Source organism: Dama dama, chromosome 21 (genome assembly GCF_033118175.1).
Source record: "Dama dama isolate Ldn47 chromosome 21, ASM3311817v1, whole genome shotgun sequence".
NCBI classification, from domain to species: domain Eukaryota; kingdom Metazoa; phylum Chordata; class Mammalia; order Artiodactyla; family Cervidae; genus Dama; species Dama dama.
The window spans coordinates 66,384,868-66,529,046 of NC_083701.1; positions in this window are offsets into that span (position 1 = coordinate 66,384,868).

Sequence of the window (144,179 nt, forward strand, 5' to 3'; positions counted from 1 at the left end):
AAAATGTACTTCTGTAAATCAAAAGTGTTAGTTGCTCAGTCATGTCCAACTCTTTGAGACCTCATGGACTGTACCCCATCAAGCTCCTCTGTCCTTGGAATTCTCCAGGCAAGAATACTGGAGTGGGTAATTATTCCTTCTTTAAGGGAATCTTCTCAACCCAAGGATCGAACCCAGGTCTCTTGCACTGCAAGCAGATTCTTTACCATCTGAGCCACTAGGGAAACCCCTTGGAAGTCCTAGCCACAGCAATTACAGAAGAAAAAAGAAATAAAGGAATCCAGATTGGAAAAGAAGAAGTAAAACTCTCACTGTTTGGAGATGACAATGATACTAACACATAGAAAATCCTAAAGATGCTACCAGAAAATTCGTAGAGCTAATCAATGAATTTAGTAAGGTCATAGGATACAGAATTAATACACAGAAATCCTTTGTATTCCTATACAATAATAATGAAAAATCAGGGAAAAAATTAAGGAAATGATCCCATTCCCCTTTGCAACAAAAAGAATAAAGCACCCAGGAATAAACTACTTAAAGAGACAAAAAACCTGTATGAAGAAAACTATAAGACACTGATGAAAGAAATCAAAGACAACACAAAAAGATGGAGAAATATATCATTTTCTTGGATTGGAAAAATCAAAATGACTATACTACCTAAAGCAAACTATAGATTTAATGCCATAATTACTAACACTTAATACTTTATTAAATGAAATAAATTTAAGAAAAAGCAAAACATGAGTTTATGTGGATATTAAAATACTAGAAGCAAATACAATAAACTGCTGATGGAACTTTCCTCAGAGGAGAATTATGGGAGGAAAATAGATTTTCACGTACTTCTTTATTTATTATTTGAAATAATCTTATCAGGTAATGACAAAAGATATTCCTATGTCAGGACTAGAAAAGTCTTACCACTGTTATGACCATGGCCATGTAAGTATGTGTATGCTAACAGGCAGGAACTAGAGAAGAATGTGGGGTATAGAGATAGATAATGTTTTAGGTTAGTTGTATTGTATTTTCCCTTCTCTACTTTGTTTTTAATCAAGTGCTATTGTTTAAAAATATTTTACACAGGTTACATTTAAGTAGTACACTGGGTTTCCCTTGTGGCTCAGCTGGTAACGAATCTGCCTGCAATGCAGGAGACCTGGGTTCAATCCCTGGGTTGGGAAGATCCCCTGGAGAAGTGAAAGGCTACCCACTCCAGTATTCTGGACTGGAGAATTCCATGGACTCTATAGCCCATGGGGTCGCAAAGAGTTGGACACGACTAAGTGACTCACTCACTCACTAGTATAAAAACTAAATTTTCAAAGAGGGGTAAAATGCATTTGCTATCATTTCATAAGAATATTCACTATTGGTTTTATAATCAGAAAATAACTTTGTTACTAAAGTTAGAGAAGTTTCTCATATACATTTTGGAAAACACAGAAAGTTAGTTTAAAAAAAAAAAAAAGTAGATCAGCAGCCTGGCAGTCTACAGAGTTGCAAAGATCAGACATGACTGAAGCAATTTGGCACAGTACAGAAAATATATTAAATTTAGAAAAAAAAAGATCTTAACATTTAAAGACAATACACCTCTCAGGCACAATTCTAACTTACTGTTCTTTAAACAAAGTTCAAATTGAGATGTAGAGAGGATGAAATCACAGAATTTGCAGTCAGAAAGCTATAGAAATCTCACGGTTGTTGTTGTTTAGCCTCTAAGTCACGTCTGACTCTGAAGACCTCACGGACTGTAACCCACCAGACTCCTCTGTCCGTGGTATTTCCCAGGCAAGAATACCAGAGTGGGTTGCCATTTTCTTCTCCAGGGGACCCTCCCAACCCAGGGATTAAAGCTATATCTCCTACATTGCAGGCGTATTCTCTACCCCTGACTCACCTGGGAAGCAGAAATCTCACAGAGTTAACCTGAAATCATATCAAATCTACCACAGAGAAATATAGAGCACCAAGCTCCTTTCAAGCTGACATCCTTAGTGATTGGCTTATTACTACCCTGGAAGCTCCCCTCGTTTCCTCCTCTGCTTCATGCTTGTGTGTGTGTGTGTGTTGCCGTGTTTTGAACCCAGTCCTAATTACAGAGCTTGGTACATTGTGAACACTCAACTTATTTTTAAATGAATAAATGATGCTTTGAAATGCAATAAAATAACTTTTAAATGGGAATAGAAGAGATTGGAGCAAAAGACAAGAAAGAAGAAGAGAATGAGAAAATGGGGGGAGATAGGAGGAAGGAAGGAAGAAAGGATGGAAAGAAGGAAGGAAGAAAAGGAAAGGAAGAGGGAAAGGAGGGAAGGAAGAGACATTAGTTAGAAAGAAAGGGAAGTGATGGAATGAGTCAGAAACTGCCCTTTCTGTCCTCGTTTTATTTTTCTTCTCTGTGATTACAGTAGTCAAACGAGAAATCAGGCACACCAGGTCTTTTTTCAGAGACTGACTTCAGTAATGGCTGTGGCAACACTTTCAGAATTTATTAGCTTCTGGAAAAAAAGGGATGAGACTTGAAGAGGGAGCCTATAATAACATTTATTCTGGACCTCTGTTTAATCTGAAGCTACACATCTGGGAAGGTAGAGAAGTCAAAAGGCCCAGTTCAGCCTTTCCGTTGCCGCAAAGGGCAGATGGTTTTATAAATAGCATAGCACGAAGAAAAAAGACAATAGCTAGCTGAAACTGACACCCTATCACTTAACAGAAATAAACGTTGAATAAAACACAGAGGTAAATCATGTCCAGATTGAAGAAGCATGAGCCACAGGTGGTTTAGCATAAACCTAACCTTGCATTCTAAAAAGATTCTTCCCATTTTTCTGCTAGGAAGATGGGAATAGGATGGTAAAAGAGAGGGGGAAAGGAAAATAATGAACGATATTTCTCCAAGGCTTTTAGTTTTTTGTCCATTTTGGTCTCTCCCTGAGATCCTTGGCAAATCTATTTTAGATGGGCAGTAACATTATGAAGCATATTTTTAAATTTTTTATTGCAAGATATTTGCTTTACAATACAGTTGGTTTCTGCCATATATCAAAATGAATCAACCACAGGAATACGTATGTCCCTTCCCTCTTAAACCTCTGTCCCATCCCCCTCCTCACCCCACCCCTCTAGGTTGCCACAGAGCACTGGGCTGAGCTCCTTAGGTCAAACAGCAAATTCCCACTGGCCATCTAGTTTACATATGGTAATGTATATGTGTCCACGCTACTCTCCCGATTTGTCCCACCATCGCCCTCCCACACTGTGTCCACAAGTCTGTTCTCTATGTCTGCATCTCCATTACCACCCTGAAAATAGGTTCATCAATACCATCTTTCTAGATTCCATACACATGTGTTAATATACATCATTTGTCTTTCTCTTTCTGACTTACTTCACTCTGTACGATAGGCTCTAGATTAATCCACCTCATTAAGACTATCTCAAATGGATTAGTTTTTTAAACTAGAGTATCATTCTGTTGAGCATATGTACCACAATTTCTGTATCCATTCATCCACTGATGGACATCTAGGCTGCTTCCATGTCCAGGTTATTGTAAAAAGTGCTGCAACAATCACCAGGGTGCATGTGTCTCAGGTTTGGTTTTCTCAGGGTATATGCTCAGAAGTGGGATTGCTGGGTCATATGGTAGCTCTATTCCTAGTGTTTAAAGGAATCTCCACAGTGGTTGTATCAATTTGCATTATCACCAACAGTACCAAGAGGGCTTCATTTTCTCCAGCATTTATTGTTTATAGGTTTTTTAAATGATGGTCATTCTGACCACTCTGAGGTGATACCTCATTGTGGTTCTGATTTTGCATTCTCTAATAATAAGCGAGGTTGAACATCTTTTCATGTGTTTTTTTGGTCATCTGTATGCAAGAAGATCCAACCAGTCCATCCTAAAGGAGATCAGTCCTGGGTGTTCATTGGAAGGACTGATGTTGAAGCTGAAACTCTGATACTTTGGCCACCTCATGCAAAGAGTTGACTCATTGGAAAAGACCCTGATGCTGAAAAAGATTGAAGGCAGGAGGAGAAGGGGATGACAGAGGATGAGATGACTGGATGGCATCACCGACTTGATGGACATGGGTTTGGGTAGACTCCGGGAGTTGGTGATGGACAGGGAGGCCTGGCGTGCTGCGGTTCATGGGGTTGCAAAGAGTCGGACACAGCTGAGTGACTAAACTGAACTGACTTAAGTCTTCTTTGGGGAAATGTCTGTTTAGGTTTTCTGCCCATTTTTTGGTTGGGTTGTTTGTTTTTCTGGTATTGAGTTGTTTGTATACTTTGGAGACTAATTCTTTGTCAGTTGTTCATCTGAGATTGTTTTCTCCCATTCTGAGGACTGTCTTTTAGTCTTGTTTATTGTTTCCTTTGCTGTGCAAAAGGGTTAAGTTTAATTAAGTCTCATTTGTTTAATTTCATTTTTATTGCCATTACTTTAGAAGGTAGGTCAAAAAGGACCTTGCTGTGATGTATGTCAAAGAGTGACTGCCTATATTTTCCTCCAAGAACTTTATAGTTTCTAGCCTTACATGAACTATTTTTGAAGTAAGCTTCTTGCTTTAATCCAGTAGGGCTAAAGAAATATATACTCTCTTGTTAAGCTGTACACTCACCCTAGAGGGAAGGAGAGGACTGAACAAACCGTGAGTCTGTAAGTACGTGCGTGTGTGTGTGTGTGTGTGTGTGTGTGTGTGTGTGTGCGCGTGTGTGCGCGCATGCTTGAGATGTGAAGAGTATTGTGGAGTCTGGTCAAGGGACTGGGGTAAAATAAAGCTGGTGAAACATATCTATGATTATAGATCATCGTAGCATGGCTTCTTCTTTCATGATCAAACTCAAACTCCTTCACAATCTCCCTCCTGCTTGCTAACGTGAGCTCATCCTCTACTTCCCTTCACGTGCATTTATGCTATCTTTCTGACTCCCCCTCAGGAGACATGCTCATTTCTGCCTTGTACCTTTAAATGTGCTGTTCCCTCTGTGTGAAAAGTTCTTCCTACCCTCGTATACCTAGCCTATTGCTGTACATGCCCCAAGACTTGGTTTATGAAACATTTTTGTTATGGCCCTTTCCACAAGCTCCCCAAAAAGGATGAGTTGCAGTTTAATTTCTTCCTCTTCTGTGACTGCACAACTCTTTGCTCATGTGTCTACCACAGAATTTTATCATCTGTTCATGTATATTTGCATATATTTCTTTCCTTCTAGACCCTGAGATGCTCAAGGACAGCAGCCATCTTATTCTGTTCCCAGTACTTAAGTAATGCCTAGCATGGAGAAGACCCTTAATAGAGATATGTCAGATAAACTACATTAAGAAGCATTCAAATTCCAGCAATTCCAAGGAAGACGGATTCATGCCACTTCACCTCTTAAAATGAAGGGAATGATCCTGAAAGAAACACTTAAGCATGGCTGAAGTTTGGCAGAAAGACCACACAAACATTGAGGAAGAGAGGGTAAAATCAAAGGTGGTAGGTCTTGGCATTATCCACTTGTCCCCTCTACATATTACTAATGGGATAAGGCTATTATCAGGATCTGAGTAGTAGCAGAATCCAGTCAATAAGAAGGAAAACAAACCATGGGTTCAAATCACCACTTGGCGCCTTGATCTTGAATGAAATAACACACTTGGGTATGATCACACTTGAGTGCAATCTTGGAGAAATAAATATATCTCTGTGCCCACTTTCTCAACTGTAAAATGTGCCTGTTGTGAGGGTGAAATACATTAACAGGTGTAAATACTAAAAATAGTTCCTAGCTTGGAGATACACAAATTCATAACTTACTGCATCAGTGACATTCTAAAATCCAAAGTGGCCAGGGTGGGAAGCAGAATCCAGCTGAGGTACAAAGTTCAACATTCTCAATCCCAAGTTGGATGTTTTCTACTTGTTCTGTTTGGATGGCATGAACTTAAGCTGTGGGACAACTAAACTTCAAATGGTAAATTCATTTTTCAGCTTTTAAAAAGGTTATGCAGAAAATATTTTTGCATAATATTGGAATTTTCTGGAAAAGAGCAGTTAACCTACTGGTGCTTTGTGGAAATTTAATGATGCTGTAGTACATAATAAACTGTGGGCATGTGTATGTGACTAAGAGATTTCCATGAGATACATGATATTGCAGAGGAATATGGTGGTTGGAGACTTCCCAGTCAATGGGAGAATTGCTTATTTCCCTGATACATACATTGAACTCAGAGCAGCCAAGGATGACATATTAAATGAGGTTCTGCACTACTTCAAAATGGGTTTATGTTTACACCTCATTGTGAGATTTTTTTTCAATGGTTTAAAATGACTCAGAGGAAGTTATGTAATGTTTATGGAGACATGTGCTAGAAAATAAACCAGGAACCACAATTGTAGTGTTAGAAGTAGCTCTTGAATAAGCCTTCACATTTATTTATTTACAGAATGTCTTAAACAACAAATAGGTTATTAAAGGACTTTCAGTTCTGGTAATGGCAGCGCAGTTTGTATTGAACTAACCTTCACACTGATGACAGCTATACATTCTAGACTAAAAAATAGTCTCTTGGCAGGCACTGGAAATCAAACAAAAGCAAATGGACACTTAAGGAGATACAATCTATGAAAGATGGGATACAAATCAGGTGAGAATCAAATTTTTACAACTTTTCCCCCAAGGTCACTGCCTAGTTTGCATGAAAAAAAAGGACAGAAAGAATTAACCTTACTGGGTTCAAAAGTTGGAGGTTGGATTTTGGGCTGCCAGCACAGCTAGGAATTAAGGGGGTGATATCCTGGAAAGGAGGTAGTTATGGAGAAAGGAGCATTTATCTGCAGAAAAATCCCTCTCAAAATTTTGACTGATCCTAAAGCTATGAACGTCCTTGGTGTGACTCCAAGCAGAAGTCAGTAGGATGCACAGCAGGAAGCGAAAGAGCTGAAGAGATGTCAGCAGGCAATGTTGGAGAGACACAGTTTGGAGTTCAAGTCCTAGTAAGTTAGAAGGAATTAGTAAACACTTTGGGTTTCTCATTAAAACCCCAGAAGGACCACGCCTTAGAAATAAGGACAATACTCCAAGACTAAAGGGAGTATCTTTGCAACTGAAGGCTGAATCTAAATAAGTCTTCCCCTAATAAAGCACTAAAGTCAAGCCTCTATAGATATGAGATAGTATTTCAGTAGTTTGGTATTTGCTAAAATTAAATTCAATACTTTTAAAATAAAAATGACAAAATCCAACATGTTTTCAGCAATAAAACATACTGTTAAATTTAAAATAAGAAATTATTGCTCCCAGTTTTAAGATAAATAATTACTAAGGATGTAATGTACAACATGATAAATATAATTAATACTGCTGTATTGCATATATGAAAGCTGTTAAAAGAATAAGTCCTTAAAGTTCTCATCACAAGGAAAAATGTTTTTTCTCTATTTCTTTAACTTTGTATCCACATGAGAAGATGAAATCACTAAACTGTGTTCACTAAATTGTGAACATCACTAAATTTAGTGAACTAAATGAGTTTACTAAATTGTGAACATCATTTCATGATGTATGTAAGTCAAATCATTATACTATATACCTTAAACTTACATAATGCTGAGAATCAATTATATCTCAATAAAACAAAGAAAAAAACAAATTATTAGGTGAAGAAGATGGAAAAAGTAACCTATAATTCAAGAGAATATGTATAGTCTAGAGAATGAGACATATGGATGAGATGGGTTGAAATCAACAGATTAAAAACTTTACAATAATCACAATAAATATGTTAAGGATTTAGCAAAAGGAAAAGATGGTTATAATGAATTAAGAGATAGAGAATCTCAGGATAGACATGAAACTTCTAAAAAAATATAAAATTTAGAACTAAAAATAAAGTATCAGAAAACAAACCTTTATTAATGGGCTTAGAATGCACTAGAAATGACCAGTGGACTTGAACTCAGGTAAACAGATGAGATGGTTGGATAGAATCATGGACTCAATGGACATGAACTTGGGCAAACTCTGGGAGACAGGGAGGGACAAGGAGGTCTGGTGTGCTGTAGTCGACGGGGCTACAAAGAGTCAGACATGACTTAGTGACTAAACAACAACAACAAATAGATCTTCAAACTGAAGCACAAAGAGGAAAAATGTTTAAAAAATAAAGGAAAAGAACCTCAATCACTTATGCTGCTGCTGCTGCTGCTGCTGCTGCTAAGTCACTTCAGTCATGTCTGACTGTGCGACCCCAGAGATGGCAGCCCACCAGGCTCCCCCGTCCCTGGGATTCTCCAGGCAAGAACACTGGAGTGGGTTGCCATTTCCTTCTCCAATGCATGAAAGTGAAAAGTGAAAGTGAAGTCGCTCAGTGGTGTCTGACTCTTAGCGACCCCATGGACTGCAGCCCACCAGGCTTCTCCGTCCACGGGATTTTCCAGGCGAGAGTACTGGAGTGGGGTGCCATTGCCTTCTCTGCAATCACTTATGAGACAACAGCAAAAAAGACTTTTGTATAACTGAAGTCTCTGAAGGAGGACAGAAAGAAAATAGGGCAAAGACATATTTGAAATCCTTCAAATTTGATGAAAAACAGAAATTCACTGATCCAGGAAGTTGAGTGAATGCCAAGCAGGGTAAACACAGAGAAAAACAGAACTAGGCTTACCATGATAAAATGGCTAAAAAAAAATCCAATAAAGAAAAATCTTAAAGCAGCCGAATATTAAAAAAAAAAAAAAAGATGATATAGAAGAACAATATAAAAATAACAGCCAAATTCTCATTAGAAGTCACAGATTCAAGAAGACAAAAGGCAGTATATGAATAATCTTCGTTAATTATCAGGAAATTCAAATTAAACCACAATAAGATTTTATTTCACTAAAGTTAATAAAATTTTAAAAAGATGAATAATGTCAAATGTTGGTGAGGATGTGGAACACCTGGAATGTTCATACACTGCTAATAGAAATGCAAAGTGCTACAACCATCTTGGCAAACTCTTTTATAAACCTCAACACACATCTACCTATTACCCAGAATTTACACTCTAGGTAATCTACCCCCCATAATTGCCAATGAAAACATACATGTTCGCAAAAATATTTGAAGAATAATGTTCCTTACAGCTTTCACTGCTCCAAACTGGACATAACCCAAATGCTCATGCCTCCCTGGCGGCTCAGTGGTAAAGAGTCTGCCTGACAGTGCAGGAGACATGGGTTCGATCTCTGGGTCAGGAAGTCTCCCTGGAGAAGGAAATGGCAACCAACTGCAGAATTCTTGCCTGGGAAATCCCATGGACTGAAATCCATGAAGTCCCAGGGGAGCCGGGTGGACTATAGTCCATGGGGTCATAAAAGAATTGGACACAACTTAGCAGCTAAGCAACAGCAACAAAGAATACTACTCATTAATAGTAAGAGATGGATTAGGAATGAGGTTAGCATCATGGTAGTATTAGTTATTCTTTTTTTCTTTCCCTGTTGATTAACAACGAATCAGACGCTCAGAGCAAAAAAAAAAAAAAAACCCCAAAACCTCTGCACAGCATTCCAGGATTCCTGAGAGATCCATTCATCTGTGTGCATGAAAATAGGTAGATTTGATTGAAGAGGAGATTGCAGAGAGAAGGGAGCGGGGTAACATAGCTGGCAGAAGCAGGTTCTGCAGATGGTCAGCATGACCTTTGTGGCAGAGGAGATCAACAGAAGGTGGGAGTGGATGTCTGCTCAGCCAGATATCCTGCAGCTGGAGGGATCCATTGTTCTCTCTGAGTCCACAGTGACTCAGGGTAGGGATACAAAAGGAAAGTAGATGGACAAAGAGAATTGAAGGAAAATGTCTCCTGCTGTCTGTGGTGGGGTTCTAACAAAAGAACCCCACTGATCTCTAGGACTCCCTCCTTAGGGATCCCCCTACTAAGCCGTGTGCATAACCAAGGAAATAAGTACTAAGTACACACCTCCCCCCAACCTTAAGTAAGTCAGCTCTGCTAAGAAAAACCAAAAGCTTGTGCTATAGCTCCACCTTCTGGAAAATAAAAGAAGGGTCCCCAATTACCAAGCCATTGAATTATTAGAATCAAAGTAAACAAAACCTTGCCTAATAGAACTGTGTTCACTACTTCAAATGCATATATCATCAGACACCATAAAAAGTTCATAGCAATACAGCACCACAAAAAGAAAATGACGATTTTCCAGCAACTGAATCCAAGAACGAGGAATACTGTGATCTAACTGAAGAAGAATTCAAAATAGTTGTTACAGGGAAAATTAAAAAACCACAAGAAAAATAAGAAGGCAAAACAATCCTCTAAGGAATAAAATCTATCAAGGGAAGGAGTGTTTTATGAAAGAGATAGAAATTCTAAAAAAGAGCCAAACAGAAATTCTGGAGATGAAGAATTCAACAAAGGAGATGAAGACTGTATTATAACTTATTGGAAACAGAACAGATAGGATGAAAGAGAGAATTAGTGAACTGGAGGATAGGAATCTAGAAATGCTTTGGGTGAACAAGGAGACAGAACTAAGATTTTTTTTATATATAAAGAAACTCTATGAGGGTTATCAGACTTCGTTAGAAAAGCCAACATAAGAATAATGATTATTCTAGAAGAAGAGGGAAAGAAGTAAGCAGAGAGTTTATTTAAAGAAATACTAGCCAAGAACTTCCCAAACATAGGAGAGGAACAGGATATACAAATCCACAAAGCTAACCTAGCACTTTATTATGTTAGCACAAAAAGACCCTCTCCAAGATACATTATATTAACACTGTCAAAAGTCAGTAATATAAATCTTAAAAGCTGTCAGTGTAAAAGGACAGTAATCAACAAAGGAACCCTCAGCCTATCAGCAGATTTCACAACAGAAGCTCTGTAGGCCAGGAGACAGTGGAACAACATATTCAAAATATTGAAAGATAAAAAGAACCAGCCAAGAATGCTTTATCTTACAAAGTTATCTTTCTGATATGAAGGAGAAATAAAGGTTTTCACAGACAAACAAAAGCTGAGAGAGTTAACCACTACTAGATCTGCTCTACAAGAAATTTAAAAGGGGCACTTTAAGTTGAAACAAACAAATAAACAAAACAAAAGCCATGAAAATCTCTGATTAAGGCAGTAAATAGCCATAGTATGAAAACTGTAACTCTTGTTTAGAATAGCATATTAAACTCTTAATTACAGCATCAAAAGTATTAAAAATAAATATAGCTACAACAACTTGCTAACAAAATAATGGCATAAAAAGAGGTAATTTGGGACATCAAAGATACAAAAGGGAAAGAGTAAAAAATGTAACTACTATAGACAAATGAATGTAACTGAAGATAAATTGCTATCAGCTGGAAAAGGGCTATATACACATATATATACTCCCAACACCCAAGCACAAAATCATGCCAAGTAAAATAATAACAAATCTTAAAAGAGAAATAGAGAATAATACAATAATTGTAGGGAACTTTAATAACTCACCATCAGTAATAGATGGATTATCCAGACAGAAAATCAAGATGGAAATATTGGAATTCACCACATTTTAGAACAAGTGGAGTTAATGACATATATAGAACATTACATCTAATAGTAGCAGAGTGTACATTCTTCTCATGTGCACGTGGAATATTCTCCAGGATAGACCATATGATAGGAAAAGAAGTATTAACAAATTTAAGAAGATTGAAATCATACTACCTATCTTTTTTGACCACAGTGGTATGAACCTAGAAATCAAAAAGAGGGAAATGAAATTTACAAATATGTAGAAATTGAACAATGCTTATCTAAACATCTATTGTGTAAAAAAAGACATCAAAAGAGAAACAAAAAGTTACCTTAAAATGAATGAATATAAAAATATAGCATATCAACTATTGTGGGATGTAGCAAAAGCAGTTCTGAGAGCCAAGTTTGTAGCAATACATATACATATATATATATATGTATATATATGTAAAGAAATTAGGAAGATCTCAAACAACCTAACTTTACACATCAAGGAAGTAGAAAAAGAAAAAATAAAAAAGCTCAATGTTAGCAGAAGGAGGGAAGCAATAAATGTCAGATCAGAAGTAAATACAGAAAAAATAGAAAGGATTGACAAAACTAAGATAAACAAAATTGACAAGCCTATAGCTAGATTAAGGAAAAAAGAGAGGTCTCAAAATCATAAGTGAAAGAAGAGGCACTACAACTGACACTACAGAAATACATAGAATCATAAGAGAATACTTTGAAAATTAAATGCCGACAAAGTGCAGATTCTAGGAGAAGCAGATAAGTTATTGAAACATACAACCTACCAAGACTAACCCAGAGAGAAAGAGAAAATTTAAAGAGTCCAATGACAAGAGAATGAATTATTAATCAAAACACTTCCAACAGAGGCAATCCGGACCAGATGTCTTCAGTGAATAATTCTATCAAATATTTGAAAAGAATTAAGGCCAATAATTCACAAATTCTTCCAAAATATTGAGGAATAGGAAACACTCCCAAACTCTTTCTATAAAATCAGCCTTACTTTGATACTGAAACCAAATAAGGATGCCACAAGAAAACTATAGACCAATATCCCTGATGTATATACATGCAAAAAGTGTCAACAAAACATTAGCAAACAAAATTCAAGAACACTGTAACAGAATTCTATGCTATGACCAAGTGGGATTTATCCCTAGGATGTGAGACTGGTTCAACACATGCAAATCAATAAATGTAACATATCACATCAATAAAATGAAAGATAAAACCTACATGAATAATTAAATGCAAAAAAAGCATTTGGCAAATCAACATTCTTTCATGATAAAAACCCTTAACAAATTAGGTATAGAAGGAATGTAACTTAACATAATAGAGACCATTATTCAACATAATCACAGATAATACTATACTCAATGGAGAAAAACTGAAAGTGTTTCCTCTAGGAATAGGGACAAGATGAGGATGCCCACTCTCATCACTTTTATTCAAACTAGTACTGAAAATCCTAGCTAGAGCAATTAGGCAAATAACAGTTATCTAAATTGAAAATGAAGAAGTGAAGTTGTCACAATTTGCTGGTGATATGATCTTATATATAGGAAATATCAAAGAGTTAGTCAAAAAGCTATCAGAATTAGTCAACAATTTTATTAAAGTGGCAAGATACAAAATCAATACATTGAAATCAATTACATTCCTTTAAAATAATGATGAAGCATTTGAAAATCTTTAAAATAATCAATTAAAAAAAATTTAAGCTCCCCAAAATTATCCCATTCACAATAGCATCAAAAGCAATAAAATATTTAAGAATACATTTAACCAAGGAAATGAAAGATTTGTACAATGAAAACTGCAAGATTTTGTTGAAACAAATTGAAGAAGACAATAAATGGAAAGACATCTTCTGTTCATGGATTGGAAAAATTGACATACTACCTGAAGTCACTTATAGATTTAACAGAATTTCCAACAAAACATCAAAGGCAATTTTTATGGAAATAGAAGAAACAATTCTAAAATTTGTGGGGAACCAAAAAAACTAAAAAGTGAAGGACAAGGGAGCCTGGCCTGCTGCAGTCCATGGGGTCACAAAGATTCAGACACACGTTAGTGAACAGCGGCAACACAAAAGCTAAATAAAGCATCCAAAGGATAAAAGCCAGCCGAAGCATTCCTAAGAGAAAAGAGCAAAGCTGGTGATATCATGCTTCCTGATTTCAAGCTATGCTAAATAGCCATAGTAATAAAAACAGCATTATATTGGCATAATAGTAGACACATTGACCAATGGAACAGAATAAAGAGCTTAAAATTAAATCCTGGTATTCACAGTCAACTAATATTTGACAAGGGGGCCAAGAATACTGAGTGGAGAAAGGATAGTATCTTCAACAAATGGTGCTGAGAAAACTAGAGAAACACATGCAAAACAATGAAATTGGCCCTCTATCTTATACCACTCACGAAGATTGAAACTATCAAAAAATTAAACATAAGACCTGAAACCATAAAAATCTAAGGAAAATGTAGGAAGAAGCTCACTTATATTGGTCTTGACAATGATTTTTTGAACATGTTGAATACAAATGACAAAAGCAAAAATCAACAAATAGGACTACATCAAGCTCAAAAGTTGATGCACAGTAAAACTAACAATTAATGAAAAATAATTAATAAAAAGACAAGGAGGATGGCAGAGGAATAAAACGGGGAGATCACCTTCCTCCCCACAAATATGTAAGAAAATTCATCTGCATGTGGAACAACTTCTATCGAACACCTTCAGAATGCTGGCAGAAGACCCCAGACTTCCAAAAATGCAAGCCAATCTCCTTAGAATGAAGTAGGGGGAAAGATAAAGATTAAAAAAAAAACAAAAAAACAGAGGATTTTAGGACAGGGACATATGCCCTGGGGCGGGAACTGATAAGGTGGAAAAGTTTCCACAAACTTGGAAGCGAAAGGTGCAACAGATTAAATCCCACAATTAGCCTGAGGCTGTGGACTTTGAGGGCAACAGAGGACTTTGGGAGAAATAACAAGGTGGAATAAGGCCAGATCTAAGCCTGAGCTGACCCCACACTGCCCACAACAGGATCAAAGTCCTTCCTAGAAATACTGGAGGGTTTTGGTGAGTTTCTTCGGGAGTCTTGGGCTACTGAGTTTTGCTTTCGCCAATAGTCTTAAGGTTTTGTCTTCTGTGCTGTGTGACCTGTGAAGTCTTGGTGCTACAGTAAGGGGTCAGGCTTGAATCCCTGAGGGTGGGAGACCTGAGTCCAGGACTTTGAACCACCAAAGAACTCTTGACCCCATGGAACCTTTGGCAAAAGTACTCCCAAAGACCTCCGACTCAGCACTAAGACCAAGCACCACCAAAGGCCAGCAAGCGCCAGTGCCAGACGCCCCATACCAATCCTTCAGCAAAACAGGGCTACAACCCTGCACATTAGCAGACTAGCTGAAAAAGTCATACCAAGCCCACAGACAGCCCAAAACATGCTACTGAACTTGGCACTGACCTTCGGAAAGACAAGATTCACTTACATCCACTAGAACACAAGCACACGTACCCCTAACCAGGAAAACTTCATGAACACTAGCTCAATCTCACCCACAGGCTGCAGACTCCAAGTTAAGAGTAATGATGACCTTCCAGCCTGCAGAAAGGAGACCTCAAACACAGTAAATTAAACAAAATGAAAAGACAGAGAAACATGCAGCAGATGAAGAAACATGGTAAAAATCCACAGGACCAAACAAATGAAAAGGAAATAGGCAGCTCAACTGAAAAAGAATTCAGAGTAATGATAGTAAAGATGATCCCAAAGTTGAAAACAAAATGGAAGCACATATAAATAGACTGGAAGCATGGATAGAGAAGATGCAAGAACTGTTTAACAAGGATATAGAAGAGTGAAAGAATAGACAATCAGCAATGAACAATACAATAACTGAGATTAAAAATACATTGAAGGTTAAAGTCGCTCAGTCATGTCTGACTACTTGCGACCCCATGGACTATAGCCTGCCAGGTTCCTCTGTCCATGAAATTCCCTAGGCAAGAATACTGGAGTGGGTTGCTATTCCCTCTTCCAGGGGATCTTCCCAACCCAGGGAGCAAGCCCAGATCTCCTGCATTGCAGGCAGATTCTTGCCCAGCTGAGCCACAAGGGAAGCCAAGAATACTGGAGTGGGTAACCTATCCTTTCTGCAGGGGATCTTCTTGAGCCAGGAGTCAAACTGGAGTCTCCTGCATTGCAGATGGATTCTTTACCAACTGAGCTATCAGGGAAGCCCCCTAAAGAAGCCATAATTGAAAGAGATACATGCATCCCAATGTTCAGTGTAGCACTGTTTACAATAGCTAGGACATGGAAGCAATGTAAATGTCTATCAACAGATGAATGGATAAGGAAGTTGTGATACATGTATACAATGGACTAGTACTCATCCATAAAAAGGAATGCCTTTGAATCAGTTCTAATGAGGTGGACTAACCTAGAGCTTACTATACAGAGTGAAGTCAGAAAGAGAAAAAAAAAAATCATATATTAATACATACATATGGAATTTAGAAAGATGGTACTGATGCACCTATTTACAGGGCAACAATGGAGACACAGATATAGAAAACAGACCTGTGGGCAGAGTCATGGAAGGAGAGGGAGGGAAGAATTGAAAGCGTAACATTGAAATATATACATTACCATATATAAAACAGATAGCCAGCGGGAATTTGCTATATGACACAGGGAGCTCAAACTCAGGGTTCTGTAACAACCTAGAGGGGTGAAATAGGATGGGAAGTGGGAGTATAATTCAGGAGGGAGAGGACATATGTATACCTATGGCTAATTCATGTTTATTTATGGCAGAAACTAACACAATATTGTAAAGCAATTATCCTCCTAAAAGAAATAAATTAAAAATATCAAAAAAAAAAAAAAGAAAGATAAAAAAAAAGGCAACCCACAGTGTGGGAGGGAAATTTTTGAAACCATATGTTGAACAATTAATGAATATATAAAGAACTCAATCAACTTAATAACACAAAAGCAAGCAATCAAATTTTAAAATTGGCAGAATAACTAGAATGATATTTTTCCAAAGACGACGTCAAAATGGCCAAGAAACATGTGAAAACATGTTCAACATCACTACTTATCAGAGAAATGCAAGTCAAAATCATAATGAAATGTTAGTTTACATCTGTTAGAGTGGTTATCACCAAAGAGACAGGAGAGAACCAGTGTTGACAAGACACAGTGAAAGTGAAACTCTTATATTGTTGGAAGTAATGCAAATTGGTCCTACCACTATGAAAAACAGTATGGAGATGCCTCAAAAAATAAAACAGATCTACTATGTCTTCTAGCACTTCTGCTTCTGGGTATATACTTGTATTAAATGAAAACAGGATTTTGATGAGATAAATGCACCCCCATGTTTATTGAAGTATTATTCACAATTGTCAAGACATGGAGACAAACCAAATTCCCATCAATAGATAAATGGATAAAAAAAAATGTGGTATATATACATGATGGAATATTAGTCAGCAATGAGAAAAGAACATATCCTTCCATTTTCAACAACATGAATGGACTTTGAGCACATCTTGCTGAGTAAGATAAATGAGACAAAGTCAAGTACTGTCTGATATCACTTTTACGTGGAAACTATAAAAGTTAAACCTATAAAAAACAGAAAGTAAAATGATGATTACCAGGGGGTAGTGGGGGTTGAAATCCAAGTTATAATGTTTAAGGGTACAAAATTTTAATGAGCAGTAAATAAGTCATAGATAGCTAATGCACAGTATAGTAAATATAGACAATAAAATTGTCTATATAAAGTGATAAATAACACTACCTTGGCTATCCTACTACAGTATATGAATGCATCAAAGTAACACACTGTACACCTTAAACTTTCACAATGTGGCATCTAAAATTTACTCAATAAAAATACATAAAGTACAAAGAATAAATAACTGACACACAAAGCAATACGGATGAATCTCAAAAACATCACGTTGAGGGAAAGAAATGAGATACAAAAGAGTATGATGTCTGTGTGATGTCCACCTCCAGCTGTATCATGAGTAATAAGAGGCAAAGCTGAGCTATGATAATAGAAACTAGAAGAATCATGGCCTGGAATGAGGGAGATATGGGCAAGAAGAATTGACTGTAAAAGGTGCACAAGAAATTTTTCTGGAGTAAGTTGGAATATTCTATATCTTTATTGAAGTAGTGGTTCTATGGATGTAAACAATTGTCAGAACTCATCAAATTGTATAGCAACAACCTGTGCATTTTATTGTGTGCAAACAAAACAATAAAAATATCCATAAGTTCCAGAAAAACATCTATATCTGCTTTCTTGACTATGCCAAAGCCTTTGACTGTGTGGATCACAATAAACTGTGGAAAATTTTCTGAAAGAGATGGGAATACCAGACCACCTGACCTGCCTCTTGAGAAACCTGTATGCAGGTCAGGAAGCAACAGTTAGAACTGGACATGGAAAAACAGGCTGGTTCCAAATAGGAAAAGGAGCACATCAAGGCTGTATATTGTCTCCCCATTTATTTAACTTATATGCAGAGTACATCATGAGAAATGCTGGGCTGGAAGATGCACAAGCTGGAATCAAGACTGCCAGGAGAAATATCAGTAACCTCAGATATGCAGATGACACCATCCTTATGGCAGAAAGTGAAGAAGAACTAGGGAACCTCTTGATGAAATGAAAGAGGAGAGTGAAAAAGGTGGCTTAAAGCTCAACATTCAGGAAACTAAGATCATGCCACCTGGTTTCATCACTTCATGGCAAATAGATGGAGAAACAGTGGAAAAAGTGACTGACTTTACTTTTCTGGTCTCCAAAATCACTGCAGATAGTGATTGCAGCCATGAAATTAAAAGATGCTTACTTCTTGGGAGGAAAGTTATGACCAACCTAGACAGCATATTAAAAAGCAGAGACATTACTTTGTCAACAAAGGTCTGTCTAGTCAAGGCTATGGTTTTTCCAGTAGTCATGTATGGATGTGAGAGTTGGACTATAAAGCAAGCTGAGTGCCGAAGAATTGATGCTTTTGAACTGTGGTGTTGGAGAAGACTCTTGAGAGTCCCTTGAACTGCAAGGAGATCTAACCAGTCCATCCTAAAGGAGATCAGTCCTGGGTGTTCATTAGAAGGACTGATGTTGAAGCTGAAACTCCAATCCTTTGGCGACCTGATGTGAAGAGCTGACTCATTTGAAAAGACCCTGATGCTGGGAAAGATTGAGGGCAGGAGGAGAAGGGGGCGACAGAGGATGAGATGGTTGGATGGCATCACTGACTCAATGGACATGGGTTTGGGTAAACTCCGGGAGTTGGTGATGGACAGGGAGGCCGGGTGTGCTGCGGTTCATGAGGTCGCAAAGAGTCGGACACGACTGAGCGACTGAACTGAATTGAACTTATCCGTAAGGAACAAAAGAAAAAATAATAATTAGGTAATTATTTAAATGCAAAATACTTTATTGGTTAAGTTTGAAGACAATTTTTACATAGGAAAATGAATAAACTATACCATTCTCTACCATCCCTTTCAGAAGATATATATGGAAGGAACATGTTATAACTTATTTTATGAGGTCAGCATTACCCTAATAACAAAACCATACAAAGTCATTACCAAGGAGGAAAAATACAGACCGATATTTCTCATGAATATAGATATAAAAATCCTTAAAAAGATATTATTAACAAGTTGAATCCAGTTATGTACAAAAAGACTTGTATACTAAGACCAAGTGAGATTTATTCCAGATATGTAAGGTTGAGTCAACATTTGAAGATTAATTAGCTTCATCTTATCAACAGACTGCATAAAAATATATATGATCTTATCAAAGGATGCAGAAAAGCATTTTAAGAAACCCTAACACCCACCCATTCATGGTAAAAATGTTTAGCAAACTGGGAATAGAAGAAACTTCTTCAGCTTGGTCAAATCCGACACTAATGTCATACTTAATGATAGTGGGGAAAATTTAGATGTTTTTCCCCTCAACTGGGGAAGAAGTAAAGGATATCTCCTCTTATCAGTTGTAGCAAATGTACTGCAATAATTTAACATGCTAATAACATGAAAAAGGGGGAGGCGTTCTAGGTACTCTGCTTTCTATGCTTTCTGTGTAAAAACTGTACTTTTCATGTAAATATAAAACTGATCTAAAAAGAACAGCTTTTCTAAATGGAGGGGATTGTCTCTTGAATAAATCATGTTGGGAGACGCTGGCTCACACAAAATTAAACTAGTTTGTTTACTGAAAGATGTTTCAAAACCTTTAATATGCTGATATGATCTGATTCCTCTACCAGAGAGACAGTATATACAGCTTTTCACAAACTTACTTGACTAAGAAACTTTTCTTTTTAGAGTATATCAAATGACTTCTTCTTTTCAGAACACATATTGGGAAGTACGCTTTTATAGCAGTGAACCAATGACATCTAAAAAGGTCCAGAGGCAACTGCATCTCTGTGGGTATACTTCATTACATACAACTCTTCAAATACAGTTTCTCTCAATTAGAGTGACTTTGAACTAAAAAGAAAGGCTTTATCCTGACACACCACTGTTGTTATAGACAGAGGGTAACTGCTATAGATAGATACATCAGGTCAAAAACTGAGAATAAAGTAAGCACAACAATGCACTGAATTCTGAAATGTAACTTGGGATAGGTTGGAAATTCCTCAATTAGAATTTTGTCTTCTGTCTAGGAATAATTCTTTATGAATTTTGACTCAATCTTTTGAGATTTTGGTTCCATCTTTTGAATCATTTTTCCAAGGAAGGAAACACGTTTTCAGCTGAGTGCTTTCCTCAACTTGTTTGCTGCCTATAGAAATTTGGAAGTTCAAATACTTATTTTTTCTTCTGCACTATTTCCATCCCGTCCAGTGTAAGCTGGTGGTATTCCTAGCAATGCACTTTTCTTAAAATCTTTGTGGGTCTTCTATGAATATTATTTTTGTCCACTCATTAAACAAAAAACATGTAGTGGAGATTTCAGCCTTTCTATACCTTGGTTTCTTATGAAACTGCTGGTCTTTTTAGAAGACACTGCTTGACTGAACAGCTCTCTAAAGTACTATCTCAAATCCTTCTAAAGCCTTAAAGATTTTTGCAGTTATATCCCAAGCTTTTTTATTAAAGCATGTTTTCATACATCACTTATACATGAAATCTAAAACACAACACAAATGAACATGTCTGTGAAACAGAAACAGACTCATGACATAGAGAAAAGAGTTGTTGTTGCCAATGGGGTTTGCGGGAAGGAAGATTGGAAGTTTAGGATTAGCAGATGCAAACTCTAATACATAGGATGGATAAACAAAAGAGTCCTACTATTCAGCATAAGGAACTAAATTCAGTATCTTGTGATAAACCATAAAGGAAAAGAATATGAAAAAGAATATATTTATACGTAATTGAGTCACTTTGCTGTACAGCAGAAATTAATACACTATAAATTAACTATGGGTTTCTCTGATGGCTCAGACTGAAAAGAATCTGCCCATTAATGAGGGAGACCTGGGTTCAACCCCTGGGTTGGGAAGATCCCTTGGAGAAGGGAATGGCAACCCACTCCAGTATTCTTGCCTGAAGAATCCCATGGACAGAGGAGCCTGGTGGGCTATAGTCCATAGGGTCACAAAGAATAAGACAACTGAATGACTAATACTTTCACTTTTCATAAATCAACTATACTTCAATAAAAATTTAAAATATGCTTCCCTAGATGTGTTCTGGATTTTATCTTTTCCTAAAAGTGACTTCTTTTTTTTTTTTAACTTTGTTGTTCAGAGTGAAAAATTTCATAACCAACAAGTCATGTCTTCCTTTTACTTAACATTCTTTTCTTTATCTTATCACTCTTCTCTTGCATTTTGCTTTTATCAACAGGAGGGAAATAGGTAGCTGCTTTATCACTCTCTAAGGAAATCTCCTTATCCAGATCATCCATTTCTTTGGTTATATTCTCTTCTTTCAGATTACAATTGGGACAGAGTCGCTCAACTCTCTGCCAGCACAGAAGACTCCCCATTTCTTAGAGTTTTTAAATGTTTCCAATAACATTTACCTCACGTTCCTTTAAATTTAACCAGCAGCCTCCTCAAAGGCCATGGAGCTTCTAATAAAAGTGTTTTCAAGAAGCTTTAGGCTTTAATTAACACTATTTTCAAAGTCCTTGAAAAGTTTATACCTGGTTCTATAGCTACTCTATTTTATTCCTAGTTTCTGTTTCCTTTTTCTGTTTGCTGGTTTGGGGTAGCATCCCATTTCTAGGATTCAAAATCTGATACCAGCCACGTGGGTTCGAGTCCCAAGCAGGATTTTGGCTGCGTTCAAGTCCAGCACATGGGTTCAAGTTCCAATCTGAGGTAAACATTTTCACCTGGCAACCGCGAAGGGATGGGGATAAGGAAAAAAAAGGTTTAGAGTCAGGTCTTTGTCCTGAAGAGGTCCCTGGGACATCATGAGCCAAGTATACTGGGGAAAGCACTCTGCAATTGCCTGTTTATTTTTGACTAGCGGTCAACCCCGTGTGCCTATGGGAATCCAACCGCAGGTCCAGGACAGAATTATACTGTTCTCTTTGACTCTCAGGTTTTGCTCCTACATTCTTTTGCACTTGTTCATTTCTACTCTATTTCTTCTGTTAGCCCCAGAAGATGGCTTTTATTCCCCTCCCTCTAACCCTTACAAGTGCTGAACCTTTATTCCCAACTTATAACTAGACCAACTCTTGCTCATTGTCAACACCATTGGGGATATCTTCTTGCTGTTTCTTTGCGACAACTTTTGGCACTAACAAGTGGTTGGGAGACTACCTTGGAAAGGATAGCATCTAAAATCATAAGTGCAAATCTTGACCAAATTGTGTGGTGGATTTTTACTTAAGGGTAAAATTTTGGATAGAACAGGAGTTAGAGACATTATCTCTGGTTTGGATCTGAAATGGGTCAGGCAGTATCATTCCCAACCACTAACCCCCTGGGGCTTATCCTCCAGGATTGGGAAGGATTCAGACTACTGGGATTAAAAACAAAGAAACTTGCTAGGCTGTGTAATCATGTTTGGCCATGATATGGGCTAGGAAACCAAGAAAAGTGGCCACTAAATGGGTTCCTGGGTTATGATACTATATTGCAGTTAGATTTACATTGTAGAAGAGAATTTAAATGCAGTGAGCTTTCATTTTTTCAAATTTTCATGGCCTCATATTTAGACAATGAGATCCAAAAGGAATTTAAGGTGTGTGTAGGTCAGAGAGATAGTTCTGATAAGGACACAAAAGATGTTTTAACTGATTTACCCTATGGGGCCATCCGAAGGTTAAATCCTTTACAAGGAGGATCCAGAGTTACTACTGGTAGGAACCATTGACTCAGTGGAAGACACAGCTAGGGATGAAAAGAGGCCCCATCCTTAATCAGGAACCTCTTTTTGCACCCTGAGTGCCCAAGGGGCCCATCCTGAGCTCCGCTAGCACAGTCAATGATATGTTACCAACCAACTGCCCCTACAGTTTTGTTTCTGAGAGAAGTTCCCAATGGAAATCGAGGGACAATAAGGGCCTATCTACCTTTCTCAATGTCTGATCTAAGTATGGCAGAGAAGTTGGGAAGTTTTTCTGAGGATCCTGAACTTTTACCTGACTAGGTAAAAGAATTTACCTGAGTAGTGAGATCTTTTGATCTCACCTGGGGGGGGGGGGGGGACTTAAGAGCTTCTTGAAGTGAAAGAGGAGAGTGAAAAAGTTGGCTTAAAACTCAACATTCAGAAGATCATGGCATCTGGTCCCATCACCTCATGGCAAATAGATGGGGAAAGAGTGGAAACTGTGGCAGAATTTATTTTCTTGGGCTCCAAAATCACTGTAGATGGTGACTGCAGCCATTGAATTAAAAGACTCTTGCTCCTTGGAAGAAAAGCTGCAACCAATCTAGACAGCATATTAAAAAACAGAGACCTTACTTAGCCAACAAAGTCTAGTCAAAGCTATGGTTTTTACAGTAGTCATGTATGGATATGAGAGTTGGACTATAAAGAAAGCCGAGCACCAAAGACTTGATGCTTTTGAACTGTGGTGTTGGAGAAGACTCTTGAGAGTCCCTTGGACTGCAAGGATATCCAACAAGTCCATCCTAAAGGAGATCAGTTCTGGGTGTTCATTGGAAGGACTGATGCTGAAGTTGAAACTCCAGTACTTTAGCCACTTGATGTGAAGAACTGACTCATTGGAAAAGACCCTGATGCTGGGAAAGATCAAAGGCAGGAGGAGAAGAGGATGACAGAGGATGAGATGGTTGGATCACCAACTTGATGGACATGAGCTTGAGCAAGCTCCAGGATTTGGTGATGGACAGGGAAGCCTGGCATGCTGCAGTCCATGAGGTCACAAAGAGTCGGACACAACTGAGCGACTGAACTGAACTGAACTGAACTGGGGGACTTACAGATTTTACTATACCATTGCTGCACCCCCAAGGAAAATCAGGGTATAATACTGGCAACCAGAGCCCATGTAGAACAACTGGCAGCCCACTAGGACCATGCAGTGCACCAGGCGAGAAATGATGCTGTCCTTGAAACAAACCTGCAATGAAACTACCAGCTGAATTCTACTGAGAGAGATAGACCAGGATCATATGACTAACTGTTTAATAGAGGGTATGAAGAAGCTTACAGTAAAACCTGTTAGTTATGAAAAGATGAAAGAGGTCCAACAGGGACAGGATGAAAATCTTACAGTCTTCCCATGGAGATTAGTGGAGGCTTTTAGGAAGTATGCTAATTGGATCCCACCTCACCCGAGGGACAGGTCCTTTTGGCTATGCATTTCATAGCCCAGTCTACCCCAGATATCGGCCACAAAATTCAGAAAGCAAGTTCTGGTTCTGAACTCCAATGACTGATTTGCTCCATTTGGCTCATTCGGTTTTCAATAATAGGGATATGACTGAAAAGGCCGAATGCACCCAGAGAAATATGCAAGAGACCCAAATGATTGCAATGGCTTTGTCTGCTCAAAGACAATCCCTTAGAAGGCAACCCTTTCTGGGTCAATCTGGTCCTGGCAGACCGCATGGCCCATGAGTACCCATACAAGGCTGGTGTATCCTGCGTAGACCAAACGGGCACTGAAGGAAGGACTGGAGTTGATGTGTCCTTGGCAAGCAGTAAAGGCATTGGCAGAGGGAGTGCACCAGACACCAGAGAGCAATGGGAGCCCCTCAGGTATTGATGGTATGCAATCAGAAGACCAACGGGACTCAAGACCAAGAGTGGCTCTGCCTAGAGATACTGTCTACATAACTAATGTTCAGCCTCAGGTGATGGTTGATGTGGCTGGCTGCTTGATAGAATTTCTTATAGACACTGGTGTAAGCTTCTCAGTCTTAACCCAAAAGATTGAAAACCTTAGCAATCATAAGGAATATGTAATGGGGTTTCCAGGGAAGAAACAGGGGCACAATTTCCTAAAACCCATTTTGGGCAATGCTAATGGTCAGTTGTTTTTACATTCATTTCTTTTTCTGCCTGACTGTCCCATCCCTTTAAATGGGGAGAGATATTAACTAAGTTAGGGGCCACTATGTTTCTTGAGGGGCAAAGGAACCACCCTCATAGCCAAATGATTTTAACAGAAAAGGACAGATTGAATCTGAAGTTGAGAGAGAAGCCTTAATAAACCCGGGAGTGCGGAATATCGAGGTTCCAGGTCTGGCCAAAGAGGTCCAGCCAGCAGTTACTACACAAGATCCTCAAAGAAATAGCTGTTGTTCGCTGTAGGGGATATCAGTCTCAGATTCCCGGATCTGAAATTGGAAAGGGAAATCACCAAGCTGACCAAGAGGCTAAGAAAAGTGCTTGCATGCAGATAAACACAGGCAGTTTTAAAAGTCCTAGGCTTGATAGAAGAAATGTCACAACCCTGCTATACCAAGGAAGAAAACTGGGCTAAAAATAGGTGAATAAGTCAAAGGGGATGGTATGTTAGATGAAAAGATTATAATTCCACAAGCTCAACAATGGAAAGTAATCAAGGCTTTATATGAAACTACCCATTATGGATGTGAAGCTCTTTGGAAAGCTCTTTGGAATTTACTACAAAGGTTGCATGTGCATAAAGGATTGAAAACAGTGGTGGCCCAGATTACCAAATCATGTGACACATGTTTACAAAATAATCCTAGAACAATGCCACCCCCTCCTCCATTATTTAGCCCCATTCAACCCCAAGGAAACAGCATGGAGAACTGGCAAATTGATTTTTCTGAGATGCCCAAGTCCAGAGGATACAAATATTTACTGGTAAAGGTAGACACATTCACTGGATGGGCAGAGGTTTTCCCCACATGTACAAAAAAAAGCATCCGAGGTAACAAAAAACTTGCTTAAAAAAATAATCCCACTTTTCAGATTACCTCAATCTATACAAAATGATAATTAACCTCTCCCAGATTTAGAAACTACTTGGGGGAAATGGTTTGGGTTTTCAAGATCGTGGATGAAATTCTGGAACAGGAACTTTGAGGCCTCTGTGTTTGTATGTTCATATGTGTCTGAAAAGTGTGTGTTCTAGGTATGATATTGCCAAAAATTAATTCCTGAAAGAGTTCTAATAAATTGACTTAGAGGAAATTAAATACTCATATGAATACTCAAAAATACAAAACAGTCCTGCCAGAATGAACTTCAGGCTCATGTCATCTGCAAACTATTCAGGACAAAATTGATATCTGGTATTAAGTTTCTGTTGTGATTAATATAGGCAAAGAGTTACACGTGATCAGGATTTTCTATGATTGGATTAGATTTATTTGGGTAAGTGATGTCATGTCCTTGGACTATGTCATTCTTTCAAAAGTTATGGCTTGTCCCTTTCCCTCCTGTTACATTCCCCGCTCAGAGATTTTACTCCCATATTCTTACGCAAGGTAGAGGGTGAAGGTCCAGCTTCTATAATTGCTTCAAGACAATTCAAGAGTAGAGGCGTGTGAAGTCACTCAGTCGTGTCTGACTCTTTGCGACCCCATGGACTGTAGCCTACCATGCTCCTCCATCCATGGGGTTCTCCAGGCAAGAGTAACGGAGTGGGTTGCCATTTCCTTCTCCAGAGGATCTTTCTAACCCAGGGATCGAACCTGGGTCTCCCGCATTGTAGGCAGACACTTTACCATCTGAGCCACTAGGGAAGTAGAGGCATAGACCCTGCCTAGCAGGGAGTAAAGATCTCTGGATGCCTGATCTAGGGGCCCCAAGGGCATGGCAGCTCCTTGTTTTAGTTCGTATGGGCTGAAATCTCTATATAGCCATCATCTTGTTATAGAACTGTTGTAACTTTTTCCTTAGCTTTCCTATGTATCTTCTAGATGATGAAGAATTTTTTCATATCAGCACAAATGTTCAGAAATATCTATAAATGACAAAACACTTAAAAGGCATGGTCAAACACCTGATTACAATGTAAGATAAAGTTTGGTTACAATTACCAGAACTACAGATGACTACAGTTAACATAACTGGATTAAAAAAAAAAAAAAAAAAAAAAAACTGGATTTGATTTCTCCCTCCAAAGAATTCTTGAAATGCTGCTTTTAACAAACAGATTGAGGTGTTTCTTTGCCTGTAAATGATTTGCATTTTCTTTTGAGATCTTTATTACTTTGATTAGGGAATAAGTATTGTCTCCCAGTGACTTACGATCTTATCTGAATAAAGACTAACTTTGGAGGGTGCTTTAGAGGGTCCCTGCGGTATCTCAAAGAGAAATATTTAACTGGGGTTATTTGTTATGTTATGGTAAGTGTAATCATAAGCCAAAACCCATGGTACTTGATTTCAGGACCTAATGAAGCTCAAGTTCTTAATGTTTCATTGCAGAAAGAATTCAGTGAGAGACAAAGTGATAGGTAAGAAGTGGATTTCTTTGGATTCAGAGAGAAGCAGATTCCACAGACAGTGTGGGCATCACAGCAGGTGAGCGCGGGTGCAAAGTGTGGTGTGGTTCGTTTTTATGACCAACCATGTGGGTCCCAGCCATGTGGGTTTGAGTCCCAGCCCACGAGTTCAATGAGTTACCAATCTGAGGTAAATATTTTCAGTTCTAGCTCATAGTTTCTCATGAAGTTGTAAACAAGATGTCAGCTGAAATTATAGTCATCTGAAGGCTTGTCTGGGGCTGGAGGATCTATTTCCAACTTGATTCATTCACATGCCTGGCACATGGATATGGAATCTTGTCAAGAGACTTCATCTCCTCTCCACATAGACCTCTCCATTGTGCTGAGTGAGTGTTCTCATGATACAGATCACTTTCTCCAGAAAAAGTGATCTAAGAACAGGATAAAAGTTGTAATTTGCTCATGCTTTAGTCTTGGGAGCCATTCTCTATCACACTCTATCATTCCCACAATATTCTATTAGTTACCCAAGTCTGTTCTATTCAATGTAAAAGAAAACACTAGAACGCCAGAAAGTGTGAATCACAGGGAACCGTCTTAAAAGCTGGTCACTATGGTATAACATGTAACATGCATGAGTGCCACAGAATTGATGCTTTTGAACTGTGGTGTTGGAGAAGACTCTTCAGAGTCTCTTGGACTGCAAGGAGATCCAATCAGTCCATCTTAAAGGAAATCAGTCCTGAATATTCATTAGAAGGACTGATGCTGAAGCTGAAACTCCAATACTTTGGCCACTTGATGCAAAGAACTGACTCACTGGAAAAGACCCTGATGCTGGGAAAGATTGAGGGCAGGAGAAGGGGACAACAGAGGATGAGATGGTTGGATAGTATCACCAACTTGATGGACATGAGCTTGGGCAAGCTCTGGGAGTTGGTGATGGACAGGGAAGCCTGGCGTGCTGCAGTCCATGGGGTCGCAAAGAGTCAGACACGACTGAGTGATAAGCAGAGCACAACACAGCACATTAAGATATAATTGTGAAATAATTCACTTCTTTTTCTTATTATGATTCTTTTTCTTTCTTTCTTTCTTTCTCTCTTTTTTTTTTTTAACCAATTTTGTTAGGTGTTTTCATAAAACATTTCAGTTCAGTTCAGTCGCTCGGTCGTGTCCGACTCTTTGCGACCCCATGAACTGCAGCACGCCAGGCTCCCTGTCCATCACCAACTCCTGGAGTTGACTCAAACCCATGCCCATCAAGTCAGTGATGCCATCCAGCCATCTCATCCTCTGTCGCCCCCTTCTCCTCCTGCCCCCAATCCCTCCCAGCATCAGGGTCTTTTCCAATGAGTCGACTCTTCGCATGAGGTGGCCAAAGTACCGGAGTTTCAGCTTCAGCATCAGTCCTTCCAATGAACACCCAGGACTGATCTCCTTTAGGATGGACTGGTTGGATCTCCTTGCAGTCCAAGGGACTCTCAAGAGTCTTCTCCAACACCACAGTTCAAAAGCATCAATTCTTCCGCACTCAACTTTCTTTATAGTCCAACTCTCACAACCATACATGATTACTGGAAAAACCATAGCCTTGACTAGACAGACCTTTGTTGACAAAGTAATGTCTCTGCTTTTTAATATGCTGTCTAGGTTGGTCATAACTTTCCTTCCAAGGAGTAAGCGTCTTTTAATTTCATGGCTGCAGTCACCATCCACAGTGATTTTGGAGCCCCAAAAAATAAAGTCTGACACTGTTTCCACTGTCTCCCCATCTATTTCCCATGAGGTGATGGGACCAGATGCCATGATCTTCGTTTTCTGAATGTTGAACTTCAAGCCAACTTTTTCACTCTCCTCTTTCACTTTCATCGGAGGCTTTTTAGTTCCTCTTCACTCTCTGCCATAAGGGTGGTGTCATCTGCATATCTGAAGTTATTGATATTTCTCCCAGCAATCTTGATTCCAGCTTGTGCTTCTTCCAGCCCAGCGTTTCTCATGATGTACTCTGCATATAAGTTAAATAAGCAGGGTGACAATATGCAGCCTTGATGTACTCCTTTTCCTATTTGGAACCAGCCTGTTTTTCCATGTCCAGTTCTAACTGTTGCTTCCTGACCTGCATACAGGTTTCTCAAGAGGCAGGTCAACTAGCCTTAATTATAATTATTTCAACCTAATGTTTTTTACCCCCGCAAATTATACCTCATCATCTAATATAAAATACTTGACAAAATACCCTGTAGTAGTCTGAGATCTTTAAAGCCAGTTCAATTGGTTCTGAGCACCAATTTTAAGAGAAAACTTATTTAAGCATTGTATTAGTTTTTTAGGACTGCCATAGCAAATACTTCAACTGGGTGACTCAAACAACAGAAATTTATGTTCTCACGGTTTTGGAGGATGGAAATCCAAGCTCAAAGTGTTAGTAGGTTTGGTTTCTTCTGAGGACTTTCTCTTCTCTTTGCTGATGACTGTCTTCTCACTGTATCCTCACATGGTTTCCCTTCTGCCTGCATTTTGATCCCCTTATAAGGACACCCTTCATACTGGAGAATGGCCCAGCCTACAACTCCATTTTAATTTAATTATCTCTTTAAAAGCCTTATCACCAATTATGGTTACCTTTTGAAGTACTGGGGATTAGGACTTTAAATATGGATATTGAGGTGAGGACATAAATCAGCCCACAATAGGTAAAAATTATATGTATAATCTGCCTTTTTCTGAAAAGGTATGAAGATGACTCTTAAGAATCTAGCAAAGAATGCATAAATTTAAAACTTAGGAAAGAGAAGAAGGTAAACAAAACCAAGGATACAAAATAAAAACAAGAGTGAAATCAATAAAAGCATTCTATCAGACCTACTTATAGACATCATGTGGCCCTCTGAAATATCTAAAAGCTCCCAGATAATCAACAGGAAAAGGAATCAGTCCAATAACATAGCCTGTTTTATTTGTTATACCTCTCTAGAATATAAAGAGTGAAAAATAAACCTGCTGATTTATTCCAAAATCACACAGTATAGTGGGCTGAGTATGCTCACTCAGAACCTTAGAATGTGATGATATTTGGATTAATAGGTCTTTGCAAATGTGAAGGATCTTAGGATCGTGGATTAGAATCGAAATCCGAAGACAATAGTCCAGGTGAAAGAAAAGAAAGGAAGAATACATACAGAGGAGAATTTTATGTGAAGACAGAGGCAGAGATTAGAGTGATGCATTTACAAGACAGTTCAGTTCAGTTCAGTCACACAGTGGTGTCTGACTCTTTGCGACCCCATGGACTGCAGAACGCCAGGCTTCCTGTCCATCACCAACTTCCAGAGTTTACTCAAACTCATGTCCATCGAGTCTGTGATGCCATCCAACCATCTCATCCTCTGTCATCCCCTTCTCCTCCCTCCTTCAATCTTTCCCAGCATCAGAGTCTTTTCCAATGAGTCAGTTCTTCACATCAGGTGGACAAAGTGTTGGAGTTTCAGCTTCACCATCAGTCCTTCCAGTGAATATTCAGGGCTGATTTCCTTGAAGACTGACTTTTTGGATCTCCTTGCAGTCCAAGGGACTCTCAAGAGTCTTCTCCAAAATCACAGTTCAAAAGCATCAATTTTCGGGGCTCAGCAAAGGAGCACCAAAGATTACCAGAAGCTAGGAGAGAGGCGTGGGACAGACAGTCCCTCAAGGCCTCCAGAAAGAACCATGTTGACACCTTAATTTTGAGCTTCTGGCCTCCAGATATGTGAGAAAATACTTTTCTGTGGTTTTAAGCCTCCCTAGTGTAGTTTTAGTCACTCAGTCATGTCCAACTCTGTGTGATCCCATGGACTATAGCCCTCCAAGCTCCTCTGTCTGTGGGATTTTCCAGGATAGAATAGTGGAGTGGGTTGCCATTTCCTTCTCCAGGGGATCTTCCCAACCCAGGGATTGAACCCGGGTTTTCTGCATTATAGGCAGATTCTTTACATCTGAGCCACCAGGGAAGCCCCTTAAGTCTCCCTGTTTATTGTAATTTGTCATACCAGCCACAAAACTAAAACTAATGCATGGGGACATCATCTTCTCAGATCACTATATTTTATTCCCTTTCTTTTCCACTTTCTATATGAATGTGGATGTACAAGATGGTAACTGTGCATCCCAACATGATTCTGAATCATCTTAAAGAGATGTCACTGTATACGGTTTACTGAGGTGGACAGTTGGGCCAATCTATTTTATTATTTATATTATTTTAACTGTAAAAGCAATGTAGTAATGATGCAGTAAAGAAGGGGTATGGGCAATTGAATCTACTATAATGTCACTAGTTATCATAACTAGGTTACTTTGCATATTTATTTCTAGTTATACATAAACTTGTGCACATGCATATATGACACATAAGTATATTCATAGCTGCACTCATTTCATGATGGAATTGCTCTTAAAGAATACTCTGAGAATAGTGACTTACCTGGGTTTGGTTTTTGGTGTTGGTTTAGTCACTAAGTTGTGTCTGACTCTTTGCGACTCCATGGACTATAGCCCGCCAGGCTCCTCTGTCCACAGGATTCTCCAGGCAAGAATACTGGAGTGGGTTGCCATTTCCTTCTCCAGGGGATCTTCCCAACCCAGGGATCAAACCTGGGTCTCTTGCATTGCAGGCAGATTCTTCACCAACTAAGCTATAGTTATTGCATCTTTTGGATTATGACTAGCTCAATTTTACATATTGGTGGCACTAGTGGTAAAGAATCTGCCTACCAATGCAGAGACATGGATGTGATTCTTGTATTGGTAAGATCCCCTGGAGAAGAAAATGGCAATCTGCTCTGGTATTCTTGCCTGGGAAATCCCATGGACAGAGGAGTCTGGTGGGCTACTGTCCTCAGGTTTGCAAAGAGTTGGACACGACTGAGCACACACACACATGAATAAAGAACAGAACCTGATTTTGGTCTGGTCTTTCTAAAACTTAGATATTCAATGCCTCATTGGTGCCTGTATTTATGGGATGGTTGAAGCATATAATACACTTAATAATAAACAGTACTCTCCAAGGAAATGGCAACCCACTCTAGTATTCTTGCCTGGAAAATTCTATGGACAGAGGTGCCTGACAGGCTGCAGTCCATGTGGTCGCAAAGAGTTGGACACAACTGAGTGACTGAGCACCTGAGCACCTCCAAGTTGTGTTTTTTTAAATTGGCAATTCAAAATAAAATTAACAGCCATAATTATTAGTAATGATTGATTACATAAAATATTTGAGATTTTTTTCAACTTAGAGAGTACCCAGCTAACATTTGACTTATGTTGTTGTATATTATGATATGTATAAAGAAAGTATTTGTCATAAATTTTCCCCATGGATGAGTGTAAACAGGTATGCTACTTGAAACTTTGTGATTCTTCTAGCACTACCAAGCTTAGAGATTTATGAGCTGTCAGTCAGCTATAAGCCTTGAGACTAATGGGTTCTGTTTTCTTGGCTCCATGAAAGTGGATTAATAAATCTTCATAAATAGCCTTTTGATCTGTACAATGAAGTCTGCTGTCTGGCAGGAGTATAAGCAATCCTATGTGGTCTGTTGTGATTATTCTGTGACTCACCCCAGAACTTTCATTTGTGTTGCCATCACCATAGTCTTGTCCTTCATACAGTAGTCATCACCCAGAGCAATGAAGCAAAGAGTCAACATAAACTATTTGGTAAGTCAGACACACAGCCTTCACTGTTGGGAGTTCCTGACCTTATTAGCCCTTTCTCCATCTTTATAGCTGGGAAGTCTGGTGTCTGGGTTCTTTTGGCTCTCTTAGTAGGCTTGAAAACATTGACATCAATCCATGAGAAGGCTTGTCAACACAATCAGAAAAATTAGGATTCACTCAATGAACTTAATAAAATACAAGGTGACCTTTTCCACTAGCTCTAATTCCATAGTACAATAATTAAATATTTTGGAATAAGGTTTGAATGCCAAGAAACAGGCCAAAGATTTAATTGTTATGATCTCATTTAATCCTCACAATGACCCTGTGGATTATCCCCATTTTATAGAGCATGAAAGTGGATCCTAGAGAAGGTAAGCTAAGAAAAGACAGAGTTAATAAGAAGCAGAAAAAAGTTTGAGTCTTCCCCTTAGCTACAACTTCATGCTATTTCCCCAATGGGCCAATTAAAAGACCACCAGAAACCAAACGTCTAGCTTTTTTCTTTCATTTTTGTCAGCTACCTATGCTTATGATCATGTAGATCCTCTTCTGTGAATGAATAACTGACCAGAAGACTTGCTATAATATAGTTTGGCAGTGGGGGAATAAAAAAAAAAAGTTTGTTTCTCTACTGAGTCTGATATTGGCAACGATCTTGAAATCATCAATGAATAAATGTTTTCATACAACTTATAATTAATGTTTATACATTCTAAAGGCTTCTTCGTGTTCTATTTGACCAGAGGATGCATATTTCTTCAAATTTCTTGGCCTGACTTTGCCTATTTGTGTGAGATATTTTTCCTTTCATTGTGGAAATCTTTTAGGCAGCCCATGCATTATCATTATACGTTGGCATTTGACTCCATATAAGAATCTGCCACCAGGGCTATGGTTTCTGGATTTTTCTCGTGTACAGGGGTATCTTAATCCTGAGCATTAGTCTTTCTTTGTACATTTGTAAAAGCTGTCTGATAGTGAAAGCAAAAATGAAGCTTTCACTTCCTCTATAAATATTTGTGTGGTGACCTATGACTGTTGGCCAGTCTGCCTGCCAACACCCCATTAGAAGTCATCCCTTTTACAATCATCTACTATCATTTGATAACCTCTTGGGGTTAAGAGTACAGATGTAAGATCGCGAAGATTTCTGATGGGAATACTTCATATCCCAAGTATGTTTTCCCTTCAAAATGACATCACCACAGGGAAACATTTTTCAAATAATTTGGCCATCATGTTAAGAAAGCTTTGTTAGAAATACAAAGACGCACTCTGCACCTCAAACAAAAATTTTTAGAATCCAAGGTTGAAAGAAAAAAAAAAACCCAACTTACCAGTTAGTCTTAGAAGGTCTTGGTGTGGGGAGTTGCCAGGGCCAGCAAGGAATAGTGCCATTACAAAGACTGCACTATATGACTTTTCTATCCAATTCTAGTGTTATGAAAGCTCATAGTTTCTGGGTTTTGCTTTAAAGACAGTATTTATACTTCAGATTTGAACACAGAAACAATCTAGTACATTATATGAAAACCTGCTGTTAAGAAGAGCGGTCAAATGCTGCCTGAGGTTTGTGATTTTCATCTCCAAGTTTCCTCCTACTTGCTATTATTGTATAGATAAATGTCCCTGGCAGATCTCTGTAGCTACCTCTTTAGCTTCACGCACTGAATTTCTCCAGAAGTACTCTGCACAGAGCAACATGAAGATTGTTGAACTAAGACATTAGACTCTGAGGAAAAATTTCCTTTTGGAGGGCCAGAAATGGACCACTATGACAGAAGTAATACCTGTGATATGTAAATTTCTCAGACTCTAGTTCTCAAGGCAGTGTGTGCGAGTGTGTGTGTGTGTGTGTGTGTGTGTGTGTGTTGTGTGTGTGTGTGTGTGTTCCAAATGTTTTCTTGCAATGTATAGAGTTGGGAAAAATACATTAAATATTGGTTAAGGATCTATTATATACCATCTTGTGAATTATGTACCTCCCATGCAGAGACAGTAGTAACAGAAAATAACAGACCATATTTACTAAGGAATTACAGTGTGCCAGGCTCTGTTCCAAGCACTTTACTGGTAATATATCACTTGATTTTTACAGAAATTCTATGCATGCAGCAGTCCATGGGGTTGCAAAAAGTCAGGCATGACTCAGCAACTGAGTAGCAACAAATGAGGTTGGTACCATTATCTCCATTGTGCAGATAAAGAAACTGAAGCTCAAACGTGAGAAAACCAAAATATACAGCTAATAAAAATGGAACTAGAGTTCAAACCAGGGCAGCCTGACTTCCAAGTCCACTATTTTATACAACCTTACTGAAGCTCCTCAAGAGCTCATAGGCTGAAAGAGAGGCAAATCCAGATTACCTTAGAGATTTGTAGAAAGAAAGTACCTGCACAAAGGAGAAAGATACTCATCTTCCAGGTGTGGCAATCTGGGAGGACTTCACAGAGTGGATGTTAAAGCTGACGCCTGGTGGGTGAGTAGCATTTCTCAATGGATGAGCTGAGGAAAGGCGTTTCAGATAAACGGAACAGGGTCAATACAGATGCAAATGTGTGCAACAGCTTGGGGTGACAGGATCACTACAGTGATTTATGACTCCTGTCATGTAGCGCACATACAAGTGGGAAGCTGGGTGGATGGGCAGCAGCCCCAGAGGAAAGGACCTTCCATTCTAGGCTAGAGTGATGGCTTTTCTACATGCCCAAGAGCCTACAATGAACTTTGCACTCGACATTTACATGACTCAATTTTTATTTCAGAAAAGTGATTTTAAGATCTGTGTGATGTTGAATTAGAAGGGTCCCGGACTGAAGACAGGAAAACAGCTACAGTGTTCCAAAACTATTCAGGTGAGGGATACTGGAGCCAAAAGTCAACTATGTTAACAAGAATGAAGAAATATTTTTGAGAGATGTTTAATGCTGGGATTGATAGAATGGAGAGGCTGACTGGGTTTGGGTGTGAGGATCAGGAGATGATGAGGAGTAGATGGCATTGGTATTCATTTCCCTGAAGACTTGAGGGTGGAGAGCATGGGAGAAGAAGCCTGGGTTCTGCCTTGAAACTCACCTCCTTAATTCCCCCTCCTCACCCACTCCTCTCTTCTCTGAGCTGCCAGATTTAAATAGTTGTATATACCTGCCTTCAGCACTAGACTATGAGCCCCTTGGCAGAGCCTGTAATGTGTTTATCATTCAATAAATGCTTGCTAACTGAGTTCATGAAGAACAGAACCATTTTTAATGTGAATGAATAATTGAGCGTTCAAAGAAAACTTGCTCCCCATAAGGGTCTGCACTTTGTCCTGCTCTGCCTTCAAAATACTTAGAATAAAATGGATCCTTCTTCCTCAAAATATGTTATGGGTTTGAAAGCAGGGATTTCACTACCCTTCTGACTCCAGCCTGTTGTTTTTCAGCTTGAAAATCCCCAGTCCCTTCAAATGTTTCACATACAACATACTTTCTGTATACTTCCTCATCCTGCAAGCCCTTTTCTGCACATGCTTCAGCCTCTCCATGTTCTTCTTTAAATGTGATACTCTGTTAATCTGACCCATACAGAATGCAGTGTGCCCATTACTTCTGAAGAGGGGTGAAGTCAAATTATTTCATAGCTTATGTCAGAGGTATTTTTAAGGGAGAAATTATATTTAGAAAATTAAATCAGTAAGCAGCTTGAAGTAGATGGTATGACCTTGAAGACATAAATTAGAGACAGTTAAGTAAGCCATAGGCTATTCTATCTCGGAAACTAATAGAAATCATAGATTGGGGAAGAGATGAAGATGGTTAGCCTATGAACTTAATTTTTTTGGAAAATGTAACTGAAATAAAACATGCATAACACTAAAGTAATGCATCCAAAGTTTTACAATTCAGTTAATTTTTAGATAGTGAACATCCCTCAGACCATGAAATAAAAACATTCTCAATAACTACTCCTTGTTTAGTCCCTTTTGGGTCATTCACCTCTATCAAAGGAGGTACTGACTGTGGGAGGTCTTGTTTCTCTGTCCCTCAGCAACGACCTGTCCAAGCCTGGCTTCTTTACACATGATGTCTTTGATGAGCAAGTTTCCCTGGCCTGGGGTAAAAGGGCAGTGGATGGTCTGTGTCAATGGACCAGAACTCTAGAACTTCAGAAGCTCACTAGTTGTTAGCAGGTTCCCTCCATCAGTGGCACATTGTCTCCAGGCAACGGGAAATTGCTTGGCCAAGGTTCGGGCTCAGTCTTTAGCCTTCTGTCCCACACAGCTTGGAACTCTGGAAAAAAGCCTCAAATCTCCAGTTGCACTTCTTCTGTGCCACATGGCCACTAAAATCTCTGCTGCTTTCTCTGGCCCCCATCATGGCCCTCTGCCCAGGCCAAACCTTGGTTCTCAGTCTTTTGCCTTCATCAAGAATCAGAACACACCCCCAGTGACAGCTGAGGTTCCTCAAATTTTCTCTGAGTATTTCTCCTCTGACTGAAATTTTACTCCCTTCTGGTGTTCTTAAATATATCAGGAGTCAGTAAGCTTTCCTGTTAAGACCAGATAGTAAATATTTTTGGCTTTGCTTGCCATATGGTCTTTGTCACAGCTACTTAATTATTCTTTTATAGCATGAAACAATACAAAAAATTAAGAATGACTGATTTGGCTTGTGGTCTATAGCTTGCCAACCCATCAAAAATATAATTATTGCAATTTACGTAATAGTCCTAGTTCCTCAGTGAGATAAGTGGCCCATACAACCTAGCGCATCCTAGGTTAAAACAGAACCCTACCAGAGGATTTTTAAGATCAAGCACAGCTGACTTGTAAATTGAAGTTCTTGGGTGGGTAAAATCTTCTCTTCATTTTCCCAAACTTTCAGCAAACTCTTACTGTACAGAGGCTTCCATAAGTAGGATTCTGGGTGCTTGTATGTTTGTGAGTGTGAAAGTAAAGGGATAGAGCTCAGTTTGGAGGTTGATAAATTTTGATGATTTAGGAATTCAGTTAGCAATACTTCCTTTTTCCTTATCAAGTGCCAGAAATTACTGAGTGATAACCATAAGAGACATGAAAATGGAACTCAAAAGATGACTTGCATTAGTGATATGCTGGCTGTGTTTTACAACGTTTTGTTTTGCCTTTGGTCATTTTTTTTCTTTTTCTGCCTTCTGTTAGATGAATTAAGGGTTTTTTACATCTCTACTATTGGCTTATTAATTTGATTCTGTTTTTTCTTTTCTTGGGTTGGGTTAAGTAATTGCCTTCAGAGAAAGGAAACTACACCTCGAAGCCCAAATCCACCCCACTGTCTGTTTTTATAAAGTTTTATTGGAATACAGCCATACTATTTATTTATTTATGTCAATCACTGCTCTTAAACCACAAGAACAGAATTGAGTATTTGTGACAGAAACCATGTGGTCTGCAAAAACAAAAATATTTTCTATTTGACCTTTGACAGAAAAATTTGGCCCAAACCCTGCCCTAAGACTGTCAATTTATACTTGTATTCACCACAGTCCCCTTATGATCGTGCATTTGTCCTTGGACACTTTGATTTCTATCGTGTATTGCTCTATGTATGTTGAATCTGTATAACAATGTGCATGTGTGAGTGCTAAGTTGCCTCAGTCGTGTTCAACTCTTTGCAACCCGATGGACTCTAGCCCGCCAGGCTCCTCTGTCCACAGAATTCTCCAGGCAAGAATACTGGAGTGGGTTGCTGTGTTTTCCTCCAGGGGATCTTCCTGACCCAGGGATCAAATCCACATCCCTTTTGTCTCCTGTACTGGCAGGCAGGCTCTTTACCTCTAGTGACGCCTGGGAAGCCCTGTAACTAGGTACACACAGATTTTAAGTTGCAATTATTTCATTTTATATTGATATCCTTAACATCATGAAATGTCTGTTTATTTCCAATAATGCCTATTTCCTTCAGGTCCATGTTTTATGATACAAGTGTAATTGCTCACAATTTATTTGGTTAGTTCTTCTATGCTCTATTTGCATCTTTTTACTCTCAAATTTTCTGTTCTTGATGTTTAAAATTCATCTCTTGTTAACACAGCACATTGTAAAGTTTAGTTTTTTATCCAGTCTGATAGTTTTATTATTTTACTTAAAGTATTTCAACTATTTATAATGTAATTACTTATAATTTAATATAATTAATTTAATTATATTAAATTATTTATAATTTAATTAACTATAAATTTATTGATGATAAGTTAATTAAATTATTAATTTATAATAGTATATTATTAAATTATTATTAATTTATAATACACTATAAATTAATTAACTATAATTTAATATAATTAATTATAATTATAATAATCAGATATGCATTTATTATTCCAGTTTGCATTTTATAATTTGTTAATTATATACTTTTTTTTACCTCTTTGAGTGGCTATGCTAGAGATTATGGCATTACATTAGGTTCTAATGCAAATTTGTTTACCTTTTCCTTTCATTTTGCCTGAAAAAGTCCCTTGAATTTTCTTGTAAGGAAAGTCTCACTGGTGAGAACTTTTTTTGTAGTTATTTTTCTGAAAATAATTTTATTTTACCTTCACCTTTAAAGAATATTTTCATTTTTCCCCATATGATCCTTTGAATAAATTATTCCATTTTCTTCTGGCTTCCATCATTTCCTCTGAGAAATCAGATGTAAGTCATGTCTGTTTCTTTGAATAAAAAAAAAAAAAATTTAAGCTTTTATAATTTTCCTTAGGTGTTTGAAAGTTTGACACTCATGTGCCTAAATGTGGTTATCTATGTAGGTATAACTGCTTGAGGTTTGGTGAGCTTCTTAAATCTGTAGATGGACTACTTTTTTTAATTTTAGAAAATGCTTAACATTTTCAGTCTCCTCTCCTTCTGGAATAGCATTTATATGTGCCAATTGAGTATTTCCCACATGTTTCTTATGCAGTACTTTTTCTATTCTTTTTTCTCCTTTTGTTTCAGTTTGTGTATATTTTATTGGATATTTATTTTATTTGTGTATTTTATATTGAGTCCACTTACCCTTTCTGTCTGCTGTGACCTATCTGTTGCTAAACTCAACCTGTCAGTTTTTAATATCAGATACTATAATTTTTCAGTTTCAAAGTGTTCATTTAATTTTTTATAGTATAAGTTTAGTTCTTGGTTATACTTTAATTCTTTTATCTATGTTGTCATTTTAAATTTTTATTAAATATATTTATTGTAACTATTTTAAAGTCATTGCATGCTAATTATAAATGTTGGTATTATTCCTTTTATTATTTAATTATCAATTGTATTTTCTTGTCTTTTCCTTTGACTTGTTATTTTTATTTCTTTCTAGATATTGTACAATTCTGAAGGATACAGATAATTTTATATCTCACCAGGGATAAGTGGCCCCCCTCTATCAGACAGATAAGGTAAAGGGGTGAACTGGGTAGCTGAAATTCTATTTTGGTAAGATTCTAGCTTCCTTTAACTTGCCCTATTTTTATGGAGTGAGCTTCCAGGCTTTTGATTGAGGTCCCAGCAAATTTCCATTTCTTCAGATCTAAGTGATTACAGGAGATTCAGCTCTCACTTTCAGAGGCTTCTAACCTAGCTCTCCAACCTCTTATCCTAAACAGACTCAAAATCTTGCAAGTATATTAAAGGGAAGACCAGTAGTGTACTTAAAGTAGGTCCCATCTTGATGGAGAATCTCTGTTTACTAAACTGAAAAACTGTAAGATATTTTATTCTGTGTTTTAGAAGCTTTTGGCCTAGTTGATAGCCTTTTGCTCAGCCCCAGAGCTAAAGAATGACTTATGGGAAAATCTTTCAAATTTCTAACCTGCTACTAACTGACCAAAAATACTTTGTGAGTTTTTTCTCCAAGAAGAAGTTCTGCATCTCATTCTGTACCCAATATTCACAAATGTCCTCCAGGGGGAAAAAAAAAAAAAAGCAAAATCCTCCTGAGTGTCATTTCATCTCCAAACAGTTCTTCATTCCCTGGAATTTTAGCTCATCTATTCTTCATAGTTTTCACACCTCTGAAATGCCTTTAAAATATAATGCTTATAATTTATCTTTTTTTGAGCTGTTACAATGGACTTTTCATGACCTACTTTATCTTACTTGAAAGTGGAAGTTTCTTGAGAGACTGTTCTTTATTAGTGAGCAAAATTGATGCATTGTGGTTAATCCAATCCTCAATAAATATTTACTGAATACCTTCATGTCAATAAGGAATACATTTGGCTGTGAGTAATACAAAATCTGACTATAGTAGCTTAAAGAAACACATATTTCTCCTGCTCACTTAATAAGAACTCAAGAGTTAGGCAGTAACTAATATTGTTTCAGCAGTTCAGTGATGTCAGTGTTGATGATGTCTCTGAAATTCTCTTGGCGTTTCCCAAATGCATCTCATCTCCGAGTCACCAGATGGCTACAACTTCAAATAATATTTCCACACTCAAGGCAAAAAGAACACAGAAGGAAGGGCAATGAGAGTCAACTGTGCTTTTTACTGGGAAAACCGCTGCTGTCCAGAATCTCTCAACTAATTTTAGACTGATTTAATTGACCAGGCTCTGTCATATAGCCATACCAGCAATAAGGAGGGTGAAGAATTCAGTACTTATCTAATTAGGAGTTGACCAGGTAAAGATTAAGTGTGACAAATAAATATCGAGGCAAAGAAAAATTCAGTGTCAAGGACAATCAATAGATGAGAGACCATCATAGCAGACTTGCAGGGGAAAGAAACAGCAAACCAAGAATACTTGAGCAAATAAGAATACTTGAGCAATAAGATAACTTATTATCTCACATAAAAAGATGCCTAGAGGAAGGATGGAGTAAGTTAATTTACAGGTTCCACAAAATCAATAAGGATCCATATTATTTTACCTTTCTGTTCTGCCATTCCCAACAACTAAAGCTCCATTTATGATCATATATTGTCTATAGCAGCTTCAGGCCCCATATCTTTATACATCAAATTCCAGAGGTAAGACTAGGAATTATTCCTGCCTTGGATCCCAAGAGCCTCCAACAGACTCTCTTTCTCTTTCCAACAGACTTTCCTTCTCTCTCTTAATAGTGTCATGTGATTAGTGTCAATGAATGGCCTAAACCAACCATTTCAAGAGATAATAAACTGACCACTAGTTCTTTTTTAAATTGTTTTATACTTTATTAATTGAAGGCGTATTTGTCATCATCTATTTCCTAACATTTTATGATTTTCTTAAAGAATATGGAGTACAAAGAAAATCATGTATCAAGGTTGGTTCAGCAGCCTTTGGCTGTAAGGGTCTCAAGGAATGACTGATAATTGATTTTCTTTCTTTTCTCTTTTTAACTGGAGTATAGTTGATATACAATGTTGGGTTGTGAAGAATGAATTAAATGAGACAATATTTGTAAAGCTGCAGCACACAGAAGATGCTCAACATTGTTTGATCTTTTTCCTGTCTTTCATAAAATAGCAATGTCTTGTGATACAGACATTCCAGACTGTGAGACTGCAGAAGTCAGGAAATGAGTGATCCCTGATTGCTAATAGCAACTTAGAGAACCAGGACTAGGACGAGGCTTCCAGTCAGGCGGTTCCATGAGCGTCAGGGAAAAAGAAAAAAACAACTGAAATTTAGCAGTTGTTTTGTTGTAGCCATAGGCAGCAAACCTACATCACAGTAAGAGTGCCTGTGGAAATATTTTTTCACATTCATGTGATCATATTTCAGTTATGACCAATATCTTGAAATGTTTTTTTGCCTTCATCCCTGCTTTGAAATGACATTCATTATTATGTACTGTTCATAAAATCTTGTTCTTTAATGAACTGATAGAAAAGTGTGTACACACATTTCTAACTTCCTAAACTTTGCGTTTTTCTTTCTCATACATTTAAAAATATTTTGATGACTCAATTTCAACAAACTTGGCTTCTTTTGTAATCCTATGTATTTTATTTGTTGTGTTTAAGGACATTGCTTCGAGAAGCCCCTGGACTTTGTCAGCAGCAGCAGTGGGTAATAACAGAATGAACTCCTGCACCAGAGGGACTCAAGCAGTGGTGGGGTGGGCTGCGCGTGAACCCTATCAGCCCAGTGCACCGGGCGTTTGGGGGCAAGAAGCCCAGTGCTCTCCTGCCTGTGACCCTCAGCAGAGGGAGGGCAGGAAGCAGATGACCCGGGCCTGGCAGCGTCTGAGACTCTTTCCTGAGCATTCTTGTAAAAAAGCAACCACATTGCCACATGTGCCTGGAATTTGATTTCCAGGCCAAGTGTCAGCTTTTCCATGCTAAGACTCCCTCGGGTTTTGGCCTAGGTTCTCCTGCTGTCAAGGCCCAGCCCTTTCAATGCCTCGACCACCTGCCAGAGAGAACAGATTTATGGCCTTTTGGCCGCCACTTCTGAGTCACGTCGTCAGCCACAAGCTTCCACCTGCAGCCTCGGGAGGCGGGGGCTGCAAGGTGCCTGAGCAGACAACCACGCTAACCCGCGGCGGGGGCAGCCTGCCCTTCCCTGCGGGCCAGCAGCCTTTACAGATTGTTCCAGTTTCCTCCCCTCTGCTCTAAAGGGGCATTTTCTTCTCGGAGAGTGCGTCTAAGTTTTTCCAATCTTATCTAGAAATCTTGGTTTCTCTCAAGTTATTCTTTTCTTCTGGAATCCAGCAACAAATTTGCCACAGGAAATGCTCGGGAGAGAGGCTTGTGCAATGAGAGGACGTTGTTATAAATAGGAGCCCCTGCTGTGACTTTCTTAAACAAACAGGTGGCTAAGGTTTCCAGGCCACGGTGGAGCTACAGCGGAGAGGCTGAGGAGACTGTTTTCCGTGTTAAAAGGAGTCTGTGAGTGTGTGTTCCTCGCTCAGTCACGTCCGACTCTTTGCAACCCCGTGGCCTGTAGCCCGCCAGTCTATCTCCTTCCAAACTCCTTCTTCTCCTGAAGTGAAGTGAACCCTGTGACCACCTTGGTTTGAGGGGACAGTCCCACTGTCCCCTGTTAGATGAGGGAAGAGGGTTAAGCTTCTAGAGATAATGGCCTGAGTGGTGGGTTCTGTAGGGATGAAGAAAGCCCCCTGTGGCAGAAAATTCTCCCTCAGGACCTGAAATTACATCACACACATGCATTACATGTACAAGTAATATATGTGTATATATATACTCATTACATATATTTATCTATTAATATTTATATTAAAGCTTCCAATGCTTCCAAGAGAAAAATACACAAAATTGTTTCAATTAATTCCCTCTTTGCATTAGTAGCTTACCTGATCTTTTTTAACTCCAGGCTAACAGATTATGGACAGTCAGACAGGACAGTATCATTTGATCCAGCATGGATGCTTAGAGAGTCCACATATAAAGGGAAAAGAGGAACCAAAGTAGAACTCTGGAGGATTGAGGAGGAGGAGCTGGTAAAGATGACCCTGTGGATCCGAGAATGATCTTAGACACATACTAGACAGTAAAATATTTATTAAATGAATGAGTGGAGAGTGGAAAAGTAAAACCATTGCTTTGTTTTACCATTTTTAATGCCCCTAACCTCATCCGCCCCCAAACTAAAGAGTTCTGGGTCTTGGGTAAACCCTTATAGAATCCCTAGAATTGGTTATTTCAAAGCTTTCCTGGTCTTTGGGTAACTAAGGCACTAGGTAACTGACTCGCAAGGGTGTATTTTTATAACTGTCATACCCAAGGGAGTAAAACTGAAAGTGTTAATCACTCAGTCGTGTCCGACTCTGAGATCCTATGGACTAGCCCACCAGGCTCCTCTGTCCGTGGAATTCTCCAGGTAAGAATACTGGAGTGGGTAGCTGTTCCCTTCTCCAGGGGATCTTCCACACCCAATCCTGCATTGCAAGTGTCTCCTTTACTGTCTGAGCCACCTAAGAGTAATAGGAATAAATTTAAAATTAGGAGATGGGAATGAAGGTGGTAAAATAGCATCACTGTTCATAACATAAAGTATTATTTCCATTGCAGACAGGCAGACCTATAAATTGAAGGCAGTTAGGAAACCATTTCTCTTCCTATTTGTTTAGAGTCTATTGTCTATAAGAATTAAAATCTATCCATCAGAAGTGAAGTTTAGCAAATTTTTAACATTGCACTTACAGATCTTTCAAACTGTGTGGAATAAATGGATAGACGGATGAATGGAGAGAATAATAAAGAACAAAAATTCACTGAATTTCTACTGAGAATGCTGCACAATGTTAGAGCTGATGAGTTTTTATGCATCCCAGATTAATGCAGAATATAAATATAAAGAATTATCTTTTACTTTAATATTAGTAAATATTAATGACGTTTCCATTTTTCCTCTCTAGACCAAGCTTATCTTTGGCTTTTACTATCCCAGTGTGTTTTGGTGGGGTATGTGATTTGACATATTCAAGTGGATTCAATCAAACCTGACTTTATATTTTAGATATGTTTAACAAGTGTAAATACTCATATTGGAAGCAAATGGAGACACACTTCTCACATGATATCTGTGTCTTATGGCCTTTCCAGGTGATACTAGTTGTAAAGAACCTGCTTGCCAATGCAGGAGATATAAGAGACATGGGTTCGATCCCTAGGTTGGGAAGATACTCTGGAGGAGGGCATGGCAAGCCACTCCAGTATTCATGCCTAGAGAATCCCATGGACAGAGGAGGGTGACAGTCCATGGGGTCACAAAGAGTCGGACATGGCGGAGTGACTTAGCACGTATGCATGCATGCATCTGTATCTTATACCTTAAAGAATGCCTGAAAGAAAATACACTTAGGTGAACTTAACCACATTTTAATGAGTCCCGCATTGTCACCTAGATAGATTTATCAACATCATGTTTCTAAAGCAAAAGATGGAATGTAGTTTTAGTTTATATGTATCAATAAATACATTCAATCAAATCAGATAATTACTTTGACAACTGAATGAGTTATCCAGTTGGCCTAAATTGATTGAGCTAAACTCTGTAATTGCTAACTCTAAATTTCTTTTTGCTCATTAGAATAATTCTAACACAAATTTAAATAGACAATGCAAAGGTCCAAAGGTCCAAGCTGTACAATAGAAATGTCACTTGATTTCAGAAATGTCAGTTCTTGGATACCTTTAGATGATAGCAAGACAGAAGTAGTTCCTATCAAATTTGGGGGGGTTGCTCACAAAAAAAGCAATAAAAAATGGAGAACAACAGCATTCTGACTGTGGTGTTCAATGTCCTGCCAATTCTATTACACATTGTTCTTCAAAATATATTTCACAGTGATTAATGCTAACTTAAAGTGATTTCATATGGTGTTTTACTTGATCATATGATTTTCCAAGATTTATGGATAATTTAATGTATTTTTATTAGATAACTTGAAAGGGGGACTATTTTTAAATAAATTCCTGTAGACAAATAATACCACTTAACAATATTTTATCTCCTGTTTGGGACTTTGGGAACGTGTGACTGTGTACAAAGATCTTTACAAACTTAGCTTCTAATATATATCTATTGTACAAATGTGAAACACTTCAGCATTCAAATTTACATGTCCCTAAGGGAATTAGAATTTAATGAACTAAAGAGAGCCTTGCTGCTGCTGCTAAGTCGCTTCAGTCGTGTCTGACTCTGTGAGACCCCATAGACGGCAGCCCACCAGGCTCCCCCGTCCCTGGGATTCTCCAGGCAAGAACACTGGAGTGGGTTGCCATTTCCTTCTCCAATGTGTGAAAGTGAAAAGTGAAAGTGAAGTCGCTCAGTTGTGTCCAACTCTTAGCAACCCCATGGACTGCAGCCCACCAGGCTCCTCCGTCCATGGGATTTTCCAGGCACGAGTACTGGAGTGGGGTGCCATTGCCTTCTCCGAAAGAAAGCCTTACACCTCTGTTTATCAGTATTTAGCATGTTACATGGACAGATATGTTCAGAACAGTGACTTTGTCATTCATTCAATATCAATGAGGTAAAGTCAGGTCATATCTATCTTATTAATGGGAAACTGAGTCACCTAGTGCTAAAATGTTTTTCTATGAATCCTACAACTGTTCAGTATCAAATTTAAAAATATATTAATATTCCTCAGCTAACTGGAAGTGGCCTCATTGAAAAATGCCACTTTTGATTATGAGTTCTGAGTGTCCCAGTGAGAGAATGTTTGCAATTTGATCAAAAGGTATTTGGCTGCAGTGCATGTTTGAGGCCATGGTGACCCGTGAGTCTCAACTATTTGACAGTCACGCCTCATTTTTCCTGGTGGTGGCTTAGATGTAAGTTATTGTTACCGGTACCAGAGAAGAAGGGAAGAGAAATCAGTTTATTATAATCACACATTCATTCTCCTCATCCACTTCTCTAGACTATGAAAAGCCTTAGTGAAAATAAAAATTCTACTGTTTCATTTTGGCCTGGGAAAGAATAAGAGAAATTCTAGTTATTATTAACCATTTAAAGAGAACGTGTATCTAACTATTATTAATATCTTTAATGTAGAGCTTTTAGGAAGCAAATATAATTTTCTCATTTCCTAAACATCTGGCTCAGTTATTCAGGAGACCTTTTTTGAGTAGAATGTGAAATGCAGTGGAAAACTCTATGGAGGTAACTACATGCCAAAGTTTTATTATATTTGTAGAGGAAGGAGAATAAGAATAGGAATTTCATGGCACATTTACGTTTATAATCCTTGAATAAGTCATTTCAATTGTTTGGGATCTGATATTTTCACCTGTAAAGTGAATGCATTGTGCTATAATATCACTAAAGACCATTATCTCTGAGACACTATTATTCTTTGCTTCTTTTTCAGTCTCCTTGATGTGTTAGGGAGATTTTAAGGGCAAAAAGACATTTTTATAATAGCCTGAGAACCTTTATACTGCCTTCTGTGTATTATTTCACATAGTTTGAAGCCATTATGAGACAGGATGAACTAAAAACTGCAGGCCAGGACAAGGAATTTGTGATCAGAGCCTCAAAGTACTTCTCTGAGAAGAGACAAAAATAAAAAGATAATAGTATTGCTGTCATTAAAATAATAGCAACAAAACCCACATGTAGCTATAAAAGTCTTTAGCAACACACATTCTTAAAAGCCAAGTCTTGGAGCAATTACTTCATGAAAGTGTCTCTTTAGGCTTGCATTAATGGGTCTCTTTTGGTGATTGTTTTTAAAATTTTTCAACTTTTCTTCCTTATAGTCTCTGTATTGCTGTCTTCCTATTACACTTTTTCTCCCTCAAGTGAAGGACTAGGCCATTTATAATTATGATTGTGTGTGTGATATTACAATGCTTTCATTTTTAATGATTTTTTAATGTATTTATTTGACTGCATTGGGTCACAGTTGCAGCGCATGGGATCCTCATTGCATTGTGCAGGAGTGTTCCTTCTTTGCATCACGCAGGATCTTTTGTTGCAGGGCATGGGCTCTCTAGTTGTGGTACACTGGCTTTTCGCTCCACAGCACGTGGCACTTTAGTTCCCTGACAAGGAATCAGACCTACATTCCTTGTATTGCAAGGTAGATTCTTAACCAGTGGACCACCAGGGGAGTCCCAATATTATAGTTCTTTTAGATTTACATGTTTCTTCACCTTAATTAAAAAGTAGAATAGTTTAAATTTTCACTTTTTAAAAACTAAAACCACAATTCTCTCTAAAACTAAAACCACAAAACTGTGGCCCTTGATTTCTCATGGGCGTGTTCTCTTCTCTGGACTTGGCTACTCCATTGAGTTCCTTTACACGTCACCTGAAACACAGCAAACTTCCCTATGGAAATGCATGGGGAGTAATGAAGGTTCTTTTTTCAGCTCCAAAAGGCTCCAGACAATCAGGCTGGGGCATCTTGCTTCTCTCAGAATTTAAGGAAAATGAATAAAACTACATTACTGTTACACTGAGCATCTTGAGCTTTGCCCATGTGATTCCATTATGCCTGACAAAGGCTAATACCTAAACGATTTCACTGGAAAATGAACCATTTTAGCAAAACAGATTCATCTCAATGTGGCCTGAAACTACAAAGGAACCGAAAAACCAAGAAACAGCCCCTTTTAGTTGAGAAATACAGATGCCTTTGCTTTTTCATTGGCAAAGGCAATCGCTTTTGCCATTAGACATTCTATTTTCAAGAAACAGCTGTCCAGTTTGGACCTGTCATTTCTGTGACTGTGATTAGTAAGAGATGTCAGAAACAGTCAAGTGACTCAAAGAAGTAGAGCTTACCAAGGCAGAAAGCCCATAACCCAACTGTAAGCATTTTTTTGGAGGAAAAAAAGTATTTAAGGGACACTGTGATAATAATTTTCCTTCTGTGAGTGATTGTCTTTATTCTTTGCTTTTCTGAATAAAAGCCTATTATAATTAGTAACTATTTTTAGACATACATTAATTGCCATGTGGCCAGGGAGCCCTTGTTAACTCTTTTCAAGTTCTGGAATTTAGAACAAATGTGAAGCGACCAATGGCCTTTGTGGCTTTCAGATAGTAATAATAATCCCTTCCTATTTATGTTTTACTTTGCATTTTATAAAACTATTCTATGCCTTGTATAATTTTTAATCTTATCATGTTTGGTAGAGAGTGAGAGTAACTTTATTCCAACCTCACAGATTATTACCAGTCCAAGAGGGGCAAAGTCACACATTCCCAATTATCCTGCCTACACTGATTGCCCCATTTTCACAGCTCTAAGAGTTCTCATCTGTACACACAGATAAACGCAATTTACTGAATTAAAATGTTTTCTTCGTTAGTGTTTGTCCTTTGAAGTAAAGGACCATATATTTTATTTCTTATTTATATCCAGCTCTTAACTGAAAACATAGTAAATCCTCAATTAACTTCACATTGGTCATTTGATTCATTTGAGTCTAAGAAAAGTTGATGTAGAAACAACCAAAAGGCAGAGTTCTCCATGAAAAAATAACCTGGTACATAGTTTTATCCTTCCTAATCTGTAAGTCACTTGCTTCCCCCATTGCTTACCTGCATTTGGTATCAGAACTCTAACTTTAGGTTTAACTGATAAATTGCTACACATCGTTTATCAGAAATTCTGTGTCTCAGGTAAGAAAGCCTAGCCTCTGCGTTCCAGAAAGGCAGACATCTATAGACACATTGGTCAAATGCTGTGGTAAAAAAAACCGAATTGGGAATTCAGTTATTGGAAATATGCTCCAGATCGAGTTTGTTACAAAGTTAACATGTTAATAAGGCACACACACACAGATAAAAACATTCATTCAAGCTGTTGTCTTTCAATATCCATTCTCTCCTTCTCCATTAGTAAGAAAATTCCTAGTTAGCTGGGCACAGAAATCACTGAGAATAAAGAGTATTTTCCAAGTTTTCTTTGCATGGCCATCTCAAGCTTTCCTGGTAGCTGAGCTGGCAAAGAATCTGCCTGCAACGCAAGAGACACCAGTTCAATTCCTGGGTTAGGAAGATCCCCTGGAGAAGGGATACGCTACCCACTGGAGTATTCTTGGGCTTTCCTGGTGGCTCAGGTGGTAAAGAATTCACTTGCAATGTGGGAGGCCTGGGTTTGATCCCTGGGTTGGGAAGATCCCTTGGAGGAGGGCATGGCAACCCACTCCAGTATTCTTGCCTGGAGAAACCCCATGGGCAGAGGAGCCTGGAGGGCTACAGTCCATGGGGTCATAAAGAGTTGGGTGCGACTAAGCACAACACAGCAAAACATAGCCATCTCAGTAGCCAATGGGCTGTAAGTAATTATGTCACATGCTTCTAGGAAGCACTCTTAAAGGGAATATCTTTATTTATTTATTTTTGCCTCTTCGTACTCTCTGCTGATTTGAATGCAGTTATGATGGCTAGAGTTTGGTACTGTTTTGGTCCATTATGTGGATTCTAGTTGCAAAGATTAGTGGAGCAAAAAGTAGGAGGGGTCTGAATCCCTGACCCATGGACACCAGGTCTATGGATGATCTTTTCCTGAAATAGACTTTTGTCTTGTCCAAGCCACTGTTATTTTGCAGCATGCATGCTGCATCTCAGTCATGTCCGCCTCTTTGCAATCCCATGTATTATAGCCAACCAGGCTCCTCTGTCCATGGAATTTTCTAGGCAAGAATACTGGAGTGGGTTGCCATTTCCTTAATGCAGGGGATCTTCCTGGAATCTGCATCTCCTGCTTCTCCTGCATTTGCAGGCAGATTGTTTATCTGCGGCTGGACCTAAATTCAATGGAATCACTAAGATTAGATAAAAAGTGGAATGAAAATCAAAAGTATGTGAGGATTTCCAGTTTAAGTTCAGATACAGAAAATGTTTTGGAAGTCATCCTTCTTATCATCCTTATAACAACCAAAAAAAAAAATTCTGGAAACAACGAAAACAATCAATTTTTTTTGGCCCGTCAGAGAACTGAGGTCAAGGAGCAAACTACCTCCCAAACTCTGGAGAGGTACCTCCAGGGAGGACAGAGGACCTGAGCATTTGCTTACCTGAAGCAATGTCTCTGGAACATTAAACTAGAAATTTTGATGAATTTCTGGAAGCCAAGTGTGGGATAGCAGTAGAGTAAGAAACTCCTGGGCACCTCCATACATAAGCAGAATTTTTTTCCAAGAACCCCACCAGGCTCTCAAAGGATGGATAAGGGAGAATCTGGAGAAAGTCCCCCTTGGTGCCATGGCATGGGGAGTGGAAGAATAGCCATAGTGAAATCCATGAAGACCCTTCTTCCTTAAGTTTAGTCTCCAAAGAGGACACTGCCAGAGGTTGACAGTGAAATCTCTTCTCAGTGGGGATTAGAACTCTATTCCACTAAGAGTTTCACCTAGAAAAACAAATTCATAACTCACAGGGGAGAAGCCTTCAAGGACACAGACTAGGAAGGCTGAGAATACCCACTGCAGTCAGAGAATGGATTAGGGGCAAAAGGAAGAAATCTTTGTTCCCAGAGGAGGGATAGAAACACTTGCAGACACAGGTTCACCATGCACTCCAACGGCTGAGGCTTCATCTGAAGATTAGAGAGTATTCCACCCCCAGTCATGCTCATACACCCTACAGCCACACAGATAAAACTCCAGTAACAATAGCAGCAGATTACGGCTGAGGAATCTACTGCAAACAGATTCTCTCTAAGAAATGGCTTAAGCAAAGCCCCCAAACCAAAAAGGAAGGCAAAAGAAGGCCAATATAAGATTTTGAACCCTCTGGCATCCATGGATACAACAAACATCAAACACATGCAAAATCCTGATCAGTTTTGCATAAATCCTCACTATCTATTGTTGTATACAATAAATCTGTGCATGCGCAGTTGCGTCTGATTCTTTGTGATCCCGCGGACTGTAGTCCGCTAGGCTCCTTTGTCCATGGGATTATCCCGGCAAGAATACCGAAGTGGATGGCCATTTTCTCTTCCAGGGACAATAAGTCCAACTATCAATAAAAAGTTATAAGACATGCAAAAACACAGTCTGAAGAGACAAAGCAATCTTTAGAACCAAACTCAGATATGAACATGTGTTAGAATTATCAGAGAAGGAAATTAAAATAGCTATGATTAATATATTAAAAGCTCTAACGGAAGACATAGTCTATGCAAGTCCAGATAGGTAAAGTCAGCAGAGATAGGAAAACTGTAAGGAATCCGAAGGAAATGTTAGAAATCTAAAAGAAAGGAATAGATAAAAGCAATTCCTTTGATGGGCTCATCAGTATGTTCAATAAAGCTAAGGAAAAAATCAGTGAACTTGAAGATAGGTCAATAGAAATCACCTAAACTGAAATGCCAAGAAAAATGAATTAAAATAAAAATACAGAATAGAGCATCCAAGAACTGTGAAGCAATGTCAAATTGTGTAACATAAGCATAACTTAGATAATGGAAGGAGAAGAAAAAGGGAGAACAGAACAGAATTATTTGAGGAAATGATAAAAAAATTTTCCAAAATTAATTAGAGATACTAGACAACAGATACAAGAAACTCAGAAAATACCTTTCAGGATAAACCAAATGCATGTACACACATACCCTTATACAAACTGAGGAAAACTCAGAAAAATGATAAAATCTTGAAGACAAGCCAAAGTGGGGGGAAAACTCCTTATTTAGGAAAAGTATAAGAATTAGAAAAATAAAAATTTTGTCTAAGTGGATGGTTGGTTTGTAGCTAAATATTTGAGGTGCCAAATAAAACTAAAACTTTGGCACTTTTTAAAAGCAAGATCTGGAAACACGTCATAGTCATTATTACTATAAGTCATGACTGATATGTTTAATTGAGCAGCAGGTCTCGGGCAATGGATTGCTATACCTCGACCCTGTATCCATCACTCTCCAAGTTCAAAATGTTCATTTATTGGTGCTTCAACTGACCCTCATATGTTGATGGCTTTATCTATCTGTTTTATTTTCCAACAAAAACATTGTTCTTAAACCATGAGAGTTGTCGTATAGTTCCTAAATGAAAGTCTAAAGGAAATTCACTGAGAAACTGAGAGTTCTTTGCATACTATAATGACGTCTCAGAAGGTCTTCAGAAATGAATAACCGTAGAATGCATACTCCCTTCTGATATTCAATATAGGATAGAGATGGGACTGGCTGTGTTTGTGAGTGAACGGAATAGAACACAGTTTCTATTGCTTTGTAACTATTTGTGTGTGCTCAGTTGTGTCCAACTCTGCAGCTCCATGGACTGTAACCTGCCAGGCTCCTCTGTACCTGGAATTTCCCAGGCAAGCATACTGAAGTGGGTTGCCATTTCCTACTCCAGGGGATCTTCCCAACCCAGGGACTGAAGTCACATCTCTTGAGTTTCTTTCATTGGCAGGCGGGTTCTTCACCACTATCATCACCTGTCCCATCTATACCATTCCAGTTGAGTAAACTATCTCAGAATATGGCAGTAGCTTAGGACCTGATAATGCAATTATACTACTGGGTTTTTTTATATTGAACTATGCATACTACCGATTGCATCTCTACTTTGTGATCTGAACTGCTTCCCTTTTTTGAGAGTGTTCCTATAAGTTTTCTACAGAGTGAGTGGGAGCCATAAAGTTTATACCTGAGTAATGTCTGTCCCATGAAAATATGTCATCCATAAACCCTTCTTCTGTCATTTAAGGTACCAGTGAGCAAAATGACAGTTAAGCTTTGGAGTCTTATACTTGAAAAGTCTTTTTCAATAATTTTAAGAATTTAAAAACAACCTCTTGGAGTAGATAATGGAAAGAACAATTTCTGAACAATGATTTATGCAATGATATTCACATATTTGGACACATAAGACATATTAAGCAGTAAAGAAATTCTTCTGGCAGATTGATTTTCATCCCAGAAGTGAACGCTGTACTTTGTCCCAGACTGCATTTATTCAGAGAACATTCACCAACCTAGAATTTACAAGTTCGCTCACTTGACATGTTCCAGAGAGACCTGGGGCAGAGTAAAGAGAGAAATCTTATTGGAATGGCATCGAAAACAAGAATTGCTTGACTATATACCACAAGTTTTTTTTTCCGAAGAAAACTTGTCCCTTTTCAACGAAATCAGAAGAAAAATAGAATAGTATAAAGTTCAGGTTTACATAACTGAAAGATCATAAATATGTGGATTTTAAAGAAGGAAGCTAGCATTTAATGTACCTACTATGTGGCAGATACTGTGTTTGTATTTAGTTCTCCAACTTTATCACCAGCTGCATGTCAGGAGAGCCATTTTTTCCAAAATTTTTCCTCTCTGAGCAAAGCCAGGGTAATCGTTTTAGAGGAGTTACCTAGAATGAGAGGGACCATGTCCAGAGCCAGCGTCTTAGTCCATTCAAGATGCTATAACAAAAGTACCATAAACTGGGTGGCTTATAAACAACAGAAATTTATTTCTCACAGTTCTAGAGGCTGCAAGTTCAAGATCACAGCACCAGTAGATTTGGGCTCCAACAAAACACCTCAAATAAAGTATGCAGCCCAATTTCTAAAAATTAGAAAACATAAACTAAATACTAACTTCAAGCATATACATATATATGCACACACATATGTATATATATAATACTTTATGTAAGATATACATTCATGGATATGTGTGATGCTAAAAACTCAGTCTCTGTGCACCAGTGCCAAATCAAATATTGGAGATAGAGTTTTGGGTGAAATGGAAAAGAATAGCTTTATTGTCTTCTCAGGCAAAGAGAGACACAATGGACTTGTGTCTCAAAAGCTGTGTGTCCCAACCTGCAGGTTTTGGTGAGGAGTTTGTTTTTATTGGAGGATAATTGCTTCACAATGATGCTGTTGTGGTCTTTACCATACATCAGTGAAAATCAATTATAGTGATATATATATATACACATATATATGTATATATGTGTACATATGTATATCATATATATGATATATACATATATGATATATACACATATATATCTCATATATGATATGTATGTACATATATGATATATACATATATATACCTCATGTATGTGATGTGTATATACACATATGATATACACATATGATATGTATACATATATGATATGTATATACATATACATACCACATACACATATATGATATGTATACATATATGATATGTATATACATATACATATCACCTCCGTCTTGAGCCTCCCTTCCCTGTGCATTCCACCCTTCTAGGTCATCACAGAGCCCCAGTCTGGGCTTCCTGTGTTATATAGCACCTTCAGGCTAGTTATCTGCTTTACACATAATAGTGTATACATGTCAATGCTACTATCTCAATTTGTCCTAGACTCTCTTTCCCTACTGTGTCCACAAATCTGTTTTCTACATCCGAGTCTCCACTTCATCTCTGTAAAGAGGTTCATCAATACCATTTTTCTAGATTCCATATATATGCATAAACATATGATACTTGGTTTTCTCTTGCTGACTTACTTCACTTTGTATAACAGGCTCTAGGTTCATCCACCTTACTACATCTGGCTCAGATTCGATCCTTTTTATAGCTGAGTAATATTCCATTGTATATATATACCATATCTCCTTTATCCATTCAGCTGTCAAGGGACATCTAGGTTGCTTCCATGTCCTGGCTATTGTATATAGTGCTGCAATAAACATTGGGGTACATGTGCTTTTTTAAATTGTTTTTTTCTCAGGACAAATGCCCAGTAGTGGGATTGCTAAGTCATATGGTATTAATAGTTTTATTCCTAGTTTGTTAAAGCATCTCCATACTGTTCTCCATAGTGGCTGTAACAATTTATATCCCCACCAAGAGTGCAAGAAGATTCCCTTTTCTCCACATCTGCTACAACATTTACTGTTTGTAGTTTTTTTGATGATGGCCATTCTGATTGGTATGATGTGATACCTCATTGTAATTTTGATTTGCATTTTTCTAATAATGAGTGATGTCGAGCATCTTTTCATGTGTTCATTGGCCATCCATATGTTTTCTTTGGAGAGATGTCTGTTTAGGTCTTCTGCCCGTTTCTTTTGATTGACTGTTGGCTTTTCTGATATTGAGCTTTATGAGCTGCTTATATATTTTGGAGATTAATCCCTTGACAGTTGCTTTTTTGCAATTATTTTCTCACATTCTGAGGAAGTATTTTTTAATCTAGTTAATTGTTTCCTTTGCTGTGCAAAAGACTTTAAGTTTAATTAGGTCCCATTTGTTTACTTTTTTTTTATTTCCATTACTTTTAGGAGGTGGGTCAAAGAGGATCTTGCTATGATTTATATCAAAGAAGGTATTATATATGTTTTCCTCTAAGAAGTTTAGACTTTCTAGACTTACATTTAAGTCTAAAATCCATTTTGAGCTTATTTTTATGCATGGTGTTAGAAAGTGTTCTAATTTCATTCTTTTACATGTATCTGTTCAGTTTTACCAGCACCAATTATTGAAGAGTCTGTCTTGTACTCATTGTATATTCTTGCCTCCTTTGTCAAAGATAAGGTCCCATAGGTGCATGGGTTTATCTTTGAGCTTTCTGCCTTGTTCCATTGTCCTATACTTCTGCTTTTGTGCCAGTACCATACTGTCTTGATGACGGTAGCTTTGTGGTATACTCTGAAGTCAGAAAGGTTGATTCCTCCAGGTCTATTTTTCTATCTCAAGATTGCTTTGGCTATTTGGAGCCTTCTGTGTTTCCATACAAATTGTGAAATTGTTTGTTCTAGTGCTGTGAAAAATACCATTGGCAGTTTGATAGGGATTGCATCGAATCTGTGGATTTCTTTGGGCAGTAGAGTCATTTTCACAATATTGATTCTTCCAAAGTGAAGACAAGGTATATCTCTCTATTTGTGTTTTCTTTGATTTCTTTCATCAGTGTCATATAGTTTTCTGCATACAGCTTTGTCTCTTTAGGTAGGTTTATTCCTAGGAATTTATTCTTTTTGTTGCAATGGTGAATAGGAATGTTTCCTTGATATTTCTTTCTGATTTTGTATTGGTAGTGTATAAAAATGCAAAGGATTTCTATGTATTAATTTTATATCCTGCAACTTTACTAAATTCAATGATTAGTTCTAGTGCATCTAGCAGATGCATACTGGTGACATCTTTAGGATTTTCTGGGTATAGGGTCATTCATCTGCAAACAGTGAGTATTTTACTTCTTTTCCAATCTGGATTCATTTTATTTCTTTTTCTTCTTTGATTGCCATGGCTAGGACGTCCAAAAGTATGTTGGATAATAGAGGTGAGAGTGGACACCTTTGTCTTGTACCATCTTAGAGAAAATGCTTTCAGTTTTTCACCACTGAGAATGTTTGCTGTGGTCTTATCATACATGGTCTTTATTATATTGAGATAGTTTGAGTCTATGTGTATTTTCTGAAGAGTTTTTATTATAAATGGGTGCTGAATTTTGTTAAAAGCTTTTCCTGCATCTATTGAAATGGTCATATGGTTTTTATCTTTCATTTTGTTTATATGGTGTATCACATTGATTACTTTGCATGTATTCAAGAATCCTTGCATCCCTGGGATAAACCCCAGTTGATCATAGTGTGTGACCCTTTTAAGTGTTGTTGGATTCTGTTTGCCAGTATTTTGTCGGGATTTTTGCATCCAAGTTCATCAGTGATATTGGCCTATAATTTTCTTTTTTTGTGATATCTTTTTTTGCTTTTTGTGTCAGCATGATGGTGGCATCACAGAATGAGTCTGGAAATGTTTCACCTTCTGCAACTTTTGGGAAGAGTTTGAGAAGGATAGGTGTTATTTCTTTTCTAAACATTTGATGGAATTCACCTGTGAAGACACCTGGCTCTGGGCTTTTGCTGTTGATAGATTTTTTTATCACAGTTTTGATTTTGGTGTTTGTGATTTGTGTGTTCCTGATTTCTGTTTCTTCCTGGTTCAGTTTTGGAAGGTTGCACTTTTATAATAATGTGTCCATTTCTTTGAGGTTGTCTGTTTTATTGGTATACAGTTGCTTGTAGAAGTCTGTTTTGATCCTTTGTGTTTCTGCATTGTCTGTTTTAACTTCTCCTTTTTTTTTGTTTCTAACTTTATTGATTTGAGTCTTCTTCCTTTTTTTCTTGATGAGTTTGGCTAATGGTTTGTCAGTTGTGTTTATCTTCTCAAAGGACCAGATTAGCTTTATTGATATTTGCTATTGCTTCCTTCATTTCTTTTTAATTTCTTTCTGCTCTGATCTAGTTCTTTCTTTCTACTAAATTCGGGGCGGGGGGGGGGGGGTTGTTTTTATTTTTCTAGTTGCTTTATGTGTATGTTTAGGTTGTCTATTTGTTGTTTTTCTCCTTTCTTGAGGTAGGCTTGTTTTGTTATAAACGTCCCTCCTAGAATGCATTTACTGCTTTTACTGACCCATAGGTTTTGGGTCATCATGTTTTCATTGTTGTTTGTTTCAAGGTATTTTTTATTTCCTTTCTTTAGTGACCTCTTAGTTATTTATAAGTGTGCTGTTAAGTCTCCATATGTTTTTTAGAGCCTTTTTCCTATAATTGATATCTCCTCTCATAGCACTGTGGTCAGAGAAGATGCTTGATATGATTTTAATTTTTGTAAATTTGTAACCCAATATGTTTTCTATCCTGGAGAATGTTCCATGTGCATTTGATAAAAAGGTGAATTCTGCTGTTTTTTGATGAAATGTCCTGAAGATGTCAATTACACTATCTGGTCTAATGTATGATTTAAGGCTTGTGTTTCCTTATTAATTTTCTGTGTGGATGATGTGTCTGTTGTTGTAAGTGTGGTGTTAAAGTCCCCTGCTATGACCATGTTACAGTCAGTTTCCTCTTTTGTAGTTGTTAGCATTTGCCTTATGTATTGAGCTGCTCCTATGTTGGGTGTAGCAGATGCATATGCATAATTTTATAATTGTTTTATTTTCTTCTTGGATTGATCTCTTGATCATTATGTAGTGTCCTCCCTCATCCCTTGTGATAGCTTTTATTTTAAAGCCCATTTTGTCTCATATGAGTATTGCTATTCCTGCTTTCTTTTGGTTTCCATTTGGATGGAATATCTTTTTCAGCCCCTTGCTTTCAGTCTGTATGTGTCCTTAGGTCTGATAGAGGTCTATTGTTGGAAGCATATATATGGGTCTTTTTTTTATCCATTCAGCCAGTCTGTGTCTTTTGGTTGGGGTATTTAATCCATTTACATTTAAGGTACTTATCGATGTGTATGTCCCTATTGACATTTCATTCATTGTTTTGGGTTTGTTTTTGAGGGTCTTTTTCTTCTCTTGTGTTTCCAACCTAGAGAAGTTCCTTTAGCATTTGTTGTATAGCTGGTTTGATGGTGCTGAATTCTCTTGCTTTTGTTTGTCTACAAAGCTTTTGATTTCACCATCAAATCTGAATGAGATCCTTGCTGGGTAGAGTGATTTTGATTGTAGGTTTTTCTCTTTCATCACTGTAAATATATCTTGCCACTCCTTTCTGGCCTGCAGACTTTTCTGCTGAAAAAAGAGCTGCTAGCCTTATGTGATTCCATTGTATGTAATGTGTTTCCCTTGCTAGTTTTAATTTGTTGTTGTTGTTGTTTAATTTTTGTTAGTATGATTAATATATGACTTGGTGTATTTCTCTTTGGGTTTATCCTGTATGGGACTCTTTGGGACCTGGGTGGCTATTTCCTTTTCCATGTTTTAGACTATATTGTCCTCAGATATTTTCTCATACTCTTGCTTTTTCTCTTCTTCCTCTGGGACCCCTATAATTTGAATGTTGGTGCACCAAATGTCCCAAAGGTCTCTGAGACTGTCCTCATTTCTTTTCATTCTTTTTCCAAAATTCTGCTCTCCTTCAGTTATTTCCACCACTGTATCTTCCAGCTCACTCATCCATTCTTCTGCCCCAGTTATTCTGTTATTGGTTCCCTCTAGTGTATTTTTTTAACTTAAGTTATTGTTTTGTTCATTTTTAATTCTTTATTTCTGATTTTCAATTCTTTATTTCTTCTAAGTTTTTGTTGAACATTTCTTGTATTTTCTTGATCCATGCCTCTATCCTATTTATTTGTGCCTCCATTTTATTTCTGAGGTTTTGGATCACCCTTACTGTCATTACTTTGAATTCTTTTCCAGGCAGAGGCCTAATTCCTCTTCATTTGTTGGTTTTGTGGGTTTTTACCATGCTCCTTCATCTGTTGAATGTTTCTCTATCTTTTTATTTTGTTTAATTTACTGTGCTTGGATTCTCCCTTCTGCAGGCTGCAAGGTTGTAGTTCCTCTTATTTGTGGAGTCTGCCTCTAGTGGGTAGGGCTTTCCTGTGAGGGTTTCCTGACTGGGGAGACTAGTGCTTATGTTCTGGTGGGTGGAGCTGGTTCTTGTCTCTCTTGATGGCAATGTCACATCCAGTGACGTGTTCTAGGGTGTCTGTGGGTTTGGTATGGCTTTGGGTAGCCTGTCTGCCAATGGGAAGGGTTGTGTTCCTGTATTGTTAATGATTTAGCCTGAGGAGTCCAATCATGGAGTTTGCTGGCCTTTTGTTGGGGCCTAGTCTTAATGCTGAGATGGAGACCTTTCAGAGAGCTCTTACTGAAGAAACAAACCCATAAATGAAAGCAAATCTAAAAACTATACTAGCAAAAACTGCAAAACCATAAAAATGGGGAGAAATGCCAGATAGCAAAAAAGTACTGTAAAATAGAAAAAAAAATTATTTAGAAATAAAAGCATTTTTAAAAGGAAAAATATGTTTAAAAAGTTAAATAATAAAAAGAATAGAACAAATTGAAAAATTAAAAAAGACAAAAAATATATAAAAAGAATGGTACTAAGAAGAATGTTTTCCTGTGCCCTCTGTTTTCTTTGCCAAACAGTGAGCTTCAGCAAAACCTACTCATCAAGTCCCCCAATATTTCTAGGAAGGTCTCGATCTGCTGATGGTGCTGTGGGGTCAGCTCAAACGCAGATGTGGTTTTACTCCAGCTTGTATCTCCTTCCATAATCCACAACTGCCCCCAAAGTCCATAGTCTCAAGCTAATTGTAGGGATTTGATCTGTTGAACTTGCTCAGCCTGGCTGGGTGAAAGAGACGTGTATGGCAGATAGAGCTGGGATATGTGAGGAGTGCCTGAAGCAGCGGAGGTCTGTGGGAAGTTGCCACAGTCTAAGGCAGGTCATGTGCTCCCCCAGGGGAATTGGCCCCTGTTCATTGGTTCCTCAGCAGAGCCAAGCTACATCGGCTCCCAGGAATTTGTGGGCAGAGACCTGTGCCTGCTCACAGCTTGGTGGCAGCTGCGACTTCTGGGGTCAGCACCACAACAATATCTAGTCACCCGCCTCTGGCACTCGGGCAGCTTTTGGCCATGGCCAACCAGCCGGCATTCCCACCTCTGGAGTCGTAAACTGCAGTCACGGCTAGTCCTGCCTCTGGCACTCATGCTAGTCTCGTAGGCGGCCCGCCAACATGTCTACCTATGGGGACTCAGACTGCAGTCTCACCCCCATCCTCTGGCATTCACAAAGACAGTGTCCTGCTATCTGTGAGCACACAGATTTAGAGGGTCCCCATGACAATGCTTTCTTGCCTCTCTGGCAGGCCAGACTTTCTCTGGACTCCCTCAGCTGTGTCATACTGGCCCTCTCAGAGTGTCTTCATGGCAGTCGGCCCCAGTCCTCTCCCTGGAGTCTGACCCTCGAAGCCTGAGCCTCAGCATTCAGCCCCCATTCTCTGCAGCAGGCATGCAAACAAACATTTCAGGCTGGGAAATGCTGGTCAGCACTGATCTCTGTGGTAAATTCTCTTCATTTTGCCTTCCAAGCACCTGTTGCTTGCTGCATTCCCCTCTGAAGTTCCAAAACACCCCCACCCCTGCCCACAAGGAAGTTTCTGAGTGGGTGAAAACTTCCTCCTTCAGTGCTCCCTCCCTGAGGTGAAAGTTCCTGTTCCAATTCCTTTTTTTCTCTTTTTCTTATATCTTTGCCCTATGACTGCAAGGAGATCCAACCAGTCCATCCTAAAGGAGATCAGTCCTAGGTGTTCACTGGAAGGACTGATGCTGAAGCTGAAACTCCACTACTTTGGCCACCTGATGCAAAGAGCTGACTCATTGGAAAAGACCCTGATGCTGGGAGGGATTGGGGGCAGGAGGAGAAGGGGATGACAGAGGATGAGATGGCTGGATGGCATCACCGACTTGATGGGCATGAGTCTGAGTAAACTCTGGGAGTTGGTGATGGACAGGGAGGCCTGGCATGCTGCAATTCATAGGGTCGCAAAGAGTCGGACATGACTGAGCAACTGAACTGAACTGAACTGAACCTCATTCTGTGGAGTTTAGCTTGCCTTTTTGGAAGTCTGGCAACTTCTGCCAGCATTTAGAAGGTATTCTATAGGAGCACAGAGTATCTTTTCTATTTATTTGTGTTTTCTTCAGTTTTTTTCATTGATGTCTTATGGTTTTCAGTGTACAAGTTTTTCACCTCCTTGGTTAAATTTATTCTTAAGTATTTTATTCTTTTTGGTGTAATTATAAATGAGATTGTATTCACAATTTCATTTTGAATTGCATAAATGAAAAGTAAAACCAACCATATTTTTTCATTTTAAAATTTATTAACAAATCACCTATTGAGCATGTACTACTCTTAAAAACCTTGGGACACAGCAATGTAGAAGACAGACATAGTTATTGTCCTCATGGAATTTATATTCTTATTCTCATATTGAACCAGAGAAAGTGTCACTATTAAAAACAGCAAGGATTGGTTTTGTTTAATATTTCTCAAAATAAAAATTTAATTAAAAATTATATTTTAAAGCATATAAAGAAAAGAACAGAAAGGAAAATCACACTGTGACTTTTTCATTGGGTTAGTTTTGGGTGTAGAGGGTTAAGACCCTTGGTTTGTGATTTCCTTATTACAACACAATCTACAACTCTGTGCTTAATAAAAAACTATTAACAGTAACAATAGTGATAAAAATTAGCAGTGGTCAGTGACAATTTTGTTCCATAAGAGCAATAGAAAGATTTATGCTGACTTCAAGAGAAAAAAATATAACTTGCCCATAGGTTTCCTGGACAAACCACACATGTGTCAGCCAGGACAGGTTAAAAGAAGACCAATGAAGGGATGTGCTTTGTCACCTTCTCCTTCTAGTGTCCAGGTTTGCTACTGCTCACTCAGAACAAGCTCAAGGCCAGACTTGGGAACAATAATGATGATAGCTCTCACTACTCATCAAGTACATGCATTCATTCATTTAATCCTTAAAAAGCCCCTAGGGGGTAGCTACTATTATTATCCTTATTTCGTTGAGATAGAGAGGTAGAGAACACAACAAATGAGGAGTAGCATTGGGATAAGAAATAAACTGACCCCAGAGTCCCTGTGATTAACCACTAGACAGCACTGCCTGTCTTACCTCCCTCTCAACTGTTACCTTCACAGTGAAGTGATTTCTCTCAGCTTCCTACCAATGGTATCCTGATCAAGTGTAGAAAAGTCTCCATATTCTATCTAATATCCCTTATCCTGCCAAATCAAATTGCATATGTTGACTGTGACCTAGCAGTCTACTTTCTGTTTAGATTACAGAGTATATAACAATTTTTCTTTTTAATGGAAGACTTATCTGATTGCAAGATAATGCTTCTTCACAAAAAAGCCAATAGAGGAAAAAGTATAGTTCCATATCCTAGATATTATTCATATACATGTGAATTTGAGCCATTTAGCATTATATGTTATAGCAGCAGCTGCCACCCTCTTATTAGTATAGAAAACTAATCCACACTTACAGCTAGATTATAAACTAGGTTACCCTGTCTATATACTTAATCATTCAAGTCAATAAAGATACACATGGTTCATTAGGAAAATCCTTATAAGTTCAGTAGGACAGGAATTAGGGAAGAAATATAGCAGTCAAATATCTAAAGCCATGACGCAAAAATGATTTCCTTGTCAGTCTATAATGGAATCTATCTTTGACCCAGATGAGCTAACCAGTCCTCAAGTTTCTGTGGCTTGCTTCTGAGGGTTTGGAGGTGTGGTTATTTATTAATCAAAGTTCAATCAAAGAAGCAGAATATACATATATGGGGGCTTCCCTGCTGGCCCAGATGGTAAAGAATTTGCCTTCAATACAGGAGACCCAGGTTTGATCCCTGGATGGGGAAGATGCCCAGGAGAAGAAAATGACAACCCACTCAACTAACACACACACATATAAACATATGCGTGTGTGTGTGTATGTGTGCATATATATATATGTATATATATATACACACACACATATATATACACACATATATTCTCTTTGTATTTATGTTCTAGTGGTTCTGCTTCTTTGGGTCAAATACTTAAAACAAATTTATATGTGTATATATATATATATATACACACATGAATTATTATAATCATAAATCAAGAATATATATATGTGAATTTGTTATGAGTATTTGACCCAACACAATTATGGGGACAGTTTTCTAAACATCTAATGCTGGAGCTGTGATGGGTGCTAGTTCATGATACTCATGTTGGGTATCTTGGGTCACACTGTAACATGGTGGCCTATAGTTTTCACTAATGCCCAGAAATAAGCCAAAAGCATTTTTCAAAAAGAGAGTGGTTTTATGCAGAGGATGGTCTTGCTTTGCTCCAAAATCCAGAGAACATGAGCTATGACTCAACTACAGAGGCCCACTGGAGGCCCTATACAGCATCCGTATCTGCCACCAACACCTCAATTATCACTGTAGTTGTTGGGTTATATAGTTCAGGTGGCAGAGCAGTTTGCATTACACAGCTTGGGCTTTTTCCAAAATCTTCTTTTGTTCTGAGCCCTACTCAAAACAGGCAGTTCTTCAGATCATGTGGTAAACGGGTTGGAGAAGTAAGCCTAAATAGGCTATATGTTGCCTCCAAAATCAAAAAGAAAAAAATTCACCAAGTACTGTGCCTCTTTCTTAGTGGTAGGAGGACTCAGATGCAGCAACTTGTCTTTCACCACAGAAGGGATGACTCAACATGCTCCAGACTACTGAAATCAGAAATTTCACCAACATGGAAGACCCTTGAATTTTTGTGGTATTTGTTTTCTACTTTGTGGCACACACATATCTTAACATTATCTCTAGAGTATTTTTGATCATCAGGTTCAAGCAACTCAATAGCATCAGTGTAATGGACCAGCACTATGTCTTATGGAACAGAAAGGTCCCAGTGGACTATAATCATGACATAAGGCTGGAGAATTGATATAGCCCTGAGGTAAGATAGTAAAGGCCCTGCCAGATGAAAACAAATTGCTTCCAATGGTCTTTACTAACAGGTATAGAGAAAAAAAAAAACATTAAGCAGATTTAATAGCTGCATAAGAATTACCAGGGGATGTGTTAATTTTCTCTATGAATAAAACCACATCTGGAACACCAGCTGCAATTGCAGTCACTATCTGATTATGTTTATAGCAGTCCACTGTAATTCACCAGGATCCATCTGTCTTCTTGCACAAACCGCTATGTGAATTTCATGTGGTGGATATAACTACCACTACATCTTTCATGTCCTTGATGGTAGCACTAATTTCTGAAATTGATCCTGGAATTCAGTACCAATTTTGATTTACTATTTCTGCAGGTAGAAGCAGTTCTGATAGCTTCCACTTGGCATTTCCTACCATATTAGCTCTCACTCCATAGGTCAGATGAGAAGATACGTCAATTGGTGAGTGTGTCCATTCCAATCATTTATCTAAAGCTAAGGAAATAATCACAGTGAATGCAGGGAGCCAATGATCCCACTGTGTGAGGTACTTGACCAAAATTCCATTGATCACCTGCTGTCCATAAGGCCCTACTCTGACTGGCAGATATTAGCAGACCACAGTAGCAGTTTGGTCTCCAGAAATTAGTGTGAGTTTAAAACAAGTATCCAATCATCCATCTAAAATCTGATTTTTTCTCCTTCTCGACTGGAGAAAGAGAGATCCCTTTGGGAAAAGTTAGGAAAGTGATTAATAGGATATTTTTGGCAACATAGCAAGGTCCTTCCTCAAGGGAACCCAAATTCTTCTTTCCTTATGGATCTCTGCATCAAACAGACTAAATCAATATGCAAATTCATTGAGAGGCTATGGATTTAACATGCTCAAACCTCCTTTGGCTTCCATTGTGGCTCAGTGGGTAAAGAATCTGCCTGCAATGCAGGAGACCTGGGTTTGATCCCTGGATTGGGAAGATTCCCTGGAGAAGGGAAAGGTTACCCACTCCGATATTCTGGCCTGGAGAATTTCATGGACTGTATAGTCCATGGGGTCACAAAGAGTTGGACATGGCTGAGCGACTTTTCACTTCACTTCACTTCACTTCAACCTCCTTGGTGTTTTGTAGAGGAAATATCCAAGAGCTTTGAGAGATTGAAATGTCAGAGGAACTTGTCATGAAAGATGTGCTCAGCCAACCCCTCTCTATGGCCTTTGTGAGTCTAGAGGATGGTCCCTTTCCTGAGGCCTGAATCACACCCAGTGCTGTGAAGCTGCTAATGCATGTGCTGTGGCGAGTAAACCACAGGAAGAGACCTGGACTTAGCCATCCCACATCTACACAGAGTCAGAAAGCAAAGGTGGAGACCAAACTAAAAAGCCAGAGATATGAACATTCTCACTCACTATGCCCATGATATGTGTCTGGAGACAGACGTTCCATACATTGTTAAGGGTCAGGCAGTCACTCTTAAGAGTTTTTTAATGGATAGGCCTAATAAAAATTAGACCTGTGATACTGAAGCTTCTCTACTGTGTTCAGGGATCAATTGATTTCAGTGCACCAGAGACCGTGCTCAAGAGAGAAGATATGGTATCTGTGTAGTAATAAAGGCTTGCCTGGTGGCTCAGTGGTAAAGAATCCTCCTGCTATGCAGGAGACACAGGAGATATGGGTTTGAACCTGGGTTGGGAAGATCCCCTGGAGGAGGGCATGGCAACCCACCCCAGTATTCTTGCCTGGAGAATTCTATGGACAGAGGAGCCCTGGCAGGCTACAGTCCATAAGGTCACAAAGAGTCAGACATGACAGAAATGACTGAGCACCTATGCCTAGTAATAAAGTCTTAGATAGACCCTTCTTTTATGCCTTTATAAGTAGGGGATGCATGTTATCTTTGCTCAGTTACAGATAATTTTCTATCAGCACTCCTAGCAGGCCTAGAAGTAACACTTTGATACAGTGATGAGGAAAAAGATAACCAGAGTAGGACATAACTATTACATATTCACTAAAGTCCTATCGAGGTAAGAGCTTGAGACATGAAAAATTTAGCAATCAGAACCGATACTCTAAAAGGTTGTGCATGACTTGCATATTCTGTCTTTCCCCCATGACAGTTTTGATTCCTTGCATTATGCCTACACAACCACATCTTTCTCTCCCTCTCTCCCCTCCCTCCACCCTTAGCCTTCCTCTATTCTCCCATAATAATCATTCTCACATACTTGTGATTTCTCGGTTTAACACTACTTCCTGGTATCTGCTTTGAATTTTCTAGTTTGTTTCTGAATACCTATTTGCCTTAGTATCTATATCAGATAAGAATATTACTGGGGTTCATATTTTCCCATGAAAATAATTCATCTGAGGTTCAGTTTTCTTATGATTTTCCCTCACCACCTGTCCTATTCAAAATAAAATGCAATTCATACACACATAAAAAAAAAAAAAGCTGTGGCCTTAGGGTATTTCATTTAGAGTTTAGACTCTAGTGGACTTCAGTGGATCTTGCATGATATTTTTAAGACGAAAACTTGCTCCTGATTATTTAGATATAAATATACTCTACAACATGATTTTTCTTTCCTTTTGGGATTAACCCTGGTGTCATTCACTGAATGTTTTCCAATTCAGCATTTTTCTCTTGGAGTCTGTAAAATATCACGAGATCTTTTGCAACATTCCAGGCAGAGAGCTTCACAAACTTGGGTATGTTGTACACAACCATTTAAAAGCATAAAAAATCACTCTGTTGTGAGTAACACTTCTCTAGATGAGTCACTGGATTTTTAACTTGAAAATGTCAATATCATTAATGTCAGTTTTACTTGAGTTAATAACCTCCTCACTCTTGTTGCTTATGTAAGATTATAATTATGATCAACTATGCATACAGAATTCTCGATCTTCAGAAGAATAAGTTGTTCATATATTTGGGGAGTTTTTGAGTTAAAGAAAATTTCTTTGCCAATACTGCCTCAGTGCTAAGTTTGAGAATCTCAAGAGCAAATCTGAAGTACCTAAGCACACATCATGATTTGATTGATTCTGAAATAACACTTTCAGAAACTTGTCTCCACAGCCACTGCATTTTTAAAAACAACTGAACAGTCTTCTTAGTTCTAAAGCTAGTGACTTGACCCAGATATTCTGTGGTTTTCTGTGGGAAATATATTCTCAAATAGCCAACGTTCCCATTTCTGTACCCATTTCTGTACCCAGATAAAGCTTTAAGAAGCTACTTAGAAGGTCTCCTTTCTAAGACTATTCTTTGGAATAGCATTAATCCTTTTTTTTTCCTATTGGTAGCACATGATATTATGTTCTTATCAGAGATCCAAGTTTTTATGTCTTTAAAGAAACTGGAGAATACCCATGAATGCAGTCTTCAAATGCTTATTTTTTTGGTAACCAGATTTAAAGCATGATTATAATATTCTGACAAAGGTAAAAATGTATAATTTTTGTTAAAAATTTAAATCCATTAAGTCTTCCTTTCATACCAGATACAACATGTTTAGCTGAGCACACACACACTGAACAATCTGAAAGCATTTGTGCATGATAGTCACCAACTCATGGGTCAATATCTCTTTGTCAAGTGCCTGTATATACAATGTGTAGTAGGCTTGAGCTGGGAGAGGTAAATTCCTTTCTAGAAAATGAACTCATAACTAGAACCATGGCAATTTCTATCATCTATCCCCTTCAATTTCTCTCCACAACAAAAATAAAATTTGTTCCTACCTACTTTTCTTTAGGACAGAATATCTAACATCTCCAACCTTAGCTGCATATTTAATCATCTGAGGTAACTTTTTAAGTCCTCTCTTCAGTATATTCTTATTTTTCTGTAATTCCTTGAACATATTTATAATAGCTGCCTTAATGTACTTATCTATCATTTCTAAGGATGTTTCTATTGACTGATTTTTCTCCTTGTTTTGAGTTACATGTTCATGCTATTTTTGATTGGATGTAGTCAGGGTATATTTCAAATTGTTGCAGACTTACTTCAGTTTCCTTCAAGTACTAGGCTTTGTTCTGAGAGGTAATTAAGTTACTTTTGGATCCGTTTGATCCTTTTTTTTTTTTTTAAATGTTAATATAGATGCAGACTATCTTTTACTCTAGGGCTAGTTTTAGCACTCTTTCTAAAGCATGTTCTGTCTGGAGTTTCTGCTGAATGTCCTGAGTCTTCAATAAAGTCACTGTATTCTGACTGGTCAGAATTGGATGTCTCCCAGTACTGTGGGAGCTCTAGGAATTGTCCAGGTTACTGCTACTTGACAGGTTGTGCTTGGACTTGTAGCGTTTCTCCCTATATGTGCGTAGTTTCATATCCAGCAACAGTCAAGAGAAACTCTATGCAGATTTCTCTGTATAGCTCCCTCTTCTCTGATACTTTGCCCTACAAACTCTGGCTGCTTTAACTTTGTTGAAGTCTGATTTTCATCTCCTTAACTGGGTGTTTTATGCTTCAGATTCCACCTTCCTGCCTGAGTCAAAGGTATCTTCAGGAAGAAAACTGAGAAATCACAGGGCTCAACTCTTCAGTCTTTCTTTTCTCTGGAATTACAACTCTGTGCTTCATGTTATCCATTGTCTGAAAATTATTACTTTATGTATTTTTCCAAGTTTTCAGGAAAAGTCCAGTTCCAAATACTACATCACTGATAGAAACTTGGGGTACTTTTAAAGTATTTTTTAAATAACTAGACTATACCACAGAGATTCTAACTTACTTGCTAGAGATAGCACCTGGGCTTTGGTGTTTTATTTAAAAGTTTCCCCAACTTATCCTCATGTTCATTCTGGACCAGGAACCAAAGGAAGTTTCTGCATCAGGTTCATGTGCTCAGAATATGGAGCAGAGGCTGGATATGTAGCAGAGAGTGCTTATCTTCAAGAGCAGCTTAACTCTTGGGGATGAGGATTTGGGAGAGGCATGAAGAAAAGCTGTACTCTGTCTTTTCAAGCACAATCATACAGACATCTCCTTTAAGATTTCCTTCTCTTCCCCCCCGCCCCCTCCTTTTCTCTTCTTCTCAGATTGGCTAGGTGGCGGGAGGCCCAAGTCAGACTTAGACTAGAGACACTCATTGGTTGCACAGGGGAAAGCCTGTGAATGAGTCAAATCGTATCTCCAAAAATGATATTAAATTTTCAAACTCCAGTTCCCTGTTAATATAGCTTTATTTGGAAATAGAGTCTAGTCTTTGCAGATGATGATGTTAGGATGAGGTCATTAGGGTGAGCCTTAGTCCAAGTTGGCCGGTGTTCTTATAAAAAGAGGAAATTTGAATACAGAGACAGACATGTCAGAGAAACGATGATGGAAAGACACAGGAAGAGCGCCACTACAAACCAAGGACCTCCTGAGGCTACTAGAAGCTAGAAGAGAGACGTGAAAGAGTCTCTTTCACATCCCTCAGGAGGAACAAACTATATTGACATCTTGATCGTGGACTTCTAGCCTCCAGTACTGAGAAAATACATTTATAATGTCTAAGCCATCCAGACTGTGGTACATTTTTACAGCAGCCATAAGAAACTGACACATCTAGCAAAATTTTAAAAATATGCACATCCGGCAGCAGTCCCAGACATTCTGAAACAGCCTAAGAATATGCATTTTTCAAGCTTTGCCAGAGGGTGTAGGATGTGCAGCAAGGTTTGAGAATCACTGTTCAGGACATTTAGGTTGAGGTTGGCAGAGAAAACTCATTACAGTTTATCGTCTTTCACCTTCATTCTTCTCTAGCAGACACTCCTGGATACCTCCCATTTCTTCAGGATCATCAAAACTGAAAATAATGGAACCTTAGTGGTAGTTTCTTTCTAGGGCTTCTTGAATAACAAAGCCTCCTAGAATCCACTATTTCTAGGCTCCATGAATTTATATGTGAAATGTAGTCACATTACAGCTGCAAAGATTTTTCTGTTAGCTTTATGTTAATAGTACTTTTTTTCATAGTTTTATATGGTCAGGAAACAACTGCCAAGCCATTCACTTCTGCTTTCATTTGAGTGCTCTGTGCACTGTTGATGTCCATTGGCTTGCACCCAGACAGGCCCTGGCTCTTGAAGAGTTGTTATTTTTGGGAAGCCCTCCTTGACCCTGAGGTCCTGTTTGTGTCTGGGATTCCCAGCCTTTTTCCATGATCTCCCCCGACCCCAAGCACCTGTGTGGGAACTGAGACCAACATTAACCTTCTCTAGGCTGGGCAATGGAGATTCTGCACCTCATCATGCTTGGATATTACTTCTAGGAAACAATCTTGCCAAGGATAAAAGGCTAACATGAGTCATTATCACTTTCCTTTTATTAATAACTAACCATAGACACTGGTCATCCTAAAGACAGTCAAAGTAGCATTTCCTGTAGTAAAGATGTCCCGAAAGATGTTGGATAGTAAAAGAACAGCAGGCCAAATGGCTAACAAAGTGTTGTGCTTGTCACAAATTATTCTGGGACGTTTAGCTGCTTGCTCTTATATCTGTGGGATATTACAGAATGCAATCAAATGTGTGTTTCTAAAGAAACAAATCCTTGGTATGGTACAAAAGCAGTAATTACAATGAAAACATTTCCACCCCATGTCCTCCCTACTTCTATTCATGATATTACTATTCCTCCTGACACCCTAGCTTGAATTTCAATGATCTTTCTATAGCGTCTCCCTCCATCTCCGCATCTCAACAAGTATTCAATTCAATTTGACACATATTTGCTGAGCACCTACTGTGTGCCAAGAATCTCCTAATGCTAAGGAGATGCTTTTACATACTTTAGTTCTTGTGAAGGAAAAAAACAGTAAATTACTTCACAATATTCGGGGTGGTTATTTGTGCTATGTAAAAATATATTAAGGACCAAAAATAAAGAGAGGGTGCTACTTTATCTAAGGTGAACAAAGGAAAATTCTGATTTGGTAACATGTAAAGAGAGAAGTGCTGAAAGTTAGGATTGAGCCATGTGGATATCTGGGAAAGAGCATTGTAGGCAGAATACACATTAATTGCAAAGGCTTTTAAAATCCTGTGGGGAGCAGACATACAGAATCTGCTTATTCATTTTTGTTTTCTCAACGTCAAACAAAGGCACTTGAGTATAGTCTATGCTCAACATTTCTTCATTTACTTGAATGGAGAAAGGAAAATAAGTAAGTAGGCAGGTAGTCAGCTGTTACTCCTACTGTTACCAGTATGACTGTAACAGTTGTTTAAGGTCAGCTTCTGATCTGATTGAGCAGAGTCCCTGTTGATTGGTCGGTGCCTAAGCCAAAGTAGTTGGCAAATATCTTGAATATCAGCCTATTAATAAGTGAACAGTAGTTATACTGCAGCTGGAGAAAATATTCTCTTAGTTCCAGACCAATGACTGCAGATTTAAAAAAAAAAAAAAAAAAACCTCTTACTGTATGAGAATTTTTTTAAAAAGGACTAAATTGCTATGAAATGTTTAAAGGTGAAACTATATTTAAAATATACTTCTCTAAATTTAGATATGGGATTTCCCTGGTGGCTCAGACAATAAAGAATCTGCCTGCAATGCAGGACCCAGGTTCAATCCCTGGGTTGAGAAGATCCCCTGAAGAAGAGAATGGCAACCCACTCCAGTATTCTTGTCTGGAGAATTCCACGGATAGAGGAACCTGGCAGGCTATAGTCTATGGGGTCACAAAGAGTCGGACACAACTGAGCAACTAACACACACACGAATTCAGATATGAATTTAAGGTTCACTAGAGTGCCTAACAATAGTGCTGACACACAGTTGACTGTTGGTTGGATGCATGAAAGAAACTAAAGAGATTTTCTCCAAATCAAAGTGTTACTGTCACTTAAGGTAACCAAGCCACTCAACATCTTTTGATTCACTGGACAGTTAGCTATTGTGGCAGATAATATTTTCCAAAGATGTCTTCAACAATATCTTCTTGCCACATGTTCTTCTAGACCTTTACTATCCCCCCATCAAAAAAGGTGGATTCTAGGTCTTCTCTCCTTGAAACTGGGTGAGTTTTATTGTGGCCTTGACCAACAGAATACAGTACAAGAGATGCTACGTGACTCCTAAGGCTAGGTCAAAAAAATGTCATGCGCTTCATTCTTTTGGAGACATGCTCAGAACCAAGACACTATGTTATGAGGAAATCCAAGCAACTTGCATAAAGGCCTATAAGGAGAAAACCTGAGGACATTTGACACACGGCCTTGTTGAGCTACCAGCTGAGTCAATATCAGTGGGTCAGTCATATGAATGAACTTTCTTAAAATGGATCTTCCAGTCCCCAGTAGACCTGCTCCAGCTAACGCTACATGGAGCAGAGATAAGCCACCCCTACAAGTCCTTCATAGATTACAGATTCATGAAAAACATGATTACTGCCATTTTTAGGCATAAGTTTGGATGACTTGCTATGCAGCAACAGATAAACAGAACAACAGATAAACTACTGGATACACAGATGGCCACTACAAACCATTTGTATTAGTATATTCCTGGGTTCAGCTCCTGGAAATGAGAATTAGGAGTTCACATCAGTAGACCAGACCAGGAGATACATTTGTCAGCCATGCATAATAGATAATTCCTTCCTCATAGGAACCAGGCTGGGGAGAACATAGAAGTAAGGAATCATCTGAAATGTTCTATACATTAATTAGGAAGCTGATTAGATATCTAAAGAAGTAAACCTACTTGAATTATTAGCCTAATTTTCACTATTTATTATTTATGCAATTACTTTCTTGAGTTATGTTTCTGATACTTTCACATCTGCTAAATCTGATTAATTTGGAGGAATTAATTCTTGAAGTGGAATTTCAGTTCCATGAAATGGGGTAGAAGTCGTTCCAGGGGGTCAGGCTGCTCTCTAAATCGTAATGCTGGCCCGGCAACTGCACATGATTCCAATGAGAAAGAAATGATGAAAGAGCCTAAAAATTAATGACTACAGAGAGAAATTTTCAAGAAGTTTAAAGTTGAAAAGGAATGAACAAAAAAGAGAAATAAAGGCACATAACCAAGAATCAACAAAAGAATGCAGCAGGAATGATGTCCAAAATATAAACACTTAGAATGGGTTGAAACTTGGAAATCTGGAAAGAACATGGCAAGGACTTTTTAGTGTTGGGACAAGAATAATAAAGAAAAGATAGAACTATTATTTTACAGGTTACAGAGAGAGAGCAAAACTTGTGAGATAGCCATCTCCTCCACCAAGACAATTGGTCTGAAACAGATGTTGGCGAAAGAGAGAGAACTGAAGTTCAGTGCAGGCCTGGTACTTATAAGAACGAGCCTAGGTGCTCTAATGAATTCAGGGATCCCAATTAGAAACAGCTGTATCCCAGAGACAACAAGAAAATCGGTTAGCTTCTGTCAGTCATCACTGTGGCAACACTGAAAGTAGGAGAGTACTTAGCAGAATTCAAGTATTTTCAAAATACTAAGTATACAAAGCATAGATCATTGAGTTTGATGTTGGTATAAGGCAAGATTCCAGAAGATATCATTAAAAGGAGTCGTATGTGTTTTCCTAGGGAAGGCCCTGTTGAAAAAACCTCATGTGGGACTTCCCTGGTGGTCCAGTAGTTAGGGCTCCATGCTTCCAGTGCAGGTGGTGTGGATTTGATCCCTGATCTGGGAACGAGGATCCCACATGCTATGCAGTGTGGCCAAAAAAAAAGAAAAGGAAAAGCCTCAAGTCATGTTGTCATAGGGTTTCTAGAGTATTAAAACAAAGGAATACAGAGCACAGTGCATCTGAATTCTAACAAATTTCTCAACAGGTCTCCAGACATCCTTGAAGACAGAACAAGAATAGTTTAATGACTGCTTTTACTATCTTCCTATAGGGAGGCTTCTCATGACACACAGTAGGGCTGTTTCTTCAACCATGTTCAACTAAGCATTTTACAAATGGCATACTGATAATAAATGTGAAAGATTGGAAGCTAAGACAACATCATAACTTGGCATGAATTTTGTAAGAAACATAAAAACATGATGTGAGAAAGGTGGCATAGCTTAATAGGCACATTGGTATGACTGTGTATTCAAAAAAAAGTTCACTGAATAAGAAAGATGAGATCACTGTTGATGGTAACTCAGCAGTTCACTCTGAGATTACAATACCTGCCCATTTCTTTGTTCCTAGGAAATCTGAAGAAAGTGTAGTCCAAATTAAAAAATCAAAATTTAAGCCTTCTGTCATTTAGACCAATAGTCCCCAACCTTTGTGGCACTAGGGATCAACTTCGTGGAAGACAATTTTTTCATGCAACAGAAAGGGAGAAATTATTTCATGATGATTCAAGTGTATTACATTTATTTTACTCTTTTTTTCTATTATTACTACATCAGCTCCACCTCAGATAATCTAGCATTAGATCTTGGAGGTTGGTGACCCCTTATTTAGGCATCATCTACTTTCTGAACTTTTTCTCAGGTAGACAGTCTTCCTAGAGCCTTTTGTTCTAAATAAGTTGTTTTCACAAAAGAAGAAATGTATGGACTTTCAGTTCAAGATGGTGGAGTAGAAGGACACGTGCTCATCTCCTTCTGTGAGAGCACCAAAATTGCAACTAGCTGTTGAATGACCATTGACAGAGGACATTGGAACCCACCAAAAAAAAAAAAAAAAAAAAGGCCTTTGTCCAAAGACAAAGAAAAAGCTGCAACAAGATGGTAGGATGGGCACAAACACAATAAAATCAAATCCCATACATGAAGAGTGGGAGGCCCACAAACTGAAGAACAATAAAACCAAAGAAGTTCTCCAACTGTTATGAAAGTTCTGAGCCTCATGTCAGGCTTACCAGCTGAGGGTCTGGCAAAGGGACTGGGAATCCCCAGGAATCTGACTTTGAAGACCAGCAGGATTTGATTACAGAACTTCCACAGGACCAGGACCAGAGACTCCACACCTGGAGGGCACAAACAAAATCTTGCACACACCAAAATCTAGGGGAAAGGAGTAGTGACCCCACAGGAGACTGAACCAGATCTAGATGTTAGTGTTTAAGGGTACGGAGGTGTGGATCAGCAGAGGTTTGATGTGGGGATGGGAACTGGCAGCAGCAGTCCTGGAAGTGCCCCATGGGGTATATCCTCCTGGAGGTCACCATTAACCCTAGCTTAGAGCCTGTAGACCCCAAGGCTTGGTCACCTCAGGCCAAACAATCAATGGGGAGGAAGCGCAACTCCACTCATCAGCAGATATTTGGATTAAAGTTTAACTGCCCACTAGAGCAAGACCTTGGTGGCTCAGAGGTTAAAGCATCTGCCTACAATGTGTGAGACCTGGGTCCGATCCCTGGGTTGGGAAGATCCCCTGGAGAAGGAAATGGCAACTCACTCCAGCTTTCTAGCCTGGAGAATCCCATGGATGGAGGAGCCTGGTGGGCTACAGACCATGGGGTCGCAGAGTTGGACACAACTGAGCGACTTCAGTTCAGTTCAGTTCAGTTCAGAGCAAGACCCAGTTTTTCCCACAGCCAGTGCCTCCCATCAGGAAGCTTACACAAGTCTCTTAGCCTCATCCACCAGAGGGCAGACAGAAAAAGCAAGAACCACAATCCTGCAGCATCTAGAATGAAAATTACATAACGGAAAGTTAATCAGAATGAAAAAGCAGAGGGTTGTGTCCCAGGTGAAGGGACAACATAAAACCCCAGAAAAACAACTAAATGAAGTGGAGATAGACAGCCTAAATGATAGTGAAGATGGTCTAGGAACGTATCAGAACAATCAGAAACATAATTAAGAAGATGCGAGAAGTTTTACAAAAGACCTAGAAGAACTAAAGAACAAACAGAGATGAACAATACACTAGAAGGAATCTAGCAGAATAACTGAGGCAGAAGAATGGATAGATGACCTGGAGGACAGAATGGTGGAAATCACTGCTGCAGAACAGAATATAGGAAAAAGAACGGAAAAAAAAAGTGAAGGCAGCATAAGAGACCTCTAGGACAACAGTAAACACACTAGCATTTGCATTATAGGGATGCCAGAGGAGAAAAGAAAGGACCTGAGAAAAATATTTTAAGGGATAACAGCTGAATATTTCCCTAACATGGGAAAGGAGATATTAACCAAGTCCAGGAGGTGCAGAGAGTCCCAGATATTAACCAAGTCCAGGAGGTGCAGAGAGTCCCAGGAAGGATAAACCCAAGGAGGAACACATTGAGACACATAGCAATCAAAATGATAGAATATTAAAAGCAAGAAGGGAAAAATGACAAATAACATACAAGGGAGCTCCCACAAGGTTATGAGGTGATTTCTGAACAGCAACTCTACAAGTCAGAAGGGAAAGACATGATATATTTAAAGTGATGAAAGGGAAGAACCTACAACCAAGAATATTCTACCCAGCAAGACTTCTGTTCAGATTTGATGACGAAATCAAGTTTTCCAGAAGAGCAAAAGTTAAAAGAATTCAGCACCATAAAACCAGCTTTACAACAAAGGCTAAAGGAACTTCTCTAGGTAGGAAACACAAAAGAAGAAAAAGACCTACATAAAATAAACCAAAAACAATTAAGGAAATGGCAGTAGGATCATACATATCAATAATTACCTTAAATATAAATAGATTAAAGGCATCAACCAAAAGACATATTGGCTGGGCAAATGAAACCATGTGCATGTAGGTACTTCCATGTGCCACATTACTCTCCTTAATGTATGTGATTATTTTATATTGTTACGGTAATCAAGTTTTCATTATGGCTTGCAATTGTAATTATCTTTTGTTTCTTATCTGGCCATTAATTGTGAAAGCAGATAAACATCTTTTGCTGTTGTGATTATGTAACTATTATTCACTTAATACCATTGTAGCATGATTGATCAACAGAAAATAATAGCATTCTATTATTAAATATTATGAAATCTAATATATAATATAATATATATTATAAATAAATAATATTTATTTTATAATATTTTACTATTATATTTATTATATTTTCTATAATTTATTAATTATTAATTAAATATTAATTATTAATAATATATAAATATTATAATATTAATTAAATAAAAAATAATATATAAAATATAATAAAACTATTATAAAACTACCATTTAACAGAAAAACCCTTAAGCACTTCTAAAAATCCAGATGCATATCAAAATTATCTTGGATTTTTTTTTAAAAAATACAAATGCCCAGGTATTGCTTTTTCTCTCCAAAGTTCCAGATGTGTTTCTAATGAGCAGCCATGTTTAAAACATCCAGACTATATGATTTTTTAAATTTTTATCTAGTTTGTTTTACTTTTTCTATTTCATATTTAGTGCTCTTATTTCATTTACTTTATATTTTCCAGTTTCTTGGTCTCTTTTTTGTTGTTGTTCTTTCTCACAGCTTTATTAAGTGGAGTAGAAAAGCTTTTGTATGCATACTCTCTCTATATATATACTATATATGTGTATATTATATATGCTATATGCATATACATTTTTTTAAATTTATGAGTTTTTGCCTAATAAATTAATGATATTTGGGTTCAACTCATTTGATTTAATGTGACTAGAATGCTAGATTTCTAACTTATATTCACTCAAAACTTTGATATAATTCCATGTATTGTGGCAGCTAGTGTTACTGCTAAAAACCTAGAAAATTTATTATCTTTGTTGTTGTTCAGAGGCTCAGTCATATCCAACCCTGTGACCGTATGGATTGCAGCACACCAGTCTTCCCTGTCCTTCACCATCTCCCAGAGTTTGTTCAAACTCATGTCCATTGAGTCAGTGATGCCACCCAACTATCTCATCCTCTGTCATCACCTTCTCCTTCTGCCTTCTATCTTTCCCAGCATCAAAGTCTTTTCTAACGAGTCGGCTCTTCGTATAAGGTGGCCTAAGTATTGGAGCTTCAGCATCAGCCCTTCCATTGAATATTCAAGGTTGATTTCCTTTAGGATTGACTGGTTTGATCTCCTTGCAGTCCAAGGGACTCTCAAGAGTCTTCTCCAAAACCCAGTCCAAAAGCATCAATTCTTCAGCCCTCAGCCTTCTTCATGGTCCAGCTCTCTCATCCATACATGACTACTGGAAAAATCATAGCTTTGAATAGATGGACCTTTGTCAGCAAAGTAAGGTCTCTGCTTTTTAATATGCTCTCTAGGTTTGTCATAGCTTTTCTTCCAAGGAGCAAGCTTCTTTTGAAAGTGAAAGTGAAAGTGAAGTCGCTCAGTTGTGTTCGACTCTTTGTGACCCCATGGACTGTAGCCCACCAGGCTTCTCCATCCATGGGATTTTCCAGGTAAGAATATTGGAGTGGATTGCCATTTCCTTCTCCAGGAGATCTTCCCAACCCAGGGATTGAGCCCCGGTCTCCCACACTGTAGGCAGACGCTTTACCATCTGAGCCACCAGGGAAGTCCATAGCTTCTTTTAATTTCATTTTAAAAATTTGAATGAGGCTTGAAACTTCTAATTCAATGTTGAGAATACAAAGAAATACCATGCGATGAAAAAAATAAGAAATTAATATGTGATAAAGTATTATTAGCTAAAGGACAAATTTTGTTCAAATTTCACAAAATTTTATGCTAGTTTCCATTATTTGTTTTCATACCTTATTCCAGACTCCACATTGTATTTAATTGCATTGAGCAGCTTCAGTTGCATGCAACTAATTCCGGTAAATCCTTTTTTCATTTTTATTTTATTACAAATTTTTTCTAATTTTTTTGTTATGACTTCTGAGATACACCCATCATTTCAAAATGGACATTTGATTTCCAAAATGCATGAGATTTTTAAAAGTATCTTTGATATTTTTCATTTTGAGATTAATTTCTCATTTAAATGCTTTCTTCTCTGCAATCATCCTCTGTGTCTTTTCAGTCTTCTAACTTTGTTGAGGCTTTCAATGGCTAAATCAAAGATCTCTCTTGGTAAATGTCATATTGCATTTGAAAATATGTGGGTTAATTTTAAATTGACATTATTTCTAACATAATTCCACAGTGATAAGAGAACAGACTCTCTATGATTTCAATAGCTTTAGACCATGAAATTTTTGCACCTTGGTTTATGTCCCTGGATATGTACCAGTGTTTCCTAACTTATAGTCTATGGGAGCTTGAGTAGAATTTGTATCCTACTTGTGAAAATTGTAGAAATCTTAATAACGTTGAATTGGTTCAGAGTGCTTTTCAGGTCTGCTATATCCTCTACTTCTCTGTATATTCATTCTATTAATTTTGAGAGTTTGATTTTGAAACTCCAATTAAAAAAATCTTCATTTATCTACTTAAAAAATAGTTGTAATATATAATAGAACTATATGTAATCTTGTTCTATATTTTCCAAGTCTCCTGTAAATGTGTTATCATACTTTTATAATTTAAAAAATAAAAAAGATTATAAAAAAAGAGAGATGTGTGAATGACAATAAGGCTTCAGAAAACAGGATTTGGGTTATGTTGTTTTGCTAATTATCTTTTTCACTCTTTTATTATAACTGGGGCTCAAGGGTAGTAATAAATGGAGACACAGGTTTCAGAAGAATTGTCTTCCCCTGAGGCTTAAGAATCATAATAATTAAGATAAATTAATATTCACATTATTAAAATTCTGACAACTCTTTGTTGTTTCATCAAAAGCAGTGCAAGTCATCATATCATTACTAACGGGATTTCTTTCTCTCTTTCTAAGTTGATTTTTATTTTTTAAATTTATTTTTAATTGGAGGATAATCACTTTACAATACTGTATTGGTTTCTGCTGTATAACAATGTGAATCCCCTGCCCTTTGAGCCTCCCACCACCTCACATCCTACCCTCCTAGGTCATCACAGAGTGCCAGACTGGACTCCCTGTGTTACATAGCAGCTTCCATCAGCCATCTGTTTTACACATGATAATGTGTAAATGTGTATATGTCAATGATCCTTTCTCATTTTGTCCTACCCTCTCCTTCCCCCACTGAATCCACAAGTCCTTTCTCTATGCATCTCCATTCTTTCCCTGCAAATAGGTTCATCTCTACTACTTTTGTTGATTCATATATATGCATTAATATGCAATATTTGTTTTTCTCCTTCTGACTTCACTCTGTATAACAGGTTCTAGGTTTATCCACCTCACTACAACTGACTCAAACTTGTTCTGTTTCATGGCTGAGTAATATTCCATTGTATATATATATCACATTTTCTTTATCTATTCATCTGTTGATGGACATCTAGGTTTCTTCCATATCCTGGCTGTTGTAAATAGTACTGCAGTGAACATTATGGTACATGTATGTTTTTGAATTGTGGCTTTTTCAGGGTGTATGCCCAGAAATGGGATTGCTGGGTCATCTGGTAGTTTTATTCCTAGTTTGTTAAGGAATCTCCATACTGTTTTCCACAGTGACTGTGTCAATTTCCATTCCCACCAACAGTGCAGTAAGGTTCCCTTTTCTCCACACCCTCTTCAGCACTTATTGTTTGCAATTTTTTTTTTATGATGGCCATTCTGATTGTGTGAGGTGATACATCATTGTAGTTTTGATTTGCATTTCTCTGATAATGAGCAATGTTGAGCATCTTTTCATATGTGTATTGGCCATGTGTTTATATCTTCTTTGGAGAAATGTCTGTTTAAATATTCTGCCCATTTTTTTTTATTAGGTTGCTTGTTTTTCTGATATTGACCTGTATGAGTTGCTTATACACTTTGGAGATTAATCTTTGGTCAGATTCTTCATTTGCAATTATTTTCTCCCATTCTGAGGATTGTATTTTCATCTTGTTTATAGTTTTCTTTTCTGTGCAAAAGATTTTTAAGTTTAATTAGGTCTCATTTGTTTATTTTTGGTTTTATTTCCAATACTAAAGGAGGTGTGTCAAACAGGATCTTGCTGTTATTTATGTCAAAGAGTATACTGAGTATGCTTTCCTCTAAGAGTTTTATAGTTTCTGGTCTTACATTTAAGCCTGTAATCCATCTAGAGTTTATTTTTGTGTATGGTGTTAGAAACAGTTCTAATTTCATTCTTCTACATGTAGCTGTCCAGTTTTTCCAGTTGCACTTATTGAAGAGAATGTCCTTTCTCCATGGTGTATTCTTATCTCCTTTGTCAAAGACCCACACACGCATAAGTGTGTGGGTTTATCTCTGGGCCTTCTATCTTGTTCCATTGGTCTATATTTCTGTTTTTTGTGCCAGTACCATACTATCTTGATGACCGAAGCTTTGTAGTGTAGACTGAAGTCAGGAAAGTTGATTCCTCCAACTCTGTTTTTATTTCTCAAAATTGCTTTGGCTATTCGGAATCTTTTGTGTTTCCACCATACAAATTGTAAATTTTTGTTGTTGTTCTATTTCTGTGAAAAATAGATTTCTTCCCTTCTTAATTAATTAATCTATTGATCAATTATTGCAAGAAGATGTCTCATAGAAAGATTAAAATATAGATCACTAAGAATAATGAAACACAAGACATTTACACAAACACTATGCATTGTATGCACCTAGAGAATTTTTTATGAAGATTGAGTCAATTGAGAAGGAAATGGCAACCCACTCCAGTATTCTTGCCTGGAGAATTCCAGGGACAGAAGAGCCTGGCGGGCTACAGTTCATGGGGTTGTAAAGAGTCAGATATGACTGAGCGATTAATACTAAATTACTACCAGGTCAATACATGTTATATGTGCATTTTAAAATACCTGTGTCTTTTAAGTTCAAAATCAGCATATCATGCCTGCTGTATTGTAATCTATTTTTTTATTCACCAAGCTCTACCTTTTCATACCAGCAAATGCTTACTTTATCTAATTCCTAATGTAGTTTTGAGTTTATCTAATTGTGCCAAAAAGTCCTTTAAAGGTCAGTGTTTCAGACCAGGTTTAATCTAGGACCACTTGTTGCATCTGGTTGTTCTGTCTGTTACCTCTCTTCTTATCTAGCACATTGCCCCATCCAACTATATTTTATTACACTGACTCATAGAACTGATTTTTCTGCAGCTAAAGGCTTAAAGGATTCAAGTTAAAACATTTTTGGCTTGAACACACCATAGGTGAGGTATTACATCATAACAGAGACACACTATCTGATTGCTTCATAAGGATGTTGAACTTTTTTAAGTGGAGAAGATTTGTGAATAATAAAATGGTTTTACACTGGAAAAAAAGATAACATTAACCTGAAAGAAAAAATTTAAATATCTGACAATTAAATTTAGTGCTTAAGACAGAAAAGAGAGTAGTTGAAGGATTAGTAACTCAAAAGGGGGGCACAGAAACAGCCCTTAAATTTTTCTTCTATCTGGGTTAGCAGTGATGTGTCAGACATCAGACAGAAGACTAGTCTCAGATTTATCACTGGAAAAAGCACTCCTGAAGATGAAATAAGAGCTCTGAAAGGATTAGTGAGAAAAATATGATCCAAGCCTGACTACACAATTTATAAAGAGAGCTTGTTGATTTTTAATGTAAATTTTCTTTGATAGTTAAAAATCTAGGATCTGATTCAAATCTAACATCCTTACCATGTAAGCCTGGAACAAAACAACCTCAGGGACAGAGGATTCAAAGTGAGATATCTTTCATATTCATGCATTTGTTCTGTCAGTCAAAAGCTATATTCTCCAAAATACTAGATAAGTTCATAGGAGGTTATAAAAGATGGTTCTCTAATCCTTCTTTACAACTTGCAAGCTGCAGCAAGCTGTGGAGTTTCAGCAGTCTCCACTGTGATCTAGGACAAGTCTTACATGTGTTGGGGAAAAGAACCACAAGCAGCCTGAATCAAACTGGTGCCCTCTCTGTTCAACTTTTTGCCTACCTGGATCTCAACTGCTGACATGGGTTAATAGGAATAGATTCAGGAAGCCAAGAAGAAAGATTGCTGCTCTTTGATCTAAAAGGAAAAGTAAGGTAATAGCCACAGGGAGAAGGAAGCAACCTTAATGATAAGGTAGCTGGAGGCTCTGTTATACTGGGAAGAGCCCCGAAAGCCTTACACAGCTGCACAGCCAAGCAGCCATTTATAATGATCCATAATCCACGAGCCAGAGGCACCCCACCTCCCACCTGGGAGGTAAGAAGGTGAGCAATGCCCCAGAGGCTTAGAGATAGATGTCTCATGTCGGAATCCGAGAATAAGAAGCTGACTGCAACTCAGGTTGGGATAAGCAGATTAAATGGTCACAGCAAAGGAGAATTTCCCTTCTTACAAGTTGTGAGCTGGGTATCACTCATCTTTATTTCCTGCTGATGCTACCCATTCTTGCAGAATGCTGTGGCAGGCCCCAAACTGTTATTTATCTTTCATGAAAAGAGGAAACAGATTCTTGTCTGAGACAAGGTTCACAGGTCTGTGGACCCAGGCACAGGTAATCCAGAGATACCAGGAAGCACTTTTAAGAACACACATGGGCTGGGTGTTGTCCCAAGTCATTGACACAGAGGTCACTCTTGCCTTGAAGAGGTCATATCTAGAATCTTATTAAAGTGTATGGGATTTTGGTCAATATAGTCTATAGACCACTCATACATCTGTCTGGAAGTTATTTTATGGGTCTGGGAAACAATACTTGCAAATTGTGTGTTAATTATAAAATTAGTTCCTTAGAATACTTTAAATTTGATAGAATAATATTTTTTCAAACTTAATGCATATTTTTCCCCAGCACTTTTTCACTTTATCTTCTCCCTGCATAAGCACCTAGCCCATTCTAGGCTCAAGGAGTCAGAGAAAGTATGCAACAAGGAGAAAGCAAATGAATTCTTTCTGGCACTCTCTGCTAAAGGTTCAGCCTTTGGAGAAAAATTTCTGGAAATAGTTAAACGTTTGAGAGAAACATCATGAGAAAAAGAGAGAGCAGGACACTTTCTACCCACCAGACAGAAGTTTTACAACTGAAACAAAGAGGCAGAGAATGAAACAGACAAGGAGGTAAGGAGAACAGAAGAGTGATTGCATCATCTGACAGGATCAAGAACTGTTTTAGCAAAGGGCTGTTGTGGAGGGCTTGGTAAAGTTCCCAGGATCCCAGTGGGAGCTGAGTCAGCCTCCAGGCCAGCCCCCTTCACTGCAATGAACATTCTCTCAATTCTAGGGTCTACGCCAGCAAACCTAAATCCCTAAGTGCTTGCAGGAGACTGCACTTTGACTATATCTAAAACTTACCTGTAATCATCAAATGGAAGTGACGCCAATTCACATCTGAAGAAATACTTCCCTTGTAATTTCTATTAGGACACCTGTAAGTTTTTTAAAACTACTAACTTAATGGTGTTGAGGGGGAGGAAAATCCTCAGGATCCAATGAGGAGTTGAGCAGGGCCATCTCAAGAGCCAAGACATAGAGGAATTCAGCTCCATCACAGTCAGGGATGTTAGAAACTGGCCAATCCGATGCCATGTATGTTATGCCATATGCTTAGTAGAACCCAGAGCCTGTAGACTCTCTTTCATCCTTTTAGCATAATTTAGGATGGCATTAGATTACTAGAAGTGCAACACAACAGGATAAAAATTGATGCTTTTTATGAAATGGTAACAAGGATTCCTACTGGATGTGATAGAACTGGAAGGTGGGAGACTCCACTAAAACAAACTAGCATGTGCTCTAAAATCACTGCGGATGGTGACTGCAGCCATGAAGTTAGAAAATGATTGCTTCTTGGCAGGAAAGCTATGACAAATCTAGACACTGTGTTAAAAAGCAAAGATATCACTTTGCTGACAAAGGTCCATATAGTCAAGGCTATGGTCTTTTCAGTAGTCCTGTATGGTTGTGAGAGCTGGACCATAAAGAAAACAGAGTGCCAAAGAAGTGATGCTTTCCAATTGTGGTGCTGGAGAAGACCCTTGAGAGTCCCTTGGACTGCAAGGAGATCAAACAAGTCAATCTCAAAGGAAATCAACCCTGAATACTCATTGGAAAGACTGATGCTGAAGCAGTAACTCCACCTCTCTAATGAGCTCTTTGATGATCAGAGAGGTTAAGCAACTTGTCCAATAATATAGACAACTGATGAGTGATAGCTGGGATTAAGCATAGCCTTTCTGATCCCAAGGTCTATAGATTTTAGCACTTTACTGTCAGCATAGACACAAGTTCCAAACTTCAAGCTTCCACCCATCAGCTCCTCACATGTGCACACAGAGTTCAATGATTATTGTGTATCTTTCCACATTCTGCTCACTAGGTTATGATGAAGGAGACACACATGCTTTAAGGAAAGGAACCTTTGGCCGGAAGTCTGACCTCTTCCCTCAGTTACCAAAAAAGCTTCTCAGTTTCAGTTGTGTGGTCCTGAGCAAGTCTGTTTACCTCTCTGGGTTTCAATCTGTTATCTTTTCAGGGGAATAGGCTTGTTGACTGTAAATTTCTTTTAAGTTTCTATATCCTTTGTGTTTTTGATACAGCAAATATAAAGGGTGGGCTGACATGTTCACATTTCACAGATTAGGTGGTGGTGGGCCAGCTCTTGAACAGGGCTACAATAAGCTATCTGAAAAGAATGGTTCTACAGTTGAGTAAACACGAAGAGGTAGTTGTGAGAGGTGGGAGGGGAGAGATAAGAAAAAAGAGAGGGGAGATAAGAAAAAAAACGTTACAGAATTCCACTCATATCTTCCTGAGAGGCGAGAAGTCTTGGAGCTAATAACTAGGAGCAAAGAAAGCGTTCCATTGTACTACTTTCTATATACCTGGAGGCTCTCACCCATTCCAGCAACTCAGATACAAAAGGTTTGGCAGGTGCTGAGGTGATCTATGTCTCTGGGAAAAAAGTTTCATGTTGAAACTGGCCTCTAGCTACTGGGTGAGAACGAGTGAGCTGGCATTGACACTACCTATTGGCAGTTGAGACAAGCTCTTAGGTTGAGGTTGTAGGCCACAGGCAGTGTGGAAAAGAAAGGGAAAGAGAGGACTACTAAGGTAGATTCCTAGGAGCTGTGAACAAAGATGCCAAGCCTGGGAGCCAGGTCTAGGACTCCTACCTGCTGGGGAACAGCAGAAAGAGAGTATGAGCCAAACTCTTCTTCCGTTTCACAGAAACAACCCTGAAAACGGTCCAGGGAAATAAAAAGCCTGAGCAAATAGGATGGTTTGTGGATCCCTGTATTACTCTGCCTTTGTCTTCACTATAATTTGTTCTTCATGGCCTCTTCATGCCTCTAGCTAAATGGACTTGCATATGAACACACAAGACCAAAAATTCTGGACTATTAAATTTGAAGGGCTTGATACCCCACCACAGCCACTTTCTGTTAAATGAAATGCATGTCTGTGACAAAACTGTTTGAAAGGTTTGGAGAAGTCGTGACCAGGAAAAATAAAGAATAAAAAGATGGGAGGGAATTTTGAATTTATGTTCAAGTCCGCATATCATTATCTCAAGTTCAATGAGATAAAAAGCTACAAGAAGTAGTAATTATTTGGGGTAAAATGTCACAGTCAGTCATTGGCTATTGCTATTCAAGGTTATTGTTAGTCAAGAACTTCTAAGTTGACAAACTGATGATATGTTGAATGAGCTGCCCTTGTAAGTTCACAAAGGTCAGGTAACAACCAGCTATTCCTCAGGTCAATGAAATCTCTAAGGAAAATATTCAACAAACATTTATTGAATTCTTATCCAGAGCATGGCACTGTGATGGCAGATGTGGATCAAAATAAAATAGAAGGAAAAAAAAAAAAGACTTTTCCTAGCACTTCAGAGACTTACAAATGTCAGAACCAATGTTTGCTTTCCCTAGGGAATTCACATGCTTCTTCTTTATGGGCATCTATGGGAAAGTGCCAATTATTTATTTTTCTTTGCTCACAAGAACAATTGAATTAACCTTTGAGAAATATATCATATCCTGTGACCTACAATTTTCCTTTCTAATTCTTTCACCTCACCCCTAGATCCTTCTTTTTCTTACTAATTTTTATTGGCGCATAGTTGCTTTACAATGTTGTGTTAGTTTTTACTCTACAACAAAGTGAATCAGATGTGCATATATATATATACACACACACACACACATATATATAAGCATGTGTGCTAAGTCACTTCAGTCATGTCTGACTCTGTGCAACCCTACAGACTGTAGCCTGCCAGGCTCCTCTGTCCATGAGATTCTCTAAGAAAGCATACTGGAGTGGGTTGTTGTGCCCTCCTCTCCAGGGGATCTTTCCTACCCAGGGATCAAACCTGCATCTCTTATGCCTCCTGCATTGGGAGACTGGTTCTTTACCACTAGCGCCACCTCAGAGCCCCTTTTCTTGGATTTTCTTCCCATTTAGGTCTCCACAGAGCATTGAATAGAGTTCTTTGTGCTTATAGTCACTTTTCGTTAGTTATCCATTTCATACTTAGTGTCAACAGTATATATATGTCAATCCCAACCTCCCAATTCCTCCCACTTCCTCTTTCCCCCTTGATATCCATACATTTGTTCTCTGCATCTGGATCTCTACTTCTGCCTTGCAAATAAGATCATCTATATCATTTTTCTAGATTCCACATATATGCATTAATAGATGATATTTGTTTTTCTCTTTCTGACTTATTTAATTCTGTATGACAGTCTTTAGATGTATCCACATCTCTGCTGCTGCTGCTAAGTCACTTCAGTCGTGTCCAACTCTGTGTGACCCCATAGACGGCAGCCTACCAGCCTCCGCCATCCCTGGGATTCTCCAGGCAAGTACACTGGAGTGGGCTGCCATTTCCTTCTCCAGTGCATAAAAGTGAAAAGTGAAAGTGAAGTCGCTCAGTCGTGTCCGACTCTTGGCGACCCCATGGACTGCAACCTACCAGGCTCCTCTGCCCATGGGATTTTCCAGGCAAGAGTACTGGAGTGGGTTGCCATTGCCTTCTCTCCACATCTCTACAAATGACCAACTTCATTCCTTTTTATGACTGAATAATATTCCATAGTATATATGTACCACATCTTCTTTATGCATTCCTCTGTCAGTGGACATTTAGGTTGATTTCACATCCTGACTGTTGTAAATAATGCTGCAATAATCATTGGGGTGTATATGTTTTTTTGAAATATGGTTTTCTTTGTGTATATGCCCAGGAATGGGATTTCTAGGTCATATGGTAGTTCTATTTACAGTTTTTTAAGGAACCTCCATACTGTTTTCCATAATTGACTATACCAATTTACATTCCTAACAGCAGTGCATGAGGGTTCCCTTTTCTCCCCAGCCTCTCCAGTATTTATTGTTTGGTCATGGCCATTCTGACCAGTGTGAAGTGATATCTCATTGTAGTTTTGATTTACACCCCCAGATCTTGATTCCCCATTCTACCCATAGTATTCCTGAATCTACTATCCATCTGCAACCATGAGAATAAAAAATTAATTATGAATAAAGAAGTAAGAGACATGTTCTTAAAGTTAGAAAGTTTTAAGTGCCATAATAGAAGTTTCTGTCAGAGGAAAAGTAGGGTTTAGATGAAGAAGATACCAATTTAATATGAATAAAATCTGGGATATCTATAAAGTAGATGACCTTCAGAATAAGGGTCAGAAACTTAGAGTGGTCTGGAAAACAATGTAAGTAGAATAAATGGACCAGATAGAGATGGGTAAATGGTCATGGATGTTCTAAAAGTGAATGTCACTCTTCAGATCCAGCCTTTAAGGCAAAAATTGCCTATAGATAGTATTATACTAAAAAATCCCTCAAATCACCCATAAGTTAGGGAAACAATACTTGAACCCCTCAAAGAATAATTGCTATTATCACATTTGTGCTATGACACCAAGTTAATTGGTATTTTCTATATTATATCTTTTTTCCAGTTGTATATTAAATGATGGAGCTGAAACATTCAAAGAAACAAGTGTATAATCATTTCTCTTGAGAAAGAGGTTAGATCCTTGTGAGTTAAGTGTATTTTATGCTATTCTCTTGTATATTCCATGATCAAAGTAAAACTATAGTAGGGCATTTTCATTTTGTGCAGAAAGACAACATGTATCTCACAGAATTAGTAGAAGTCATGTGCCACCAGCCATTGACCATGAGCACCTTTAGAATTCTAATCAGTATTGCTATGCTGGTAAGCCAGAAATGTATCAAGCCATCATCAGTCAACTGCTCATAAAACTTCCCAAAAAAGACAGAAGAATGAAGAAAGTAAGAAAAGCAAGGGGAGCCTCAAAAGAATATTGTTGGCTTGTGACAATATGTGAAGTTAAAGTGAACCAACAATTACTACTACTGCTGCTAAGTTGCTTCAGTCATATCCGACTCTGTGACCCCATAGACGGCAGCCCACCAGGCTCCTCTGTCCCTAGGATTCTCCAGGCAAGAACACTGGAGTGGGTTGCCATTTCCTTCTCCAATGCATGCAGGCATGCTAAGTCGCTTCAGTCATGTCCAACTATGTGTGACCCCATGGACAGCAGCCCACCAGGCTCCTCTGTCCACAGGATTCTCCAGGCAAGAATACTGGAGTGGGTTGCCATTTCCTCCCCCAACCAACAATTGAGATACAGTAAATAAGTTCCATTTTGGTAACATTGGTGCGGGCCCAAAATGTTGCTTCTAAATATCAAAGTAGCAGTGAACCTTGGTCTTCACTTTTTTCTGAACTTGACTCTCCAAAGTTTCAGATCTGACTGTTTCCCTGCACCAAGGCATCTAGGAAACAGAATCTTCTTGATGGCATTTCAAGTCTAACATTTTACTCTAATGTGCACAGTACAATTCAGTCAATTGTTTAACAGAAACATTCAGTATAAGGGTCAGCAAACCTGGCTCAGCTATGAGGCTACTGAAAGAGTCCAAGTTTGCAGATTTTTTTAATCTAAAATAAACTGTGATTGGATTTCAAGGGTTTAAATGAACTCTACAATGAAGCAATCCAATAAAACCACCTTTTGAGAAGGAAAAGCAACAAAGGAATCAGAATTCTCTGGTGATAACTGAAGTCATTTTGTGCCAGAAAGAATGATCTAGTGAAACTGTTAGAATCTAACCAAGACCAACATTTGCATGTTAAAGAGCTCAAATCTACACCCCTCTTCTGTAAAACTAACATTTTTTCTTTTAAGAGAGCATTGGGTCTCAAATAGAGTAATAATAAAATAATTGTTTTCCCTTCCTTGTCTTTCCCCCACATTATTTTCATGGACAGAATCCTATGCAGGGAGAAGGAAGTGGAAAGACTGTGAAAAGAAACATTCCATGGGAGAAGAAATTTGCCTGGACCAAGTCATTTAGTTTTTGGCTTCTCTTCATCCACTACCATTGTGTAGTCTGTTTTCAGAAAATGGAGAAGCAAAAAACCCTTCCTAAAGTTAGACTTCTGATATTTGAGAGCTTGAGTCAAATTTCTATGGAATAAGAGAAGGCAATTTGTTGTCACATGTTCTATTATCAAGTATTATTATCAAGTGAATAAAGAATAGACTGGACCATAAAATATAGTGTCCCAAATCCAGGAAAACAAGTTTGTGGTGCTGGTGTGGGTGGCGGAAGACTTCCTTATACTAATGAAGAAACATCTGTTACTTCTCCAACTTGGTTCAGAAAAGTGACTGGCAGGGGTTTTCCTTAGAAACAAATTGATCTCACAAGTAATATATCCATTTTCAGAAGAAAAGTAATGTATATATTGAGTTGGCCAAGAAGTTTGCTCAGGTTTTTCCAAATGATGTACCCAAATTAACTTGTCCAACCCAGTATATGTATAACTGAATCACTTTGCTATACAGCAGAAATTAGCACAACATTGTAAATCAACTAAACTTCAATCAAATAAATCTTAAAAATAAAAAAAAATTTAAAGGAAGAAAATGTTTATTAAAGTTTCAGACTTCTGCTACTTTACAAGGCACAGCTCTAGGCGGAGCAGGAATGACCTATATAATGTCATATAGGAGGACAGGACAGGCTCTGAAAGAACAAGGTGTAGTTGTGGTTTGTCTGCCTTTCTTAAACAATGATTCCCACTTTCACCCTTCCTTTCTGGCCTAAGCCACTTAAGAGGGAAAAGAAACTCCTCGATGACAAAGGAGGGAGGGAGAGATATAAATATCTCATGAAAGACTGACATTCTAGAGGTGGTCAGCATCTAGTGCGTTTTGATTATTCAAGCTCTTGACTTGGCTTCCATCTCTCCTGCTTACCCTTAACTCCTGTCATTGCTTCTCATGCCAGCACTAGAGAGAAGGTAGGAAAGATCAGGAGTGAAACACAGAACTGAAAGTGTAGTACTGTGGAACAAACCTGAAGTTTTGGGTCTGGCATAGCTCTTAGTGTTTCATAAAATCTTCTCTGATAAATTATGAAAGGAAAACCATACTATTACAAATTAGATTGGTGTAATGGTCAGAAGCAATGTGGTAATCTGAAATTATTATATCAGAGTACAATTTTGGAAGTCTTATCTAACTAAAAATAGAGATAATTCTTTAGGGGTAAAACCCATGTTTAAAAATTAATCAAATTTAAAGAAAAAAATCTTCAGATTTTAAAAAAGTAAATTACATTGTCACATTCTGGCTGCCAACGCTTTTTTTATGTTTTGTCAGAAACAAATGAGAATTATTAATATATATCAAAGTACTTTGCAAAGTTTGAATTACTACTCATATAAAATAGTGTGTTTGTTTTGTTTTTTTTTCATTTTTGGTCAGGTTGACCACTCTAAATTTAGTTTCTTGTAATCAGCCTCATAAAACACGTCTGGAAGTGTGTGTTCCAACCTTCTGTGATATTTACTGAGTGGTGACTATATTCCAGCTATTGTTCTCAGACATGTGGATACAGCAATGAATAAATTACAAAACTTCTGCTCTTACAATAGGTGTGTGGAGGAGGACAGAGAAATAAATAAGAAAATCAACATAAATAAGTTGGATTAAAAGAGTGTTTGGGTTGTAAGAACATCAAATAGGATTATATAAGGAAGAACGAGTGAAATTAACTACTTTAGCTTAGGTGTTCAGTGAAGGCCTTTCTGACAAGTTATCATTGAGCTGAGACTTTTGAATGTTAAAAAGGAATCCTCAGTGGTGAGGATGAGCATACTGTTTTGAAGGATAGAAATGCTAGGAAGACTAGAACCTAGCAAACAAGAGGGAGAAAGTTACGAGAAATGTTTCAGGGAATTATGCAGGAGCCAGATGGGATAAGATCTGGTAAATCAGAATATGGGGTTTGGATTATATCTAAGAGGAAAAGGCATTGAGCATTTTAAGCATAGGACAATCTAATCTGATTTATGCTTTTAAATGATCACTTTGGTTCTCCCTTTGTCCATGACTGACTGGGTTGTTTACAATCAGTCTTCTCACTAAGACCTAGAAAAGGAACAATAAGACTAACAGCTGACTTGTTAACAGACATATGAAATCTAGAACACAGTTGAATGATATGTTTAAAACACCAATTTAAAAAAACACCTGCCATCTTAGATGTTGTTATATGTTATCTAGATATACACCAATAAAAATGCATACATATGTGTGTGAGTGGACATACACACACTCACACACAGATGTTCATAGAGGTGTCACAACAACCCAAACTGGAAGCAATTAAGACTCATTCTTAATGGATTAGATAAATAAATCAAGGTATACCCTATACACTGAGCAATGCAGCTGAATTAACTCTGGCTGTGCATAATAATATTTAAATTTCTTGCACATAAAATCCAACCATGAAGGAAAAATAGACATTTAAAACAAGCAAATTAGTGTGATATAGGTTCAAATACAGACAAACAATAAAGCAGAATATAAAATAAGTGAATAAGGAAGTTCCTTGATGGTCCAGTGGTTAGGAATCCACACTTCCACTGCAAGGGGTATAGGTTTGAACCCATGGTCAAGGAGCTAAAATCCTGCATGCCACACAGTGCAGCCAACTAAATAAATAAACAATAAAATAAATGAATAATTGGCTGATTCATGTCAATGTATGGCAAAAACCACTACAATATTGTAAAGTAATTAGCCTCCAACTAATAAAAATAAATGAAAAAAATAAAATAAAATAAAACCTGAGGGAAAATGAATAAGTACAATTAAAAATTTAAAAAAAGAGAGGTCACCACGGTGGGAAGATAGTCAATTATAGAAAAGAATGAAAAAAGAAAATGGTAATGCCTGTTACAAAGAAATTTCTTTGGCCCAGGTGAAGAATGGCAGTTATCTGGACTTAAATATTAATCAAAGCACTCTTATGAATGTAAAGATGTTTGATTTATGGCCAGTGCAATACTCGAGAGTAGTGAGAAAGTAATGGTTCTGTTGGTAAGGGTGCTGGTTCAATTGAATACTCATAAAGAAAATGGGACATGAGTTTGAGCAATCTCCAGGAGTTGGTGATGGACAGTGAAGCCTGGTGTGCTGCACTCCATGGGGTTGCAAAGAGTCAGACATGACTGAGCAACTGAACTGAGAGAAAACAAAACTGATCTCTATCACACATCATATACGAAAATGAATTTCCAAATGGATAGTATACTAATTTTGAAATAAAACAGTGAATATAGAATGTAAATAGAGTATGTTCATAAATTTGATATAGAAAAATATTCAAACTTAAAGACAGTAACTGAAAAAATACAATTTGCCAAATCATACCATCTTTAAATAGGAACTTTGGCATATCTTCAAATAGGTGAAGAGGCAAGCCACAGAATTGGAGAACCTACTTGTAATGGATGTATTTGGCAAAGGGCACATATCTAGATTATGAAGAATACCTACTAATCAGTAATACAGACCATCCAATTAAAAACAAAAAATGGGCAAGAGACTCAAGTACTTCACCAGAGAGGATATCCAAATAGGCAGTAAACACTTGAAAAGATGATCAACCTTAGTACTTATAAAAAATTAAGCAAGTAAAGTTGCACTGTAGTACCAATACACATCTGCAAGCTTGAGTAAAATGAAAATGACATAATACAAAGTATTGACAAGAATGTGGAGAAATGGGACTCCTACACCCTGCTGGTAGAAGTACAAAGTGTTATCCACAATCTACAAGCAAGAAATTCCATTTCTAGGCTACATCCAATCAAAATGTGTACATGTATGCATATGAACCTCTTCACAGATCACAACCTTGCTATGGTGAAAGCGATTGTATAACTCAGGGAAGCTATGAGCCATGCCATGCAGGGCCAGCCAAGACAGGTGGGTCATAGTGAAGAGTTCTGACAAAACATGCCCCACTGGAGGAAAAAAAGGCAACCTACTCCAGTCCTCTTGCCACCAGAACCCCATGAACATTAAGAAAAGGCAAAATGATATGACACCAGAAGATTAGCACCCCTACCCCCGGGTCAGAAGGTGTCTAATGTGCTACAGGGGAGACACAAAGAGCAATTACTAACAGTTCCAGAAAGAATGAAGCAGCTGGGCCAAAGTGGAAATGACTGTCAGTTGTGGATGTGTCTGGATGTGTCTTGTTCTTTAGAACAAGATTCCATACGAACCTGGAATGTTAGGTTTATGAATCAGGGTAAACTAGATGTGGTCAAGCTGGAGACGGCAAGATTGAACATCACATTTTAGGAATCAGTGAGCTAAAATGGATGGGAACGGCAAATTTAATTCAGATGACTATTATATCTACTACTGTGGGCAAGAATTCTTTTAGAAGAAAAGGGGGGGAGGAAAGAAAAATTAAAAAAAGAAAAAGAAAAGGAGTAGCCCTCATAGTCAATGAAAGGATCTGAAATGCAGTACTTGGGGGAAATCTCAAAAATAACAGAATGATCTTGGCTCATTTTCAAGGCAAATGATTCAGTGTCACAGTACTGCAAATCTATGCCCCGATGACTGAGGCCAAAGAAGCTGTAGTTAACCAGCTCTATAAAGACCTACAAGCCCGTCTAGAAATAACACCAAAAAAGATGTCCTTTTCCTCATAAGGGATTGGAATGCAAAAGCAGGAGGTCAAGAGACCCAGATTAACAGGCAAGTTTGGCCTTGGAGTACAAAATGAAGCAGGGCAAAGGCTAACAGAGTTTTGTCAAGAGAAGGCAATGGTCAGAGCAAACATCCTTTTCCCACAAACCAAGAGATGAATATACACATGCACATCACCAGATGGTCAATACCAAAATCAGATTGATGTTCTTTGCAGTTGAAGATGGAGAAACTCTATACATTCAGTAAAAACAAGAGTTAGAGCTGACCATGGCTCATATCATGAGCTCCCTATTGCAAAATTCAGACTTAAATTGAACAAAATAGGAAAAACCACTAAGCCACTCAGGTATAACCTAAATCAAATCCCTTATGATTATACAGTGGAGACAATGAATAGATGCAAGGGATTAGGTCTTGTAAACAGAGTACCAGAGAACTATGGATGGAAGTTCATAAGACTGTACATGAAGAAGTGATGAAAACCACCTCAAAGGAAAAGAAATGCAAAAAGGCAAAGTGGTTGTCTGAGGATGCTTTACAAAGAGTAGAGAAAAGAAGAGAAGCAAAAGGCAAAGTAGAAAGGGAAAGATATACCCAACTGAAATGCAGAGTTCTAGATAATATTAAGGAGAGATAAGAGAGCATTCTTAAATGAACCATACAAGGAAACAGGGGAAACTATGGGAGAGACTAGAGAGCTCTTCAAGAAAACTGGACACAATAAAGGATGGTAAGAAATGATAAGGACCTAACAAAAGCAGAAGAGATTAAGGAAAGGTGGCAAGAATATACAGAAGTATACAAAAGTATCTTAATGACCCAGATAACCATGATGGTGTGGTTACTCACCTAGAGCCAGACATCCTGGAGTGTGAAGTCAAGTGGGTCTTAGGAAGCATTACTAAGAACAAGAGCTAGTGATGGTGACAGAATCCCAGCTGAATTACTTAAAATCCTAAAAGATGCTGCTATTAAAGTGAATCATGCATTATGTGTGATTCAAATTTGGAAAACTAAGGTTAGTTTTCATTCCAATGCCAAATATGTTCAAACTATCATACAATTGGCTCTTATGTCACTTGCTAGTAAGTTAATACTCAAAATCCTTCAAGCTAGGCTTCAACAGTATGTGAACCAAGAAATTCCATATGTACAAAGCTGATTTAGAAAAAGAAAAGGAATCAGACATCAAACTGCCAACATTCATTGGATCACGGAGAAAGCAAGAGAATTCTAGAAAAACATCTAATTCTCCTTCATTGACTATGCTAAAGCCTTTGACTGCATGGATCACAACAAACTGTGGAAAATTCTTAAAGAGATGGGAATACCAGACTATCCTACCTGTCTCCTGAGAAACCTTTATGTCAGTCAGAAAGCAACAGTTAGAACTGAACATAGAACAGCTGACTGGTGCAAAATTGGGAAAGGAGAATGACAAGGCTGGTATATTGTCACCCTACTTAATTAAATTCTGTGCATGGTATATCATGCAAAATGCTGGGCTAGATGAAGCAAAAGCTGGAATTAATATTACTGACAGAAGTCCAACAACCTCAGATATGCAGATGACGCCACTCTAATGGTAGAAAATGAAGAGGAGCTTAAGAAAATCTCTATGAGGGTGAAAGAGGAGAGTGGAAAAGCTGGCTTGAAACTCAACATTTAAAAAACTAAGATTTTTTTTTCTGGAATTGAGCTGCAGGAGTTGCTTGTATATTTTTGAGATTAATCCTTTGTCTGTTTCTTCATTTGCTATTATTTTCTCCCAATCTGAGGGCTGTCTTTTCACCTTACTTATAGTTTCCTTTGTAGTGCAAAAGCTTTTAAGTTTCATTAGGTCCCATTTGTTTAGTTTTGCTTTTATTTCCAATATTCTGGGAGGTGGGTCATAGAGGATCTTGCTGTGATTTATGTCGGAGAGTGTTTTGCCTATGTTCTCCTCTAGGAGTTTTATAGTTTCTGGTCTTACATTTAGATCCAATCAAAAAATGGGGCAAAGAACTAAACAGACATTTCTCCAAAGAAGACATACAGATGGCTAACAAACACATGAAAAGATGCTCAACATCACTCATTATTAGAGAAATGCAAATCAAAACCACAATGAGGTACCATTACACGCCAGTCAGGATGGCTGCTATCCAAAAGTCTACAAGCAATAAATGCTGGAGAGGGTGTGGAGAAAAGGGAACCCTCTTACACTGTTGGTGGGAATGCAAACTAGTACAGCCGCTATGGAAAACAGTGTGGAGATTTCTTAAAAAACTGGAAATAGAACTGCCATATGACCCAGCAATCCCACTTCTGGGCATACACACTGAGGAAACCAGATCTGAAAGAGACACGTGCACCCCAATGTTCATCGCAGCACTGTTTATAATAGCCAGGACATGGAAGCAACCTAGATGCCCATCAGCAGATGAATGGATAAGGAAGCTGTGGTACATATACACCATGGAATATTACTCAGCCATTAAAAAGAATTCATTTGAACCAGTCCTAATGAGATGGATGAAGCTGGAGCCCATTATACAGAGTGAAGTAAGCCAGAAAGATAAAGAACATTACAGCATACTGACACACGTATATGGAATTTAGAAAGGTGATAACGATAATCCTATATGCAGAACAGAAAAAGAGACACAGAAACACAGAACAGACTTTTGAACTTTGTGGGAGAATGTGAGGGTGGGATATTTGAAAAGAACAGCATGTATACTATCTATGGTGAAACAGATCACCAGCCCAGGTGGGATGCACGAGACAAGTGCTCGGGCCTGGTGCACTGGGAAGACCCAGAGGAATCGGGTGGAGAGGGAGGTGGGAGGGGGGATCGGGATTGGGAATACATGTAAATCCATGGCTGATTCATATCAATGTATGACAAAACCCACTGGGAAAAAAAAATAAAAAAAAAAAAAAGAAAAAATAATAATAAAAAAAAAAAAAAAAAAAAAGACCAAAAAAAAAAAAAATAGTTAATGTTTTAGAGTAGGTTGTTTTTTTTTTTTTTTTTACTGAAACTTTCATTTGCCACTCCTTTTTTGAAATTTAAGTATAGTTGATTTACACCATTGTGTTAGTTTCATGTATATAGCAAGGTGATTCTGTTACACATATATTTTTTCAGATTATTTTCCATTAAAAGTTATTGCAAAATAAAAAAAAAACAAAAAAAAAAAAACTAAGATTATGGCATCTGGTTCCATCACTTCATGGGGGGACCATGAAGGGGATAAAGTAGAAGCAGTGACAGAATTTATTTTGTTGGTCTCCAAAATCATTGCAGACTGATGACTGCAGCCATGAAATTAAAAGACACTTTGCTCCTTGGTAGGAGAGCTATGAGAAACCTAGATAGTGTTTTTAAAAGCAGAGACATAACTTTGCCAACAAAAACCTGTATAGTCAATGCTATGGTTTTTCCAGTAGTCATGTACAGATGTGAGAGTTGGACCATAAAGAAGGCCGAGCACCAAGTAATTGATGCTTTTGAACTGTGGTGCTGGATAAGACTCTGGGGAGTCCTTTGGACTGAAAGGAGATCAAACCAGTCAATCCTAAAGGAAATCAACCCTAAATAGTCATTGGAAGACTGATGCTGAAGCTGAAGCTCCAATACTTTGGCCACCTGATGCAAAAAGCTGACTTAATTTCCCTCAATTAAATTTATTATTTCCCTAAAAATAATTTCCTCTAAATTTTCCAGACTTTAGAAAAGACCCTGATGCTGGGAAATATTGAAGGCAAAAGGAGAAGGGGACAGCAGAGGATGAGATTTTTAGATAGGATTAGTGACTCAATGGACATAAATTTGAGCAAACTCCCAGAGAAAGTACAGCACAGAGGAGACTAGCATGCTGTAGTCCATAGGGTCACAAAGAGTGGGACATGACTTAGTGACTGAACAATAAGGACAGTATGTGTATGAAAGTAAGCATGTATGCATGTGTATGCACACACACACACACACACACACACACACATGGATATTTATAGCAGCATCTTTCATAATAGCATCAAAATGAAAACAAACCAAAAGTCCACCTTTAGTGAATTAGATCAATGAATTGATGTATATTCATGCATTGGAATACTATAGAACAATAGAACTAATCAAGCTTCTGCTATGTACAGCAACATGGTTGAATTTTATAAACATAATGTTGAACAAAGGATGTCAGATACAGTGGTATATACATACAAATATATGTATTTTTCCAGTCACATAATTATAAATGAAAGGAAAAGCTGATTTATGGCATTAGTGGTCAGGAAAAGACCCTGATGTTGGGAAAGATTGAAGGCAAAAGGAGAAGAGAGTGTCAGAGGATGAGATGGTTTGATAGCATCACTGATTCAATGGACCTGAACTTGGGCAAACTCTGGGAGATAGTGAGGGATATGGAGGCTTGGTGTGCTGCAGTCTGTGGGTCACAATGTGCCAGACATGACTTAGCAACTGAACAACAACAAGACGATAATATTTTCCTTTGGGGTGAAGAAAAGGATAACAAGAGATAGGTATTCATATGAAAGGTTTCTGGGATTCTGGTAATGTTTTATCTCTTACTTTGGTGTCCATTAGGATTGTGCTCCTGTTGTTATCATTTAGAGAACTGTCCACTTATAATGCATTCACTTCTGTACTGTGTTATATTCTAATACTTAAATTTCACTTTACAATGAAGAGACTTAGTAATGGAGGGAATGGAAAAAGATAAGACCTGTTACAAAGCAATTCCAGTTGCCCAGATGAAAAAAGATGATTTTTTTCATTTTTTGGACTCAGATACTAACAGTACAAATGGAGACAAGTAGGCATGTAAAACTATCAGGGATATATTGGTGATAGAATCAAACTGCTCTCTTGATGGATTCAATATGGAAGTTTTATAGATCATGGATAACTCCTACCTAATGAATGGATGGTGGAATTAATACCCAGTCCTAAGGCTTTACTGTTTGCCAACCACTATTTTAGATGTTCTGTAGGCATCAACTTGTTTGATACACATAATACTTTCCCTCTGAGAAGATGAAAACTGTCTTCAGTAATTCTACTTTATGAATAAGGAAATGGAGATGCTCAGAGTTTGAGCAACTTCCACAATGTCCCACAGTTAGAAAGCGTGAAAGTTGAGACTGAAATAAAGAAGACTGAATGTAAAGTCATCTTTAACTATTATGAATACTGATTACCCAGGAAGACAGAAAGGGAGGGAAGAGGTGCTCCAGTTTTATACTGCTGCAAAAAACTTAGTGGGTTAAGACAGCAATCATCTTATTATATCTCACAGTTTCTATGTGTCAGAAATTCAGGATCTCTCGTGCCATTGCAGTCAGACAGTACCTGGTGCTGGAATAGCTGGGGTCAGCAGTAAGGGAATTAAAGTGGCTGGGGGCTGCCTAAGCGTTATATTTCTCCATGTAGCCTCAGGTCGTCTCCCTGGGAACATTCCATGTGAGTCAGATTGGTCTTCCTCACAGCATAGAAGCTTCAGGGAGATCGAGGTTCCAAGAGAATCAAATGAAATCTATATTGCCCTTTATCACAGCCTCAGAACTTAACATCGCTGTTGCTGAAGTCATAAGCCCACCTATTGATATATTCAAGAGGAGGAAACACAGGCTCCCAATTCTAGATGAGAAGATTATAAACATTACACTGTAAGAAGAGCATGTAGGACTAGCGATATGGTTGCAGCCAGCTTTGCAAAATAAAATATGCCAGATGAGGAGAAGAGTTTGAACAGGGAAGAAGGAAGGATAGATGCAGAAGAAGGTAAAATTTTTACAACTAATATAGAAAACTTTCACTCAACAAATAATCATCACACACCCTCTATGTGCTAGACACCACTAAGAATTATAAAGGGCCAAATGTGATCCTTTGTTAAGCCAAACAGGATCCTTGAACTAAAGAAGCCAAAATTGGCTAGGTGGGAAAGTTAAATATAAAACACAGAGTGGGAGGATTTAGGAGTTCCTGTACCCACTCCAGTGTTTTTGCCTGGAGAATCCCAGGGGCGGGGGAGCCTGGTGGGCTGCCGTCTATGGGGTCGCACAGAGTCAGACACGACTGAAGCGACTTAGCAGCAGCAGCAGCAGCGTACAATGACCATAGCAAGATCCAAGTGATTTTACAGTGTAGAACTGGGGTATGAAAACCACAGCTTGAAGTGGAAATCTAGTCTATAACCTGCTTTTGCTAAAGTCTTGTTGGAATATAGCCATATCCACTCATGTACATATTGTCTATGGCTGTGTTATGCTACAGAGATGAAGTTGAATAGTTAGGACAGAGAACATAGGGCCCACAAAGCCTAAAATATTTACTATCTGGCTCTTCACAGGAAAAAATTTGTCTAACTCGGGTGTAGAATATTGTGCACCCACTGGGATGAGAAAGAACTGAAGCCAAGAAGGAAAGTCCCAGATTTCCAGCATGGCAGAGAGGAATGCACAAGGGCTTCTAATTCGGGAAAATAAAATTATTGGCCAACCACTTGCTAGCCTCATGAGCTTGAGGAATTTATTTTATTTCTCTGAATCTTAGTTTCCTTTCTTGAATAAAAATCTTAGTTGTTCTTTTACTGCCCAGGATGATGCTGTGAATCAAGTAAGATGGTGTAGGAGCAAATGCTTCATACCCTGTGAAATGCTAAGCATATTCACTTACCTTTTTTATACTCTTATTTCCTCTCAAGTAAAGCTTTGTTAATGGTCTTTCATCTCATCTTTATTTTTACACTCAGGGCATTGGCTTTTTTTTTATAAATGAGTACCTCTTTTCCTATTTTGATTACAATTATCATTCTCTGTTCTTTGGTCCTTTCTTGCTTTAAGACAAATCCTGGGGCTTCCCTGGTGGTTAAGAATCCACCTTCCAATGCAGAGGGTGTGGGTGTGATTCCTGGTGAAGGATCTGAGATCCCATATGCCTCGAGGCCAAAAACCCAAAACATAAAACAGAAGCAATATGGTAACAAATTCAATAAAGACTTTGAAAATGGTCCACATCAAAAATATCTTTTTAAAAGTCCTGATTTTTCCAACTACTCTTACATTTCTGTTACTTATTAATCAATTCTCTCTAACAGAATCTTCACTACTCTCTCTTTTACCTTGAAATTCTTTTTAAAATCTTTTTCCAAACCATATTTCTACTTTTTCACATATTGATTTTGGAAGAGTGTACTGTTAGAAGAAGATACCAAAATCCTCTGATTCTTTTTTACAAAGTTCCTTGACTCCGTCCCACAATTGCTCAAAAATATTCGTACATTTTAAGTATGGTACAGTCTAAGAAGTCTTGAGAAGATACTTCTATAGTGATATTTGGGAATCTCTTTCAAATCAATGAGCCCATGACAAGTTCTGGTCAATTTAATGACCAGAACAATTTAATTCAACTTCATTATATCCTTACGCATCTAAACCTCACCATCATTCATTGTTGGGCTTTGATTTTCTACATCCTTCATCCTATCACCACATTAGCTGCCAATCTATCTGAGTCTAGTCACGGGTAATCTCCTTTTACCTTCCTTTCACTAAGCAATTTCTACTCAATTTACGATCTACAAAGGACTGGACTGGTCAGGAAACTGTGACCACATGGATTTTGAGTAGTTCCAAAACTTCCATAGTGAAATATCCCATTCAAAAGGGTAATCATTTCACCACTTGGTTCAGATGAAACTGAGCTCTTGTACTTCCCAGCCAGCTTGTCATTTAATACACATTCCATACACAGGAAATGTCCATGACCAGAAACCTCACTAAATAACTATGACAATAAGCTCAAGAATGTTATGGTCAAGAACACAAACAGGGCAGGAAGATTTCAAGAGTTCTTCCAGGGAGAATCACAATAAAAATCCTAGTATTTCATGGTGAAGACTAACTTGGAAACTAACTTTGAATGATAATACAACAGAATTCCTGGCCAAAATTTAGTCAGCATTACAATCCAGTTGAGGAAATGAATGGCAATGATGAAATTCTTGCAGACAGTGTGTAAATGTCAGATTGGGGCCACTGGGAGGAGTGCGGATGTATTTGTGTGAACAGGGGAAAGAAAAAGCATCTAGAAATAGTTTGAAGGGGAGTAAGATCAGATGCAGTGAGTTTTTAAGTGTCTTACTTAGGGAAAAGTTCTACCTCTATGACAAACACAGTGTGTTACAAATTCCTTATGAAATTTCTTTAGATGAAATTTGTTCTGGCTCTGGCCACGTTACAGGCTTGAGCAAACCTTTTAACTTGAAGCAATTTGTATGAAACTGCACATCCACTGGACCTTGAAAATGGTCAATTATATGCTTTGTTGAATGAATGAATTTGTGTTCTGGCAAAGGAAAAAAAAAACCAAGGTCAAGAGTAATGCAATTTCTTTACTTTTTTTCCCCATTTTTTGCTTTTTTGTGTCATGTTTAGTCTTTTCTGTAAGATTTAGTTGTGTAGGTTATAAATCTCCTGCCCAAAGTATTCCTGACCGGTCCTAGAAGGAGGATGATGTGATGTTAGGATAACTCAGTGAATTGTAGAATCTTAGTTCTCAAGGAGCCTTAGAAATAACCTAGCACTGTGGTTTCAGAACAACCACACCCTGACTAGAGCTGTCCAAGATTAAATCTTAACAGGCCCGTGGCATTGTGAGAAAAATAAGAATGATGTTGATGTGCACATCCATATGTGTTTCTGTGTGCCTGTGTGGTATGTTTGCCAACTTTTGTTTCTTAAAAAGAACTGCCCATTTTATTACATTAAAATGCTCTTTCTCTTATGAAGTGCTAATTGTAGCAGATGTTAGCTGTGTGTGTGTGTATTCAAGCCTTGGCAAACTAAAATTATGGCAGTACTCTGTTTGCCCTACCCACCAACCCTGCCAAGTTTTTGAAATTGGGCTGGTATGGTACACATAATATGAAAATCCTACTTCCTTTGCTCCCCAAATTATCTTATCTAACTAAAAGCTTGTTGTGCTAACAAATAAACCCAGAAAGATAGTTTTAGGGGAAAACTCTCTTTTAAAATTTAGCAGGGAGGAAAATAAGGGATTTCCTCTCTTCATGTTCCTTTCTCCCACAGAGTTTCAGAAGTCTTTCCTAAAACTTGAGTTTTTTCCTTTGGATACAGTTTGGGCACAACAACCCATCCCCCCTTCACATTCCTGGAATCAGCTGCAGTATTTGTGGGTGGGATGGAGTCTATTGCCTTCCTGTTGAATCAGCAAAGAGGCAGTTGTTAAATGGTGTTCAGTCTCCTACAAGGAAGACAAACATGGCATATCCAGAGCTCTTCCAGAGATTAGGTTCAGGGAATATTAAAAATTCAATCCTGGCTCTTTCTGTGGCCTAGAATCACACTAATGGTGAAAACCAGGTCACCCTTTCCACTCTTTCTTTGCCAATATATATTAGACATGTTTACCAGAAGATAGTATTCAAGAGCATTGTCTCCACGAAAATGGAATACTACCTCATTGCATCCTGAACAATTTGAGGCCAAAGAGCATGAAAAGAAAATTAGATGTTTTAACGTGGTTCAGTGTATACCAAGAAACAGCCAACCAAAATATACGTTTTTACTTTCACATATTAAAAGCATCTTCAAAGATGATAGACAGATTGCTAAGAATCCTTAGGAACAACGATAAATAGGAGGTGATCCATTCACTGGTAATAGATAAATAATTATTGTCCTTCCTATTCAAAGATGACTTTGTGGACAAAGTGTTTACCACTAAGTGTAAGTGTCACCAACCAGAAATCCTTTCTACATTGTGCTTCATAAAGGTAGCCCTTGGTTTTATAGGTACCGGCATTGAGCACCCAAGCTACACAACATGTTACCTATTTCTAGTACACTAGCCTTCCCAGGAAAGACTTCCATTCATTTATTTATCAAATATTTATTAAATACCTACTGTGTGCATGTCACTGTGTCACTCTTGAAGATATTAGTCTACCTTAAATATATTGAATATCTACTGCATGTTCAGTGTTGTAGACTAAATTATGCCCCTCAATTCATATGCTGAAGCCCTATCCCCCAAACTGACTGTGTTGGATATACAGCCTTCAAAGAGATAATTAAGATTATATGAGATTGTAAGAGGCAGAAGGCAAAGGGGACAACAGAGTATGAGATGGTTGGATGGCATCACTGACTCAACGGACGTGAGTCTGAGTAAACTCCGGGAGTTGGTGATGGACAGGGAGGCCTGGCGTGCTGCGGTCCATGGGGTTGCAAAGAGTCGGACACGACTGAGCGACTGAACTGAACTGAAGAGGCTTCCCAGGTGGCGCTAGTGGTAAAGAACCCACCTGCTAATGCAGAAGACCTAAGAGACGTGCGTTCAATCCCTGGGTCAGGAAGATCCCGTGGAGGAGAGCATGAAAACCCACTCCAGTATTCTTGCCTGGAGAATCCCCATGGACAGAGGAGCCTGGAGGGCTGCAGTCCATGGGGTCACAAAGAGTAGGACATGACTGAAGTGACTTAGTGCACACACACAAGGTCATAAGGTGGGGAGAGGGGGAGCTGTGAACAACAGAAGAGGCCTCAGCATCATGAGAAGTAAATTCACAATTGTTTAAGCTACCTAGCCTGTGGCATTTTCTAATGGTAGCTCTAAGCAGACTGAGACACTAGGCAATGTACACTGCGTATTTACATACATTCACATGCTGTGTGGTGCTGTCTTATTTAGAGCTGTGCTCTGAAGTATGTCTTCTGTTATAACCCATATTGGTTCTAGTTTGAGGAGTGGAGTTATTTGTTTTGTTTTCTCAGGATCTGTGAGATCGTTTTCTCTGTGTTGCTCTTCTGGAATCTGACTTCCTTCTATAAAGAAATCCTAAAAGAACTGGTGCTCTCAAGCTCTCAAGTGTGTGGCCACACTGAAGCTGTCCCTCAGGTCCCTCTTTTGAGAAGGAATGATCCTCTCCTCTGTATTTCCTCTGCTACATCCATCAAGACTTCACTCAGAGAGGACTGTAGGCAGATACCACCATTCACATGAAGCTGTCCGTGACTGATAACACATTTTTCGTCTGAAGGTTAAGGATACAGCCTTACCTTGCTACCTAATGTATGGTCTACAGACTGAGCCTACAAAGCAGACTCACTTGGTAAACTGTTAGACATGCAGGATCTCAGGACCTTCTAGGCTGATTTGTGTGTGCAACAGAGTTTGAGAAGTTTCTGCTCTACCAACAGTTAAAATATAGTTAGCCATGTGTCCATGACACAGGCAGCACCTCAGTGAGACTCAGCTCCAGCTTCCTTAAAATGGAGAAAAGCCATTCAAATAATCTTCTGCTCCATTCTACCCTTTCAGTCATCTTATTTTGGTGAAGTTCATTGTCCTTGCCAGATGTCATTGTCCTGCCTTGCAGTGTCTTCTGCCTCTTTTCAGGGATGTTTGGTCACAAATTCAGTCTCTGAATCCATGAGCCTGAGTGCCACTCCATCTATTCTGAAACATGGTTTCCTCCATTTAAAGAAATTCCCAATTCCATCCTCACCTGAGATCTAGACCTACTTTTAGGCCATCCTTTAAATCTCAAACTTTCTTATCACCAGTGTTTCCCCCTTTCTGCTTTATTAAGCACTTTACTTAAATTGACTCCAGCAGAAACTCTTCCCAGGTAAGAAGAGCTAAAGCTTTCATTACTTCAGATCTTTTCACAATTAGAGTTAAAATTTAAACATATTTATATGTGCAACTTATAACCAACTAAAAAAAAAATTAAAACCACAAAGAAAAACTTTAAAGAAACTAGATATTCCAGGGAATAATAAGTGCTCTGCATACCACTGTGTACATTTGTCCTAAGGCAGGATGATCTAGCTAATGGTTTATGAGTGGGAAAACTCAAGAGTCAGACTATCTGAGTTAAATCCGTGATACACTACGGAATAGTTATTTTAAAAATAACTACCAAAAATGCCTGTCTTAAGAGCAGGAGTATCCTGTGAATTTTCTGGTCATTTGAATACTCAAAGATACAACTGTTTATCCTAGCCAATATCACAGTGCCATAAAAATTGATTCGGCCCCAAGAATATGAGAATACTATAGCTCCAAGACAGTATTACTGACACATATGTTAGAGCATAATGCCTGACAGTGTGGACCCTGACCTCAAGGTTTGAATCCTAGCTCTGCCATTTAAGCTGTGTAGCTTTGAACAAATTTCTTAACTTCACCATTAATTTTTCTCATTAGCAAAAAGGAGATAATATTAATGTCTATATTATAAGATTGTTTAAATGATTAAATGAGTTGTTCTTTGTGAAAGTACTTAAACTATTCCTAAATACAATGCCAAAAATGTCAGTTATTTAATACGATAGCCTATCAGGTAGAAGAGCTTTTCCTAGAAAGTTATCTTCCATAACCATCCCCAAGCCCAACAGAAAACTTGACCTTGTACGTAACCCTTACCTGGGATAGACAGCCTGCCCAGCATTGTTCTAGAGGCCTTTGTATATTAAAGAAATGAAAAAAATTGAGAGGAGGAGTCTCAAACATTGGGTAAAATTGATAAACATGATAGATAAATAAATCTGTTATTTCAGTTATCCATTGAGCAAACTTAAATTATTCCCTGAGTACCTACAAGTTGCCATGTACTGTTTTCATGGAACTAACAGCAGCAAAGATGCACCTAAAAAACTAGACTCCAAAATAAACATACAACTATGGTAAGTGCTTTAGAGGAAAAACAAATCAAACAAACAAAAACACATGTTTTCTCTCTGTTGCAGAGACTAATAAGGGGCCCTACTATGGGAATTAGGTCATAGCAGCTGTGGAAGAATCCAGAAAAAGAAACTCCTTTTCACACTTAGTAATAATGCATTTCCTGAGGCATTCTAAAAGAACAAGTTCCAAGTGGTCAAATTCCCCTTAGAGGAATTCTTTTAAATGATTCTTCAAGCTTCACAATTCACACTGTCTTATTCATTATAGATCCTGGCAGAGCCTTCTGTTTGAATGAAGAAACTTGATTTGAGTGCCCTGTTCACTCCTTTGTCCTCAGAACCTAGAACAGTGCTAAGCATATCAGGAATTTGATTAAAAAAATAGTTGAACGGTTGAATTAGAAAATGAATAAATGAACAAATTGTGAAACTATTTTTATGTAACATTCATTAAAACTCTCTAGAACTAATGCCCTAGGGAAGACATGGGAGGCCACTGAGGAAACACTGTCACGAAGAAGAAGCGAAGACCCAGCCCTCACCACAAATTATGCCTTTAACTCCAATACTTTGGCCACCTGATGTGAAGAGCTGACTCATTTGAAAAGACCCTGATGCTGGGAAAGATTGAAGGCAGGAGGAGAAGAGGACGACAGAGGATGAGGTGGTTGGATGGCATCACCGACTCAATGGACATGAGTTTGGGTAGACTCTGGGACTTGGTGGTGGACAGGGAGGCCTGGCGTGCTGCAGCTCATAGGGTCGCAAAGAGTCGGACACGACTGAGCGACTGAACTGAACTGAACTGATGACTAGTTGAGTAGGAGGGAGGTGCAAGTGTCACAACCAAGGTGAAGGAACAGGAATGAAGCTAAAGACTTCCTCTTCCTGCTTCACTCTTGTATAAAGACATGACAGAATCTCTGTGATTGCCATTTCTATATTTTTTGCCTGTATTCCACCCCCACCTTCTCTACTCATCTTTAACATTTCCTTTATCCTATTTGATGTCTTCTTCCGTTCTGATGCCTGATTCATTTAGACCATCTTTAATAGCTGTATTTAGGTCTTCAGACATTGTTGAGTGGGTTTCAGAAATTTTTACCTCACAATGTTCACATTGCTACTTGTTAAATCTGGACCATATCGGATCCAGGACCAATTCATCATGCACTGAATTAATTATCGAGATAGTCTCTAATTGTAACTGCATAAAGTGTTAGCACCATCCTGTTGCTGGATAGTTGTGATTTTGAGAACTTCATCATTTAGCTGTGGAACAAACCACATTCAGAAGTTTGTTCAAATAAGTAGTATGGTTGATACTTCTATCCCCAAATTAAGGCCCTTTTATAGTTACAGAAAGCAGATTAATGGTTGCCAAAGGCTAAGGGGAGGGTGAAATGGGGAGTGACTGCTTAGTGAGTAAGAGGATCTCCTTTGGGGGTGATAAAAATAATTCGGAACTAGATAGAGGTGATAGGTGCACAACATTGTGAATGTACTAAATGCAACTAAATTATGCACTTTACAAAGGTTAAGTTTATGTTATGTAAATTTCACCACAATTTAAAAATGGCCCTATGAGATACAAAGAAGAGAATGCCCCCTTAACAAAGAATATAATCTCATGCACCCCAAACTCTGAGGATGCCTGAGTGATCATTCTGCTATACTACAGTGGCAAAAAGAAAGATGGAATAATGACTTTGCTAAGGCAAGGAAGAGCTGTGGTCACTAGGCATTTGTTACCAGAACTTTTTTACTCACTTGAGATATATGAACTTATCTATTTAAAGCAGTTTTTGAGCAACATGGATGGACCTAGAGATTATCATACTGGGTGAAGTAAGCCAGGCAGAGAAAGTGTAATGTTGTATAGTATCATGTAATATCATATAATATGTGGAATCTAAAAAATAATGATACAAATAAAGCAGCTTCTGGATCTCAGGATGGTATCACAGTGGGAGGGCACTGGGGTAGCAAGAACAGAGCACAGTTGCAAGACCCAATTTAAAAATATTTCTGTGAGTTCAGAACTAAAATATGTATGGGTAATAGGTATAGGAGAGGAATTGCTAGGGTGGGAAAAATACAGCTGCAAGGAAGAAAAAAAGGTGGTGGGAAGAAATGACGGTTTCTTTACACACAAATATTAATCACAGTTCAAATGCAATTCAAGGTATGAAGCCACAGCTGTGAAGGGGAGGGCGGAAGGAAAACATGATTATTATTTTAAATATATTTATATTAAATCATTACTGAAAATAGGAAACCAGACAAGAAATTTGCAGCTGGGAGTAGGGCAAAGGGAACTTAGTCTCCTATCTGTTGAAATGGATGTGCTAAATGGGTCTTCACATAGGTCAAAGAGGCCATCCTCTACAGCTGGACGTGGGAGGCCTGCTGGAGAAGGCTAGTTTGTCTACCTGTCACTTTAAAATATGCTCTTTCCCTTTCAGTTTGTAGGTGCTTTTTGCAAAATAGAGAACTTATGAAAATGAGAACAGAACAATTAGCTTCCTAGCTGGGTTACTTTGATTTCTCAGCTTTAAGAAACTCCATGGATTTTGTAACACAATGTCATTTTTTCATTCTTCTGTAGTAAAAAGTCAATATTCTTAACAGTCTTTGGATATTAGACATGGGATTTCTTTAGGGCAGAGACTGTTAACCTCCTAGATTAATTTCTGAGTCCCAGAACTATCATACTTATGGATGGATGAGTGGATGCATGGATGAATGGATGGTTTGGATGGATGGATGGATGCTCTTATGAAAACAGGACTAATTATACATTAAAAAGAAGATATAGACAGTACCTAGGAAAAAATTAGATTTTAGTTTAAAGCTGTAGAATGACATTGAAAACCCTTATACACAGAATAAGCATGAGACAACACATACATTAACTTGGGTACCCCTTCTTATTTCTACCTTACAAGGAGACATTCAGTCCATCATGTCACTCAGGAAATAATGTCAGCTTATCACTGGCTTTTATAATCTCATAGATCTGAATTCAAATACTGGTTCTGTCCCTTACTGGATGTGAAACTTTGAGAGAACAGCTTTTTTCTGTTTTTGTTGTATGATTGGGTTCTTGTTTGGTTTTGAGTAGAAATGGCAACCCACTCCAGTACTCTTGCCTGGAAAATCCCGTGGATGGGAGAGCATTGCAGGCTACAGTCCATGGTATCACAAAGAGTCAGACATGACTGAGTGACTTCACTTGTCACTTATCTTTCTGAATCTAAAGTTTCTTATCTTGAAGTGAAGTGAAATAAAGAAGTGAAGTGAAATTCTCTCAGTCATGGCCAACTCTTTGTGACCCCATGGATTATACAGCCCATGGAATTCTCCAGGCCAGAATACTAGAGTGGGTAGCCTTTCCCTTCTGCAGGGGATCTTCCCAACCCAGGAACTGAACCCAGGCCTCCCACATTGCACGCGGATTCTTTACCAGCTGAGCCACCAGGGAGACTCTTATTTTATGAAAATGATTATGTTAATAAAAATCTTTAAAAATTGTTGTGAAAATTAAATCAGGTGATGGAAGTGGAGTACCTGGCATGTAAGAATATTTTTAAAAGGATTAATTCTTTCTCAAGTTGGTACAGTAGTGTGCTGAAGCCAGTTTGTACCACTTTATGTGTACAATTGTTTTATATCTCTTATTAGCTATGTATTCATCAAGTTGGTAGCTTGAAATACACTAATGTAGGAGTATTACACCACAGAAATTGGCAAAGACAATGCCCAGGATGTTTTTTCTGGAAATACAATTCTTAAAACTTTTGCCAGTATACTATTGACTAATATTCTAAATGAAAATGTAGATGATTAAAGGAATTTGGGGTTGGGGCTCAAGAGAATTAAGTGCTAACCCAAGATTCGCAAAGTATTCTTTGTATGGTTTTGAATAATTCACATTCTGGGCCTAATGTTTCCTTGTCTATTATCCCATGCTCTTGATTGAAAGAATTAATACTGTTAAAATGGCAATACTACTCAAAGCAATATACAAATTTAATGTAATTCCTATCAAATTATGCATGAAATTTTTCACTAGAACAAATAGCCCTAAAATTTATATGAAACCATAAAAGACCTAGAATTGCCAAAACAATCCTGAGGCACATAAACTTTAGATAATACTACAAAGCTATAGTAAACAAAACAGTGTGGTATTGGTACAAAAACAGACATGAATCAATGTAATAGAATAAAGACCCAGAAATAAGTCCACACATCTATAGTTGATTAATCTTTGAAAAAGGCAGCAAAAATAAAAATGGGAAAAAGACAGTCTCTTTAACAAGTGGTGTTGGGAAAGTTAGACAGCTGCATGTAAATCAATGAAGTTAGAACACCCCGTCATACCATGCAGAAAAAGAAACTCAAAATGGCTTAAAGACTTAAACATAAGACATGACACCATAAAACTCCTAGAGGAGAGCATAGGCAAAACATTTTCTGTTATAAATCATACCAATGCTTTCCTAGTCAGTTTCCCAAGGCAATAGAAATAAAAACAAAAATAAACAAATGGACCTAATCAAACTTATGAGTTTTCACACAGCAAAGAAAACCATTTTTTTTTAAAAAATGAAAAATCCTATGGAACGGGAGAAAATATTTGTAAATGATGCAATAAACAAGGGTTTAATTTCCAAAATACTCAAACAGCCCTTACAATTGGGCAACATAAAAAACAAACAACCCAATCGAAAAATCACTTTAATAGGGATTTCTTCAAAGAAGACATATAGATGGCCAGTAGGCTCATGAAAAGATGCTCAATATCTCTAATTATTATTGTTGTCTAGTCACTAAGTCATGTCTCACTCTTTTGCAACCTCATGGTCTGTAGCCTGCCAGGCTCCACTGTCCATGGGATTTCCAAGCGAGAATACTGCAGCAGGTTGCCATCTCCTTCTTCAGGATATTCCTGACCCAGGGATCAAACCTGCACCTCCTGCACTGGCAAGCGGGTTCCTTACAACTGAGCCACCAGGGAAGCCCATTACTAACTATTAGAGAAATACAAATCAAAATTACAATGAGCTGACCTCACAGTGGTCAGAATGGCCATCATTAAAAAGACCACAAATAACAAATGCTAGAAAGGGTGTGGGGAAAAGGGAGTCTTCCTATCCTGTTGATGGAAATGTAAGTTTGTGCAGCCACTATGGAAAACTGTGCGGAAGTCCCTCAGGAAACTAAAAATAGAATTACCATATGATCCAGCAATCCCACTCTTAGGCATATATCTGAACAAAATTATAATTAAAAAAGATACATGTGGCTGCTATGTTCATAGCAGTACCATTCACAATAGTCAAAACAGGGAAACAACCTAAACTTCCACTGACAGATGAATGGGTAAAGAAGTGGTACATATAGGCAATGGAATACTACTCAGCCATAAAAAGGAACCCATGGATGAAATTAGAGCTTTTCAAACTAAATGAAGTAAGTCAGAAAGAGAAAGACAGCTATCATATGATATCACTTATGTGTAGACTCTAAAATGTGGCACAAATTAACCTATCTACAAAAGAGAAACAGACTCACAGACATAGAGAACAGATTTATGGTTACCAAAGGGTAGAAGAGGGAGACAGATAGACTGGGAATGTGGAGTTGGTAAAGGGAAAACTACTACATTTAGAATGGCTAAATGACAAAGTCCTACTCTATAGGACAGGGAACTATATCTGATCTCCTGGGATAAACCATAAAGGAAAGGAATATTTTTTAAAAAACTGAATCACATTGCTGTATCACAGAGAGTGTCACAACATTATAAATCAACTATACTTCAATTTAAAATAAAGCCAGAATTCTCCACTTAAAAAATAATTTATCATGTCTCCTAATATGTTCAAGACAGCATTTTTATAACTTAGATGGATCAGACTAAGAAGAATTAAAAAGAAAGAGTAAGAAATAAAACCATGCATTACTATTACTCCTTGATATTGCTGAAGTGTGTTATAAGGGACTGGTAAAATGTTAGGCAAAAAATAAAAACTAACTCTGATTTTAAAGTATGCTTCTTTTGATATGAGAATGATCATTCTTACAAATTAAAAAGAATTCTAAATGGCAAAAAAATTTCTTATCTATAAAGTGAGAGGATTGAGATAGATCAGTTTCTAGTTTCTGATAAGAATGGGTTGCTATTTGTATAGTCCTCCCACTAAAACCTAAAAATGCTGAATTTTATATATATATATATATATATATATATATATATATATATATATATATATACACTTAAAAACATCAAAGGGTGGTGAATAATTATCAGGACAAAACTGAAAGAAAACAAGAAACCTATGCAGTGAGCAGGAAAAAGTTGCTGTGCCCTGAGAGCATTTGCCAATTCCAACAAATTTTTATTTTGCTGGCCTGAATGGGAGACAAAAATATAAAAGCCTGTACCCACATAATGTAAAGTATTTAATAAGCTAATCTCTTCACAATAAATTGAAACTTTAAGATAAAGCTACTCTCCCATGCTCTTATAATCCACTTTCCATAGCCCAGGAAATCTGAAGTTGAACTTGGGTGAATGTAGTCTTAGACTTTAGTTCCTTCATTTGCCCAAGAGAAAATCCTTTCAGGAAAAAAAAAATGACTTTATCCTAGGCCTTGAGTATCCCTAAGAATATATCATAGTCAGAGATAAACAAGCATTTAAGGAAAGAAAGCACCATGTGTAAGAACCAGCAAAAATAACTAGCAACAGAAAACATATCCACAAAAACCTCAGACATTAAAATTATCAGTTTCATACTATAAAACAACCAAGCTTCAAAGATAAGCTTGATAATACAAGCAAGGTGTAAGGAAACTATGAAAAGTAGCATAGCATATTTTAAAACTCAATATAATTTCTAGAAAGCAAAAATGGAATGACCAAAAGTGAGAAATAATATCATAAGTCAAAGTGGCAGTCTGAGAGCCAAAGCTAGCCTGAATACTAACGGAGGATTCGGAAAGTGTGGCGCACAGTGTTAAAATCTAGAACCAATCTTTAAAAATAGGAAGATTTCACATAAAATCCCAGTTTTGAGCTTCTCTTCTAAATGGAGATCTGGTAACTATGAGCCAATTTATACAAGACAACAATCTACTAAGATAGAGCCCATGCTAATTGGCAACAGTCCCCACCACTTTTATCTTTCCATCACTGAGGCTGGGTGAGTTGCTGTTTATCAGGGGTTAGCAAACCCTTTCAATAAATGGTCATATAGTAAAAGATTTTAGGCTTTGCATGCATTTAGTCTCTGTCAACAGAACGCAAAAGCAGCCATAGATAATACATAAATAAATGAGTGTTTTTATGTTCCAATAAAACTATTTACAAAAACAGGGAGCAGGTTGAATTTGGCCATTGAGCTATAGTTTACAGACCCCCACCACATGTATTTTCACTTGGACTGTTTTTCTCGGAGTAATATTTCTCCTTACTTGTGGCACTGTGAACAGTGAGGAAAAAAAAAAAAAATATATATATATATATATTTATGTATTTATATTTATATATATATTTCTAGAAAAATAGGCAATATCATAAAATTGGTCTTCTCCACTCATTTGCATTAACTGTGTGGCTTCTGTAGGCTTTTGTGTTTTTGTCACCAAGTCTAAATGAGCCCTACAGTTCCTTCCAACTCTATAAATTTATAGTTTGATGACAGTTGTCAATGTGGCCAAAAGTCAGACTCCTACGAACTGCGCATTTCTTTTATCAGCTACCAAGCCCTCCATAAAATCATTTATTTTGAGGTTAAAACAAATATAAAAGACAAACCATTTGGGGAAGGGGCAAAATAGTAATTTTTTATATGCAGAAGCAGCAGATAAGGATAAAAATGCTTGTTGTTCCTATTTTTGTTTCCTTTGCTACAATCTAATTTTTATAAGGGTTTGCTTACCAAGTACAGAACAGAGGAAAAGATGATGAACCCTATTCAAGTTCTTTAAATGTCAGATAATTTTAAAAATTTTAATACTCAAAGACAAAAATAGATTATTTCCACAGTTTGAAGTCAACTTCCAATCTGAAAGTTCACTGCAGGCAGAATTTTGATTCAGTTCAAGTTGTTCTAATAGCTTTGCCCTTTTCCTTGACTCAAATCATAGAGAAACATTTTTTATTGTCTTTTAAACAAAAATCATAGTCTCGATAAAAATGAACACAAGGAAAAAATAAACAACATTCTCTTTATGACTACTTTCTGAACTCATTCTGAAATATAATTCCATGTATACAATTCTTTTATAGCTAAAGACATCTTGTTTTCTTTAGGCTATTTATCTTAGATATAATGCAATAAATATTATCTAAACACAGATTCTTCTCTAGAGTAAACAGGACTAAAATATTAATATATTTCATCAACTCCAAGAGGTACACTTTCCACATTCTAATATTTCCATAATTGAGGTGACTTTCACAATTATTGTTCTCTAGTTTTAACAGTTGTGATGTAGCTTTCATTTTAGACACATGTTGTTGTTGTTCAGTTGTTCAGACTCTTTGTGACCCCATGGACTGCAGCATGCCAGGCCTCCCTGTCCTTCACTATCTCCAGGAGTTTGCTCAAACTCATGTCCATTGAGTCAGTGATGCCAACTAACCATGTCATCCTCTGTTGCCCTCTTCTCCTCCTGCTCTCAGTCTTTCCCAGCATCAGGGTCTTTTCCAATAAGTTGGCTCTTCGCATCAGGTGGTGAAGGAATTAACATTTCAGTTTTAGCATCAGTCCTTCCAATGAATATTCAGGACTGATTTCCTTTAAAAGTGACTGATTTGATATCCTTTCTGTCCAAGGGGTGCTCAAGAGTATTCTCCAGCATCATAGTTTGAAAGCATCAGTTCTTTGGTGCTCAGCCTTCTTTATGGTCCAACTTTCACATCCATACATGACTACTGGAAAAACCACAGCTTTGACTATACGGACCTTTGTTGGTAAAGTAATGTCTCTGCTTTTTAATATGTTATCTAGGTTTGTCATAGCTTTTCTTCCAAGAAGCAAGCATCTTTCTTTCGTGCCTGCAGTCACTGTCTGCAGTGATTTTGGAGCTGAAGCAAAGAAAGTCTGTCACTGCTAACATTTCCCCCCATCTATTTGCTATGAAGTGATGAGCCCAGATGCCATGATCAAGCTTAATTGTTAATCTTGATGGAATGATTGAACAATGATAACTTCTCCACAGTTCAATTAGCAAACTCCTTAAGAACTATTTGAAGAAAAGTTATCAGCCCTGGTTGTTGTCTGACCACCTTTTGTTGACAGCTTATGGTCAGATCGAAAAATTCCTATAATAAAATTTGCAAAGTAATCATTCAGGGCTGGAAGAAAAACCTAGATACTCTAGCAGGATATTAAGAAATACTGCATCATTAATGATTCCAACAGTAGAAAGGAATATTTTGTGGAAAAAACATAAACATTGATAACTATTCACTTAAACCTGATTCAGGACAAAGCTTCCAGCCACAGAAGAGCTAAAGGGTTGACAAATATCCAAGAAAACAAGTTTAAACTGAACAAAATTATCAAAAGTAGTCATTTAAGAGCTCTGAAATGTCATCATAAATGAACAATATATCAACATGCTGCCTCCTATACTGTTGGTGGAAATGTAAATTGGTACAGCCTCTATGGAGAACAGTATGGAGGTTTCTTTAAAAACTAAAAATAGAACTAACATATGACCCAGTAATCCACTTCTGGGGACATACCAAGAGAAAACCATGATTTGTAAAGATATTTGCACCCCAGTGTTCATTGCAGCACTATTTAAAATAGCCAGGACATGGAAGTAATCTAAATGTTCACTGACAGAAGAATGGATAAAGATGTGTTGCATATGTACAAGTGACTATTAGCCATAAAAGAGAATAAAATAATGCCATTTGCAGTGATGTGGATGTATATAGAAACTGACATACTGAGCGAAGTTAAGTCAGACAGAGAAAGAGAATTATTACATGATATTCCTTACATGTGGAATCTTTAAAAAATGGTACAAATAAACTTTTTAACAAAACAGAATTAGAGTCACAGACATAGAAAACACACTTATGGTTACTAGGGAGCAACATGAGGAGGGTTAAATTGGGAGGCTGGGCTTGACATGCATACACTACTATATATAAAATAGGTTCTAATAAGAACCTACTGTATGGCACAGGGAACCGCACTAAATACTCTGTAATGGGTTATATGGGAAAAGAATCTAAAAAAAAAAAAGAGTGGATATATGTATATGCACAACTGATTTACTTTACTGTACACTTGAAATTAACACAACATTGTAAATCAACTATATTCCAATAAAAAAATTTTAAAAGATGCATTAATTCATGACAAGCTACTCAAAGTTTGTATAAGAACACTGGACCTCTGCAGAGTTCATTCTCTCTTTTTGGGAGCATAAAACTGTTATTTACAACACTACAATGGTGGCTACATGTTATTATACATTTATCAAAACCCATAGAACATACAACACCAAGAAAGAACCCTAATGTAAACTATGGCTTTGTGTGACAATAGTGGAACAACATAGGCTCATCAGTTGAAACAAATATACTTCTATGGTGTGGAATGTGAATAGCAGGAGAGTTTGTATGTGTGGAGACAAGGAGTACAGGGAACCCTGTATTTTCCACTCAATTTTGCTATGAACCTAAACTTGCTTACATCAAGTTTTTTACAAAAAGAAAGTATATTAATTAAAGAAGACATTCAGAAAATATGAAGAACTCTTACAACTTAGTAGGAAGATAAGCAACACAATTAAAATGGATAAAACATTTGAAGATATTTCACCAAAGAAGATACATAAGTAGCTATGAACTATGTAAAAATACTCAACACCATTAGCCGTTCAGTTCAGTTCAGTTCAGTCACTCAGTCGTGTCCGACTCTTTGTGACCCCATGGACTGCAGCACACCAGGCCTCCCTGTCCGTCACCAACTGCCGGAGTTTACCCAAACTCACGTCCATCGAATCGGTGATGCCATCCAGCCATCTCATCCTCTGTCATCCCCTTCTCCTCCTGCCCCTAATCCCTCCCAGCATCAGGGTCTTTTCCAATGAGTCAATTCTTCACATGAGGTGGCCAAAGTATTGGATTTTCAGCTTTAGCATCAGTCCTTCCAATGAACACCCAGGACTGATCTCCTTTAGGATGGACAGGTTGGATCTCCTTGCAGTCCAAGGGACTCTCAAGAGTCTTCTCCAACACCACAGTTCATTAGCAAAATGCAAATTTTTCACACAGTCAAGCAATTCCATTTCTAGATATATACTCAAGAGAAATAAACATATGCATTCATAAAAAAAAGCTTGCACATGTTTATAGTAGGGTCATTTACAACAGACCCAAACCAGAAACAACTCAAATATTTTTAAACAAAATGTGACAGTGGAATATTACTCAATAATAAAAAGGAGTAAAGCACTGATATGTGCCATATTATTGATAAATCTCAAAAACAGTGTGCTAAGGGAGAGAAGTCAGTCACAGCAGAACTACGCGTTGTGTGATTCTATTAACAGGACATTTCCAAGAAAGGCGATTCATAGAGATAGAAAGTAGATTACTGATTTCCTTAGGTTAGGGATGGGAGCAGAGATTAAATGAAAACAGGCAGAAGGCAAATTTGCAGACAGATGAAAATGATCTAAAACTGGATTATAGTGATGGTTACACAACTCTTTATATTTTCTAAAAATAATTGAATTTATATTTATATGGGGTTAGTTTTAAGGTCGAAGAAGGCAATGGCACCCCACTCCATTACTCTTGCCTGGAAAATCCCATGGATGGAGGAGCCTGGTAGGCTGCAGTCCATGGGGTCACTAAGAGTCAGACAAAACTGAGCGACTTAACTTTCAATTTTCACTTTCATGCATTGGAGAAGGAAATGGCAACCCACTCCAGTGTTCTTGCCTGGAGAATCCCAGGAACGGGGGAGCCTGGTGGGCTGCCGTCTATGGGGTCTCACAGAGTCAGACACGACTGAAGCGACTTAGCAGCAGCAGCAGTTTTAAGGTACATAAACAATATCCTGATAAGTATGTGTAAGAAGCTAAAGACCAAGGAGGGAAAGTAATTTACTTATCAGGGGGCTAGATTCATGAGAGTCGGAATCAGAAATAAGAATTCTTAGCCAATAGACTTTCACTATCAGATTCTAAGGTTCATAGGCCAACTGAAAAAAAAAAAAAAAATCAGTGGATCCAGCTTTAAATCATTTTTGGAAAAAAATGTGAGATAAAAATTATTGATAAATGAATAGAAATATGAGCAGATACACAGACATATACTTTAGACATTCAACATCAATAAGTCCAAGTAGCTAATATTCAAACATGAATTTTATTACAGGATCTTTATGTTCTGAAATATCTACTTTCTTGTTCACTGTGGTTCATTCTTGCTGCATGTGTAGAAATCCCATCCCCCAACTCACACTGGAAGCTCTCAATGATGATAGACCATGGTTTCCTACTTGGGAGAGGGGGAGCTTCCTCAGCCTGTTGTTATGCAGAGAGCACTGCTTCAATCAGCACTTGGGTCCCCTACAGCTTCCCATGAAGTCAGCTCCACTGTATTCTCCATTCAGCTGTTTACTCTTTACAGTTTATTGGAATTCCTAATAGGTCACCCAACTTAACCAAAAGCACCATCTTTATTCTCCTCACTTTTTCCAACTCCAAGGAAACCTCAAGAGTTGTCCAGGAAATAAGAATCTCACTCTATATACACGAAAAGGAGCCTGCTTTGATTTTTCTTTTTCAGTCTCCATAAAGGAAATAAAACTGCCCTTGAAACCTGGAAACAAAATTTTCCCTAAGATGAATGGAAATTCTTGTTTTAGCTTTTAAACTGCAATACATCAGTTCAATTGCTCAGTCGTGTCCGACTCTTTGTGACCCAATGGACTGCAGCATGCCAGACTTCCCTGTCCGTCACTAACTCCCGGAGCTTGCTCAAACTCATGTCCATCAATTCGGTGATGCAGTATATGGTGTGAGCATATAAGATGAGAAGGACATTTTTCTTAAATACCAAAGTCTCAACTTCTTTTTGTGCTCAAGAAAAAAATATGGAGCCCTCTGGTGGTAGAATTACTATACTCACAATTAAGTTCCCTGACAAACTTCTCTTAGTAATCTAATGGCAAAAACTTGTATTTCACATTCAGAAACTTGACAATTCTTAATCTTCAAAGGGGCCTTTTATGAAAAGTAAGTGCAAGTTTTACTTTATATTGTTCTTTGTGCATTTTCCTGGCAAGAGGTTTGAAGCCAATAAATATTTAAATCCATGGAATAGTACTTCCTAGATAATGTCAAAATGAAATTAGGAGTTAGAAATGACGTTCAGAATCACTTTGATGATTAGACATTGATTCTGATAGTCCCTAACACCCTTAAATATAAAATAGTTTCACATATTAAAATCTTTTGTAACTATTTCGGTTTATTTACAAACTTGACTGCATCTTATATCCAGCATTTAAATCTCTTCATTAGTAGATGAAACTATTCTTTTGTGTAACACCATATAACAGGTAGCTTCTAAGATGCAATGAGTTTCTTAAGATAAATTATGCTACTGCTTTTCTTCTTTTGAAAGAAAGCAAAAGAGAGATTCATTATAAAAAACTGGCACATGCAATTCTAAAGATGGATGAGTCCCAAGATTTACAGGGTGAACTGGCAAGCTGCAGATCCAGGAGAGTCAGTGGTTTAGTTCCAGTCTGAGTCTGAAGGCTTGAGAAGTAGGTAAACAATTGATGTAGTTCCTGTCAAAAGGCTGGCAGATTTGAGACCCAGGAAGAGCAAATGATTCAGTCCTTTTGGGGACTGAAGTCAGGAGGGTTTGAAGTCAGGAAGCAAAAAAACTGATGTCCCAATTCAAAGCCATTAAACAGAAAGAATTCTCTCTTATTCAGGGATGCATCAGCCTTTTTGTTCTCTTCAGGTCTTCAACTAACTGGATGAGACCCAGACACATTAGGGAAGGCAATCTGCTTTACTTGGTTTACCAATCTGAATGTTAATTTCATCCAAAAACACCCTCACAAAAGGATCCACAATAATGTTGGACCAAATACCTGAGCACCCAGGAGTCTAATCAAACTGACACATAAAATTAACCATCACACATCCAAAGGGAAAAAAGATACATAATTACACACAGAGGACCAAAGATAAGAACTGCAGTAGACTTCTTATCTGAAACCAGGCAAACAAAAGACAACAAACTGGCATCTACAAAATGTTGAAGAAACTGTCAACCCAGAATTTTGTATGCAGCAAAAGTATCCCTCAAAAGTTAATCTATGTGCAGCATAAAACTGCATAGAAGTAAACACACACACATACACGCATGCATACATGCAAACAATAATGCTACCAGTTTTGTAAGATGCCTCCTAATTCCCAGGAATTGACCTACATCTTTTGGACCATAAATCTAACTGGCTTTGCTGATTGATGGAAAGCAGAAAAACTACCATTTGTTTCTAATATTTTTACCCCCTCACTACAGGAAAACAAGAAAACACAGATGACAGGATAATAACCATTAACAGTGAAGGTTCCAACTGCCTGACAGAAACAAGGAATTCAAAAGTCAACAACTGCCTACTTTGGCCCTGAAAGTTTTTGTTTTGTTTTATGTAAACACCTAGAGCTCAGTTTGAAATTTGTTGACTCGTCCAATGCCAGTTAAGGGGTATCACTTCCTGACAGCAGATTTGCTTCAAAGGCTTTGCTGAGGTAAAAGGTCAGAAGTAGGTTAGACATGTGCACTTTATGTAGCTCACCACATAAGCACACTTTATCTAATCATCACTTGTGCTATTTCCTTAGAGCTCGCACTGGCTGGTTCTTAGACTTGTGTGTTACTTTCAGAAAATCAAAAATCTCCTCTCCTCTTCAAATTTAGTCACACGGATTGCATCAGTTCTTAAAGAAAGCCATACCTCAAGACCTCACAAAGAGGTATCTATTACCAGGAGCTCTAAGCAAATGCTCTTTTAATTAGCTACATTTATCTTTAATCCTTGTTTTGACAGAAACTCTAACATAAACATACATTACCAATACATAAAACCCAGCTCAAAGTATGGCTAATTGTTATATTTGACAGAACCAGTTGGAAAAAATAACTTTGACCTTTCTCCATCTTTGTGTGATGTCACTACGACCTAGTCTTAGAACCTAAAACAGAAACAGTGGCATCTGCAGCTAAAGTACAATAATGATTCTTAAACTGCTCCTTAAAAGTGGCAATAAAAAATCCTAATAAGACCTCTGGGCCTTATGTCGAAGCAGCTGCAAAATCAAGTTGAATAATTTCTGCAAGGACTACAGTAATTATAAAACTGATTAAAGTTTACCTACACTTCATTCCTAGAGGGTTTTCACAAAGGACTTAGAAACCAGATGGTTCAAGACTATGCATGATGGATATATTCCATGAAGCATGTCCGTTGTCATGGAAACAACAGAAATAACATTATCTTTACTGTCTATTCCTTCACAAAACCATGAATTTTAAGAGTTGTCGCCAATTTAAGCACAATTCAAAGGAACACTTTAGGTATCAGGTCTGAAAGGGGTGCCCCTACCCATATTTTAATATTAATACTAGTACTGAGAACTGAATTCACTAAAAATATCTTTAGTGAATCAATTCACTTTCTACAGGGGTGTTTAAAGAGAGCCTTCAAGTTTTTTGGAATTTTAATACCCTGTAGAGAATTAGAAGGACTAAAGAACCTGAAGAAGTGAAGCTGGGTCTTAGAGAGTGCTCCTCTTCTAGAAGAAAGAGTGTTTGGGGGAGAAACTTCCTTCTCTGTGGAAAAGCCAGTCTTGCGTCTCCCTGGAGTTATCTCCTCCAGTTACACCCCAAGTTTATCCCTATCCTTATACTAAGGAAGAGCCTTACCAAACTTATTTTCTCCTCTTCATTGTCTTCATCCTCAATCAAAACAACCATTAAGAATAATCAAACATGTCTTGAACACTTACTACCTGCCTAACATGCATCATGTCAATTCATCCTCACCACCACTCTGTATCACCCTTACCTCCATTTTATAGATAAAAGGACTGTGGCTTAGAGCAGTGCTTCTCAAACCATAATGTATACATGAATCATTCAGAATACAAGGCCTGGGGCAAGGACCGGACTTCTGCATTTCTAATAAGCTCCGTGCGATACAAATGGATGCTAGCCCAGAGATTACACTGTGTAGCAGATTTTGATGGTTAAGAAACACACCCCCAAACACCAATTATTAAGAAGAGCCTGAGTCCATAATTTCCTGACTCTAGAACTCCAGCTCTTAATCACCACGCTCTCCTATCTCCCAATTCATTGTACACATCACAACAGCCTCTACTTTAAAGTAACCAAGAGCAGACACTTTGTGTCATGTGATTTATCATCATTACTTCTAACTCAACCTTGATGATGATCCAGAAATGACACAAGAAAAAATAGAAAATAGAGGCTCTGCTATATAATATATTTGGAAAACATTAAAAATAGTCTCATAGGTAGTAGTGTTTGCCTTCAGGTGGTTGGGGTGAGCTACCGGCATCAGAACCCATTTCTCATGTTTTTATGTCTTGTGAATCACAGAGACAGTAAACACCACTTCTCACTAGAGAATCTGAAATGTCCTCACACTAACTTTCGCAATCTTCCCATCTGGGGCTTGGACACATAACCTAGATTATGCCAATCAATTTAAGAATCCTGTATTAATTTTCCATTGTTGTAATAAATTACTACAGTGTCTTAAAACAACTCAAATGTATTTTTTTACTCTTCTGGAGATCAAGAGTCCAATGTGGGTTTCACTAGGCTAAAGTCACTGTGTCCGCAGTGCCGGCTCCTTCTGGAGGCTCTGAGCAGGGAATCTGTTTCCTTGCCTTCTGTGTCTCTTAGAGGCTGCCTGTGATCCTTGGTGCATGGCCCCTGCCTCTTATCACTTCACACTCTTGCTTCTATCATCACATCTTTTACTTTTTTTAAAAAAAAATTTAAGTATAGTTGATTTATAATATTGTGCTAGTTGCAGGTGCATAGCAAAGTGATTCAGTTATACATATATGCATGTATGTCTGCTTTTTCAGATTCTTTTCCATTATAAGTTATTACAAGATATTGGATGTAGTTCCTGTGCTGTACAGTATGTCTTTGTCATTCATTTACATATTTCTTACTATTCACTGATCTTCATACCTTCTTTTTTAATTTTAAATTTATTTATTTTTTAACTGAAGTATAATTGCTTTACAGAATTGTGTCAGACCTTCTTTTCATGAGAACCTTTGTGATTATATTGGGCCCACTCAGAAAATCTGAGATAATTTCCCCATCTCTGAATTCTTAGCCATATCTGCACAATCTCTTTTCCCAGACACGATAACATATTCATTCACAGGTTGTGGGGATTAGGACGTGGATATCTTTGGGGCCATTATTCAGATTACTGCAGACCCCAAGATTTTTAATTGGAAGATAATAAGACAAAGAGTGAGAGTTGTGGCGAATCCATACTGAGAGCAGAAAGTGACTCCAGAAGGCACTGTCTAGCTCCCAGGAGGGCAGCAGCACCTCATGAATGTCAGTACGCACAGTAGAACCAGGCAGGCAGGTGCACCAAGGACTCAGTGGTAGGGGCGATGTGTGTTCCCCAGACTGGTGTAGTCTATCAGGGTGATCCCGGTGCCCCTAACCTTCATTGTTTCTGCCCTTTCTCCACACCTGGCTCTACAATATTCCTGCCATTTCTGTGAGCCACCCAACATCCTTTTAATTCATTCCCCTTCTACTTACATCAGTCAAAATGTGTTTGTGTTGCTTACAACTAAGAACCACTATTAAATGTTGCCTTCCAATAAAAAAGGCAAACTAGCAGAAGCCAGATTTTGGAACTATCAGAATAAAAATATTTATTTGTGTTTTTTCCTAATGCTTCCAAATTTTGCTTGACCACAACATCTCTGATTTTTTTTTTCAATATTCTCTTCCTAAATTGTGTGCCATAGTAAAGTATTGGAAACTTGCTACTCCCAATTTTAGAGATATGGAAACAAAGGTTCAGAGGGCTTAAATAAGTCATCCGAGGTTACACAGCTAATATGTGCCAGATACAGGATTTAAAACCTTATCTTCCCATTAAAATGTCTGTATAGAAATAATTTGTTACAAATGAAATAATACATTTCTAAAAATTTGAATGTCATGATTTTTAAAGTTTCATTATAATTATTTAGTCTTTTCATGTGCTTGCAAGTCACAGGCTTTCCTAATATGAGAGCATTACCAGAGAATGTGATGGGGGGGGCAAGAGCTTTCTGGGGTGATTATCACTTATTTTCTAGAGTGACTGTCACTTTATATTATAACTTACTTTGTATATACTTTATAGAAAGACCATTTAAGGGGTAACATTTTAATATCAAATCATGCAGGGGAGGTACCATTTCCCATACCCCTCTCTTCAAATGGCTGTAAGGTCTCTCAATATGCATCTCCCTTAAGGAAGGCACCATGGAGAGAGAGAGCTCAGTTGGTAAAGAATCCACCTGCAATGCAGGAGACGCCCATTCGATTCCTGGGTCGGGAAGATCCGCTGGAGAAGCGATAGGCTACCCACTCCTGTATTCTTGGGCTTCCCTTGTGGCTCAGCTGGTAAAGAATCTGCTTTCAGTGAGGGAGACCTGGATTCGACTCCTGGGTTGAGAAGATCCCCTGGAGAAGGGGAAGGCTACCCATTCCAGTATTCTGGCCTGGAGAACTCCATGGATTGTACAGAGTCAGACACGACTGAGCGACTTTCACTGTCACATGGAGAGAGAAACACTACACTGCTGGCTTTATTGGTCTGAAATCAAGTTTTGTTAGTCCATGGCAGAAACAACAGTCTTAAAAGCAGTGGATTTTAATTATAAGAGTCAGGTAATTGAAAGAGTAAAAAAAATTTAGTTTTCAATTCAAGAGGCTGATTTCAGTTACCAAGGGTCAAATTCTGTGGGACTCAGAATGTATAATTTATACTATAAGGTGGGGGAAATACAAAGTAATGGAATACTACCCATCTACCCAAAAGGAAAAGAGGGCTCCATCACCTTGTAAGAAAGGAAAGGGAGCAGCAGCACCATCACCCCAAGATGGACCCCAGAAGCCGTATCATCATAGAAACTTCAGAGCAGTCTGCGGCATCCCCAACAGAAGACACCACTTCCTGGCTGCTTCCTAGAGAACAGACTAGAAGACTGCAAGCCACATTGGGAATCTCTGCCTCCCACATGGTCCCTAAACAGTAAATGAGCAATGATTGAAAAGGGTTTCTGGAAAGACAGATGTCCGAGAAGCCTCATAGAATCCCAAACATTCTGAAGTGTTGTGGGGGAAAACCTCCAGCCTCACCCTCATACTCACCCCCACTTCCTCTCCTTACCCAGGCATGCACACAAGCATGGCTAGAGGGAATGACAGATAATAAATAGACCAGAAGAGGTCTCTGGTGATATGAGGGCAGTAAAGAGTCAAGAGAGGACAGGGTGAAAAAAGCCAACACCTGGGACCATGGCGGAGCTGCAGACACCAGCCGTGAGTGATGCAGCCTTAGACAGCATCTCCGAGGCCCGACAAGATGGTTACATCTGGAAGAGGTCAAAAGCACAGGAGGTGCTCAGGGACACGCGGCAGCCTCCCCACACACCCACTGTGTATGTCAGCTCTGATTTACAGCCCCCTCCAACACAGGAAGAAGAGAAAAATCTAGATGGGGGGAGAATCTTGATTTGGGTAATTAATTACTTACTCCTTCCACACTAAGGGATTAACTGTTAGATTAGAAGTTAGTGAATTTTCTAAAATTGGCAAGATTAAATTATCTACTCTCAAGCCAGCATAAATTTTGAAATCTAGCATGAGTTTAATTATAGACAGGAAAAAAAATGCTTTACCTTGTTTTCGTATATTGACGTATATTTACATCGTGACGATGTTAAACTTATACTCGGTGCCCAAGTCCCAAGGAAATGGGAACTTCCTATTGGTACGGTGTGACTTATTAGGGAATTCTTTTTTGTTATTCAGAGTACTCTGATATACCCCAATTACAGCGTTATGTCATAAACTTGAAAGAAAGTTTATTTCTGTGGGAGAGGGAGAAACTGTGGAACAGGTGGACATCACCTCTGTCAGTGGCTAGAAGACAGAAGAAGGCCTCATTGGTGACCAATTCGCTTTTGAAGGCAGGAGTCGTGAGCTGCCTGGCAGCTTATGGGCCACCTGAAACAGTTTTGTGGGCCACTCATGGCTCATGAGGGAACAGGTGGGGAACTGCTGGTGTGGGGAGGAAGCAATAAAAATGCATGAGTGTAGAAGAGAGCTGGAATGGCAAAAAAGACAAAATAAGCTATAGTTTCATTGAAAAAGAAAAAAAATGTAAGCATCAAGAAATAGATTCTGTGGATTCACAAGGGACTCTTCAAAGATGTGAAAGCAAAAAGAACTCAATATTTTAAATTAAATAGAAAAAGGAAAGGAAACCAACTGAGAAAACAGTGGATTGGAGTTTTTAGCAAAGAGAGCTGAAGATCATTCTAAATAAATCAACACTATTCAAATTCTTAAGAGAAATGAAGACTTCCGGAAATGAAACAGGGGGTGAGAAAAGAAAGACTTAATATGTGTAGGAATATAAACAAGCCAAAAGGTTCTTGCAAGAAGGCATGTCTCATGTTAAATAATTTTCCCAGGAAAATATAATCACCAGTTAGTGCAGCAGAAAGAGGCTTGGAAATTATCATAAGTCAAATATATTAAATTGTTCATTAAAACTGTTTTAATATGTAGAAGAAAAAATTTAAATGATCAGTTAAGGTAGGTCCAAATAACATGAATTCTGTTTAAGGCAAAGGACTTCCCAGGTGGTTCAGTGGTAAAGAATCTACCTGCAATTCAGGTTCGATCCCTGGGTTGGGAAGATCTTCTGGAGGAAGTCATGGCAACTCCACTCCAGTATTCTTGCCTTGAGAAAACCATGGACAGAGGAGCCTGGTGGGCTACAGTCCATAGCATCACAGAGTTGGAAGCCAACTGACAAATTATGATCACACACAAACACACCATTTTACTAGTCTATTTATTTCCTCTATTGTAGGGACATGACAATAGGTAGACATTGATCAAGACCTAAGTGATGCAGTTATAGACAGTTTTATCCCTCAGTTCCTCATTTTAGAAACAAATTGTAGTAGTCATTGTGAGTTAGGAGATCAATATGTTACAGTAGGAAGCAGTTGGGCTTACCTTCCCTCAGGAACATATCAGAGCTACAAAGGAATGAACAATAACTCTTAGTGAAATTGGCCTGGGGACTAGTAGAGAAGCCCTTTTACAATCAAGGCTGAGAAGAAAGAACCACACAGAATCTGGTAGGAAGGGAGGAGAAGCAATTTAATCAGGGACCTGCACTCTCTAGTGAGAGATACAAAAGAGGAAAGGGATTTTAGAAGCTTGGAGATGCTCCCTAGGAAGCAAGGGATTCAAGCTACTTGCTAAGCATCCTAGCCCTGCAGTTCAATGCCACGAAGACAATCCTTCTTAGCTAATTTGAAAATCAATGGGGGCTATAAGAAAGTGAGTCTCTGCTCTTAAAAAGCACTCACACAGATATGCTTAACTCCCAGTATTACTAGGGAAGTAGCTGATTGATTGAAAACTGCCTGAGGCTCTGGCCAACCTGCCAAGACAGCCCCGGAAGTTCCCCAGCTTGCACCAGGCTCCTGCTGTAGTCTCAGCCCTTCTTACTCTGGCACTGCCCCCTACTAAGGCAGAGGTTGCTGTTGCTTAGACTGTGCGTGTTTAGAGGGACTGGAGCCAGTAAGGACCCCATCCTGCCTCTCACCAGGACAGAAGAAGCCATTGTGTGGACCCATACTTTGGCCACCTCATGCAGAGTTGATTCATTGGAAAAGACCCTGATGCTGGGAGGGATTGGGGGCAGGAGGAGAAGGGGACGACAGAGGATGAGATGGCTGGATGGCATCACCGACTCAATGGACATGAGTTTGAGTAGACTCCGGGAGTTGGTGATGGACAGGGAGGCCTGGCGTGCTGCAATTCATGAGGTCGCAAAGAGTCGAACACGACTGAGCGACTGAACCGAATTGAACTCAGAAGAGAGTGAGGCTAACTGCCAGGAGGAGGCTGTCACCATCGAAGTGGCTCTACCTGTGCTTACTTGGAAGGGAGCGAGGCTATCTGGAGGAGACTGCCACTGCTAGAGTACACATCCGTGTGCACACTTGGAGGAGTGTGGGGCCAGCTCAGTGGTGTGACACCAATCCCTCCAGCCACAGCTTAGCCTCTCACCAAGGTATACCCTCCAGGAAAAAGTGAAACCAGCACAAAAGTGCAGCCCCAAGCCCTCTGGGCAGAGCTTTGCCCCAAACCAAGGGGGGAGACTGCTATCACACCTAGGAGAAATCAACTCCCTCAGGATGCCTGCTCCAGCCACTTAGGCCTCAACTTTACTCCTGGTAGGGCAGTGATAGTCAGTGAGGATAAAAGAAACCCTGGCTTACACCTAGTTCTGCCTCTAGCCCCTCCAACTCCCACCAAAGCAGTGGCTGCTGGCTCACCCTGGGGAAGACACATACCATGCTCACTTAAGATCCAGCTCTCCCATTAAAGCCACTGTACCTAGGTAGACTGCACAGGGATGCTCCCACACAAGGACACACCTTCAAGACTGGGATAAGTAAATGATTCACTTAATTTCATAGAGACAGAGAAAGTTAAACAAAATGAGAAGATAGTAAATATGCTTCAAATGAAGGAACAAGAAAAAAACATAAAAATTCCCTTATGAAACAGATAAAGAATTTATCTGGCAAAGAGCTCAAAGCAATAGTAATAACAATTCTAACTGAACTGAGGAAAAGAATAGATGAACATAATGAGAATTTTGACAAAAAATAGAAAATATAAAAAAGAACCAGTCAGTGTTGAAGAATAGCTTAAATGAAAAATACACTAGAAGGTATTAAAAGTCAATTAAGTGAAACAGAAGAATGCATAAACAATCTGAAAGAATAATGGAAATCACCCAATCAGAATGTCAAAAAGAAAAATATATTTTAAAAATGGGAATAATTTAAGGGACTTCTGAACAACATCAAGGATACTAACGTTCACATTATAGTGGACTAGAAGGAGAAGAAAGGGAAAAGAGTTGAAAATTTATTTGTTAAAAGTATGGCTAAAAATGTCCCAAATCTGAGGAAGGGAACAGATATCCAGGTACAGAAATCACAGGGGATCACAAACAAGATGTACTCAAAGATACCCATGCCAAGATATATCATAATTTAAATGGCAAAAGTTAAAGATAGAGAATTCTAAAGTCAGAGAGAGAAAAACAGAGTCACACAACAAGAGAAACCTCAACAAGTCTATCAGCTGATTTTTTAACAGAAATCTTTCCAGCTAGAAAGTAGTGGTATGATATATTTAGAGTGATTAAAGGGGGGAAAAACCCACAACTTAGGATACTCTATTAAGCAAGGTTATTATTCAGAATCAAAAGAGAGATAAAGAACTTTGTAGAAAAAACTAAGAGTTCATCAATACTAAACCAAACTTATAAGAAGTGGTAACGAACTCTTCTTTAAGCAAAAAAGAAAAGGTTTCAACAAGAAGTAAGAAATTCGAGTAAGGGAAAATTCCCAGTGGTAAAGGCAAATTATATAGTAAAACCTGTGAATCAACCACTTAAATAAGCAAGTATGAAGATTAAAAAAATAAAAAGTATAAAATCAACTACCACTACAAGAAACAGCTAAAGGATAGACACAAAGATGACATAAAAAACACAAAATGAATGAGGGTGAAGTAAAAAAATGTAGAGCCCCTAGAATGTATTTGAACTTAAATGACCATCAGTTTAAAATAAATAGATTTAGGTAACTATAGGTCAACATACATAAACTCCATGAGAAACACAAATCAAAAACTACTATATAACTACTATATATTATATATATGTAAACTAAAGAAAATGAACATAACACTAAAGAAAATCATCACACCTCAAGAGACAATGTTAAAAGAACAAAAATAATTACATAAACCACCAGAAAACAAGTAGCAAAATGATAATAAGGGTATAACTATTAATAATTGCTCAAATGTTAATAGATTAAATGCTCAAATCCAAAGACCTAAGTAGCTGATTGGATTAAAAACAAAGCTCATCTATATGCTGTCTATAAGAGACTCACTTCAGAGTTAATGACACAGAGAGAATGAAAATGAGTGGTTGGAAAAAAGTATTTCATGCAAATGTAAGTGAAAACAAAGCTGGGCTAATAGCTGCTGCTGCTGCTGCTACTGCTGCTAATTCACTTCAGTCGTGTCCGACTCTGTGTGACCCCATAGACGGCAACCCACCAGGTTCCCCCGTCCCTGGGATTCTCCAGGCAAGAACACTAGAGTGGGTTGCCATTTCCTTCTCCAATGCATGAAAGTGAAAAAAAGTGAAGTCGCTCAGTCATGTCCGACTCTTAGCGACCCCATGGACTGCAGCCTACCAGGGTCCTCCATCCATGGGATTTTCCAGGCAAGAGTACTGCAGTGGGATGCCATTGCCTTCCCCGGGGGTAATAGCTATTACACTGCAATAATATTTATGAAATATAATCTGTAGAAATACTGAATAACTATGCTGTGTGCCTGAAATTAATATAATATAAATCAAATATGCTTCAATAATTTTTTAATTAATTTTAAAAAGTTCTAGGATAGCAATACTCTTATCAGACACAGTAAACATTAAAACAAAGTCTATAATAAAAGACAAAGAAGAACAGTATATAATGATAAAGGAATCACTACAAGAGAGGCTATAACATTTGTAAACATAAATGCATCTAATATAGGAGCACTTAAATATACAAAACAAACATTAACAGACAAAAAAGGAGAAACTGACAATAATGCAATTATAGTAGGGGACTTTAACGGTCCATTTACATCAATGGATAGATTATCTAGACAGAAAATCAATAAGGAAATAGTGCCTTTAAACAACACATCAGGTCATTTGGACTTAATAGATATCTATAGGACATTCTATCTGAAAACAACAGAATACACAGTCTTTTTGGGGGCAGATGGAGTGTTCTCTGGGATGGATCACACACTAGGCCACAAAACAAGTCTCAACAAATTTAAGAGAGTAAAAATTATATTAAACAACTTTTCTGAACTACAATAGTATGAAACTAAATATGATTTGCAGGAAATAAAATGAGAAAACACAAGCATGTGGTGACTAAACAACAAGCTACTAAAAAGCCAATGAGTCAACAAAGAAACCAAAGAGGAAATTAGATAATACATCAAGACCAAAAAAATAAAAGCAAAACTTTCCAAATCTATTTGTGTCAGTTGCTCAGTCATTTCCAACTCTTTTGTGACCCCATGGAATGTTGCCCACCATGCTCCTCTGTCCATGAGATTCTCCAGGCAAGAATACTGAACTGGGTTGCCATTTCCTTTTCCAAATCTATGGTACATAGCAAAAGCAATTGTAGGGATGTTTATAGTAATATAGGCCTACCTCAAGAAACAAGAAAAGTAAAAAAAAAAAAAAAAAAAGAACAAAAAAACTATTTTTATTTACTGTTCTTAAAATTAGAAAAAGTAAAATAAACAAGGCCCAAATTCAGCAGAAGAAAGGAAATAATAAAGATCAAAGTGGAAATAAATAAAATCCAGACCAAAAAAAATGAAAGAAAGAAAATATTGATGAAATCAGGAATCTGTTTTTTAAAAATATTAAAAGATCAATAGGCCATTATCCAGAATAATTTTTTTAAAAAAGAGGACTCAAATAAATGCAAAAATGAAAGAGTAATTACAAACAAAATCAAAGAAATAAATGCAATCATAAAAGACTACTATGAACAGTTATAGACAAATGAATTGAAAAACATAGAAGAAATGGATAAAATTCTTGAAACATACAATCTTCCAAGACTGAAAAAGGAAGAAAAAGATAATCTGAACAAATCAATTATTAGTATTGAAAGTGAATCATTAGGCAAAATCTTCAAACAAAAGTCCAAGATCAGACAGCTTCACAGGAGGATATCACCAAACATTTAAAGAATAATTAATACCTATGTATAACTAATACCTAAAAAATAATTAATACCTATAATTAATACCCATCCTTCTCAAACTATTTTAAAAAATTGAAGCAATTCATTCAATAAGGCTACCATTCTCTGATCCCAAATTCAGACAGACACTACAAATGAAGAGAAAATTACAGCCAATATCCCCAATGACTATAGATGCAGAAATCTTCAACAAAATCTTATCAAATCAAATTCAACAATATGTAAAAAGAATCATGCACCATGATGAAGTGGGATTTAGCCCAAAGATGTAAGGATGGTTTAATATCTGCAAATCCTACAATTTGATAGCACATTAGCAAAATTAAGAATAAAAGTCATGTGGTTATCAGGTGCAGAAAAAGTATCTGACAAAATTTAACACCATTTATGATAAAAAGTCTCAACAAAGTTTACATACAGACAATATACCTCAATATGATGAGGCCATTTATGACAAACCCATAGCTAGTATCATACTTAACAGTGAAAAACTGAAATCTTTTCCTCTAAAATCAGGGACAAGACAAAAATGCCCATTCTCACTCTTTCTATTTAAATAATATTGAACATTCTATCCACAGCAATCAGACAAAATAAGAAACATATCCAAAATTGGAATGGAAGGTGTAAAACTATACTGTTTGCAGATGATACACTAAATTTATGAATATAGACAACCCTAAAATCTTCATGAAAAACTACTATAACAAATAAATTAATTCAGTAAAGTTGCAGGATAAGAGATCAATATTCAGAAACCAGATGTCTTGCTATACACTAATAATGAACTAGCAGAGACAAAGGAAGTTGATGGAAGCTGATGATAGTATGGGACATGGAATAATGTCCCATATTCAGGGATTGTTAGAATTAATATTGTTAAAAGGTCCATACTACCCAAGGCAATCTGCAGACTTGACTAAGTCTTTATCAAAATATCTAGGACATTTTTTTCCAGAACTAGATCAAATAACTGTAAAATTTGTATTAAATGACAAAAGACCATGAATAATTAAAGTAATCTTGAGAAGAAAGAGCAAAGCTGGAGATGTCATGTTCCCACTTCAGACTATACTACAAATCTACAGTAATACAAACAATATGACTGTCACAAAAACAGTCACAGATCAATGCAACAGAATAGAGAGTCCAGAAATAAACCCATGGACATGTGGGATAATTAATACAACCAAGGAGGCAAAAATATACAATGAGGTAGAGTCTTTAAGAAGTGGTTTTGGCAAAATTAGACAGCCAAAAGAATGGAATTAGAACACTTTCTTCATATTGTATGCAAAAATAAATGGATTAAAATCTAAATTTAAGATTGGAAGCCATAAAACTCCTAGAAAAAATAGACAATACACCCTTTAACATAGGTGTTAGCAATATTTTTTTTGGATAAGTCTTAGGCAATGGAAACAAAGACAAAAATAAACATATGAGGCCTAATTAAATGTAACAGCCTTTGCATAGAAAGCTATCAACTTTTGCAAAGAAAGCTATCAACAAAATGAAAAGACAACCTTTTGGATAGAAGATATTTGCAAATGACATGTCTGATTAGGGGTTAATATCCAAAATATATAGAGTTCATACAACTCAATATAAAAAAAAATCCATTTTAAAAATGGACAGAAGACCTGAATGGACATTTTTCCAAAGAAAATGTGCAAATATCCAATAGGCACATGAAAAGATGCTCAACATCACTAATCATCTGGGATAAGTAAATGAAAACCACAAGATAGCAACCTCACACTTATCAGAATGGCTACTGTCAAAAAGATAACATATAATAAATGTTGGAGAGTATATGGAGAAGGCAACCCTAGTTACTGTTGGTAGAAATGTAAACTGATGCAGCCACTATGGAAAACAGTATGAGGGTTCCTCAAAAAATAAGAAACAGAACTACCATATGATCCAGCAATTCCACTCCATAGTGTAAATGCAATGAACATTAAAACAGTAATTCAAGAGAGTATATATACCCTAATGTTTCTAATAGCATTATTTAGTATAGGCAAGATATGAAAGCAATGTGTCAACAAATGAATGAATAAAGCTCTGATAGATATATATATATGTATATGTATATACACACATGCATGTATATATATGCAATTATTGTATAATATATATACCTTTAAGTGTGTATATATATACATGTAAAACTGGGCTTCTCAATTTTGGTGCTAATGGTAAAGAACCCACCTGCCAATGCAGGAGACATGAGATGTGAGTTCTATCCCTGTGTTGGGAAGATCCCCTGGAGGAGGACATGGCAACCCACTTCAGCATTCTTACCTAGAGAATCCCATGGACAGAGGAGCCTGGCAGGCTATCGTCTATAAGGTTGCATGTAAGACTCAGCCTCAATAAAAAGTAAAATTTTTCCATTTGTAACAACATGAATGAACCCGGAGGGTGGTATGCTTAGTGAAGTAAGTCACAAAGAGAAAGATAAATATTGTATGTTTCACTTATATGTCGAATTAAAAAAATAAACAGATTACCATAACAAAACAGAAACAGACTAACAGATACAGAGAACAAAGTAGTATTTATCAGTGGAGAGATGAGGGGAGGGGTAAGATAAGAAAAGAAGATTAAGAGGTACAAACTACTAGGTATAAATATGATACAAGGATGTAATGTACAGCACAGTGAATATAGCCAATATTTTATAACTTAAAATGGAGTATAATCTTTAAAAGTATTGAATCATTATGTTATACACCTGAAACATAATAATGTAAATCAACTAACTTCATTTTGAAAAATTGTATACAAATCATCTACAACTATAATGTGAAATGTGTGGTATAGATACTGTGAAAGACATATAGAGTAACAAAACATTTGAATGCAGAACTGAGAAACAGACCCACCTATATACAGAGTCTTGTTCTATGAAAAGTGCCACTGCCAGTCAGGAGGGAGAATGAACTTTTCAAGATAATACTGGAAAAATTAGGTGTCCATACTATTTTTTACAATTTTAATTGGATACCTTCTTCACATCATACATAAAAATCCATTCCAAATTGGTTAAACACTTTAACATACAATGAAAAAACTGTAAAGCTTTTATAATATAATATAGGAGAATGTTGCATGACCACAAGACATACAGCAAACATAAAGAATTGTGTTCACCAAATCCAGTATCTTTTTCATTGTAGGCGCTCTAAAAGCACACTTCCTACTCACCTCTGTTTCCTAGGGACCACATAACTGGCAACTGACCATTAGAATGTAAGCAGAAATAACTGATAATCAACACTGGCTGGCCTGATTTTTATGACTACACTCATGATCCTCCTCCCACATTATGTCTCTCTTGCCTCATCTTCCGGGCAAAGGCAGAGGATAAGTGGAGGACTCCAAGGTCCTAGAGGGTGATGAAGCCTGGATCTTCAAATAACCACATGGCACAGAGCCTCTCCCCACTCCAACACACTATAATATAAAAACCCCTTGCAAATCAATAAGAAAAACTAAGTAACCAAAAGGAAAAATGGACAGTTAAACAAAAGAAAACACCAAATGGTAAAAGGCACGACACCTCTTTTGTAATCAGGGGTATAAAAATAAATGTCATGTTGCATACTAACTTGATGGGCAAAAATTTTAAAGTCTAATGATATTCAGCATTGGTGAAAATGCAGAGCAATGGGAACGCATGTATATCTGGTAGGAGTATACATTGGTATGACCACTTTGCAAAATAGTTTGTCATTACTTAATAGAAGTGAAGATATCAATACTCAATTATCTAAAAAATTAAGCATATATATCCAAAAAGAATTCATGTACTGTGTGCCAGGACATATACCCAAAACATGCACCTGGGAGCAGTCCCAACTTTATTCTTAATAGTAGGGTAGATAATAAATTTTGGAAATGTTCAACTACATGCAAGAATGTTGACAAGTCTCAAAAATATAATATTGAATGAAAGAAGCAAGCCACAGAAAATGCATGCAGTATTGTCCTATGTAAATAAATTATAAAGATAAACAAAGCCAAGTTACATTGTTTAGACTGGACAGTAAAAATCAAAATGAAAAACTGAAGATAATAATTAATTCAAGAAGTGGCTCTTGATTACACAGATGTCTGTTCTATTATGAGTTGTTAAACTGTATCTGTATATTCACTCACTTTTCAGCATATAATTTATATTTTATGTAATAAAAATTGTATTATATATGATAATTGCATATAACATTAAACATACAACAGAAGTGTGGAAAAGAGAAAAAAATTGATAAATTTAAATGATATCTAGCAACCAAGTTAAAACTAAGATCACTCTGGAGGAGAGTAAATATCACCATAAAATGAAGGGGAAAAATTCAATACCAGAAACAAAGAAGAGCCATTATTGAAAATTAAAATATTATAATGTCTTAAACATCACTTCATAGCAGAGAGCTGACTTTTAAAAATTCTATAATAAATTAACAGCTATTTTGTGGATTTAGTCATAATAATTTCTCTTCGGTTCAACTTCAAATTCCAACTCTTACAGTTATCTTTTAGAACAAAATAAATCAGGTCAAAGGACAAACAATTCCAGTGAGGAGATATTTCAACTGTGACCTGAAGATAATGAGTAATGAACCTACGAAAGAGTGTTCTAGGCCGAGGGGACAGAAAACGGGAAGGTCCAGAGGTGCAGAAGGCCCTAACTCAGTCCAAAAACTAAAAGAAGACAGACCATCTTGGCAGAAACGTAATGGTATTTACTGAAGGAAGGCTGTCTGAAGAGCAAGGGTGGGAGAAGAGAGATTTCAGAAGGTTGGATTTTACTAAAACATTACTCAAATCTCTACTGTGTTCCGTCAACTCTGATAACTGCTCTCTCATCCTCCCCTCTACACACATAGTTTTGAGATGAGCAGGAGTTTTGCAGTCATAGGGGAAAGGTAGTGTAATTCCATAGGGATTTTTCGTCTCTAATTTCTGTGTTTCTATAAATCTCATAAATAGTAAACTAGTACTGAAAAGAAGGAAAGGAAGGGAACTAGCCAGAGTAAATAAAAAACCCTTTCCCTGGACTGTGTTTCATACGGAACACCTGATAAACTGTTCGTGGGCTTCGGTGTTCCCAGAGATACAAATCCTAGAACTACTGAGAGGGTAAGTGGTTTCCAGAATTTAAGCTTTCCCTTTCCCACTACAATGTTTGTAGACTTTCAAATAAAATGTTTAGGATTCAAGGCAATGCTTCTCCAAATGGGAGCAGACAGGTTTTCAAGGTGTGATCTACTTACCCTCTTTATTGCAAGAAAATGTCTGACTCTTTATACCTACCTGAGTTAATAAATTTTGTTCTTGTTGACAGGAAAAATAATTGCTTTGAAGTAAATAAGCACACTGTACTTAAAAAGTCCACTCTGTTTCCCTACTTCATTCTCATATACAATACACACATTATTTCAGATAGACATTTAGAAAGACAGATATATACCTGGTGCTTTAAAATAAATTATACATTTTCTGGTGCCAGAGCACGCAGATGGTCCATTTACCACTTCAGGAGACTTGCCACTGTTTTTGAAGCAGTAAAAGTTGCTTTTTTCTCGCCTTTTTTTTTTAAACTTCCTATTCTCTTTCATGATATTCACTAATACTATGAAATTCTCCAGACATTTGAGAAGCCATTAAAAAGTGGAGAAAACTTTGGTTCTCTATAGACTGTGGATCTAATATTTGTTTTTAAACCAAATAGGTATGCTGAAAAAGGAGGTGCAGGGATTTACACTTGTATAGTAACATGGCCTCGGGTTGAAAGGCAGGCACACTAGTGTCAAATCACTTCAAATAGTCACTTGTACATATGAGGAACTCAAGGCCTTGTTGGTTAGTTGATTGATTAATGTACCAAATGCAGCTTGCTTCTTTTGTCTGGATCCCAGGAGTTCTACGGAAATCAGTAAGGGATGAAGAATACTAGAGACTCTTAGATCGTATGGGATACAATCATCCCATAAGGAATATTGAAAGTCACATTTTGTGAAACTCTTTGCAAAGAAGTAATTTAAGATGCCCTTCTAGGATCTCATATATTCTTTCAAATTGATTATATAAAATATTTAATAATGCATCATTAGAAATTTATGTGGACTATAAAGTCTGAGTATAGCTATATTCATGAGCAGATAGAAAAGTCAGTCACTCTACTAAACACAATTCCAAAAGATTACAGAAAAAACACAGAAAGATACTTACACTTTAAATAAATAATACTTTCTAAATATCTACTTAGCAACAGTTGTTTTCCAGTCATAGTCTGGGTACTGGTGATATCACACTAAATAAAGCATACATAAAATGTGCTTTCATAGAGTAAGAAGAAAGACAGTCAAGTCGCTCAGTCGTGTCTGACTCTTGGCGACCCCATGGACTGTAGCCTACCAGGCTCCTCCGTCCATGGGATTTTCCAGGCAAGAATACTGGAGTGGGTTGCCATTTCCTTCTCCAGGGGAACTTCCCAACCCAGGAATCGAACCCGGGTCTCCCACATTGTAGGCAGACGCTTTACCATCTGAACTACACTGAGGACCTTTCAAAGAGTAAGACTGGTAATAAAAAAGTAAGAAGAGAGTTCTAAACAGGGATTAGAGAGGATGGAATTATACCACTGACAAGGTAGTGAGGTCAGACCAATTTTCTTGTTTTCAATAACATTTGGTTTCGTATATTAACATCGAGAATTAGAGTTGTAAATTGTCAATTCATTATTAAAGGAATAAAGGTTAAATAAGTCATCAGGGCTAAAGAAAATGGTGCAAAATTATTAAACATTTTAATGAATAAAAACTTGATGCTTTTGAATTGTGGTGATGGAGAAGACTCTTGAGAGTCCCTTGGACTGCAAGGAAATCAAATCAGTCAATCTTAAAAGAAATCAACCTGAATATTCATTGGAAGGACCGATGCTAAAGCTGAAGCTCCAATACTTTGGTCACCTGATGCAAAGAGCCGACTCATTGGGAAAGACCCTGATGCTGGGAAAGCTTGAAGTCAAAATGAGAAGTGGGTGGCAGAGGATGAGATGGTTAGATAGCATCACTGATTCAATGGACGTGAATTTGAGCAAACTCCAGGAGACAGTGAAGGACAGGGGAGCCTGGTGTGCTGCAGTCCATTGGGAGGCAAAGAGTTAGGCAAGACTTAGTGACTGAACAACAACAACAAACAAAATGGAAACTAGGACGTTCTTCACTGGTTCTCTGCTATAATTATTCAATCTCTCATGTTTATTGTTGCTGAAACAGAAAACAAAGGAAAGGGCAAAGAAAAGACGGAAGGATGGATTGATAGTTTGTTTGGATGAGTTGGTAGGTTGGTTGATATTGTCAAACTAGAGTGAATTATACTGATGGTATGGAAAACCTTTCAAATATCTAAGTATCCACTAAAAATAATTCTCTCATGTTGGTTCATTATGTGATTGAGTTCCATAATGGATGGTAATTTAGTGATTCTCCAAATCTATATACTATAGAATTCTACTCAGCTATTAAAAAAAAAAAGAGGGTGTGGATAAAAGGGAACCCTCTTACACTGTTGGTAGGAATGCAAACTAGTACAGCCGCTATGGAAAACAGTGTGGAGATTTCTTAAAAAACTAGAAATAGAACTGCCATATGACCCAGCAATCCCACTTCTGGGCATACACACTGAGGAAACCAGATCTGAAAGAGACACGTGCACCCCAATGTTCATTGCAGCACTGTTTATAATAGCCAGGACATGAAAGCAACCTAGATGCCCATCAGCAGATGAATGGATAAGGAAGCTGTGGTACATATACACCATGGAATATTACTCAGCCATTAAAAAGAATTCATTTGAACCAGTCCTAATGAGATGGATGAAGCTGGAGCCCCTTATACAGAGTGAAGTAAGCCAGAAAGACAAAGAACATTACAGCATACTAACACATATATATGGAATTTAGAAAGATGGTAATGATAACCCTATATGCAAAACAGAAAAAGAGACACAGAAATACAGAACAGACTTTTGAACTCTGTGGGAGAAGGCGAGGGTGGGATGTTTCGAGAGGAATCGGGTGGAGAGGGAGGTGGGAGCGGGGATTGGGATGGGGAAGACGTGTAAATCCATGGCTGATTCATATCAATGTATGACAAAACCCACTGAAATGTTGTGAAGTAATTAGCCTCCAACTAATAAAAAAATTTAAAAAAAAAAATAAAATAAAATAAATAAATAAATAAAAAATAAAAAGAAAAAAAAAAAAAGAGAGAGAGAGAGAGAGAACAAAATAGTGCCATTTGCAGCAACATGAATGGACTGAGAGATTATCATACTGAGTAAAGTAAGTCAGAAAAAAAAAGACAAATACCATAGGATATCACTTACACGTGGAATCTAAATTATGACAGAAATGAACTCATCTATGAAACA